This window comes from Bos taurus, chromosome 7, assembly GCF_002263795.3.
Source record: "Bos taurus isolate L1 Dominette 01449 registration number 42190680 breed Hereford chromosome 7, ARS-UCD2.0, whole genome shotgun sequence".
NCBI classification, from domain to species: domain Eukaryota; kingdom Metazoa; phylum Chordata; class Mammalia; order Artiodactyla; family Bovidae; genus Bos; species Bos taurus.
In genome coordinates, this window is record NC_037334.1 from 62,228,405 (window position 1) to 62,357,634 (window position 129,230).

At 46.6% G+C, this 129,230-nt stretch overlaps 3 protein-coding genes across 8 annotated transcripts; 1 reads left to right on the forward strand and 2 right to left on the reverse strand.

Annotated features, from left to right (window-relative positions):
- Positions 1-4,157: 4,157 nt before the first annotated feature.
- On the reverse strand, positions 4,158-47,521 carry ZNF300 (zinc finger protein 300). Of its 4 annotated transcripts, none has more exons than XM_015472324.3 (8): positions 30,843-47,521; positions 17,543-17,858; positions 13,367-13,631; positions 12,501-12,627; positions 11,796-11,839; positions 7,528-7,654; positions 7,162-7,284; positions 4,158-6,029 (listed from the first exon to the last, which is right to left on the reverse strand). In XM_015472324.3, the coding sequence occupies exons 5-8, from the start codon at positions 11,805-11,807 to the stop codon at positions 4,450-4,452; spliced, it is 1,842 nt and encodes a 613-aa protein (XP_015327810.1). In that variant the 5' UTR covers positions 11,808-11,839; positions 12,501-12,627; positions 13,367-13,631; positions 17,543-17,858; positions 30,843-47,521; the 3' UTR covers positions 4,158-4,449. The 4 variants fall into 4 exon arrangements, with proteins under 4 accessions (XP_015327810.1, XP_059744778.1, XP_024851029.1 ...); XM_059888795.1 differs by having other exon boundaries at positions 13,258-13,631; XM_024995261.2 differs by lacking the exon at positions 30,843-47,521 and having other exon boundaries at positions 13,258-13,631; positions 17,543-18,232.
- Positions 47,522-56,368: 8,847 nt separating this feature from the next.
- GPX3 (glutathione peroxidase 3) lies at positions 56,369-64,561 on the forward strand. Of its 2 annotated transcripts, NM_174077.5 has the most exons (5): positions 56,369-56,541; positions 61,068-61,221; positions 62,432-62,549; positions 62,996-63,095; positions 63,519-64,561. In NM_174077.5, exons 1-5 carry the CDS (start codon positions 56,455-56,457, stop codon positions 63,738-63,740), a joined length of 681 nt encoding a protein of 226 aa, NP_776502.1. In that variant the 5' UTR covers positions 56,369-56,454; the 3' UTR covers positions 63,741-64,561. The 2 variants fall into 2 exon arrangements, 1 of the variants encoding a protein (NP_776502.1); NR_138142.2 differs by lacking the exon at positions 61,068-61,221.
- Positions 64,562-65,095: 534 nt separating this feature from the next.
- On the reverse strand, positions 65,096-109,411 carry TNIP1 (TNFAIP3 interacting protein 1). 2 transcript variants are annotated; one of them, NM_001024554.4, is given in 19 exon segments: positions 65,096-65,604; positions 66,796-66,882; positions 67,669-67,860; positions 68,507-68,572; positions 69,108-69,233; positions 70,578-70,706; positions 73,126-73,254; positions 75,535-75,666; positions 75,828-75,893; positions 77,552-77,641; positions 81,446-81,566; positions 83,071-83,165; positions 85,884-86,075; positions 89,031-89,067; positions 89,070-89,110; positions 90,678-90,763; positions 92,174-92,308; positions 93,532-93,703; positions 109,260-109,411. In NM_001024554.4, coding segments are annotated over 17 exon segments (1,827 nt in total). In that variant the 5' UTR covers positions 93,668-93,703; positions 109,260-109,411; the 3' UTR covers positions 65,096-65,604; positions 66,796-66,828.
- Between the last annotated feature and the right edge of the window lie 19,819 nt (positions 109,412-129,230).

Here is a 129,230-nt window from a genome sequence, read left to right on the forward strand (position 1 = left end):
ACGTGTACCCCAATGTTCATCGCAGCACTGTTTATAATAGCCAGGACATGGAATCAACCTAGATGTCCATCAGCAGATGAATGGATAAGAAAGCTGTGGTACATATACACAATGGAGTATTACTCAGCCATTAAAAAGAATACATTTGAATCAGTTCTAATGAGGTGGATGAAACTGGAGCCTATTATACAGAGTGAAGTAAGCCAGAAAGAAAAATGCCAATACAGTATACTAACGCATATATAAGGAATTTAGAAAGATGGTAGAAATAACCCTGTATACAAGACAGCAAAAGAGACACTGATGTATAGAACAGTCTTTTGGACTCTGTGGGAGAGGGAGAGGGTGGGATGATTTGGGAGAATGGCATTGAAACATGTATAATATCATATATGAAATGAGTCGCCAGTCCAGGTTCGATGCACAATACTGGATGCTTGGGGCTGGTGCACTGGGACGACCCAGAGGGATGGTATGGGGAGGGAGGAGGGAGGAGGGTTCAGGATGGGGAACACATGTATACCTGTGGTGCATTCATTTTGATATATGGCAAAACCAATACAATATTGTAAAGTTAAAAAAAAAAAAAGAAACAGCCTACAATAGAAAGAGGGGCAGTCTAACACAGTGGTTAAGTGTGTAGACTCTGGCATCAGAATATCTGGGTTTGAATTATGATTTCTGATGAGTGGAAACCAAGTTACTCTTTGTTTTGCTTTTACTCTTAATATCTCGATTTTCTCTTATGTATAAAGGAATTAAAGACAGTTTTTCTGTTTTCTTTTAAAGATGGAAAATGTGTGCTGACCTTTAAAGCAGTTTTCTGGCTTTAAAATATTGATACCAGCCTTTGTATAAAGATGCCCTCTTTTTCAGTTTGGTGAAGACTCTGAGAGGAGGCTGTGGTGACAATGGCATGCACTGGTAAAGAGATAGGCCATGATGAGTGTGCTGCCTATTACCAACAAGGTGATGATGGTGAGAAAGTAGTTCAGTCCTTTAGGAGAATGAAGATGATCCCGGATTACCATCTCAAGGATTACCTGAGATCCCTCACAGCTCTAAATTCACAAAACTAGCTGCTGGACAGTAACAATGATTCCCTAGAGAATTCTATTAATTTTCAATCTCCTCACCAAGTCAGAAATTCAGTATTTCCCTATCACAGAAACGTATTAAAACCTCTGTAATTTAGTTAGAGCACAAGCCATTAGAATGCAGAACCCTCAATTTGCATCATATGTTGTATCACTGAAAGTCCTTATCAAAATGATTGAATGGGTTCCTCCGGGGCTACTGCAGATAAGGACTCAAACATTGAGAGACTTAACCAGCACAAGAGGAAGGTGAAATTCCTGACTAGAACTACATGAATAGAAATGATACTAACCTAGCTGTGCCTGGTGTGTAAGCATTATGATGTAGAGCTGGCAACAAAACAAAAATGATACCTAAAATATTAAGAATCAATGTGGGGAAATATGTCAAGAATTCATCTGCAAAGATAACATAAAGAGAATTTTATGGGTATTTTATGCTCATGATTTTTTTTCAAATTGATTTTTATATGAGTATGAGCTAGGAATCAAGGGGTTTTGTTTTGTTTTTTTGCACATGGATTTCCAAATGTTCCAGCATTGTCTATTGAAAAGACTATCTTTCGTCCATTGAGTTACCTTGACAACTTTGTTAAAAATCTGTTGTATGTGTGGTTTAATTTCTAGATTATACTATTTCATTGACCTATCTATTCTTATGACAATACTTATGACAGTACTTGATTACTCTAACTTTAAAATAAGCCTTGAAATCAGGTAATATGAGTTTGTTTCTTTTCAAAGATACCTTGTTTATTCTAGGTCTTTTGTATTTTCATATAAATTTTGGAATCTGGTTGTCAAATTCTACACAAATGCCTGCTGAGATCTTTTCTGTGGGTGATTGCAATAAATATATAGATCAATTTGAGGAAAGTTCATACCTTATCAATATTGAATCTTTTCATCTGTAAATATAGAATATCTCCTTGTTTACTTAGATATTTTGTGAAGCCCATTTATCAGGTCTAGTAGATTTTAAAAATTAACTTACTTTTCAGCCACATCATGAGGCATGCAGGATCTAAGTTCCCCAACCAGGTTTCAAACCTGTGCCCCCTGCATTGGGAGTGTGGAGCACTGGCCCACCAGGGAAGTCCCTAGAGTTTTTATAGCTTTTGAAATCTTCTGTGTAGACCATGTTGTCTGTAAATAAAGACACTTTTATTTTCCTTTCCTGACTATACTCCACTCCCCTATTCCACCCCACCCCTGTCTTTTCGCTTTCCCTACTGCACTGGCTAAGATCACCAGTACAATATTCACCAAGGAAAGTACAGCAGACATCTTTAACTTTTTCCCAATCTTGAGGCAGTCTTTCACTATTAAATATACTAACTTTAGATGTTCTATAGATGTCCTTCAACTATTTGAGGAAGCTGGCCTTTATTCTGTTACTGGGTTTTATTCTAAATTGATATATTTTTGTCAAATAATTTCCCCCTATATATAGAAATGACCATATAGTTATACTTTCTAGGCTCTTGGTATGTGGAAATATACCAAAATCTTTTCTTTGTATACTGGACCAACTTTGCATTCTTGAATGAAACTCTGCTTGTCCATGATGCACCTTTTTTAAAAAATATATTTCTAGATCTGATTTGCAAATAGTCTATTAAGAATGGCTATGGCTATGGCTATGTTCAGGAAAAATATTGGCCACTAAGTATTTTCTTGTAGTATCTCTGGCTTTAGCATCAAGATAATGGTAGTCTCATAAAGTATGTCAGGGATCCCTCCTCTTTTCTGGAATAGATAATATAGAATTGGCTTTTTTTCTTATTTAGTTGTATTCAAATCTTTTCAATAACTTTAAGTCTCTGTAGAACCTGAATATGCCTATGATTTCTTTTTCTTGCCTAACTGTACTGGCTAGCTCCTCTAGTAAAATGCTGGGGAGAAAAAGAACTGGTAAAGGTTAAACAAGAAGGCAAAATGCTAAATCTGAAATTAGATTTTATAGAAATCTATTATCAGATCAATGAGGCTGCCTGGGCGTTGTGATGGTGGAAGGATCAAACAGGAAGTCTATAAGGTAGGAACCGTGCAACTGTTCAAACCTACATAAGGTCCAAAGCTGTCACTATACGAAACACTCTCCTCACCAAATTTCTCTATATTCTCAATATGATCCTTAGTCGTTCTCATGTCTCCATAAGAGCAGTTAGGACATGTTTCAAGAGGAAGTTTCAGAGTAGCTCAATCTTAGACCTTCTATCTAAGATACGAATGGTCAGTTATATCCGATGCCAGTGCTCTCAACTCAGTGCTCATAATGAGATCAGAAATTTGCCCACACAGGCTCCCACATCCCTCTCTGTCAGGCATGCCTTCTCCCCCTGCAGAAATTCTCATCCAGTTTTATAATAGATAATTCAGCCATGCAGGAGACAGATAAGGTGGGCATGAAATGTGAAGGAATCAAGAGGAAACTGACGGACAAAAGATAAAAAGAACTAATGTTAACTGAAAATGTGCTCTACACTGTACTTCTATTTACCAGTAAGAAAAAATATTCAGATAGGTAAAGCAGGCTTGCCTGAAGTCATACAATCTTTTGAGTAGTTGAGCCAGGATTAAAACCCAGACAATGTGGTTCAGTACCAAAGTCTTTCCATGATACCAAATTTTCAGTAAGGAAAAATAAATGTTTCAAGAGGACTAGGAGACATGGTCAAGAAGCATCAGTTTCAAAAGGATTCTTCCAAAGATACAGATCAACTTATATGCTTGAAATGGGAAAATGTGCAACTATCATCTTTGCTGGATCTGATCAACCTATCCTTCCATCTTCGTATAAGAATTTTACATGTATCTTTAGGGGGTCATCCTAAGCCCCTCACCCCACTTTTTTTTGGTCGCACTGTGCAACTTGATCTTAGTTCCCTGACCAGGAACTGAACCTGGGCCACAGCAGTGAAATTGTTGAGTCCTATTATTAGGAAACTCCCAAGCCTTTCCTTGTTAATGCAGTTTCTTGGAAATGATTTTTTTTAAATCAAGCTTTCGTCATGTCCTTTATAGGGAATTAATGTATATGACCAAAATGATGCCAAGTTAATATCAGCAATTTCACAATGTTTATTGTTATGGGGCATAATAAGGAATATATACTTTGCCAACATTCTATATACATAATTTGTTCTACTAACCATTCAATTCATAACTTTAAAAGCTCTACATGCTATGGTGAAATGGCCTTAATTTATGTAATTATTTTCCATCATGTCTGCTGAGTTAGGTATCACCACATTACAGATATGAATTCTCTTGTAAAATTTTCTCTATAAAGACGCTGTCAAGAAATTTATCAAATTCATCAAGTTCCTGTTATATATTAAGCCTTGAGCTAATACTGAAGGCTTGTCTGTGTTTTTAGTTCACTATGATTTTTACCACTGCTATGAATTCTCTGATGTACAGTGAGTTGTGATTTCTGGATGAAAGCTTTCCCACATACAGCACACCGATAGGGTCTTTCCCCAGTGTGAATTCTCCGATGTAAAACAAGATCTGACTTCTGAGAAAACGCCTTTCCACATTCAGCACATACATATGGTTTCTCTCCTGTATGAATCCTCTGATGACCTGGGAGGTGAGACTTTTGAGAGAAAGCTTTCCCACATTCAGTACAAACAAAAGGTTTTTCTCCTGTGTGTATCCTCTGATGTCCAATGAGATGTGATTTCTGACAGAAGGCTTTTCCACATTCATTGCATTTATAGGGTTTCTCTCCAGTATGCGTTCTCTGATGTATAATGAGCTGTGACTTTCGGGAGAAGGTCTTCCCACAAGCAGTACATTCATAAGGTTTCTCCCCAGTATGAATTAACTGGTGTGTAATGAGTTCTGTCTTTCTGCTGAAGGCTTCCTCACACTGAGCACATTTGTAGGGTTTCTCCCCAGTATGAATTCTTTTATGTATAATGAGGTGGGACTTCTCACAGAAGGCTTTCCCACATTCAGTACACTCATAGGGCTTCTCTCCAGTATGAGCTCTATGATGTATAATCAGTTGTGACTTCTGGGAGAAGGCCTTACCACACTCTCTACATTCATAAGGTTTCTCTCCAGTGTGAATTCTCTGATGTATAATGAGGGGTGATTTCTGGGAGAAGGCTTTTCCACATTCACTACATTCGTATGGTTTTTCTCCAGTATGAACTCTCTGATGTATAATAAGGGATGATTTTTGAGAGAAGGCTTTTCCACATTCAGAACATTCATAAGGTTTCTCCCCAGTATGAGTTCTCTGATGTACAATGAGGTGAAACTTCTCACTGAAGGCTTTCCCACATGCACCACAATCATATGGTTTTTTCCCAGTATGAATTCGTTGATGTACAATGAGCTGTGACTTCTTAGCAAAGGCTTTTCCACATGTAATACACACACAGGTTTTCTCCTTGGTGTCAACATTCTGATAAAGAATAATGGATTGTTTCTTGCTGAAAATATTTCCATGCTCATTATCATTACAGGGAATTACTCCATTGTGAAGCTTCTCAAGGTTAGAATTGGCCACATTGTGGATGAATGATTTTCCACATTCAAAACTTTCATCAAGGTTTGTTCTTGAATTGTTCTTGTTACAACTAGGTAGGTCAATATTAGATTTCGAGTTCTTTTTAAAGGAATCATAGTTATAGGGTCTGTTTCTTGAAGCATCTGACTCTATGCACTCTTTAAATATTTTCCTCAGTGCATCATATCTGTAGTCTGACTCTACAGTCATTGTTTTGTTGTTGATGACTGTTACTTGTCTGGAAAGTCTGTTTTTCTGACATCTCTGTAACTGGCCATCACTTTGACAGACTTTTAAAATGGAGTATAATGAACCATCCTTTATGACTCCTTTCAATATCTTATTATGGAAGGAAACAGACCCCAAAATACATGATTGGGGGTTGTCAAGGTTACTCTTCCTGTCTAAAAAAAAAGGAAAATTAAAAAGTCATAAAGAATAATTAACAGAATACAGAGGAGTATAAAAAATGATTGATCTAATAAAGGTGATGAACCCAAACAGGGACGAGATGCCATTTCAGAAGACAGTAAAACATACACTATGATCAGGGTAATAAATAGACAAAGATGTTAAAGAGAAATATTCATGAAAAAACTAGACCTGAAGGAGACAGAAAACTATCTGAGTTATTATCACTCTAATCTTGGATTACTCTTTTAGAATCTTCCCATTTCTCCTGCTTTCAGAATGTAAATGCTTTTCACCATTCAAATTCATTTATTTTATAAACCATCTGTTATATACTTGGCTAGTATTATCCTGCCACCTCTAGCTGAAGAAACAAGGTCTCTTCTGTACTCAAAATATTTAATCTCCTCTTATTCTACTTTCCTAATTAACAACTAATATAAACAAGAGAAAAACCCAAGATCATGCTGTGGATTCAGTACCAGAGTCACGCCAAGAATCCAAGCTTGAATTCCACTGTTCCTTCTATATATTATCAAATAAAACTAGCAAAGTTCTCCCAGAAAAGCCGTATTTCCCTATCTTCTAGGTTTTGTTCATATATTCTTGCCCACCTTCACCAACAGTTTGCCTTCACCTCCCTTTCTCATCATCATCAATACTCAATTTATCTTTCAAAGCAGCTACAGCTGCATGCTCTGAAAAATGCCTTTTCAAATTCTGTTGTATTTCTTTAGACTCTAATTTTCTCTGAACTTTTAAAAACAGTAGCAGTATTTGACATTTAATTTTGTAATGCAACCTGTGTTTTTAGAAGAAATTTGCCTTCTATTGCCTATTAAGCCTTTTCATAAAACGCATTAAATATATAAAACAATATACATTTAATACAAAAGATAGAATATATAGAATAGAATCAATAAGAATAGAATATAGAATCAATAAGAAATAGCTATCCCCTATAAAGGTTCACAGTTATTTAATTGATTAATTATTTGTTGAGTGCCAACTAAATTTTCAGTACAGGAGCAAAGAGTAAGAGAATTCACTAAGGAGAGAAACATAAGCCTCAGGCATCAATCAACCAAAATAAAAACAAAACAAGCAAACTAATATTTCACTTACCTAGTCGCCCATCTGCCTGACCTTCATATGGACAGATCCAATTTGGTATGTCTCTTTTAATGATCCATGGATCTTCTCCTTGCTCCAACTTGGAAATGACATCTGGTTTGGAAACTGGATGCCCTATTAAATAGAAATCAGAGGAATTGGGATAGACTGCACAGAAGGCAAAAGAGAAGATGCAGTTTAAGGAGGTCTACAATGAAGTAGTTCATTTAACCTTCAGAAAGTAATGACCTCCATTGGGGAAGGTATTAAGATCATCAAAGTCATTATATACACAACAGGAACCACCTAACTATAGTGACTGGTAAGGAAAGGTACTTGACTGGTCAAGTCTGAGTTATATAGGGAAGTCACTCTTACCCATTGAGACTAGGTGGCTATAGTTCTCCAGCATCACATCCCTGTATAGGGTCTTCTGAGCAGAGTCTAGTTGCTGCCACTCCTCCTGGGTGAAATCCACAGCCACATCCTTGAAAGATACTAATCCCTGTAACAGTAATATCCCTGTTCAATCTAAAGTCATCATTCTTATCATTTCTACTATAGCATGCAAAATTATACCTACACTTAGTTTTGTATCAGAGTATTTGGGAGACTCAATGTCAAATCCCGCCTTTAACAAGAGCCAGACAGGACAGGAAAACAAAAGAGGTAAATCATAAAATGCCTACCTAATACAAATGGTAATTTAGTAAGTGATAAAGCAGCATTAAAATAGCTGAAAGAAAGATGTATTAGCCAATGAATAGTACCAAAACAACTGGAAAGTTAACAGGAAAAGAATAATGTTGAATTAGTATCCTAGAAACTGAGTTCGTATCCTAGAAACTGAGCTGTATACCCTAGAAATTCATAAGGTGAAGTTCCAACCCCTAGAACATCAGAATGCGACCTTATTTGGAAACAGGGCCTTTGCAAATATAATTAGTTATATGAAGTCATTAGGGTGGACCCTAACCCAATATAACTGGTATCCATATAAAAAGGAGACGTTTGAACAGAGTCACACACACATAGAATGAAGACACCAGAGGAAAAGATAAGTTATCTATAAGCCAAACAGAGAGACTTAGAACAGATCCTTCCCTCGAGCCCTCAGAAGGAACCAACCCTGCTGATAAGCTGAATTTGACTTACAGCCTCCAGAGCTGTGAGACAAAAAAATTTCTGTCATTTAATCCATGCAGTTTGTGGTACTCGGCAATGCCAGTTCTAGCTGTCATAACGAAGTATATCAATTATAATACAATGATATCTTATGTCTTAGAAAAAAGAAAAATATATATATTCTGAATAAGGAAAAATTTTAATTTTAAAAATACCCAAAACTATAAAATAATAACAAAACCTGACTGGGAGGATTTTTATTAATAATTATAGAGAAGGATTTTTAAAGTATAACACATAAAAATTTTTTGAGAAGAGCCACATTTAGAGAGTCAGAGAATGTCAGAGTTCTTGAAGACTCTAATCCAATCCCCTCATTTCAGAGGAAAGAAATCTTAGCTTCTTCTAAATCTAACAATTCTCCTACATATATGGAATAGCTAGGAATATAATGAAATACATCAATTATAATAGCAATATTGAAAAAGAATACACTTAAGAAATAAGCAGGAAACATTCATGAAAAAGCCAAAACAAATTATTGACATGACACTGAAATAAAGGACTTGGGTAACTGTAGAGCCATGGACATTTCTGGAGGGTAAACTAATGGTTTTAATCATGTCACCATTATGTATGTTCACAATAGTTGTCACCTAATAGTGGAATCTAAATGATTTGTATTATTTAAAACTATTTTTAAGGGTTTTCCCCTAATTATTCTATTATCAAATGCTTCTTTCAGAATGAAAAAAATTAAATATCAACATTCCCTTGCTTAAAAGACTCCTTTGGTTCCATCTATCTATCTATCTATTTATTCTCATCTCAATCATCTCAATCTTAAGGTTTCTCTCATCCCACACCATCAACCTACCACACATTTAGTTTGTTCCCATAACAATCCCTTTAGTTTTCCCACTTTACATATGAGATAACTCTCATGAGAGATAACTCTCATCATAAAGTGGTTAAGTCACTTTGTGCCAAAGGTTACACTAAATATATATGACTGGTCAACTGTCAGATTTAAAAGCAGGTATCCTGACTCAATACCTTGGTTTTTTGACCACTGTACTCCACAATGCCTTCCTTGATACTGTAATTAAGACTTTTTTTATTTTATTACATTAATATCACCTTTAGACAAACTTTCCACAAAACACCTCCACTTTAGTTTTCCTCAAATTCTCAGCCTTTTCTACTTTTGCAAATGCTGTTACCCATCCTCATCCTACTTCCTTCATGATCTAAAGTTCAATCATTTTTTAAGCCTCTCATTCTTGCTTTCTCTATAAAGCTGGCTGCTCTTCCTTCACCACTATAAAATTTCCTTGCTCTCATGTCTATTATAGAGCTTTTATGTATTTTTGTTAGTTTCCACATCTATTTGCCCCATTTTTCTCTGTATTCTTCCCAAGAAAGAACCATGCCTAAATTTTGAGTTATTTCACAGCTAGCCAGCATCTGTGACATATACTGAATATTCAAGACATGTCTGCTAAAAAGGAAAGAATGAAAATTATAGAGAATAAAGCTCATACTTAATTAAAAATGGTTTTGCACACTTTGAATAATATTCCTGTGATCTAAAGGACAGCAGCACGAGAAAGATAATAAATGTAGAAAATAGAGGAAATCCATTCTGATAAGAAAATTCATAAATGTAATGCTAACATTCTAATTTTGCTTTATCAATAACACTAGAATGCTTTAATATACTATATATGTATAAGCTTTGTTAATTTTGAATAAAATACAGCACATTATCAGTGGAAAATTATATTTTTTGTATCAGTTACAAGGAATATTTACAGCTTGAGTGACTGAGAGAATGGAAGAGATGGAGGAGAAGGAAGGGGAATAGGTGTTAGAGGGAGAAAAGATACATGTGTGTGAAAATGATGACTTCTACTTCAGGACTGTATGGAAAAAATACAAATCTTTAATCCTAAAGGAATAAGCAAGTTAATTAGCCATGGTAGTTGAATCTACTGGGCCAATAAAAAATCCATACTTATCTTCAGAACATCAGGAACCCCTGCTTTCCAAAGCTTTGCAAGACAATTATATATTTTTTAAAATTATTTATTTATTAATAGTAATTTTTTAGATTCCATCTATTCATATAAGAAGGTAACCTTCATGTAAGGTTATGATTATCTTTTTTATTGGAGTATAATTGCTTCACAATGTTGTGTCATTTTCTGCTGTACAATGAAGTAAATCAACTATATGTACACATATATTCCCTCCCTCATGAACCTGTTTCCCACTTTCCCCCAATCTGACTGCTCTAGGTCATCACAGAGCACGGAGCTAAGCTCTCTGTGCTATACAGCAACTTCCCACTAGCTGTCTATTTTACACAGTTGTGTATACGTCAATCCTACTCTACCAATTTGTTTCACCCTCCCCTTCCCACCCCATGTCCATTTTCTACATCTGCATCTTATTCCTGTCCTGCAAACAGGCTCATCTGTACCATCTTTCTATTAACAGATTCCATAAAGATGCATTAATATATGATATTTGTTTTTCTCTTTCTGACTTAGTCCTTCCTATGACGGACTCTAGGTCCATCCACATCACTACAAATGACTCAGCTGTGGATCTTAGTTCCTCAACTAGGGATTGAATCTGTGCCCTGTTCAGTGGAAGCTCAGAGCTCTAATCACTGCAAGGGAATTCCTGACAATTATATTTTAAGGACTACTTTTTGAAAGAAATAAATATTTTGGAAGACCATTCAAAACATATCTATTCTGTATTATCTAGACTTTGTTGATAGATAAAACTGGACAACAGGAAGCCTCTATACTCTGTCTAGTCCTTTAAAACAGAGGTCAACAAATTTTTTCAGCAAAGTAGATATTTTCAGCATTTCAGGCCATATGGTGCTTGTCCAACTCTACCACTGTAGTACAAAAAAAGCCATAGACAATATGTAAACAAATGCCTGGCTTTACATGGCTGTGCTGCCAGTAAAACTTTATTTACAAAAACAGAAAACTGAATTTGCCCCACAGGCAATAGTCTGATGACTCCAGCTCTAAAGGATAAAGTTACAGAGTCAGGCTATGATGCTACGATAACTTCCTTCTAAAAGAAATCACTCTATGATACAGTTACAAATTTATTATTGCATTTACCACAGGAGTGTTGGTGAGAACACTGTATATCCCATTACTGAAAGGAAGATCCAAAACTAAAAGTTGTTTCAGTTTTATACGGCAAGAAATAATTTCTTCCTATGGGAAATGTATCTTCTTTCTCTTTAGAGGACTGCAAATCATGTTAACTGATGATGTCAGCAAAAAGGTAAGAAAAACTGTACACCAACTTTTTAAAGTGGTTTCAAGCCAAATTATCTGCATAATTACCTAGCAATTTTTCTAGGTCTGGATCTTTATTTTGGCTATCTTTCCCTGATCTAAATTTTAGCTATCTTCACTTTTCCATTTGATTGTATTTAGAACCAAAAAAGGAAATTTAAAAAATTAAAAATTAAAGCAACTCACCTGGGACTTCATCTTTTTCTGCTCTCCTCTAAAATGGCAGATGCCTAAAAAGGCAAAATTGGTGATTAGAAGGGTATTTTCACAGATCGGATGCAAAATGCAGCTTCTATATTCACCAGTCTAGAAACAACGACCACAGAAGTTAGGGAGACGATAAGCAAACCTGTGAGAGAAGATAGTTTGGTCTTCATGGAAAAATTAGCAAGTATAATGTGAAGTAAGCTCTCTTGTAACTACATACTTTGATCATACAGAACTTGGACAAGGTTTTTTAATTGTATGGATGTGAAGATATGTTTCTTTTTGATTTATTAACAACTTATTTCCCCCCTGCCATTAACCAGCAATTCCATTCGCAGGAGTTCATAAGGCAACACACACACACACACACACACACACACACACACACACACACATATATATACACACACACACAAACATACCAAGATAAGTTCCCCAACAGCTAATGAGCAAATCAAAAACTGAGAAATGTATTCCCTTATTCCCTAGAAAGGAATAAGCAGATAAAATCTAATCTCCCAAGAGCTCTTATATTTTCTTTGCAACTCAGCAGACACTTCTGCCAATCAATATGTTTAAACTTTTCTTGTCGATTCCAACAGTATGGATGTCTGCATATAAAAATATTAGTAAGTTGGGACCATTGATACAAGGGAATATACCCTAATACAGGAAGGTACATACCTGGTAAATCCTTCTCAGTCCCACAAGGAGTCAGATAGACAAGATTTAACTGGTTCAGAGGAACTGAGTACTCCAGCCACAGGGATACTGTTTTATATCGGGTATTCTAAGCTTTGTCAAAATAGATCTGTAAGGAAACAATTGGGAGAAATAGTCATACTTACCTCCAGGCACCCAGCAGTTGTTTAATAAATGTTTCTTGAATAAAATACAAAATGATTTCAATAAATTTAGACAGAGGTAGGACAAAAATCATAATTTTCATAATAATCCTATCCTTTCTGATTTGTTTGTTACTGTTTCAAAATGATCATTTTTGTTAGGGGTACCAGGTTAAGGGCATGGTGATGGGTTGAGAAGGGATGTGACCTGAAAGGTTGCCTATGACCTGTGGAAATTTTAATTTATGTAAACGAAAACTAGGCTATCATCCAGGACACCCTGGTCATTACTTCTTCTTCCAAATCTCTGAATCCTGGGGCCTAGCAATCACATACTCCACAGAACTCCCCCATGCCCACCACATCACTGACTGCCACATGGACGCCCTCATCATTTAGTCCACAGCCTCCTTCATCAATCACTGATTCTTCAGAGTCCCCTAGATTCCTGACCCAGTCAACACCAGTCAGTCCCCCTATACACCATTTCTGATCCCACAGGTAATCCCATCACTGACACACCGTTATCCAATTACTAATCTTATAGCTAACCCCATCCCTGATTCCCAAATAAACCCAACGCTAATCCTACATACCTTCCCTACCAGTGACTTCATCAGTCTCCAATCACTGACACTCACGGACCCCTCTTATCCCATTACCAATTCAAAAGACACTCATGACCACACATGTCCGCCTTCCGACCTGCAGTTCCAGAAACGCCCATCACGGCTTAACCCAAGACGGCTGAGTTCTCCCGCTTCCTGTCTGGGTGAGCAAAGCGCGGGGCTCCCCGGCGTGCGCTGTTCCGTACAGTGGAGTTTTGCCCACTCTGCACCCTGGGCGGCTTTGTTCAGGAGGCAATATGGCCACTCCCGTGCTATATGTCTCAATGGGAGCCGCCATCTTGCGAGACTGGTCAGTTCCGTACAAGCAGAGGAATCCAGTTTACTCAGCGCCTGTGTCTGGGCTGTACCACAGAGGCAGCAAGGGGAGGGGGGAAAGATAACATAAAAGCGGATTATACAAACCTGTAACGTAGAAAATTTTGCAGAGAGATTTTACAGGATTGGGTAAGAAGTCTGAGTGATAATGTCCCCCACTAGAAGGCTGCGTTTGGTAAAAGACAAATAATTTGCAATAGTAAAATATTCTCACTGGCGACTTTACTTAAAAGTGTTTGTAATTGGCGCAACCCTATACCAGGAGATTCTACTTGCTGAGAGGGGTGAAAATGTGGAATGGAAATTCCACTGTGGGGGAAATCCGCCAAAGTGGTGGAAGAGTTCACCAAGGAGCAAGGAAATAGGATATACATTAATAATGAAATTTACGTTAAGAACGATTATAAAGAGTTCTCTAGGGTACACAATTACTGCACTAACTGCAAAGGCCGACTGAAGAAAATAAAAGTGAGAGAAGATGAAGGGAGAGGAGGCCTCTGTCATAATGAAAAAATAAAAAAGCCATCAGATCAGATCAGATCAGTCACTCAGTCGTGTCCAACTCTTTGCGACCCCATGAATCGCAGCACGCCAGGCCTCCCTGTCCATCACCAACTCCCGGAGTTCACTCAGACTCACGTCCATCGAGTCAGTGATGCCATCCAGCCATCTCATCCTCTGTCGTCCCCTTCTCCTCCTGCCCCCAATCCCTCCCAGCATCAGAGTCTTTTCCAATGAGTCAACTCTTCGCATGAGGTGGCCAAAGTACTGGAGTTTCAGCTTTAGCATCATTCACGCAAAGAAATCCCAGGGCTGATCTCCTTCAGAATGGACTGGTTGGATCTCCTTGCAGTCCAAGGGACTCTCAAGAGTCTTCTCCAACACCACAGTTCAAAAGCATCAATTCCTCGGCGCTCAGCCTTCTTCACGGTCCAACTCTCACATCCATACATGACCACAGGAAAAACCATAGCCTTGCCTAGCCGGACCTTTGTTGGCAAAGTAATGTCTCTGCTTTTCAATATGCTATCTAGGTTGGTCATAACTTTCCTTCCAAGGAGTAAGCGTCTTTTAATTTCATGGCTGCAGTTACCATCTGTAGTGATTTTGGAGCCCAGAAAAATAAAGTCTGACACTGTTTCCACTGTTTCCCCATCTATTTCCCATGAAGTGGTGGGACCGGATGCCATGATCTTCGTTTTCTGAATGTTAAGCTTTAAGCCAACTTTTTCACTCTCTACTTTCACTTTCATCAAGAGGCTTTTTAGTTCCTCTTCACTTTCTGCCATAAGGGTGGTGTCATCTGCATATCTGAGGTTATTGATATTTCTCCCGGCAATCTTGATTCCAGCTTGTGTTTCTTCCAGTCCAGCGTTTCTCATGATGTACTCTGCATATAAGTTAAATAAACAGGGTGACAATATACAGCCTTGACGAACTCCTTTTCCTATTTGGAACCAGTCTGTTGTTCTATGTCCATAGCGAGATATTATTTCTCTTCTATTACCTTGTTTTTTAAAAACAGTATTTTAAGTTTGGAAATACAGAGTGTTAGTAACAATGCCATGGGAACTTGGAATTCTCATATATTACTAATGGGACAGAAAAATGACATAGCCCTATATAGAGCTGGGCTTCCCTTGTGGCTCAGCTGGTAAAGAATCTGCTCGCAATGCGGGAGACCTAGGTTAGGAGGATCCCCTGGAGAAGGACAAGGCTAACCACTCCAGTCGGAGAAGGCAATGGCACCCCACTCCAGTACTCTTGCCTGGAAAATCCCATGGATGGAGGAGCCTAGTGGGCTACAGTTCATGGGGTCACTAAGAGTCGGACACGACTGAGCGACTTCACTTTCATGCATTGGAGAAGGAAATGGCAACCCACTCCAGTACTCTTGCCTGGCGAATCCCAGGGACAGGGGAGCCTGGTGGGCTGCCGTCTATGGGGTCGCACAGAGTCGGACACGACTGAAGCGACTTAGCAGCAGCAACCACTCCAGTATTCTGGTCTGGAAAATTCCACAGTCTGTATACTCTATGGGGTCACAAAGAGTCGGACACAACTGAGGAGTTTCACTTTCACTATATAGAAGACTTGGCAATAGGGTAGCAGCAGTGGTAACGAATCTGCCTGACAATGCAGGAGACCCCAGAGATGCAGGTTTGATTCCTAGGTCAGGAAGATTCCCTGGAGTAGTAAATGGCAACCCAGTCCAGTATTCTTGCCTGGAAAATTCCATAGACAGAGGAGCCTGGCGGGCTACAGTCCATGAGGTCGCAAAGAGTCAGACTGGACTCAACTCATAACTATATGTATTTGTTACCTATTGCTGTGTAACACGTTACTAGAAAGTAGCAGTTTGAAACTATAAGTGTAGTTAACTGTTTCATTGCTTCTGTGAGTTGAGAATGTAGGAACAGCTGACCTGGGTGGTTCAGATCTAGTCTGTCAAAAGGTTGCTGCACTCAAGCTGTCGTCAGCCAGGGCTGTAGTTATTTCAAGGCTAAATAACTGTAGATGTTTAAACTAAATTTCAAGGTTATGCTTCTAAACTAATGAAGAAGCTGGTGATAAGCCTCAGAATTTCCATTTCCAGGCTCAATTGCCCATCATAAGGGCATTTCCCTCAGCTACTCAATTATCCTCATGACATGGTGGGTCTTCCCTCTCTCAAGCCTGCCTCATAGTATATAAGCTGGCTTCTATGCAGACCAAATGAGTCAAGGGAAAGACAGTGAGAGAGCACACACAAGATAGATGCCATAGTCTTCTTATAACCTATACTAGAAATGACATCTCATTACTTCTGTATCCTATGTGCTGAAAGTGAATCATTAAGGGTGCCCACAAACAAAAGAATGGGAATTAAGCTCTACCTCTTAAAAGGAGGAGTAACAAAGTCTAAAACCACAACACTACATGTAAGTTTTTGCTTCTGAACTCAGAAACTCCATTCCAGGAATATATCCCAAATATACATTGCCCTCCCCCCCAAAATAGGTTACTCATTGAAGTACTATTTTTTTTTAATGGTGCAGTACTATTTTTAATACCAAATACAACAATCAACCCAAACATTTGCCAACAGGTCCAGCTATATAAATTACAGTATACATATAAAACATTAGTATTCAGCTGTAAGAGAGAGACAGAAATATCTGTATGTATTGCTATGGAGGTAAAGAGGATATAATGTTCTATGAGGGGAAAAGGTAGAAAAAATGAGAATAGTTTGTTATTATCATTTAGTTTCTAAAATGTGAATATGTATATAGTTAATTCTTCTTATTCATGGTAGCTATGTTCAATTAAGTTGCTACAAACACAGAACTAGTGAATACTGAACCATACCTCCAAAGGGAAATAAATCAATATAAAACAGATTTCAATCTTAAATTACAACTTTGTATAATTAAGATTATAACCTTAAAAAACAACTCATGTTGGTGGATTCTATTGTCTTTATTTTACCAGAAAAGCAAAGTTCAAAAGAGTTAAGTGATTTGCCTGAGGTCCAATAACAAAGGCCAGAATTATATTCAAACCCTGTCTGGCTGGCCCCAGAGCTGGAGTTTCTTGCACCACATTGCATTGCCCCTACTATCTTCATCATCTGTTCACCTCTGTGTAAGAGCTGGAACAAGAATGCAGAGCATTCCCTTGTTTAAACTCAGCTGGGAATGTGTGCATGGGGCAACTCAAATTTTTGGTACTCTGGGCATGTCTGCCTATGACTGAAAAAACACTGAATTTGATTTTTGAGGTTACAAATACATTTTAGCAAGTGGGTGAATTTGTAGATACAGAATCTGTGAATAATAAAGATCAACTGTATATGTGTTTACCTTAAAAAGCAAATGATGGAAAAATAAATCACCAAATAAAATATAATCTACAAAAGGTATTATTAGTTATCTTTTGAAATAGAGCAACTTACCCCAAAACTTAATGGTTTTAAACAACACACATCTATTGTTTCAAAGCTTCTGTGGGTCAGGAATCTGGACATGGATTATCTGAATCGTCTGCTTTGAGGTCTTCTACAAATCTATAATCAAGGTATTGATCCAGGCTGGGGTCTCTCATCTGAAGACTCAAATGACTCATTTCCAAGCTCAATTACATGATTGTTGGTAGAATTTAATGCCTCAAAGATTGCTGGACTAAGGGCATTCACGTCCTTGCTGATTGTTGTGAGGAAGCCACCCTCAGTATCTTGCCATACAGGACTCTCCAACTTGCAACTTGCTTATCTAGGGAGTCAAGAGAGGAGTCTGTAAGCAAGATGGAAGTCACAATCTTTTATAACCTTATTATATATGTGACATCCCCTCAATGTTGCCATATGCCGTTGGTTAGAAGCTACTTACTTATGCGGAGTATTTTATCAGGAGGTGGGACTCATTGGTGGCTATCTTAGATACTTCCTACCACGAGAGGAAGGAAATAAGATAGAAGGGACACAGATTGGATCTTATATTCTTTGAATATACCATAGTTCTGTTGATTTGACTATGTAACCATAAAAAAATTTACATATTTATATAAAACAAAATTAAATTTGATAAACCAATTCCAAATTCCTGCTTCTGACCAAAGTGAAGTAATATGGAATGGGTGGCAACATCCACCTGAACCAATGGAAAAACCAGACAAATGCATGAAATAATGATTTTAAAGGTATTAGACATCAGGCTGCGAAGGACAGTGATCCTTGAGAGATGGGAAACAAATTGAGGTGACCCTTCTGATTGCCCAGTTTACTGCCTTGAGAACATTTCCAGGTATGACATGAAAAGTGAGTCCAGGCAGGGGCCAATAGACTTCCAGAGTGGTAGAGAAAGAACTAACAGTACAGAGAGACCAAGGCAGCTATAGTCACAGAGCAGAGATCAAAGAGGAGAAAGCTGCACATAATGAGAGCTCCAGAGATTTGCAGAGGGTCCACTTCAAGTATTCAGGAGAGTACTGGTCAGTGCATGTATATAAGGAAAATTAGTGTCTGGGAAAAGAGACACTGGAGAGGAAGGAGGAAACAGTAACTGGAGTTCAAGATTAAGCCAAGATTAATGCCTGTTCCCATCAGCCAGACTGGAAAATTTCACAATTCACTGGGAAGAACACACAGAAAGGTCTTGCCTCAATAGTGGGAAATCATTAGTTCAACCTTTAAATCTTACTCTGATGCCAGTTAACAACTGTTTCCAAGTAACTTAGCTGAAATACAGAAAAAAGCATCAAAATAGGCACTGGAACACTAAAGTATCTATCATCCAACATGATAAAATTTACACTGTCTGCCACCAAATCAAAAATCATCAGGTATGTATAGAAACTGGAAAATGATACTCATAATGAAGAGAAAAATAAACCAAAGGAAAAAAATACAGTTCAGAATTAAAAAGATGTTGGAAATTGTAGAACTAGATATTAAGTTACTATAGATCTTGCACTCATTGAAACAATAATGTGAGAATATTATGAACTTCAGCCTCATAAATTTGGCAAGGTAGAAGAAGTGGATCATTTCTTCAAACACCAAAACTCAACTAAGATTAAAGAGATCATTTGCATGGCTCCATAACTAGAATTCTACAAAAATCTCAGTATTCCAAACCATTTTATCAGGAAATTGTTACCAAAACCATACCAAGGCAGTACAAAAAAAAAAAACAAAAAACCAACTACAGACCAATGTCTCCCATGAACTTAAAACATAAAAATACTCAATAAAATATTAGCAAACCAAATATAGTAATATAGCAAAAGAATTATACACTATAACCAAGTATAATGTATTTCAAGTATTCAAAGCTAGCTAAAAATTGAAAATTAACCAACAAGATACAAAGAAAAAGTAAATGGTTATGTCAATTGACAGAGAACTGGCATTTGCTAAAAATCTAGTACACATGCATGATTAAAAACACAAAACAAAAAACCTCTCAGCAAAATAGTAACAGACAAGAATTTTCATAACTTAATAAAGAGCATCTACCAAAAAAAACCCCACAGAAAATATAATACTTAATGATGAAAGACTGAATGATTCCGCTCTTAGACCAGGAACAAGAGAATGATGTTTGCTATCACCATTTTACTTCAACATAGTAGTGGAAATTCTACCCACTGAAATAACAAAAGAAAGCAAAATTAGAAGTGTACAGATAAGAAAGTAAAGAAATTAAACTGTCCCTACATAGAGATGACATAAATGATTGTTTATGTAGGCAATCCAAAGGAATTTACCAGTGTTATGCCTAAAACTAGTAAGTGAGTTCAGCAAAGGAACAGGATACAAGATACAAAAGTCAATCATATTTCTATATACTAATAATAAAAACATTAAAACAGAATAAAAACATTAATATCATTTTTAATCACTCCAAAGAAATAGAAACACTTAGACTTATACTTATCAAAACATGTAGAATCTTTGGGAATAAAATCACAAAATGTCATTAAAAGAAATAAAATAAATAGACATACCATGGTCACTGATTTGAAGACTATAGATAGTAAAGATATTAATTATCCCCAAATTGATCTACAGATTTAAAGCAATTTGTCTTAAAAATTACAGCAAATTATTTTTTGTAGACTTAGACAAAACTATTTATATGGAATTCCTTAAAGAACTAAAAACAGAGTTACCACATGATCCAGCAATCCTACTCCTGGGCATATATCCAAAAAAGATGAAAACTCTAATTTGAAAAGATATATGGACCCTAATGCTCAGAGCAGCACTATTTGCAATAGCCAGTTCATGGAAGCAACCTAAATGTCTGTCAACAGATGAATGGATAAAGAATACATGGCGTGTGTGCGTGTGCGTGTGTGTGTGTGTGTGTGTGTAAAATGAATTGGAATATTACTCATCCATTAAAAAGAATGAAATAATGCCACTTGTGGCAATAAGGATGGACCTGGAGATTATCAACTAAGTGAAGTAAGTCAGAGACAAATATCATAGGATATCACTTTTATGTGGAATCTACAAAAAGATACAAATAAACTTATTTATAGAACAGAAAAAGACTCACAGACATAGAAAACAAACTTAGAGTTACCAAGGGGAAAGAGAGGAAGGAATAAATTAAGAGTTTAGTATTAACAGATAGACACAACTATATATTAAACAGATAAATGAGGACCTACTGGGAACTAGATTGTCACAGGGAACTAGATTCAATATCATGTCATAACCTATCATGGAAAAGAATCTGAAAAAGAATATATTTAAATATACACATATATAAAAATTAATCACTTTGCTATACAACTGAAACTAACACAACACACAACACTCAACTATACTTCAATAAAAAGTTGGTTTTTGGGAAAAAAAAAAAAACTTACATGGACAGGAATAGGCCCTATTATAGCTAAAATAATCTTGAATAAAGTGGAAGGAATTACTCCCACAACTTCTATTAAACATTGTGCTGGAGGGTCTAGTTAGCACAATAAGGCAAAAAATATATTAAAACTATTTGGTTTGGAAAGGAAAGAGTAAAGCCACATTCATTTGTAGATAACATGATCTTCCATGTGGAAAATCTAATGCACTCTACAAAGAAAATGTTACTAGAACTAATCAGTAAACTTAGAAAGGTTGAATATACTAGATCAATATGCAATAATTAATTGTACTCCCATATATAATCAATAAATAATCAGAAATTGTGGGGGGAGGAGAGGGTGAGATGATGGGGAGAGTAACATGGAAACTTACATTACCATATGTAAAATAGATAGCCAGTGGGAATCTGCTGTATGACTCAGGGAACTCAAACAGGGGCTCTGTATCAACCTAGAAGGGTGGAATGGGGAGGGAAATGGGAAGGAGGTTCAAGAGGAAGGGGACTCATATATACCTACAGCTGATTCATGTTGGTGTTTGACAGAAAACAATAAAATTCTGTAAAGCAATTATCCTTCAATTAAAAAATTAATAAATTTTAAAAAATCAGATAATAACATTTTAAACATCTATGGCAAATTTTTAAATATGAATGATTTGGGGGCATATTTGACAAGAGATGTGAAACACCAATATACCAAAAACTATAAAACAATACTAATAGAAATTAAAGAAGACTTAAAGGAGCTATATGACATTCATGTGTCAGAGCCCTGGTGTTATAATGTCAAACTCTGCAAATTGAGTTATAGCTTCAGTGCAATCTATTCAAAATGGCAGCAAGCTTTTGAGAAGAAACTGACAAGGAAAGAAATAAAACTGTCCCTATATAAAAAGGACAGTTTTATATTCATATGGAAAGGAAAAGAACCAAGAATTGCCAAAACAGCTTTGAGGAAAAAATTAAGTTTGCAGCTTAACACTACCTGATCTCAAGAGTTATCATACACATGCTACAATAATCAAGAAAGTGTGGTATTGGTGTAAAGATTAAAAAAGTATAAATGAAACAGAGGCTAAAGGATGAAAACAGGGTCTTAATCAGTGATAAGCAAAATTTCCAAACTAAATAAAAAGCAGCAAGTGATGTAATTACACATATTTGGAACCCAGTGGACCATAACTAAAAGTCACTGGAAACTGGGAAGAATCCTTGGAGACTATCATTTTTTAGATATCCTGCCATGTTCTTCAGATATGTAATCAGTAAGCCTTGTTGTTGTTGTTCAGTCACTAAGTCATGTTGGACGCTTTGGGACCCCATGGACTGAAGCACGCCAGGCCTCCCTGTCCTTCACTATCTCCTGGAGCTTGCTCAAACTCATGTCCATTGAGTCAATGATGCCATCCAATCATTTTAACCTCTGTTGTCCCCTTCTTCTTCTGCCTTCAATCTTTCCCAGCATCAGTGTCTTTTCCAATAAGTAGGCTCTTCACATCAGATGTCCAAAGTATTGAAGTTTCAGCTTCAGCACCAGTCCTTCCAATGAGTATTTAGGGTTGATTTCCTTTAGGAGTGATTTGTTTGATCTCCTTGCTGTCCAAGGGACTCTCAAGAGTCTTCTCCAGCACAATTCGAAAGCATCAATTCTTTAGCCCTGTGCTTTCTTTATGGTCCAACTCTCACATCTATACACGACTACTGGAAAAACCATACCTTTGACTACACAGACCTTTGTCGGCAAAGTGATGCCTCTGCTTTTTAAGAGGCTTTTCAACTCTTTCTAGGTTTCTCATAGTTTTTCTTCCAAGGAGCAAGTGCCTTTTAATTTCGTGGTTGCAGTCACCATCCACATTGATTTTGGAGCCCAAGAAAATGAAATCTGACATTATTTCCACTTTTCCCCCATCTATTTGCCATGAAGTGATGGCACCAGATGCCATGATCTTTGTTTTTTGAATGTTGAATTTTAAGTCAGCTTTTTCACTCTCCTCATTCACTTTCATTAAGAGGCTGTTTAATTCCTCTTAACTTTCTGCCATTAGGGTGGTGTCATCTGCATATATGAGGTTATCGATAGTTCTCCCAGAAATCTTGATTTCAGCTTGGGATTCATTCAGCCCAGCATTTTGTATGATGTACTATCAGATCAGTCGCTCAGTCGTGTCCGACACTTCGAGACCCCATGAATCGCAGCACGCCAGGCCTCCCTGTCCGTCACCAACTCCCGGAGTTCACTCAGACTCACGTCCATCGAGTCAGTGATACCATCCAGCCATCTCATCCTCTGTCATCCCCTTCTCCTCCTGCCCCCAATCCCTCCCAGCATCAGAGTCTTTTCCAATGAGTCAACTCTTCGCATGAGGTGGCCAAAGTACTGGAGTTTCAGCTTTAGCATCATTCACGCAAAGAAATCCCAGGGCTGATCTCCTTCAGAATGGACTGGTTGGATCTCCTTGCAGTCCAAGGGACTCTCAAGAGTCTTCTCCAACACCACAGTTCAAAAGCATCAATTCTTCGGCGCTCAGCCTTCTTCACGGTCCAACTCTCACATCCATACATGACCACAGGAAAAACCATAGCCTTGCCTAGCCGGACCTTTGTTGGCAAAGTAATGTCTCTGCTTTTCAATATGCTATCTAGGTTGGTCATAACTTTCCTTCCAAGGAGTAAGCGTCTTTTAATTTCATGGCTGCAGTTACCATCTGCAGTGATTTTGGAGCCCAGAAAAATAAAGTCTGACACTGTTTCCACTGTTTCCCCATCTATTTCCCATGAAGTGGTGGGACCGGATGCCATGATCTTCGTTTTCTGAATGTTGAGCTTTAAGCCAACTTTTTCACTCTCCACTTTCACTTTCATCAAGAGGCTTTTTAGTTCCTCTTCACTTTCTGCCATAAGGGTGGTGTCATCTGCATATCTGAGGTTATTGATATTTCTCCCGGCAATCTTGATTCCAGTTTATGTTTCTTCCAGTCCGGCATTTCTCATGATGTACTCTGCATAAAATTTAGATAATCAGGGTGACAATATATAGCCTTTTCCAATTTTGAACCAGTCCATTGTTCTATGTCCAACTGCTGCTTCTTGTCCTGCCTACAGGACAAGATAATGTGGTCTGGTATTTCCATCTATTTAAGAATATTTCATGGTTTGTTATGATCCACAGAGCCAAAGGCTTTATCATAGTCAATGAAGCAGAAGTAGAGGTTTTTTGGAATTCCCTTGCTTTTTCTATGATCCAGCCTAAGCTGTCCATTTGATCTCTGGTTCTTCTGCCTTTTCTAAATCCAGCTTGTACATCTGAAAGTTCTTAGTTCACTTAATGCTGAAGCCTAGTCTGAAGGATTTTGAGCATAATCTTGCTAGCCTGTGAAATGAGTGCAACTGTATGGTAATTTGAACATCCTTTGGCATTGCCTTTCTTTGGGATTGGAATGAAAACTGACCTTTTCCAGTCTGAGTTTACAAATTTGCTGGCATAATGAGTGCAGCACTTTAACAGCATCATCTTTTAGAAGGCATAGACTTAGATTACTGTGATGTTGAACAGTTTGCCTTGGAAATGAACTGAGATCATTCTGTCATTTTTGAGACTGCAACCAAGTACTGCATTTCAGACTCTTTTGTTGACTATAGGGTTACTCCATTCCTACTAAGGAATTCTTGCCCACAGAAGTAGATATACAAAATGCATAAGGTGGCCCAAGATATAAGACTGTAAGCAACACTGCTGTCCTCCCAGGTTGATAAGGCAAAGATTTTATGCCTTTCCTGGTCTTTACTATTGCTGTTTCTCCCCCTTGGCTGTTGATTTACAATTAACAAAAATGGCTTACCCATTGTTGCATCACTCTGAAGCAATATAATTTAAGTGTGCAACTTAAGCACACTGTAATCATAAGCTTTAATAATCAGTCTATGGCTTTGTCGGTGGATTAACTTGTGCTTTGTACTGATATAGTAGTAGTTTAATTTTAAACACTGAATATTATGACCATGTTTTCTAAGAGTTCAGATAATGAAAATTTATAATACCGATTTCAGCATGACCCAGACATCACTAAAAAAGACTTTTTATTGGGAGCATGGTTGCTTTATAATGTTGTGTTAGTTTCTGCTGTACAGCAAAGTGAGTCAGTTATACTTACACATATTTTAGTTTTCCTTTCCGATTAGGTCACCACAGATCATTGAGTAAAGTTCCCCATGATATACGCAGGTTTTCATTAGCTGTCTATTTTATACATAGTAGTGTACGTATGTCCATCCCAACCTCCCAGTTTGTCCCAACTACCCGCTCTCCCCCACCCCCCACCCCCACCCTTCTCCCCTTGGTAACTATAAGTTTGTTCTCTGTAGCTATGATTCAAAGACTCTTATTTTAATATTTCAATATATAAAAACATATTCACATCTGGATTAGGGAAGTAAATAACTAAAACAGTGCAAACTGCAAAACACGTAAAAAAAAGAATTTGGGGTTGGATATGGTGGAAGAGAATGAAAGCACATAGGAAAAATTAAACTTAAAATTCAAGGATGAGACAGGGAAATACTTCTAAGTAAATAAAAGGATTTTTGTTTTTTGGGTTTTGTTTGTTTGTTTGTTCTGGTCTCCCAAAAAGACACCAATGCTGAGTTGAAAATAGTAGCTATTGAATTAGACAGATCACTCCTAAAAGTAACCTAGGTAGCAGTGAAGAAATCTGTCAATAGGCCCACAGTGCCCTCAACATGAGACACACCTCTCACCTGGTTGGGGTTGCCTACCAGGTGTTTAATAACCGAAATATAGAGGGTTAAAAGGCCCAGAGGCAAATCCACCTACTAGTTGTGAGGCAGAAAGTAGATGGGCCCCCTACCCACCAGGGTAAAGCGATTGGAGATTCATTCCCTATGGATGAAACTCCAAGAAGAGAATAGCAGGACAATCAAGGGAGAAGGCTTGGCCCTGCCCAGATCAATTACTTTCATTCTTGAAGTCAGGAGATCTCCCTGACCACAAATGCACAGAAAGGCCCCTTGGGGGCCAAAGGGGAGTTATGTCAAGGGATGTTCTACCAGATGCCTTTCGGTAAAATCCATCTTGGTTAAAAGATGCATGCACACATGGGAGGATCCTGAGATATACCAAATATGGACTGTGAACCAGGCAAATCAAAATGATTGGTCAAAGGAGAACGAAAGAAATGCCCATAAATATGATTCAAACTGTCACAAGGTCATGACTCAGCAACTCTCTCTCCCTGAGTCTGGCTTTGTGTCTGTCCACATGTACTGTACTCTTTCCTCTTAATAAATACTTCACTTGTTTTACTACTTTCCATCTTTGTAGGAATTCTTTTCTGCAAGGCTGAAGGCCAGGGCCCTTGTCACTGACCACTGATCTAGTGGTTAGGATCTGTTACTTTCACTGCTGCGACCCAGTTTCAATTTCCGGCTAGGAACCCAAGCCCCGCTCCAAGCCATTGCATGTCGAGGCCACCCGAGATCAGTTGTTGCCCTTCAGTGTTAACCAGGTGGGAAGGGAATCTGGACTAAGTGCCCATGGAGATTCTCAACATGGTGAGTAGCCCCCTCCGCCTCCATTAAGGGATAGCAAGTCAAGGAAACTAGTACATGATCAGTGCCACATGTAAACAAGAAGGACACTGGAAAGGAAAATCCCCTCAGCGCCCCCAAAGGGGGATAGAAATGGCAGATCCCAGCCACTACCCTCAAATGCAGGTGGTCCAAATATATGAAGAATGATGGGGCCAGGGGCTCCTAAGTCGGCACTCCAACTGACCCCTTAGAAGCTCCATCTGAGACTGGCCATAGAGGGAAAGTCTGTTGAATTCTTAGTCGATACTGGTGCCACCAGTGTTCTCATGTTTAAACACCAGATAAGGCAAACTCAGTTACAAGAGTTGTAAAATTATCAGAGTATCAGGGAAGGCCCAAGAACAGGCTCCCACAGAGTCATTAAAATGCAAACTGGACAAATACACTCTCACCCATTTCTTCCTATACATCCCCAAATGTCCTATATCCCTGATAGGAAGGGAGATTCACCTAATGGGAGACAAACTGGAGACTGGCATTCCCCTAGACAGTGGGCACAAGATGTAAATGTTAATGGCTGAGGACAAACTTCTCTGGACAGATCTAAACAATTAAATCAAACTGCTAAGGAATGGTCTCTTTGCCTATAGGCAGTAGCAGCTACTGGCTAAAGGAGGTTGAGAAGTTAAATGTTTTGACAGTCAATCATCATATGAAATCCACACTGGTTTCAAGCGTTAATAAGCCCCAAGGGAAAAGAATGGGCTTCCCAAATGGCTCAGTGGCAAAGAATCTGCCTGCCAATGCAGGAGACACCCCTGGATCAGGAAGATCCCCTGGAGGAGGAAGTGGTAACCCACTCCAGTATTCATGCTGGTAAAAATCCCATGCACAGAGAAGCCTGGTGGGCTACAGTCCATAGGGTTGCAAAAAGTTGAACATGACTGAAATTGTTATTACCCAGAAGGTCAATTCAAGTCCAGGCTACATTTTTGGACAACTCAGTGATTACTATAAAAACTTGGGAATTCCTTGGCAATCCAGTGGTTACGACTCAGCACTTTCACTGAGGCATGGCGTGGCAGAAAGTAACAAAAATCTGTCAAACTTGCTGTACACTAAATCCTGTCATCTAACCACCTACAGAAATAGGGCCCTTGAACATGAGGCCCTTGAACAGTCTATCCCAATTGCCTTAACCTAGGAAGTGAGTCTCTCCTGAATGCTGAAGAGGATGGGTGTGGAGGGGAAAAGGCTAGTGGGATATGCGGTAACCTCCCAGACCCAAATCATAGAACCAAGAGACCTATGCCCAGGGACTTTGGCCCAAAAGGTGGAGCTGACAGCCCTTACCTAAAACTTAGAGATCAAGACAGAGATCTTAAATATTTACACAGATTCCTGATATGCATATGCCATCCTACCCAGACATGGAGCTATTTGGAGGAGAAGAGTTACGCTTACTGCAGAGAATAAACAGGCAGTACATGTCTTAAGCATATTAAAGCAGTGAAAAGTGAAAGTGAAAGTATAGTCACTCAGTCGTGTCCGACTCTTTGTGACCCTATCAACTGTAGCCTACAAGGCTCCTCCATCCATGGGATTTTCCAGGTAAGAGTACTGGAGTGGGTTGCCATTTCCTTCTCCAGAGGATCTTCCTGACCCAGGTCTCCCACATTGTAGGCAGACGCTTTACTGTCTAAGCCACCAGGGAAGTCTCTATTGAAGCAGTACAGTTCTTATAAGTACAACTCTCATAAGTAGTACAGCTTCCAAAAAAGGTAGCAATGATTCATTGTTGGAGTCACCAAAAGGAGGATGCAGAGGTAATAATGGTGTATATAACAACATGGTAGACATAACTGCCAAAGTGAAAGTCGCTCAGTTGTCTGACTCTTTGTGACCCCATGGACTATACAGTCCATGGAATTCTCCAGACCAGAATACTGGAGTGGGTAGCCTTTCCCTTTTCCAGAACTGCCAAAAAGGGTGGACCTAGAACCAGCAACTTGGCAACTAACCCACATACTTTGAAGGTCAGATCCATTCAATTATTCCCTAATCTACACAGAAAAGAATTACACAAAGCCCCAAAACGGGGCTTCAGTAGGGATTTGGAGAGCCATGGGTGGCTAGTTAATGCCCTAAACTGTAGCTCGCCAAGCCATCAGGGAGGACCATTAAGGATCTCACTATGGGAAGGAAGTCCTGCAGCTGCTGCTGCTAAGTCGCTTCAGTCGTGTCCGACTCTGTGCGACCCCATAGACAGCAGTCCACCAGGCTCCCCCGTCCCTGGGATTCTCCAGGCAAGAACACTAGAGTGGGTTGCCATTTCCTTCAATGCATGAAAGTGAAAAGTGAAAGTGAACTCACTCAGTCGTGTCGGACTCAGCGACCCCATGGACTGCAGCCTACCAGGCTCCTCCGTCCATGGGATTCCCCAGGCAAGAGCACTGGAGTGGGGTCCCATCATCCTCTCCAGAAGGAAGTCCTATATATCAATTATTAGCTGGTTGACATCATGGAGACCCCAGCCATGAAAAACATAATCAGTTGGGTAGTTGACATTTGCCCCATTAGCACAATAAATAACTCCCACACCAGAGGCCCCAGAGGCCCCCAAAGAAGACCTGTTCAAACCAGAGGGACATGCCCTAGAGAACACTGGCAGATTGATTTCATTGTCATGCTAAGAGTACCAGGCAATTTCAGATATAAGCATTCCCCTCTAGAACTGAAAGGAAAGCTGAAATGACTAAGGCATTACTAAAATAAAGAATCCCCAGGATTGGGCTCCTAGGAGCCCTACAAAATGATAATAATTCAGCATTTGTGTCTCAAGTGATGAAGGGGATAATGTGATAGTGGACCTTATACTCATCAGGGAAAGCAGAGAGATCCAATCAAACCTTGAAATGGTCCTTAGCAAGCAAACTATGCCAGCAAACTCAAGAAAACTGGATTAAGGCGCTTCTGATTGCTTTGATCCACATATGGTTAGTTCCAGGTAGGGATAAGTTAAACAAGTGCATTTGAACTCATGTATGATAGACCCATTCCCCAAGTCCAAGAAGGGACACCTAACCCCCTTGGAATGAAACAACTCAAGTTCTCCAGGTAGAAGAAACCATGAAAGGTCTCACAGAATATGGTAACCAGGAGGACCACACACACTGACCTGGCCCTATACCCCTTTGGGCCAGGAAACTGGGTGTACGTGGAAAACCAGAAGCCCACAAGAACAGCTCACTCCTAAGTGGAAGGGACCCCAGAGTGATCCATTCTTCCTTGAAGTTGTAGGGGAATAACTTTGTGGGTACATCACACTTGAATGAAGACGGATCTCGAGCCCCAGCCTCCAGAGAAATAACCCAAGACAACAGAACCAACTGCCCCCATTCCCTCACCCCCAAAAATGACCCTTGTGAACCTCTCTCCAACCTGAAACTCCTTTTCTGAAAAATGGCAAAAGATAAGTTAATCCTATATGCCAAGCAACAGGGATTTTAGGACAACTGGATTGCCCTTGATTATCATTTAGCTGACCAAAGAGTCTGTGAGAGGGTCAAAATGTCATGTTGCTTTTACATCAATATAAGTGGCCTAATCGAAGAAAGTGTAGACAGGCTACTAGAAAACCAACTTGGCTAACAAAAGCCATAGGCTTCCTTGATGGTAAAGAATATGCCTGCTGATGCAGGAGATGAGGGCTCAGTCCCTGGGTTAGGAAGACTTCCTGAAAAACAAAATGGCAATGCACTCCAGTATTCATATCCTGGAAAATTCCATGGACAGGGAAGCTGGGCAGGGAGGGCGGGGAACGGGTGCATGGAGGGAGCTACAGTCCGTGGGGTGGCGAAAGAATCAGAGATGACTTAGTGACCAAACAACAGCAACAAAACAAGCCCTCACCTACATTTCCTGGGCCTCTTAATAAACTGTCCTCTTGCTGACATTTGGGCCATCTATTTTAAATTGTCTGCTGTCCTCGGTCTCTAAAAGATTAGAATCTATAAAACTTCAACTGGCGGTCGCTCAGGAATACGAACAGTCAGGGCTGAAGCTCGTTAACAATATGACATATCTCAAGGCAGCACAGATGCTCTGCTCTTCCACACGGAAGACAAAAGCCAAACTCAGCAACAGTTACAGAAATCAGACCATCCATCGCCCCTTAGCTCCCCTCAAGCATGAGGAGAAAGTAAAAAGACAGAGAAGGGATTTGCCACCAGTAAAGGCTGCTAGGGTCCCTGGGAAAAATAAAAGAGAATCTAAGCTGTAAGTTCTAACCTCTTCTTTTGTGCTTAATCTAGTTTCCCTTACCTGTATAGGACACTCTGCAGAGGCCTTGCACCGAACCCATCGCATTACAGCTCTTGGTGCGGAACCGCTACGCTGAACCCCAACTCCGCCTGTGGTGAGCAGAAGCCTGCACAGGCCCTGCAACTCAAGATGGCGGCAGCAGACTACAACAGGCCTGCACGTGTCCCCGGAGAACTGCTCCAGACTCGCGAGAACTCACCTAAGCTCCGAGAACACCGCTGGACTGCAGGCCGCCCCTCCCACCACTGACAAGAACCGCAGAAAGCAGCACCGTTAATGGTCTTTCCTGGAGAACTGTGCTCCACGTGTGCCCTACAATACCAGGTTGAACCTCTCCATTCTTCCGTGAAAGAATGGAGCGGTGCAACCAGGTGCTTCCTTTACTTCTGAAGTGGACCTTCTTGCTGCTGTCTCCAAAGGACTGGTAACACATCTTGATTAATATTGAACTGCCCTGAAGAGGAAAACTTTCTCCAAGCATTCTCAAATTTTTCTCTTTAAATATTACTCAGGCGAGTTAGCGCTTGGTCATCATATTTGTGTAATCAATATAAATTTGTGTGTGTATGTTCTTAGCGATTATCCCACTCGCTCAGTACTAACTTCAACCATTGTTAGCTTCTATTTGCAGGCATTTTAAGGAAGCCTCTAAAATGTATCTCTCATTTTGTAACTTCATACTCACAGGCCCACAACGAAAGGCCTTGGACTCAAACTCAAATTCCAGAGTTAAGTCCTCAAATTTCTAGTGAAATGTGATCATTCCGGGAGAATTCTTAAAATAGAGTAAGTCCGCGAGGTTGCCAGGGCACTGCGCGTGTGTCTTGTTCCGGGGAGACTCAGGCGCGGAAGCAGGCTGAAAAGAGACAGAACTAGCCGGGACCACCCCTCAGGCGCCCCCTGGCCTCTCGTTGCGCATGTGCAGCACGGCAGCGCGGGCGTTCTGGGAGATGTAGTTTGCAGTTGGAGGAAACTTGCTCTAGAGATCCCCGCGCGTGGCGGCTTCTTCTGTGCCTGTGTGCCCTCCAGGTCCTGATGATCGTGGCCCCCAGACAGGACTGAGTCAAGAGGGGTCAAGCTGCTCACTTAGCTGGCCTTCCTCGGGGCTGGAGGTTGAGCTGTGTGGAGAAAGATGTCATGGGTGTGAGGGAGCCGTGGTGAACAATGGGGCTCAGCCAGGCTTTGGGGTAGAGGCATGGACCTATTGCAGGAAGGGAGACCCCTTCCAGGACCCAAAACTGGGCTCTTGTCTAACACTCGGAAATGAATTGTTCAAAGAGACACATATGCTAACAAAGCAAGAGATTTTATTGAGAAAGGGCTCCCGGGTGGAGAGCAGTAGTTTAAGGGAACCCATGAGAACAGCTCTGCCATGTGACTCTGCAGTCTCGGGTTTTATGGTGATGGGATTAGTTTCCAGGTTGTCTTTAGCCAATCATTCTAACTCAGAGTCCTTCCTGGTGGTGCAAGCCTTGTTCAGCCAAGATGGGTGCCAGCAAGGATTCTGGGAGGTGGTCGGAACATATGTTGTCTCCTTTTGACCTTTCTTGAACTCTTCCGGTTGGTGGTGGCTTATTAGTTCAGTGTTCATTACCAGGACCTTTCCCAGCCCGAGTTCGTGAGTCCCAGGTGAGTGGGCTCCTGGGATTGGGAGATATGGGAGCTCTGCAGGTGTGGCACCCCAGAGAGCAACCTGTGGTAGCCAGGGCACACAAATGTTTGACTCCATGTTGAGAAGCGCACTCAGGGATGTGAAAAGAAAACCAAGCTTTACTGAATGTCTGAAATGTTGCTGGTGGAGTTGTTCAGTCAGTGAGTCCTACTGGCAAATTTGTCAGTAAGTTAAGACAAATTTGGCCTTGGAGTACAGAATGAAGCAGGGCAATGGCTAATAGAGTTTTGCCAAGAGAACACACTGGTCATAGCAAACACCCTCTTCCAACAACAAGAGAAGACTCTACACATGGACATCACCAGATGGTCAATATCAAAATCAGATTGATTATATTCTTTGCAGCCAAAGATGGAGAAGCTCTATACAGTTAGCAAAAATGAGACCGGGAGCTGACTGCGGCTCAGATCTTGAACTCCTTATTGCCAAATTCAGACTTAAATTGAAGAAAGTAGGGAAAACCACTAGACCATTCAGGTATGACCTAAATCAAATCCCTTATGATTATACAGTGGAAGTGACAAATAGATTCAGGGCTTAGATCTGATAGTGCCTAATGAACTATGGACGGAGGTTCATGACATTGTACAGGAGACAGGGATCAAGACCATTCTCAAGAAAAAGAAATGCAAAAAAGCAAAATGGCTGTCTGAGGAGGCCTTCCAAATAGCTGTGAAAAGAAGTGAAGTGAAAAGCAAAGGAGAAAAGGAAAGATATACCCATTTGAATGCAGAGTTCCAAAGAATAGCAAGGAGAGATAAGAAAACCTCCCTCAGTGATCAGTGCAAAGAAATAGAGGAAAACAATAGAATGAGAAATACTAGAGATCGCTTCAAGAAAATCAGAGATACCATGGGAACATTTCAGGCAAAGATGGGCTGAATAAAGGACAGAAATGGTATGGACCTAACAGAAGCAGAAGATATTAAGAAGAGATGGCAAAAATACACAGAAGAACTATACAAAAAAGATCTTCACAACCCAGATAATCACGATGGTATAATCACTCACCTAGAGCCAGACATCATGGAATGCAAAGTCACGTGGGCCTTAGGAAGCATCACTACGAACAAAGCTAAGGGAGGGGATGGAATTCCAGTGTGCTATTTCAAATCCTGAAATATGATGCTGTGAAAGTGCTGCACTCAATATGCCAGCAAATTTGGAAAACTCAGCAGTGGCCACAGGATGGAAAAGGTCAGTTTTCATTCCAATCCCAAAGAAAGGCAATACCAAAGAATGCTCAGACTACCACACAATTGCATTCATCTCACACCCTAGTAAAATAATGCTTAAAATTCTCCAAGCCAGGCTTCAGCAGTACCTGAACTGTGAACTTCCACATGTTCAAGCTAGTTTTAGAAAAGGCAGAGGAACCAGAGATCAAATTGCCAATATCCACTAGATCATCAAAAAAGCAAGAAAGTTCCAGAAAAACATCTATTTCTGCTTTACTGACTATACCAAAGCCTTTGACTGTGTGGATCACCACAAACTGTGGAAGAGATGGGAATACCAGACCACCTGACCTGCCTCTTGAGAAATCTGTATGCAGGCTGGGAAGCAATAGTTAGAACTGGACATGGAACAATGGAACAACAGACTGTTTCCGAATAGGGAAAGGAGTACGTTAAGGCCGCATATTGTTACCTTGCTTATTTAACTTGTATGCAGAGTACATCAAGAGAAATGGTGGGCTGGATGAAGCACGAGCTGGAATCAAGATTGCTGGGAGAAATATCAATAACCTCAGATATGCAAATAATACCACCCTTATGGCAGAAAGCAAAAAACTAAAGAGCCTGTTGATGAAAGTGAAAGAGGAGAGTGAAAAAGTTGGCTTAAAGATCAACATTCAGAAAACTAAGACCACAACATCTGGTCCCATCACTTCATGGCAAATAGATGAGGAAACAATGGAAGCAGTGACAGACTTTATTTGGAGGGCGGCTCCAAAATCACTGCAGATGATGACTGCAACCATGAAATTAAAAGACGCTTACTGCTTGGAAGAAAAGCTATGACTGACCTAGACAGCATATTAAAAAGCAGAGACATTACTTTGCCAACAAAGGTCCATCTAGTCAAGGCTATGGTTTTTCCAGTAGTCATGTATGGATGTGAGAGTTGGACTATAAAGAAAGCTGAGCACCAAGAATTGATGCTTTTGAACTGTGATGTTGGAGAAGACTCTTGAGAGTCCCTTGGACTGCAAGGAGATCCAACCAGTCCATCCTAAAGGAAATCAGTCCTGAATATTCATTGGAAGGATGATGCTGAAGCTGAAACTCCAATGCTTTGGCCACCTGGTGCAAAGAACTGACTCATTTGAAAAGATCCTGAATTTGGGAAAGATTGAAGGCAGGAGGAGAAGGGGACGATGGAGGATAAGATGGTTGGATGGCATCACCGACTCAGTGGACATGAGTTTAAGTAAACTCCAGGAGTTGGTGATGGACAAGGAGGCCTGGCGTGCTGCAGTCCATGGGTTTGCAAAGAGTCGGACATGACTGAGTAACTGAACTGAACTGAAGTCCTGTTGGATTCTTTGCGACCCCATGGATGCCAAGCTTCCCTGTCCTTCACTATCTCTCAGAGTTTACTCAAACTCTTGTCCACTGAGTCAGTGATGTCATCCAACCATCTCATCCTCTTGCCACCTTCTCCTCCTGCCCTCTATTTTCCCAGCATCAGAGTCTTTTCCAATGAGTCAGCCCTCCCCATCCAGTGGCCAAAGGATTGGAGCTTCAGCATCAGCCTTTCCAGTTAATATTCAGGATTGATTTCCTTTAGAATTGACTAGTTTGATCTCCTTGCTGTGGAAGGGACTCCCAAGAATCTTCTCCAGTACCACAATTCTATTCCATGCTCAGCCTTCTTTATGGTCCAACTTTCATCCATACATGACCACTGGAAAACCATAATTTTGACTAGAGGGACCTTTGTGGCAAAGTGATATCTCTGCTTTTTAATATGCTGTCTAGGCTTGTCATGGCTTTTCTTCCAAGGAGCAAGGGTATTTTAATTTTGTGGCTGCAGTCACAGTCTGCAGTGATTTTGGAGCCCAGGAAAATATTGTTTCCATTTTTTACCCCATCTATTTGCCATGAAGTGATGGGACCAGATACAAGTGGAGTGCTACCTGCCTTACCAATGCTGTCTAGCCTTAACTCCACAGCAACCCGTAAGTCAGTTTTTTAAACTATGGGTTGAAACCCAGTACAACAGTAAGAGGGATGAAATCTTTGTTAAGACTAATATTTTTTATTTGCCAGTTCTTTTTAAAAGTTGGGTTAAAATTTAAATGTAACTCACAGAGAATAAAACGTAAAATTTGTTGTATACTATGCCATCAAAATGCAAGACATTTTAATATCCCCAGAAAGTTCTGCCCCTTTCCAATCAATCCTTTCCCCCACATGCTGAGAAACAACCAGTTTTCCAATTTGTATCTTTATAGGTTAATTTTGCCTTTCTGGAACATCGTATAAATGGAATCTTGTATGTGACCATTTTAAAAAATAAAATACTGTAAAGTATCACATATGTATCCCATGTGATAAGCATTGTTTTATGAAACATATTGTGTGTGTGAGGTCACTCAGTCGTGTCTGACTCTGCGACCCCGTGGACTGTAGACCACCAGGCTCCTCTGTCCATGGGAGTCTCCAGGCAAGAATACTGGAGTGGGTTGCCATTTTGTTCTCTAGGGGATCTTCCCGACCCAGGTCTCCCGCTTGGCAGGCAGACACTTTAACCTGTGAGCCACCAGAAGATTCATGAAACATATTACAGCTACATATATATTTTTTTCAATGACTAACATCTATGAGCCAAACCCTCTTCCTGGTTCTGGGGATACAACATTAATCAGACAAAAACCCTTACCTTTATGAAATTTTACTTTTAGTAAGTAGTCAATAAACAGTAAGCACAATATGTCAGTAAGTTACATAGTATAGTAGAGGTGATGCATGGTACACAAAGAAAAAGTAGATGGGGTAAGGGAAGTGGGGAGAGGGTTAAGTTTAGATTAGGTAGGCAGGGAGGCCTCCTTGATCTTTGAGGAAAGTCTTAATGAAATAGTGGAAGTGTGCTGGGCAGAGGGAACAGTTAGCATGAATGTGTGCACCCACATACATTCCTACTTTAAATTAGGTTGTTTTGTAATGGCACCCCACTCCAGTACTCTTGCCTGGAAAATCCCATGGACGGAGGAGCCTGGTAGGCTGCAGTCCATGGGGTCGCTAGGAGTCGGACACGACTGAGCGACTTCACTTTCACTTTTCATGCATTGGAGAAGGAAATGGCAAGCCACTCCAGTGTTCTTGCCTGGAGAATCCCAGGGACGGGGGAGCCTGGTGGGCTGGCGTCTATGGGGTCACACAGAGTCGGACACGACTGAAGCGACTTAGCAGCAGTAGCAGCAGCATTTGTTACCTTAATTTTTTAAAAGGGGGAAGGGATAAAGTAACTAGTACAACACAGGTATTATTTCCAGTTTAACTGAGGCTCAGTAAGGTGAAGTGACTTGTCCAAGGTCAAATAGCCAGCAGGTAAATCCTAGCCCAGATATTTGTCTTCAACTCTCCTATTTCTTAAAACATCTCCCAATCTAAAACACAGCATTTGACTGAACTCTGCTCCTCCTCAGCTGAAACCACAGGGACCTGCACCTCAGTTTTCCTGGGGAACATTCCAGAGAGACTGCTGAATGAATCTCACCATGTGTACACCGTATTTCCAAGACTACTAATGTCCTTGCCAGTTCCTGGGTCCTGCTGAGAACCTGATACTGTGCATCCTACCTTCAAACTCTAGCCTGTCTCTGTTCCTATAGCCCTGGTTAGAGGCCACAGAAGGCATGACTAGAGGGTCAGAGAAGGTGTACTGATGTTGATGTATACTCAACCACCATTTACATTTTGATAAATATTTGGCAACATCATTTTTGATGATTACAAATTTATTTGGGGGTATATATCTATTTGTTTAATCAGTTCTTTAATTTGTTCCAACTTTCAGTTTGTTAAAAAGTGCTACAACAAATATTCTTGTAGCTAAATCTTAGTGCAAATCTATGGTTTTCTCTCAGTGAGGTCTGGAGGATCCAGGGGACATTCTCCCACAGTGGCTTCTTCAACCCTGTGTGTGGGTTGTCGTGGTCACCTGTGTCAGGGTTTATTTACTTATCTAGGACATGCTGCATGGCTTGCAGGATCTTAGTTCCCCAGCTAGAGACTGAACTCGGGCCAGAGCAGTGCAAGTGCCGAGTCCTGACCATTGGACTGCCAGGGAATTCCCTATTTTTTTTTTTCCTTTCTTTTAATGAAGTATGAATTGTAATGAAACATAGGGCATCCTAAAGAACTCTAAAGTATAAAATAAACTTTTTTCCTGTTATTTTCTTTTGCAAACATAAAGGACTTCTGCTACTTCTTGATCAATGATAGAGTATGTAAATGTATTGTTATTTACATAAAGTATATAAATATGAGATAGATATCATGGGAGAGTGAGCAAAAGAAAACAGCCATGGCCTCTTATAACACTTATTATAATTTAAATAGTTGTTTTGGGGGGCTAAATTACCCATTCTTACAACTGTTAATTGTCCCCCTAAATCCATACGTTGAAGCCCTAACCCCACAGTGCCTCACAATGTGACTGCATATAAAGAACTCCCATTGAAAAGAAAAATAACTCAGTTTAAAAATAGACATAGGATCTGAAGAGACATTATTTCAAACAAAATATACAAATGACAAATAAGCACATGAAAAGATGCTGAACATCATTAGCCATCAGGGAAATACAAATCAAAACCCCAGTGAAATACCATCTCATACCCACAAAGACAGCTGTAATTGGAAAGATGGACAACAGTAACTGTTGGAAAGGATGTATAGACACTGGAAACACTCATACTCTACAATGCTGATAGAAATGCAAAATGGTGCAGCTGCTTTGGAAAACTTTGAAATGTACTCTTTAAATAGGTGAATTATATGTATGTGAATTAAATCTCAATAAAGCTGTTATATAAAAACAAAGGCAAGATATGAGCACTGAGTATGCTTGCTGCTATTGGAGTGTCCGTTTGTGGCCCTCCCAGCTGAGAGAGCAAAGAAACATATATGTTTATATTAACCCATGCATATAAGCATACCTATACATCTCTCTATATGCACTCATCTGAGTCTGCATTAAGCTAAACATCATTTCATACTGACATCTCCAGATCTAATCCAATATCATGTAGGTCATTCTAGCCTTCCCCACTAGCTTAACAGTAATTTCTCACTCCTGGCTTTCACCATCTGCCCTTCATTTATTTAATTATTCGGTTCCAAAATACATGTGTAGCAGCTTCAGGACGACTAATCTGAATGCCTGTGGAAAGCAAGTTCAGCAACCAGAGTACAGTGCTTGTCTGTAGTTTACTTGACTCTAGTCTCACTTCACTCATTTCCCAAGATAACTGGGTCAATCCCTTTTCCTCTCACCTTGTATGGTGAGGTTATTTCATAAATGTATCATACACTTTATTTTATCAAAGTTTAAATTCCATTATGAGATTCCCTCTACTGCATAAATTATTTCTTTAAATTGAACATAATGTTCAAGGTTTTTGCTGTAAAGTTTCTATGGGTTTTGACAATTTCATAGTGCCATGTATATCCATCATTATAGTATCATGATATTAATATTAAGTATGGTATTAATATAATACATGAATAATTAATAGCATGATACAAAATAGTTTAACACCCTAAAAAACCACTGTGCTTCACCTATTCAACTCTCTCCCCCTCTCTTAACATCCCTGAAAACCACTGATGTTTTCACTCACTGTATAGTTTTTCCTTTTTCATAATGTCATACAAATGGAATCATGCAGCAGCAAGTTGCCTTTTCAGAATGACTTCTTTCATTTAATAATATGCATTTAAGAGTCATAAGCAATTATCCTTCAATTAAAAAACAAATTTTAAAAAGTCATAAGTTTTTGTGAAAACAAGCTCATTTCTTTTTGTCACTGGATAACACTCCATTGTATGGATGTGCCTGTCATTTTTAATAGACTTGATTCTTTAGAACAAATTCAGGTTCACAGCAAAACTGAAAAGAAAGTACAGAGTTTCCCTACATAGGCACAGCATCCAATAGTATTAACATCCTACCAGAGTGGTACATTTATTACAATTGATAAAGCTACATGAGCACATTATAATCACTCAAAAGTCCATAGTTTCTATAATGGTTGACTCTTGCTGCTGTATATTCTACAGGTTTCTACAAATGTATAATGACATGTATCTACCATTATGACATCATACAGAATATATTTACCCACCTATAAAATTGTTTATTCTCTGCCATTGCTTCTCTCCCTCCCCCTAACCCCTTGCAACCACTGATCTTTATTACTGCTTCCATAGTTTCACCTTTTCCAGAATGTTATATAGTTGGAATCATACAGTATATGGGAGAAGGCAATGGCAACCCACTCCAGTGTTCTTGCCTGGAAAATCCCATGGACAGAGGAGCCTGGTGGGGTCGCACAAGTCGGACACAACTGAAGTGACTTAGCAGCATACAGTATAGCCTTTTCAGATTGGCTTCTTTCACTAAGCAATATACACTGAAGTTCCTTCCATGTCTTTTCAAGACTTGACAGGTCATTTCTTTTTAGAGCTGAATAATATTCCATCATCTGGATGTGCCATTTCTCTTCAGTTCTTAGTTTATTTATCATATATTGGTGTTGAATTTTGTTGAATACATTTTTTGCCTCATATCTTGATCTCATAGTTTTTCTGATTTAGTCTGTTAATAGGATGAATTACATTGATTCATGAATGTTGGACCACCCTTGCATTCTGGGAATGAGCTGTACAAGATTTCCCAGGCTTGCAGATATTATCTTGGTTTCTCAGTGTTTTGGACATAAGCAAAAGGCAGGAGGACACTGTGTCATAAACTCTGGAGAGTAGCCTAATTCTGCTGCTTGTACACGTCTGTGACTTAGAACTCTGAGATCACACTTCCTGTTTAATGGGGAATGAGGTTCTGTTTGCAATGAAGACACCAAGCACCTACACTTCAGCTTGCCTCGTATTTTCATGGCTCCCTAAATGGCTGTTCTCCTCCAAGTCACTGAATGTAACTGTCAGTTTTGACATTCACTTACCCTCTGGTACTATTAGAATCAGCTTTTATCATTCAAGTTTAAAAGTTTCTGTCTTTGGACAGCCGCGAAGGTAGTATGGCTCAACGGTTAAGAGCACAAGTTTGGTCCTTGCTTCAGATTTTTTCAGGTGTATGTGTAACAGTGGAATTGTTGGATCATGTGGTAATTCTGCGTTTCATTTTTTGAGGAACCACCATACCGTTTTCCACAGTAACTGATGACCTACAGTTTTAAGTTCATATTTTTCTAATATAGCAGAAGGAAAAAGAAAAGAGAACAACCAGAAGTAAAATTGACCTTCCCCCATGGAGCCAGATATATACACTTTGGTTGAAGACTAAAAGTAGTTTTGTCCCTTTCACTGATATAAGAGTATTACTTCTTATATCGTTTACATTTTAAGTACTAACTAACAAAAAACTTAAAAAGTACAGTCTTCGTATGTTCTGGCTATCCATTAGGTGGTCCTTGGGTGCTGAATCATTGAAAATTCCTGGGTAAAATGCTGAACAAATGTGTATGCAACTTATTTGCAACCTCTTCCAGGAACCTTCCCCGCCCCTGAACCCCTGGGAGGCTCTTTCTGTCCCCGGAGCTCCAAAAGTGCTCCTGGTCTCCAACACTTACCACATTGGTCCCCTTTCACGCTCTGGTGCTCCCCCAGTCTAGACTAGAGCCTCAGAGGATACACTTACTCACCAGTCAGTGTCTCCAGCAAGGCCTGGATGGTTTTGGCATTTTGTCTTTGGCTGTATGTCTGGCTGGTGCTGGGAACAAAGGGTCAGTTTCAGGACTTCAGATCAGCCTGGCCAAGAACAGTGGATACACAGCCCCCATCGGCCCACTTCTGAGAGGCTCCCAGAACTCCAGCCTAAGATCCTTTATTCCCCTTGGATTTCCATTCCACCCTTTCCTGTCTGGGCTGTCTGCACGCAGCAGGCCCAGGGAGCACATATTGATCTGTTTTCATTTATCTTGGGATCCCCTTATCAATGGGATTCTCTGGTAGCTCAGCTGGTAAAGAGTCTGCCTGCAATGTGGGAGACTTAGTTTGATCCCTTGGTTGAGAAGATCCCCTGGAGAAGGGTTTGGCTACTCACTCCAGTATTCTGGCCAGGAGAATTCCATGGACTGTATAGTCCATGGGGTCGCAGGATTTGGACTTTCACTGCCTCTCAATGGGATTCACATACTTGTTAACTTGGGGTTAACTTGTTAACTTGTTAACTTGTTAACATGGGGTTAACTCCAGGTGAACCCCAAGTGAAAAACAACTGAATTTCACTATCCAACATAAGCACTATTAACATTTAATGTATGTGTGTAGACACAAAATTGTACAACGTTTATATGTTAATAATTTAAGTTTTACTTGGAAGTGTCCCCTAGACATCTATTTCATTATATTCAAATGGCTAGATTATTTCCCTTTGTATGGTGTGCGTGCGTGCTAAGTTGCTTTAGTCGTGTCCAACTCTGTGCAGTCCTATGGACTGTAGCCTTCCAGGCTCCTCTGTCTATGGGATTCTCCAGGCAAGAATACTGGAGTGGGTTGCCATGTCCTTCTCCATGGGATCTTCCCAACCCAGGGGTCAAACTTGGGTCTCTTACATCTCCTGCATTGGGAGGTGGGTTCTTTACCACTAGGGCCACCTCCTATTGGAAGGCCTGGTTGGTTTTCAGGTTTTCAACGATATAAACATTGCTGAGATAAACTCTGGCTCCCAGATTCTTTACAGACTCATAGAATGCAATCTGAATTTTTTCCACAAGGGGGAGGCCAGCTACTCTGAGAAGGCAAACTAAGATTCAAAAAACAACTAGAAAGTTCTTACTATTTTGCTTTTGGGATGGGTTGGGGGATGTGGTTATGTGGTACACAGAAGCTCACCCCAACCTTGTGAGGCTGGTAGTAGTATTTTCCTCATTTTATCCATAAGGAAACTGGGGGATGTGTATGGATTCTCACCAACCAGTGAGTGCCAAGGTAGAATCCAAAGCTGTCTTCTAATTCCATATAAGTGGCTCTCTTTCCTTCTCAGCACCTCCAAATGGAGAACAGTGTGTTATTCTCCTTACATTCAGTTCAGTTCTAGGCACTGTGCTGGGGACACTCTGAGGCATGCAGAAATAAATTAGAGGATCCCTGACCCTCAGGAGGTCATTATCAAGTGTGAAGACAGACTTAGAAATGGAATGGCTAAATGTCCACTCGAATAGGGAGAGCCCTGGAAGGTGGGAAAGTCCATTTGACGGTGAGACCAAGTACAGCTTTGTAAAAGAAGTGTGATGCCAGTAAGAGCTAAGGTTTATTTAGTATTTACTCGGTAGAACGCACTGTGCTTAGAGCTTCATATGTATCACCTAACTAAAAGTTCCCCACGGACCTGGACAGCATTAATGTTCTTTTTATAGGGAAGAAAATGGATGATTAGAGAGGTTAAGAAATTGGCTACTTGTGTCAGACCCCTGCAACCCAAATCCTTAATATTTATTTGGCAGGACCTAGAAGGATTGATAGACCCTTAATAGCCAGAGCTAGGAAAGAGACTTCTAGGAGAGGAAACAGAGAAACCAAGTCTTGGAGGCAAGAAATACGAGCACACTTGGGAATGCAAAAGGATCGGTGTGCCTAGAGTGTGAAAGAGGAGGGATCTGAAGAGATAAAAATTAGAGGGAGAAAACAGCCAGGTTGGAGAAGTCCATGAAGACTTCTTCAGTAGTCCAAGGAGATCCTACTGTGTTTTATACTGGGGGGAACCAACCAAAAGAGAATGACATCAACTGTGCTTTATTAAGATACATATGGTGTATTGCATAAGGGAACAAGGAGACTATTAGGGGATTTTTAAATAATCGTGGCCAAAGGTAACCAGAGGAGAAATGAGAACCAGAAGACATTACTGAGATTAACTCCACAAGATCTGACCTCTTATTAGACACTGGGGAGGAAAGAGAGAACCATGAACACAGTTTCCACCCTTGGACAACCGGGAGAATGTAGCATGTACACCAGCAGGGGCTGCTGTGGGGAGGGAAGGTCCCTTCCTGTATAGGTTTGAGGAACCTGAGGGACCTCTGGGTAGAGGGGAGTTAGGAGCAGGAAGCTGGTGATTTAAATGTGGTGCCCATGGACCAAAAGAAATGACTGGGAGTGGCCAGGGAAAATCCATACTTAAGATTCAGCAGGGGATGTTCATACCCTGATAACCTGCATTTCTACTGTCAGATTTCTGCCATAGAGAAATAAAATCACATGTGCACAAGAAAGTGTATGAAGGATGTTCACAGCATCATTGCTTGTAGCAGTGAAATGTGGAATGAGGGGAGGAATGAGTAAATAAGCCATAAAACAGCCACATTGTACAGTGGTTAAAAATTAAGTAGATAAAAAATGCTAACAAGGACAGATCTCTAGAACATACAGTGGGTGAGAAAAGCAAGTTGTAGCACAATAATAATGTGCAATTCTACTTATGAAAAAAAGAAGAAAAGAAGCCAAACCAAAAAATGTTGCCACATATATTTTAAAAGGTGTGTGGGGGTGTGTGTGCACACAGAGAAAATTCTGGAAGGATAAACATACCGTTAATTAAGCTGTAGGGGAAGAGTCATGATAAAAATGAAAAGCAAAAGGAGTGAAATGGGATTTTCAGCCTTAGTTGCCAAGTTTTAATTTTACAAGAATGCAGTTATAATGACATGAATAAAAATACCCAAACTAGGAAAACAAAATATATATAGATTCAGTGGGAATAAGAGAGAATGGAAGAAACAAGGACATAGTCCAAGGCTCTGGATAAAGCAATATTATTGAAAACACCAGGAGAAGTTTCTGAAAGTGCAAAGTGGAGAGGGGATCACGATTCTCACTGACTCTGCAGAGGCAACCGGCAGGATGAGACCTGTGAGCTCAGAGAGTTTTCAACACCTCGCAATTATAACCACAAGTTCCTGTGTCCCTGAAAGGTCACCATGTCCCACCACTAGCCTTGGAATGAGATGGTGTTTGTTCTGTTCTTTCCGGAGTTGTAAATATCCTATGACTTTTCATCCAATTCTTGTGTTTGCACATGCCCTCCCTTTCCCAGAAATTCCAGCATTCTTGGTGTTGTCATTCCAGTCCTCCAAGCTGCCCGTAAAATCCACTTCCTCCCCTTCTGATCCTGGCCAATTCTTGCCTCATCTCTGGTCTCCCATTCAAAATATTCCCACTCCTGGTTACTTATACGAACACTGTGGGAGGCCTTTTATGGAACTAAGAGTCACCTGGTGATAGATGAAGCTGAACATATAGAGGTGCTAAACTTAATTCCTCCAACAATCTAATAGGTATATATGATTACAACCCTAACTCCTTAGTGTGTGGTGGTAAGCATGTGGTGGGTGAGTGTTAAGACAAACTAGTTGAATGGGGGGCATAGAGTTTGGGGGGCTGGAGTGGAAGGGACTGGATGAGAGGATACCTTCTTAGGTGCTAGAGTGGGAGTTGGAGTTCAGTTGGAGGGAGTTCAATTTACCAAGTGCATTTATAGCCATGATTTCATTTGGTGTCATCACAGTGATCTAATGATGGGGATCATTAGGGGAAATAATGAGTCAAGCTTTAATTCCCTCAAAGTGGCAATCATTGGGTCGAAGCCTTTGGGGGCTTATTAACCCATCATGCTGCCTTGAGTGAGTCTGCAAGGGGGTGGATGCAGACCGAATGGGGGTTCTCCGTGGCTTCTTTTGGTACAGCTCTTCACTGATCATCAGGTTTCTAGCAGCTGCTCCTCCTAGTCTGGAAACATTTGGCCAGGCATCCTCTGCTCTCCAAGCCCGCCCATCCCAGGAGATAAGGCTAAGTGGCAGAAGAGCCAGTTTCCTGGGGTTAATAAATAGGCTGTTTATATCTAGAGGCAGTCACGGGGCAGGCACAGACAGGCTGGAAGGTCATGCTCCGGGTCAACGTGGAGGATTCTGATAAACATTCTCCCAGTGAGCCTTCTGAGATGCAAGAACAGCTCTGGGCTCATTGCCCTTGTAGAGTACCAAGGTCCCCACACCTCACTCCCTCCTCCTTTATCCTCCCTCTCTTCCTCTTTCCTGTCTTCTGTAATAGAGAGAACACACCCCATAACTTGGGGCAGGTAATCCATCCCTCTGAGTCCCAATTTCCTCCCATGTAATATGAGGGTAATGACAGGGCCTTCCATGTAAGAGGTACGGGAAGGTCCCCAGCCCTGTGTCTGGCACACACAGTGGGTATTTTTCCCCCTGCACCCCATCCTTTCCCCTAATCCTGGCCCCTGCCCTTTTCCCTTTCTAATATATTTTCCTGATTCGGTCCTGCCCTCACCTCCACCCCAGGCACTTCCACCCCCTCTGACTGTGCTTCTGGGTAGATGGGAGAGGCAGCCAAGCTTAGCCCTGAGGAGGGCTGACCACTGTGGGGCCAGTCTGGCCAGGCCAGCCTTGGCACTTACCACAAGGCCACACCCTAGCTTCTCTACTTTTAGTAAATAGCCCACAGGATTTGGGGGTGGAAGGAGGATGTAGAAAAGGAGAGGCCAAGATATTTTCCTCTTCAGTTTATTATTTATTGCCCTTGGTAGACTCTTCCAGTGGCTTAATGGTCAGAGATCATTGAGTAAGCTGCTGTGTGACTTTGAAGTTCCCATTCACTCTCTGGAGTCAGTGCAGTGTTGGGATAAAAGAGGAGAGTATCAGGCCCTGAAGCCAGATTGTCTGAGCTGGACCCTCATCTCCATCACTTACTGGCTTGGGTTACTAACCTCTCTATCCCTCACTTTCCTCGATTTTAAAATGGAATTTATATTATATGTGTTGTATAGGGTTGTTATGAGGATTAAATAAGTTAGTCTGTTTAAAACACTTAGAGCAGAGCCTAGCCCATAGCAGGCACTCAGTTAATCTTAGCTCAGCGATTCTGTGTAAATGGGGAAGTAAAACAGGGCTGTGTGCATGTGGGAAGAGCAGGACACCCTCTCAGGGTATTCCAAAGTCCTGAAACCCCACAGTCCGCCTCTGTGTTGACCTCTGAATAAGAACATTTCAGGAGCTTGTACACAAAGTACTTAACTGTCCCAGAGAGACCCTAGGAAACTGGACAAAGAATTTCAAAGCCAGATGGAGCCCTTAGAGATCATGTGGTCCAGCTTCTAATGGTTCTGAACAGGTAGGGAGGACCAGGGAGACTACAGGGACTGGTCTGAGATCACAGAGCCGTGCTGAGTTGTAGAATTGTGGATGGTGATTTGAGGGGGCAATGGGGTGGTCGGATGCTGAGGGTCAGAACCCCAGCCTCCATGCCCTCAAGGATGCTTGGTTCAGGCATGCACTGCATGGCTGGGATACTTGGGGTCATCACTGGCATCTTTAATAATGATGATAACCATGGGAATGGATCCCACACCCTGCACCAAATGTTTTCTCATGTATTCTCTCATCCACATAAAATCTCCATTTTACAAATGAGGAAAGATGTCTTTCTCAAATAGTTAGAAAAGGGCAGATCTGGGGTTTGAATATGCATTTCTCTGATGCCCAAATCAGCAAGATTCTTCTATGCTTCCCAGTGCCTAATTGGGAGCTTGAACCCACAGCTCCCAAAGACAAGGATCTTTGATTTGTCTGACAGAGCTGGCCAAGCAAATAACAGAAGTGGATGAGCCTGAACTACCAGCCATCTTTTCAGCCCCTGATCCACAAGCCACAAGAGAGCCCAAACCCTGTGTGAGAGAGGTGGATCCTTTCTTTCAGGGGCCCTGCCTTGATGCTGTCTGTTCCCACTAATTTTTTTTTTACAACTTTGAAAGATTATAATATATTCTCTGGAAAACATTCAGCAGTACAAAAGCCCTCCCTAAGCCCTCCTACCCTGTCAGAGGTCCATCACTGGTTGAATGATTCAGAAATTCTAGACCTCTGGAAAGGTCCCTGGTTGGTCCTGAGGGAACACAGGTAGATAGAGGAAAACCCTGCTCAATTAAAGTTCCTGATACCTGGAGAATTTTGAGGGCAGATCACTTCAAACTCAACCACGAGTCTCCCACATTTCTTGGACATTTGGGGGAGAAAGAGCTCTTCTCCAGGAAGTTTCTGCTGCATGCCAGGCTTGACATCCTTGAACATGATGGGGAGAAGCAGTAGCTGGTTTTGGAAGAGGTGAGAAAATAGGGCTTAGAACGTGGAGTGAAGCATCAGGACCTGACTCGCCCAGGCTTCATCCAGGGCAGGATTACAAACAGATGGAAAGTGGGAGGAGAAGCAGGCAGTGGGTAGCCTGAAAAAGAACTTCTACCTCTCAAAAACATAAAGTCTATACAGTAGCTGACATGAATTTGTCAATTTAACATTAAGAAGCACAAGAGCAGGGTAGGTGGCAGTGGGAATGTCTGTTAGTAGAGTCTAAGGACCTAAGACACTTGGAGTCCAAGGAACTAGGTGATCCCCAAGGATCCTTCTGGGCTGATAGTCTCATGAGGTTGAGAGATCAAAGCCTGGGAAGTAGGACAAGACCTGATTCTGACCCAGATGCCCTAAAATCTTTTGGAGTTCAATGTGAAGGCCAGGTTATTTCCCATGGATCACAGAGCCTTAAGGAAAAGGAACTTGGTGTCCAGACCTCAGTTAGGCTTTCAGTTTCTGGGTCAACTCACCCTGATCCTTCTCCCTAGCCCTTTTCTCACGCTCACCTGCACTTCACTTCCTGAAAAGACAAAACTTGTTGAGCTGCACCTCTCTCCTGTGGAGGGTGGGGAGGGGAAGCTTTCCCCTAAATAAAGGCAAAGTACAAAGGACACTCCCAAATCTATGTCTCCCCTTTCCTTTTTCTCATTAGTTCATTCATTCACTCATTTGTTCATTCACTCATAAACAATTATTAATTAAATACCCTCTGTGTGTGCCTGGTACTTTTCTAGGGCTGAAGTTATCGTAGAGAATAAGACATAGTCTCTGATATCATGCTGTTTACATGCTAGGTGGAAGAAGAATGGGATAGACCATAAGTAGGTAGACAAATAAACCAGTGAGAGCATTTAAAATTGTGAAAAGGAATAAAAGAATAGCAAAACATGATGCAGCAGGGAGCTTTCTTCTGTCTACTGTCCTCAAAATAAAGTCCAAGGCTGGAAAGCCCATCTCCATCTGCCCCTGTTTACCTCTCTAGCCTTTTACCTCTTGTCTGTTTTCATCTTGAGCTCTCTGTTTCAGCCATGAGGAACCAGCATATCAAAGTTGGAAGGGGCAAAGTAGCCCCTTGATCTGGTAGTTCTTTTAGCTTCAAACACTGTCTCTTTTCACTGCCTCTCTCATGTCTCTCACCCAGCTAACTCCTGCTCCTTCTTGGCTTATGAGCTACTTCCAGCTGGAAGCTGGTCCTACTCCCACGAATCCAGGTGCAGTGCCTCTCTCTGTGCTGCACTCTCTCCTTCAAGAGCATCCATCGACCTCTGCAGCCAGTTTGCTGCTTTCTCCACACCAGACTGTGAGCTCCTAGAGGGCAGGAATCATATTTTACTCTCCCTGAATCATAGAAGCCTCAACAGTTGGCACAGTGCACAGTACATAGCAGATGCTTAAGAAACATCTGTTGAATTAATCAACACTTCGTTTAGTACATTTTGTTATTGTTGTTTAGTTGCTAAGTCGTGTCTGACTCTTTTGCGACCCCATGGACTATAGCTAACAGGCTCCTCTGTCCATGGGATTTCCCAGGCAAGAATACTAGAGTGGATTGCCATTTCCTTTGCCAGGGGATCTTTCTGACCCAGAGATTGAACCCAGACCTTCTGTATTGGCAGCAGGATTCTTTACCGCTGAGCCACCAGGGAAACCCTTAGAATGTTTAAAAGCTCAGCAATATGATGAAAAGGCATCGATGAAGTGTGGCTTTGGAGACAAAGAATTAATTGGGGAAAAAATATAACAATTCCTCAGTCCTTTCTTGAGTTCATATTCCAGCCTCTTTCAGCTCAAATACTTTACTAGAGCCTCCTAAAAGGCTGACCAAGCAGGAGGACAGAAATTATTGACCCTACTTAACAGCCAGGGAAGGTCATGTCCAAGAAGGGTGAATGCACTTCCAGCCAGGTGGTGGTAGAGTATATCTGGATAAGGTCGGGGCCCCAGAGACATCATACCCGATCTCTGCATCATGGAGGGAATGTGGATGGAGGTGCTCATAGACAGACTCCGAACTAAGTATCCTGGCTCATCTAAAACTCAAAATAACTGCTTCAGGGTGGCAATGACGGTTGCCACAAGGAGGAGACAATGAGATTGACCCACAGTCTACCCTCATTCTGTAACGCAACTCCAACTAGGCAGGTTCTCCGGGCCACCATTCCATTTGTTCTTAGGGACTCCTCCCTGGGGTCAGTTCATGAGGCACTGTACACTCATCGACTGACTAGGATGGAAATTCTAGTCAAAATTTTAACTTCCTCATTTCAGAGTTGGGAGAGTCAGGGTTCAGAGAGATGTGATTAGTCTCTGGCATGGATAAATGTAGGATCAGGAGTCCAGATTATTGGTCCAAAACTTTCTCAAGTATCCCCTTGACATGACCCTCTGTGTTGGGAAAGGGGTGACGGTGCTGTGGACCTGACCTAGCCATTTGTTAGCTGTGGTCACGGTGGGGAAAGAGAGGCAGGAGGGGTGATGGGCTACCCACCCCATCCAGTTGTCCCACTCTAGAGTTTATTCATTCCCCCAGTAGTCCTCATTGGTTTTATGCATTGTCAGTTAACCAGAGGAAGTAGAATATGGGTTGTCCACTGTTTAGTGGCTGTTTATGAAGATCATTATTCCTCCAGGAAATAGTCTCCCAGACAAACAATAACAGAGAGGATGGAGGGCAGGAGGAATGAGGCCAGCAGATAGCATAGGTAGGGCTCCCTGCTACTAAGAATCAGGGAAAAGGCTATATGTATTAGGTTCCACCAACATATAAGAACTTCCCAGAGAAGGGAAACGACATTTTGAAAGTTTCAGACTGTATCCAGCCCAGGTGTGACTCTTTATTTACTATGGGATCCTGGACAAATCATTCGGCCTTTCAGAACCTCAGCCTCTCAAATGAGAGGGTTGAATGAGATGGTTTTTAGGGACTCTTTTCCATAACTCTCCCCACAAATGAAGTGAGTTTTAAAGGAAGTGAGAGTCAGTAACTCCATTTCAGATAAACTCAATAAACCTAGTATTTGTCAGGCCAGGTCCTGTTGAAGTTTAATTGGGAGATCTGAGGAATAGAGTTAACACAGCAGGCCTGAGACTGCTATCCTTAGAAAGATGTTTGCACAATTGGCCCTGGGTTGGCATTCCGGAACTTTGATGTCAAAGGATTTCCACAATTCCCAGAACTGATAACGGTGGCTCACTTAAGCCTAGACTATTTGGATAAACAATGTGGCTCCTGATGAACACCTGTTTTTCTTCTGGGAGTCTGGCATTTTGGTACATGCTAGGCGGAGGATGCCTACAAGCCCAGCCCCCAATAAAAACTGAGCCCTGGACTTCCCTGGTAGTCCAGTGGTTGGGTATCTGCCTGCTAATGCAGAGAACATGTGTTCAAGCCGTAGTCTAGGAGGACTGCCCACGATGAGGGGCAACTGAGCCCACACGCCCCAACTATTGAGCCAGCACTCTAGAGCCCACGAGCTGCAGCTATTGATGCTCAGCACCTAGAGCGCATGCTCTGCAACAAGAAAGCCACCACAGTGAGAAGCCCACGCACCGCAACTTGAGAGTAGCCCCTGCTCACCGCAACTAGAGAAAGCCTGTGCACAGCAACCAAGACCCAGCGCCACCAAAAATAAATAAAACCGATCACTGAGTCTAATGGGGTTCCTCAGAAGACGCTTTACAGGTATTGTCATAGTCTGCTGCTAGAGAATTAAGTGCATCCTGTGTGATTCAACTGGGAGAGGCCTCTCGGAAGTTTGTGCCTGGTTTCCCTCAGTCTTTTTCCCATGCACCTTTTCCTTTTGCTGATTTATTCTGTAACCTTTTGCTGTAATAAATCAGAGTGTGAGTATGATTATATGCTGAGTTCTGTGAGTCCTGATAGCAAATCATTGAACTGGTAGGTGGTCTTGGGAACCTCAGACAGGGGATAAGCCTAGATCTCACAGAAACAACCATAATCCTAGCAATCTTTTAGGAATATACAGCTTAAAACTAGCACTATCCAACAGAAATATAGTATCAGTTGCATGTGTAATTCAAATTTTTCTATCAGTCACATTTTACAAAGTAAAAAGAAACAAGTGAAATTAATTTCAATATAATTTCTTTAACCCAAATATAAAAATATTAAATGTTACCTTGTAATGATATAAAAATTTATTGAGAAATTTTAATTCTTTTTTTTTCTTTTTAAGTCTTCAAAAACCAGTGTGTACTTTATACTCACAGCACATCTCCGTTTGGACTAGCCACATTCCAAGTGCTCACTAGTCACACTCAGCTAATGGCTGACAAGTGGAAAAGCACAGAGTTAGAGATTAATGACAAGGACTCCAGAGATCAAGATCTTGTCAGAATCTTAGTTTTGCCACCTACCAACTGGATGGCCTTAAGCAAAGCCATTTAATTAATATATTAGTTTCTTCTTCTCTAAAATGGGGATAATGTTAGCTACCTCATGAAGTTATAGGAATTCCAAAAGTATGGGATCGCAAAGAGCTGGACACGACTGAGCGACTGAACTGAACTTAACTGAGTGCCTAGTATGTATAGGATGTTGGGTGAATGCTGACTGTTACTCTTATCATCCAAAAGGTTGGCCTTTGAGGTTAATTTGTTCAACTCCTCATTCCACAGATAAACTGAGGCCCAGAGTTTGGAAGGCACTGATTTCAAAAGCAGAGGCTCCAGCCACCTCTTTTCCTGTCCCCTGGCTAGCTCTAAAGATTGCATCTGCCAATATTTAGGAATCCAACAGCTTTGGGGCCCTACCTGGATTCTGCCATCCCTTCTTAATTATAAAAAAGGGCCACCATTGGAGTTGGCACAAAGTGGTGGGGCCTGGGCCTCCCTTCTGCTACCCGCCCCGATCTGGGTTGGGCTGGCTGACCTCATCACTGACTCCAGCTATTGCTCAGCACTGATAGGGTTGGCTTCCATTGTTTTCACTTTTCACTGCCCTTCTTGTTTATTAACTCATGTTCTATCTCCTTCTAAGACACAGAGCATCAGCACTTTTTAAAAACCTCTTTTTAATCATCTACAGTCCCTCTTCACCCACCAAGCAGGTCAGTAGTGAATGTGCCTAAAAAAGAGAAAGTGAAGAGGGACTTGGTGCTCACTTATCTGAGATGCAGTAGAGCAGCTCCTCAGGCTGGAAACAAAACTGGCTTATGATTCCTCTGCAACATCTGTCTCCACCCTTCCTTTCCTGAAACCCAAATGCAAATCATCTACTCTCCTCTGACAACTTCACGCAGCATAACTCACGTATCTCAAATCTTCCCAGCAGCTGGAATCAGACCAGTTTTGTGGGCTCAGAGCTAGACTAAAATTCTACTTATTCAATTTGCCAAATAGTGTTATTTGGCATTCATTTATTTAATGTTTACTGAGCATCTACTGTGTATTAAGCCCTCTGCAAAGTGGTGAGAATGAGACCTTCGTGGACCTTAAGATTTAGTGTGAAAAGGTGACAAATAAGAAATAATGGTAAAGTAAGTGGTAAACAAAAGGTTAATGTATAAAATGTCAAATGCTCTAGGAGTTATAATAAATCAAGGGGACCTGAACAAAACTCTTTCCTTAAGAAATGACATCTGCACTGAGACCTGAAAATGGTAGGCGAGAACCAGTGAAAGAGAGCACAGAGAGTTCCAGGTAGAGGCAACAACATAGCTGGAGGTAAGAGAGAATGGCCTGTTGGAACAACTGGAGAACAGCCCAGTACAGCTGGGTACTGAGAGCAAGAGGAGAGTGGCAGAGACAAGGAAGCAGCCAGATTTGGAGGATATTGTCCTAAGGGCTAAGGAATTTGGACTTTAACCTGAAGGCCAGGGGAAACAGCCTGGTGCAGAATAACATCTTTCAAAACAGAATTCCAGGGAACAAATCAACCAAATGTGCTAAAAAGGCTGATGGTGAAAAAGTTAGCAAGTATGATATTCATTCTTGTCTTCAAGGTCTTTGTACTGAGGCTCGAACTGTCTTTGAAAGTAGTACACAACAGGAAGGCCCAGTCCACTGGCAGGCTATGCTCCCTAACCTCCCACCCACTGTTCATGAGATCAGTACTTCTAAGTCTGGTTCAGCCCAGGTTTTCCTTAGACCCTTGGAGCTGCAGAGCCCACCATGGAGAGATTGTCAAGGACCCTTGTTTAACAGATGGGCCAGAGAAGGAAAGTCATTTGTCTGTGGCCCTACTGCAAGCCTAAGGTTCTGACTCCTTGTTTTCCCCAAAGAAATTGAACACGAGGGCTAGGATTAGGGTAAGGCAATTCAGGCACTCTGGGTGCACCGTATAAGCAGGCACTCACTCACGGGTGCCATCTCTGCACTCGCCTCACCCTAGTCCTGGCTCTGTTGGACTCACTTTGAAGGCAGGGATTGTAACTTCCAGAAAACTCTCTGGCATCTTTCATGGTTTTTGTTTGTTTAACATTTTTTGTTTTGATGTGGACCATTTTTAAAGACTTTATTGAACTTGTTACAGTACTGCTTCTGTTGTTTATCTTCTGGTTTGTGGCTGTGAGGCATGTGGGATCTTAGCTCCCTGACCAGGGATCGAACCCATGCCTTCTGCATTAGAAGGTGAAGTCTTAACCACTGGACCACCAGGAAAGTCCCCTCTTTCATGGTGTTGACAAGGTGCTAGGCACATATTATGAGGAATTCTAGATACCTACTGATGCAAATGAATAATGGATTTCTGACAAACTATGTATACAGATGTTTGTATCTTTGGGTAAATATGACCTTCAAGATACAACAGAACAAAGTCCAGAGGGCCCAAGAATGTACTCTAGGCTTGGATTCTGGTCCCCTCTTCGCCACCAATTTGCTGTGGGTGAATTGTTCCCCATCTCTAGGCTTCAGCAAAATGAGACAATTGAATAAATAATATTTGTTGACTACATACTCTGTGTCAGACACTGTTCAAATGCTTTTGTGCTTTAACTCATTTAAAGTTAAAGGCCTTCAAGACTCCCTTCACTTCAATAGGCTGTGGTTTGAGGTAAGGAAGGCTTCACAGAGAATGCGGGATCAAGACAGCCCTTCCAAATTCCCATGGGGATCATACCATCTTAAATCATGATAAAGGCATGGTATCTCAAGGCACTTGTCCATCAGAAGACACAGAATCACCTGCCTCAGAGTCAGCTCTGGAACATGGCTGAAGGTGGAATCTCAGCCTTTGCCCCTAGAGATTGTAATGCAGTGATTCTGAAAGGGGACATAGGTATCTGTATGAAAAGCTTCTCAGATGACTTTTTTAGTCTGATTTGTGAAGCACTGACTCTGACACATATCGCTGTCTGTGGATAGAATCATGCATGGACCTTGAACTGCCTGACCTGGTCATCAGCATCTCAAAGCAGAGAAACAAATTCATTGATTTTTTTTTCATGTGGGTCTTAGTTCCCTGACCAGGGATTGAACCTGCGCCCCCTGCACTGGACACACAGAGTTTAAACCACTGAAAAAGAAACTGTAGTCACTTACTCATGTCCGACTCTTTGCGACCCCATGCACTGTGGCCCACCAGGCTCCTCTGCCCATGGAATTTTCCAGGTCAGAATACTGGATTGTTGCCATTTCCTTCTCCAGGGGATCTTCCCAACCCAGGATCGAACCTGAGTCTCTCGAATTGCAGGCAGATTCTTTACCATCTGAGCCACCAGGGAAGCCTTAAACCACTGAACTATCAGGGAAACCCCCAAATCCGTTGACTAATGCCACAAATACTAAGCACCTGATGTGTCCTAGACCCTGTGCCAGCTGGTGATTATGGTCCCTACTCTCAAGGGACTCCTGGTCTAGGTCCGTCACTTATTTTTAGAAGCAAGTCATCTAGCCTAAGAAGGGCCTTAGACAGCATCAACCAATCCCATCATGCCGTTCTGGGAAACTGAGACCCAGAGAGGGAAAGCAATTTGTTCAAGACTACAGAGGGAATAAATGTATTTTCTGCTCTCAAACCAGCTGAGGAATCCCAATGTTCTTCTAGGGAACGGGGCTGCATTCAAAAATTCTAGAGCAGTCAACTCGTTGCTTTTTAAGCACTAAGCCTACATAGAGTAAATATTCCTGGAGGTCTCACTCCAGATCTTGCTGACATTTTAAGTCCTTGATATCCCTTCTACCAGATTGGAGGCAGGAGGAAACAGGGAACACCAAGGGAAGTTCCATCAGTTCTTCGGTGCCTTTTAAAGTCCTTTCTCTAGCTGGGCTGAGGACACGGTGCTTGCCACTTCCAGCACTTTGGAGTCGAAAGAAGAGGGGGCTGCCTCACGTTCACAAGCACCTGGCTCCCGTCTCTCGGCCCAGACTTGCTTATGTCACTGTCGCCCAGCGGGGGAAGCGGAGGGGAAGTCATGCCCGCCCCTGAAATGCCAGGCGCCTTGCAATTGGCTACAAAGACTCAGGCCCGGCCGCGGATTGGTCATCGCTGAGGGCTTGAAAGGTAGATGAGAGCAGATGACACCTCAGACGGACCGTGGCCCGGGATCAGACAGCGTCTGCGGCGAGCCGAGACGCGCCCCCAGCCCATCATGGCCCGGCTCTTCCGGGCATCCTGCCTTCTGTCCCTGCTCCTGGCCGGCTTCATTCCCCCGAGCCAGGGACAGGAGAAGTCGAAGGTGAGTGAGCCTCGGGGGTGGGGGGCCAGGGGAAAGAACACAGCCCGCAGGTGTCACCATCTCTCAGTGAGGGCTTCCCTCTAGAAGGGTGATAACCTAGGTGCGAGAGACGCCCTTAACTCCCGTTGCCTCCGTCTTTGGCGCACTCAGACTGTCGTCAGACTCTTCGCAGTTTCATCTGCTGGAGACCTGGGTGCTCCTGGTGGGCGGAATGAATTAGGGACGAAGGTTTGTCTCTCCAGAGTTCACACTTTCTTCCCCCACCGCTACATCCGGGCCGCCTTGCTACATCCAAACCACCGTCTGTTTCTGAGACCCTTCCCTTCCAGTGGACCCTGAAGGGGGAGGGGGGCCCAGAAAATGGCGTGGAGACTCGGGGTCTGGGTGGCTGCAGAGTTCCCAGGGAGACTGGCAGGCAATGTGTGGTGCCCAAATGGCCCAAGCATAAATGCAGGCAGGATGCTGGGATACTGGTAAAAGGGGCTGACAGAACGAGCTCTGGGTTGGCAGCAAAGAACGCCCAGGACGCTGACTAGACCTCTCATCCTTTGCGGACCTCAATTTCTCCATCCACTGGAGGTAAGAGCACAGGGCACAGAGAGGCTGAAGACTTCAGAGGGGATGCTTGGAGAAGCTACAAAATCCACACACCATTCTCTGGAGGGTTTCCTGTTTGGGGCAGCCTCAGTACCCATCAGCCACAGCCCTTATTGGCCTGCCAGCTCCGTAGGAGAGGCAGAATTCTCTTGAGCCTTAGTCTACCCTCAGTAGAGCGTGTGGTCCTTAGCTAGAGTGGGGATGCTGAGGTCAGGAGCAGGGGTGACCTGACATGCTTAGACCTCTCCTCTTCCCCGGGGTGGGGAGTCAGGAGCCAGGCATAGACCCAAAGAGAGAGATTTTGTTTCCAGCCTCCCAATACATACACACACCGACACACACACACTGGCACACACACACTGGCACACACACCAGCACACACCCCTCACCTGTATAAAATCAAGAAGCTTTGTGCGTCTGTGTTTCTCAAATCTTCCATTCTAAGGTCTTATGACTCCACAATTCCATTTCCGTAATCCTATCTATTGTTCAGGAAGCTCATTAAAAATGCAAGGTTACTTCTGCTTGTTTCTATCCCGTCCTGTCAGCCTAAATTCTAATCAGTCTGCCTCTCCTGGGAGTCAGCCTAGAGACTGGATGGTTATGGGGCCACTTCCTCCTAGCCTCTGGCTTTGTATCCAGTCTTGTTCATAACCTCCAATTCAGAAGGTATTTTCCAGGGCAGGGATGGGTCTGAGTTTTGATATTAGGGTGTGGAACTGAAGTGAGGGCAGGCCATGGGTAGGGCAGCATCATGGAGTCAGTCCTATAACCTCAGTTTGGGGAGAAGCAGAGACGGGAAGATGGGGCCCTGTTTCAAGAAGGTGGAGGTAAGAACATGGATCCCATGAATAGCTCATCATAGCCATGAGTTCTCTGTAGAACTCTGGGGAGGAATAGATGGATTCAGAGAAAACGGGATGGGTATGGTCTAGAAAAGCCTTAGAGTGGGGTGTGATCATATCAGATGCCACCAGCTAGGATTTGCTAGCCCATGACAGTCTGGTCCTGCCCCATCTTTCCTCCCAGGTCTTGAGAGGGTTGAAATGTCATAGCCTCCGTTTCTAGGACTCAATCACTGCTTATCTTACCCCCAGCTCCAGGGCCAAGGCAGGGGGCCAGGGGCAAGTAGAGGAAAGGATGTGACAGCCCCAGAGGGATATTTGCCTCCACTCAATTCAAAGGGAGGGGCTGGGGAACAAAGCCTTTTCTCGCTGTCACCTCTCCAGTCCATCTTAAGGCTGCCCAGGCTTCCTGTCCTTCCCCTACAAAAGGACTTTACAGAGGCTAGAAAGAATAACAGCTGTTGACGTGCATGGGCTCCTAGTAACCGCTGGTTTCTAGGTGACTAAATCAGGCAGATAGAATGAAGGAAGCACTGGCTGACAGTCAGAGCTGAAGAGCCCTCTAGACAGCCCTGAATCTGACCCCATCTCATAATCAAGGAGCCAGAGCCCCAGAGAAGAGACAGGAGTAGTCACATGTAGTTGCATGGGAGGCCTGGCCAGGCCTAGAACTCAGGTCTCCTGCCCCCAGTCCAGCTCTCCTCTCATACCTTCACACTGTTGGGAGTGGTAAGATGAGTGAGGAGAGAGACACAGGACCAGCAATGCAAGCCAGCCGGGGTCCTGGCAGGGTCTCCCCTCCCACTCTCAAGCCGTCTGAACTCTCCTGTCTTGTGCAATTGTGGGAGGATTGAGCTAACTTCCCCCCCGCCCCACCCCCATCTCCTCTGACCTCCTGGTTAAGGTGCAGGGGTCTGGGACTTCAGGGACCCACAAGAAAAGGGGCGGGGCCTATAAGGAGGTGGGGCGCATGCTTAGTATTGAGAGCCGGCTGTGGCTCTTTCCCCTACCATTGTCACTCTCTGACCCCTCTCCATCTGAACCCACAGCACCAGTGTTGCAGGCCCAGTAGAAAGCAGGAGGTTTTGTCACAGGTCCCTTTTCCTGCAAATACTCTGCCCAGTGCATCAGCTTCCTCATACCGACTGGGGAACATTCCAGTCTTCTTCACAGTAACACAGCAATGTCAGTGCCCTTTACCCTACCCCTTGATGAGGGGACAGGGGCTGGGTTTCTTTCCAAGGGGCTTTCAAGATGGTTTTAATCTACTAGCAAATTCCCACAGCCATTTTGGGAGACAGGTGGTTTTTCCTTCGCCCATCAACAGATGGAAACTCAGATTGAAAGTGACTTGCTCAGGGACACACAGCCAGCAAGACTCAAATCTAATGAGAGGAGATTCCCCTTGCCCCACCCCACCCTGAAAATGGGCTTAAAAGCTGATCCTCCTGCTGTTTTCAAGCTTCCCTTATTTAGACAACTTCTTGGCTTTTTTTTTTTCCTCCCCATTTCACAGTTTGTTTTTTGGCCAGGGTGGAGTAGAGAGGCAGGCAGGAGGCCTGGCTAGGGTGTGTTTGTTGTGTCCTGGCTGTTTGCACTTGGAGCTGGAGCTGAGCTGGAGCTGAGACCCAGGGGCTGGAGGAATGTCAAGCTTAGGTCTCAGGCCTGTCTCTGGCACCCACCAGAAGTCACGGGGCACGGAATATTAGACTCACGTGAAGCAGGGAATTCGTACCAGAGCCAAGAACACTTGCAGCAGTCAGGAAATGACCATGTGGAAGGAGTCCAGCTCCCCCAGCTCACAGGCCTACGGAGTCTCCAAGACAGAGTGGCTTTCTTACACCCACCCAGGGCTACGCCCTGCCAGCCCAGACGGCTCTCTTCACTCGGCTGGGCCCAGGTGCACCTCACCTTAACAGCAAGTCTTCCAGGACTGGCCAGAACAGAGTGCGTGAATCTGCTTCTCTTAACTCCAACCACCTGTCTCTGGTCTATAATGCTAGCTTGCATTCAGTTTGTTTATTGTCTTCCTGCCTCTCCTCAGATGTCCAGGCCAGGACTGCCAGCCCACCTGCTAATTGTGGTAGTGATGCCATGATGCTCTCTCAAGACTAAACCCAGATTTTTGTAGTCTGCATCAAAAAATGGTAGAGATGAGATGAGGATAGAGTTGGGGGTGGGGTGGGTGTAAATTCCACATCCCACTTGCTGGCAGTAATCCATTCCCTCTTCTCCCACCGAAAGCAATGCTGTCAAGCCATCATGGTTCAGAACAGCTGGTCCAGTTCAAGGTTCTCACTTTATAAATGAGGAAACTGAGGCCCAGAGAAGAGAAAGGACAAGTCCAAGACCACACAGGGAATTAGAGGCAGAGCTGGTTCCCCAACTCACAGCCCATTGTTCACTGACTCTACTAGTCTGGAGGCGGACTGTGGAGCAACAGTTGGGCAAAGAGGAAGGCCTCAAGGTTGTTGTCACACTGCTCAATGCAGGGAACATCGGATCTATGCCAGGCACTGGGCTTTATCCTGACCATCCCATTTAATCCTCCCAGCAGGCCTGGCCCCATTTCTGGCCCCTATCCTACTTCCCTATTTTTGAACAACAGCCTCAGCTTTCCAGTTCTCCAGATTGGAAACGTCTGAATCACCATTTTCCACACTGTCGTTTCCTTGTTTCTGTTCAGCTCTTCCTTCACGACGGTCTACTTCTGGCTCTCATCACCACTTGCCTGCGTTATTCTAACAGCTTCCAGTCTCCACCATCCCATCCAGTAACACCGGCATGGCGGTAGTCTCCCTCACAGCCTGCCTGGTGGCTGTCTAAACTGACAAGTGATGCAGAAGTAATGACCATAGTTATTTCTCCAAGTTTCCATAGCACTCACCAGCTTGTTCAATGCTTTTAATATTATTATCTTGTGCAATGCATTAGGAGACTTCAGTTCTAGTCCAGTTTGAATTCTTGGGCAAGTCAAGACCACGTGGGCAAATGTGTTCCGCCACTCCCTGGTATCTTGAAAATGGTGGAGTCCAAGTTCCCTTCAGGCTCTAACCGCTCCCTGGTGCTGGTCTTTTCTTGCAGACGGACTGCCACGCTGGTGTGGGTGGCACCATCTATGAGTACGGGGCCCTCACCATCGATGGGGAGGAGTACATCCCCTTTAAGCAGTACGCTGGCAAATACATCCTCTTCGTCAACGTGGCCAGCTACTGAGGCCTGACGGGCCAGTACGTTGGTAAGAGCCACCCGCTCTTCCCCTGATGTGTTTGGGGATGTTTTTGCCAGTTGGGCACATTCCAATCACAGGAGCTTTTCTGGTGCAAGGAGAATGGGGGTGATGGTCATCATGAGATTTCAAACCCTGTACCTGAATCCTACTGTGTTCTGTGGTTCTGTGAAAATAATTATATAACCTGAGGTCTGATCCCCTATAAACACGTTCTAGAAGATTCTCAGTTGTCCTTCATCCCTGGGTATCTCAATTGCCCTAAAAGAAGAAGGATGGAGGAGACTGGGTTTGTGCCTGGAACTTCCTTTCATTGGAGTAAGAAACAGTAGCTTCCTCTTGCTGAGAAATTCTCCCCTGTCCTCAGCCCATCTGCCTCAGTGCTTCTCTTGGCCCCTGGCCTGAGTCCCCAGAGTTTGTGTGTTAGTGACAGAACTGGTTTCATGATCCCTGGTACCCCCTACTTCTTTCTCCTTAGCTGGGTCAGAGTCAAAAGCCAGGGCACAGGCAAGCCAAAGGCATCTGACAACACCCACCAGAAAATGCTTTGGGGGTGTGGGAGGGAGGCAAGGACAATCTAACTTAGAATGTTCTGCCTGAGAGTCAGGGCAGATTCCTGGAAGTGCAATGACAGTGAACTGGATGGCCCAGTGGGTAGTGAGTGCTCTGTCTAGAATGCTTCCATGTAGCCCTTGGAATAGAGCACAGTGCATTTGGGCAAGAGGTGGGCTGACCATGGATGCTGCACAAGAGACCAGGAGGCACCGAGAGGAGTGAGAGCTGGGCCAGGCTTTCCCCTGGGCCCCTGAATACCCAAAGTATAGGAGGGGTGTGAGGGCTCGATCCCACCCCAGGGAAGTCATCTGCCTTCTGCCCAGGGATGGATGGTTCTCACTCCAGGAAACTCAGTCCTGAGAGTCCTGAAGGAGCCCACAGCCTACAGGCCCAGGTGGTGGGTTTAGGCAGTGGGTGTCTGTTTACTAATTTGAGAAAGCACATTGCTCTCTTCTCCCCCAGACCTCCAACCCATCCAGGTTGGACTCCATAGGACGGGGCTTGAATGCCAGCAATGCCACACTCAATGAATTATCTTGGGCAAGTCCCTTCCCATCAGGCCTCAGTGATTTCAGCTATACAATGGGGTGGGGAGGTGGATGGTACACAGGAGGTGGGACTCCTCACCAGGGCTATCTCCATCTCTGCTCTCTCCCTGTTCCAGAACTGAATGCACTGCAGGAAGAGCTTGAACCATTTGGTCTGGTCATTCTGGGCTTCCCCTGCAACCAATTTGGAAAACAAGAACCAGGAGAGAACTCGGAGATCCTAGCCACCCTCAAGTGAGTGCTGACTCAGTGTCCTGAGAAAGCTCCTCTAACACATCCCTCCCACCCTGTGCCCCAGCCCAGGCTCCAGGCATCTTTTATGCTGGCCCCTACTCACGATGGATATTTATCAGCCACCAAGAACTACTCTCTCCTTCCAGGAACTCTGTTTAGTGGAACAAGTGGAAGAGGTACCAGGAGAGAGACAGGGTCAGGGATGGTGGCTGTCAGCCATGTTGGGGTAAGGGAAGGACAGGCTGAGGGCAGCGGTTATTGAGCAGTTACCAAATTGAAGGAAGACTGCTGACCCACATTATACCTGTGCCCATTTAACAGTCACTGGCTCCCACTGCCCATTATAGCATAAAATCCAGATTCCCAACCCCCCTTCCCCAGTTCTGTCCCCTCGTCTTATTTCTGAGCCCATGTATCTGGGACCCACACAAAAATATTCCTCTTAGGTATGTTCGACCAGGTGGGGGCTTCACCCCCAATTTCCAACTGTTTGAGAAAGGCGATGTGAATGGGGAGAAAGAGCAGAAGTTCTACACGTTCCTGAAGGTGAGTACACAGCCAAGCCACATTCCTGAAGAGCCTCTCTCCCTGGCTGATGCTGGCTCCGGACGGGGCTGCAGCCGCTCCTGGCCCCAGGCCACGTAGACTAGGCCTGTGCCACCCTCCTTTATTCCTGGGCTCTTGCGGAGTTTCCTGGCATCTGATTATTATTCCAACTAGAGGGCTTTGTAGACCCTAGGGGCTCACCAACTCATTTTACAGATAGGCCCCAGAAGGGACAAGCTTAGGGTCTCACAATCTGCTAGAACCAAAGCTGGTGCTGGGATTCAGTTTTCTAACTCCCAACCTGGTGCTCTTTTCTCAATGCCCGGCTATTCTCCTTCCCCCGAGAAGTCCTGGGAAGGAGAAGGGATAAGAGGGTGGGAAGGGCCCCAGGCAGAGTTGACACTTCTCTCGTCTGTGCTCCAGAACTCCTGTCCTCCTACCTCGGAGCTCCTAGGCTCACCTGACCGCCTTTTCTGGGAACCCATGAAGGTCCATGACATCCGGTGGAACTTTGAGAAGTTCCTGGTGGGGCCAGACGGCATCCCCATCATGCGCTGGTACCACCGCACCACGGTCAACTCTGTCAAGATGGACATCCTGACCTACATGCGGCGGCGGGCGGTCTGGGAGGCCAAGGGGAAGTAACTGAGGCCCACCGCCCCTCCCCCCAAGTCCACCACACGGGCTAGGGAGGACTCTGTTCAGGAAGGAACCCATTTCTCCAACTACGCCACACTCCCATGCTAGACCCTTTACTGTTACACAAGGCCCCAGCCTGAGATGAACGTTTGTGCCCGTACTGCTCTGCACATGGGCGTTTGCACACATGCCTACAGGCGTGTGTACACACGAGTACAGGGCCACATGTGTCAACCTGCACAAGTGTATATGTGGCAACAGCTGTGTGCCGTGAAGAATGCCAGAGAGGAACTTCCCTTTCCTTCCAGTTCTCTGTTCCAGTGATAACCATCCACTTTCAGCTGAGTCCAAACTGAAAAACCAGCTCTAGATTCAATTGTTCTGCTTTAACCAGGACCTCACCCTACCGGCTGGCATCTCTTACTGCCTCCAAACACCACCCAGAAGTGCCTGGAAGTTTCTGGGTCCGCCACACTGCCTGACCCCCTCCTTCTCCACCACACAGCCTCGCTCCTTCCTGAGGGCCCTCCCCTGTCCCCCACCCCACCACCCCCACAGCGTTCCCTGCGAGTCGCCAAGGCAGACGTGAGAGCAGGGGCCACGTTCCCCGTGTCAGGGGGCGGCATCGCCATGAAGGAGGGGCCCGAAGCCCGCGTGGGCGGGCCTCCCTTGAGCCTGTCTGAGGGGCCAGCCTTTAGTGCATTCAGGCTGAGGCCCCCGGCCAGGGATGCCACCCCACTCCCTCGGGGGGTGTGTCCTCTCCCCTCACCCTGACCCACTGGCATGAGACTCACCCCTGTCTGCCTAGTAAAGGCCTTTCTGCAGCAGCTGAGCCTACTGTCATGCTTCTTCCATGGGGCTGCCCCAGCACGGGGGCAGGAAAGCTGGAGGTGGGAGGAAGGAATGAACTGAGGGCTTCAGGTCCTTGCTTTTTGGTTTCCACCTAGGCCCGCTCTGCTGCCTCACTCAGCATCTGGAGTCTATAAAACCAGCTCACATCTACGGTCACCCCACAGTTCTCTCTAAGGCAGCTAGCACTGAGATGAGCTGTTCCATTTGACAGATGAGGAAACTAAGGCTCACGGAAGGGCCAGGCCTTGCCCAGTGTCTCCTGACAAGTGAGGGGCAGGACTGGAGTGTAAACTCAGGTCACCTGACCCCCAGCTCCTGGATGCTCCACCCTCATAGAAGCTCTGAGCAGGATCCCAGGGGATACCTGGCAAGAGTAATGGTGGTGCTCTTGTGGGGGCGGATGGGGGGTTGCGTCTGGGAGGCAAAGGGCACAGAGGGAAGGGGGGCCAGGAAAGCAGCACTCTGGTTGACAAGGAGGAGCACATTAGCCAGGGCATAAAAGAAATCCAGTCACAAAATGCTCATCTCTAGCTTGGATTTATGTCCAAGATTCGTGCAAACAGCTGTCCAGGGATCAAGAGCCACCCCAGTCCAGGCCTCCACACCACAAGGCTCCAGCTGAGGGCCTGGCGGCTCCAGGCTGGGGCCCCTCGGCCGATGGGTGTCTCTCAACTGGAGATCGGCATCTGCCAGCAGTGTCCGCAGAGGATGGCAGGTCCAGGCCGATGGCACCTCTCTCCACTTGAGGGCACAGTAGTAGGCTTTTCCCAGTCACTCCAAAGGAGAGGCCCAGATGGACGCCTTCTGGATGGAGCCTCTCCAGTTTGCAGACCGTCCAGGTTTGGGCCAGGGCTCAAGCTGGCCATCCATCTCAGCCTCCCGAGTGGCTGCAGCTCTGGCCACACAGAGCCTGTGGCCTCTAGCTTTCCAGTCATCTGAAGTCAGCTGGCTCTGTGAGACGAGGTGGAGCCAAGGGACTGGTTTCACTGAGGTCCTTCACGGTCATTTTTGGTGGACTCTAAATAAACAAATTTAGGACTTAAAGATGAGGTGGTACAGTAGGTTTCAAAGTCCTATGGAAACAAATACAGTGAGAGTGGGGAAAAAACCAGGGTTGTTGGGTGTTAATGAGTGCCAGGCCATGGTCAAAGCACCTTAAGTACATTTGTCATTCAATCCTTGCCCAGACCTAGGAAGCAGGCAGATTATTACCCCTTTATGGGGGAGAGAAATGGGGCACAGGGGAGTTTTTAAAAACTTGCTCAAGGTCCCAGGTCTAGGAAGTGTTGGCACCCAGTCAGTCTGGTTCCAGATCCCAGAAATGGAGGAGTTCTGGGAGAAGGGACAGTCCTGTCCATTTGGCCACCCTCTGCCCTCATCAAAACAGACTCCTATGGCTCCACAGAACCCCTAGGGCTCCACGGGAAAACATGAGAAAGTGACTGACCAGCTCAACGCCTCCTCCTCCAAACCACACTCCCTCCGAGTTGCCCTGCAGCCTCTGCCCACACTATTGCAGGGGGGCCCTCGACCACCAGGCGTGGCAGGCTCCATTTCTGCACAGCTGCGACCTTTAGAAAACTCCCCTTTGTGCTGAGATGGACTTGGCCTCCCCATGGCTCCCACTAGTTGCGATTCTATTCCCAGAAGCCCCCACAGGCAAGATCCCAAGAAAGCCTCACAGAAAGCAAGGGAGAGACTAAGGGCCCAGAGTCCTTTGGCAACCAGCAAACAGACCATTTTAAAATGTCCAAGGCCTGCAGGCTATCCTTAGGATAAAGACCAGCCCTCCTGCTGGGGCTTACAAGGCCCTTGTGGTGGGACCTACCAACCTTGCTGACCTTGCCTTGCCTGCCTCCCTTTTCCATCTTGTTCCTGGTTCTAGCCAAGCCAGACTTCTGTCGATCCTCAAGTCAGCCACAGTTCTTCACTCCCTCCCACCAAGGCCTTTGCACTTGTCTTGGCCTCCCCAGCATCTTACACAGAGCATGGCACTTAGAGCATTAAACTATAATCAATGGAAGGAATGGTTTCAACTCCTTCATGATGCAGTCACCACCCCTTTCTTCACAACACTATTGGAGAAACTTGGGGCTCTCCTCCACTGAGATCAGCAGGTAGCAAGACTGCCCCCAAACTGGGACAATCCTGGCAGATTAAAAAATTATCTTTTTATAAATCAAGACCCATTACCAGGAGTCACACTTACCTGGTTCCGTAGGCCTGGCAGTAGGTAAGTCCATCACTTGGGAGCTCTGATTACGTACCCCTCCACAGGGCAGCCGCCAGGTGTATTCTGGCTGCAACAAAACTGGTGCTTAGTAATCAATAACCATAGTAGCAGCTACTGTGCCAGAATAGTACTAAGTTCATATTAATCAACTGTAACTGAATCCTTACAACAACCCAGGTTACCAACTCCATTTTACAGGTTGGCAAACTGAGGCTCAAAGGGGTGGAGTACCTTGTCAAAGGTCATCCATCTTGGCAAGTGGTCAAGCTTTGATTTGAATCCAAGGCTCTACAGTCCCACAGTACACTCCAGGGTTTAAAGATGCATGTAAGGAATGGTCATGGGGGAGAAGTGCGTGGGATAGGGGGCAGCTGGCACTGACCAGGTTGAGGGAGGGATGCCTGAGGGGCTGTGGCAGGGGCACTGCAGAGAATGAGAAAGCAGTCAGCAACTCTGGAGACAGAATGATAAGGAAAAAAAAGGAGGAAAACAGAAAAGGTAAACTGAGAAGGAAAAGAGAAGAAAAAGCGAAGGGAGAGAAAGCATGGTGAAGACTTTATACCTGCTGACATGTGGAGGTCATGAAAAAGGTCAAACTTCTGGCCTGGCTGGCAGGAGAGAGCCCTCCTGCTGGCCCTGCTTCCTTACCCAGCCTTTTCTGTCCCATACTGGGGCCCTTGAGCAACCCTGAGCTGGAAGGTCCTGCCCTGGGGATGGCAGGCTGCACATCAGTCTGTTCTCAAGGGGCCAAGGATGCAGGTTCTGACCCTCTCTGTTGACCTTGCCCTTGGCATGTGTCTGGCTGGCCTGTGTGTGTGTCCTGGAGTGAGGGAGGAGGCACAGACTCACCAGACGGAAGAGGCGTGAGTTGGGAAGTGGGGGCGGGTGCTCCATGGCCGTGGGGGGTGGTGGGTAGCGGATCTGGGACCAGTCCTCAAAGCCAGGGGGTGGCCCAATGGGGGGCATGGGTGGGTAGGCATAGGGGCAGGCCCCGCAGAGGTGCTCCGGGTGTGGCTCCAGGTGGTAGCGGTCTGCCGAGGTCTGCAAGAAAGGTGGCATCTGGCTCTGGTCTGTGGCAGGCTGCATGGGCCACCTCAGTGACATTCATCCCATCCCCCATTCTCCACTTAGAGTCTCAGCTCTCTGAAGACTGGCACGTGGCCATGGAAGGCTACACATGGGCCCAGAATATCACCTATCATGACAGCTGGTATGCCCTGAACACTTGTTCTCTGCCATATACTGTTCTAAATGCTCTAGTTGCGTTTTTTGTTTTGTTTGTAAAGCACTTAGCACCACGCCCTAAATAAAGGGACAGAGGACCTAACGTGTAGTCGAGCTCATAATTCATTCTGTTATTTGCTGGGTGTGTGTGTGCTCAGTCACTCAATCATGTCCGACTTTTTGTGACCCCATGGACTGTGGCCCAGCCTCCTCTGTCCACGGAATTTTCCAGGCAAGAATACTGGATCAGGTTGCCATTTCCTTCTCCAGGGGATCTTCCCGACCCAGGGATCGATCCCGAGTCTCTTGTGTCTCCTGCATTGGCAGACAGATTCTTCCCCACTGTGCCACCTGGGGCCTCGTTAGCTGGACACCTGAGCAACCAATGCCTCCCGTGTCAGACTGCGGCTCCCTGAAGGAGGTAAAATGCATAAGTACTGCCTCCTCCCTCAAGCCTGCTCACCTTTGCTTTCCTCTTCTGCTGTCTCAGGGCATCTTTCGCCTTTTCCTCATCTTTGAAGGCTTTTAGCTGAGAGAAAGAGGGAGGGAGAGAAGTCTGTCAGCAGAAGTGCTTCCTGGCCAGGCCTGGATCCAGGGCCTAAGCAGGGTGGACTGGCCAACACATGAGGCTGCCACTCTGGGTCGTCCTGCCTGGCCCAGCGGTGGGAAAGGGCCCTAGGGGGCAGAGCGTGGCCCAGGACAGGGACCGCGGGTGAGGCCTGCTCACCATGGGTGGTCTGAACACAGGTCAGGACGGCGGCAGAAGCCTCACCGCTGCTGTGCTTCGGCATTCACACCTTTTAGCTTCAGTGTGGCAAAGAGTGCATGGCTCAGAGCTAATTCCTACTTATGCTCTTTACAGGCATCAAAACTGATTGTGGAAAATCAGGGCTAGGAGAAGTAGAGAAGGGAGAGGACTTTCTGAGGGCCACAGAAATGTATCAGCAGAGCTGGAAGGAGAATCGGTGAGTGTCCTGCCAGCCAGAGTCGCCAGGGCCCTCCAACCCATGCACCCTCCCCATGGGCACAGCCAGCTGCCCTCTCCTGGGTCCCACTCTTCTCACCTGGGCATGGGACAGGGTGACCTGGGCTTGCAGTTTCTCCACCTGCTTCTTCAGCTCTTCCTTCTCTTCATTCATGCGCTCCCGGTCACTACGCTCCCTCTGGAAGTCCTCCTCAAAGATCTTCACCTAGAGGGGAGGTGGAAGGGAAGGGAGGAGGGGGTGAGGGAGGAGGGACAGCTCTGAGTGGGGGCTCAGACCTGCTCAGACCCAGAATCCTGGGCCTCTGATAGGAGTCAGACATCAGAGCTGGTTTTACCCTGTCTTGAAAATGCCTATGGGGAGAGGAAAAGGTGTACCTCTGGCCCCAACCCCAACTACAAACAGAGTATAGTTCTGGGTCCCTCGATCTTATATTTTGGGCTTCAACCTAGGGCTTTATTTGAAAAAAGGACCCATGGCTAAAAAACACAAAACTGGTCAACGGCCATCAAAATTAGTCCCATCCTTCCATTCTGCCGAGACCCATAGAGAGGTGGAGGCCACAGAAACAGTCTGAGTGGAGGAGTGGAGTTCAGGCCTCCTGGTGCCAAGAGCAGGGGGCCTACAAACCTCTCCCGAGGCTCTGGGGTGGGAGCTGGCACCCTGGCAGGGCAGGGGCGTGCGGGGCCCTGTCTCTGCAGTGTCACATCCTCACTGCACATCAGTGAGAAGCTGACCAGGCTCGGGACGCTTTAGAAGGATCCGAAGCATGACAGCAAATAGCACAGAAGCATGTGCGAGAACCAAAGCCTTCTCAACGTTCTTTAGTATTAATTAGTATTAATTTCCCTTAAATAAAGGGACAGAGGACTCAAGCACAAAGCCATGATCAGGCAGAAGTATCTAGCTAAAGTTTAACAACACAGTTTTGCCTTTACTGTATTGATTGCTTATAGTTACTTTCTAATTATGACAAATAAAAAATGGTTTTCCCATTTGCAGGAGAAATCTAAAGTTCCCTTTTAAATATATTTATTGAGTTTATTTAAACATATGCTTTCATGACATACACACTACTGTACATAAAGAGATAACTAATAAGGATCTACTGTACAGCACAGGGAACTCTACTCAATACTACACAATGACCTATATGGAAAAGAACCTGAAAAAGAGTGGATATATGTATAACTGATTCACTTTTCTGTACAACAGAAATTAACAGAATATAGTAAATCAAATATAGTCCAGTAACAGTTCATTTTTAAAACATAAATTTAAAAATTTTGTTTTCAAAATATTGGGGAAATAATAGCAGAGCTGGGGCATAGAAACGTTTCAATCATGACAGTGGTAGAGGAATGACCTAGATAGGGATACACTGCTGGCAAGGATAAACCTATAGCAGACAGGAGTCCTGGCCAACGGCCAGACAGGGGCCTGCAGATTACAGCTTGCGTGACTCAAGGTCCGTCCTAGGCCCTCAGGGATTCTCCAACTCCCCAGCTCCAACTGGGCACCACCTACCAAACCCGTTCCGCTCAACCTCACCTGCTGTTTCAGCAATTCGTTCTGCGTGAGCAGCTCCTGTTTCCTTAGCAGGCCTCCAGCTCCTTCTGGGCTCCCGAATGCTGTTGGAGAGGACGGGGAGGCCTGAATGCTCAGTGCTTCCTCCAGGGCCTGGAATCAGGAAGAAAGGAGATGGGTCCATCAGCAAAAGCCCTGGGAAGTCAGGTCCCATTGAAAGGGTCAGGCCCCACTGAAAGACCCCGATCATGATAAGGATAATAATAATAACCACCACTATTTAATAAATGCCATCTTATAGATGAACACTATACACACATCATTTTACTGAATCCTCTCCATAGTCCTATGAAGAAAAATTGTGACCTTCACCCTCATTTCATGGATGTGAAAACTGAGGTTCAGAGACTTGAAGGGATTTGTCCAAAATCAGACAGCTAGTAAGTGGCAAAGCAGGTATTCAAAGCCAGTATGTGCTCTTAACCAGCAGCCTAAACTGTGGTCTTTATGTAGAAGGGAGAAATCTCTCTTTCCCTGAGGTTAAGTGGCTCAATTCTTAGCACCCAGACCTAGAAAGAACACGAAGTCCTTTAGGGGAAGAAGCTCAATCTCCTGGACCTGCCCAGAGATTCTCCAGCTTCCATAACCCATTCCCACCAAGCCAATTCCTCCATCCCCAAGTCTTCTGTAGTTAGATTAGCCTGGATTTTAATTTTGATGTAACTAATATTTTACCTTTCCAACCCTGAAAATGGGCTGAAACATCACCAAATAATATTTTGAGATTTTTTTTGTAAAAGCCCTGTTTTACTACCTTCACAGAATACTTTTCCTTGCATAAACAGTGTGCTCACATTCTCTTGAAAGTTACGCATTAACTGGTTTTCTCCTTCCACCCTGTTAACATGTTGCTTGAGAACTTTGGAACACCTCTCAAGACTGGCCATCCTCATCACAAGCTAGACTTTAGCGCCCTGGACAGCAGGGCCTCTGTTGGCCATGTGACAGCACTGCTCACAGCGCCTCCCTGGACCCTGGGGAAACCTTGCCCAACTTGGACTCAGGCCCCTCTTTGTCTCCTTGACTCCCCCCAGAAACAAGAGGAAATTGCAAAGCTAGGAGTAAATTCAAGGGACTTTCCTGGTCCAGCAGCCAAGACTCCAAGCTCCCAATGCAGGGGGCCTGGGTTCGATCCCTAGTCAGGAAACTAGATCCCACATGCTGCAACTCAGAGTTCATATGCCACAACTAAAGATCCCACATGCTGCAACTAAGACATGCAGGCAAAGAAAATAAAATTGACGTACATGTATTTAAAGCGTAAATTCAGAATGCTCGAGGGAAGGCTATGACTGCACCTCCTCCTCCATCTGTCCCATTTTTCAGATGAGCAGACTGAGGTCCAGGGACAGGGAGAGCCTTGCGTTAGTCATCCTTACAAGTTTCTGTCCCCAGCTACCGCACAAAAACCTGGAGGGCAGTGATCCTGCCTGGGTCATCTCTACAACCAGTACCACATATAACATTCTGCCTGGATTTAGAGCCCCAAGTCCCCCAGCTTGGGCTAGATCATTCTTTTTAATGAGAACAAGTCCCAAAGCCCCACACTTGGCATCATCAATGCTTATCCAACACCAAAACCAAGTAGAGTCACCCCAGCAGGGCTGAGACCCAGTGAATACAAACTCACAACAGAGTCTACTGTGAGCAGAAAGAGCAGGCAGACAGAACAGGAGGAAAATCTGAGCCTTCGAGAAAGTTTCCTTTCAAAGCCTCTCCATCAGCTCACTCCTTTAACTCCTGCACTAGAAGGTGGACAGGGCTAGCATGATTCCAGCCAGGGTTCAGATGGCAAAACTGAGACTCGGATAGGTTACAGGGGCTATAACTGGGACTAGAACCATCCCCCAGCCCAGGCCACTGCCCCTCACCTTGGCTCAGAGCAGAGGGATCCCTTTACCTGGGCTCCCCTAGCCCTAGCCCAACCCCTGCCCCAGGCCGCATCTCCCTGGATCCCCCTTCTCGAGGGTAGGAACTCAGGCCAGAGCTCACTCCCTTCAGTGAGTTTTTCCTGAACACATGTTTGGTGCCAGGTGCTGGGGGTATGTGCCCTGGTGAAGACGCACACCTCCCAACACTGGATAGGAGGGTGGCTGTCAGTAAGTAATCACAAGAAAATGCCAGAAGGGTTTGAAAGAAGCTGCTGGTGCTTTAGCTATAGAACAGAGAAACTCCAAAGGCTTTAGCTATAGAACAGGGAAACTCGAAGGAGACTCGGGAAGGCCTTCCTGGGAAGCAGTGTTAGAGCTAAACCTGAACGATGAGTGAGTGCACTGTGTGAGCAGTCAGCACATCCCAGGGCCTGCCCAGCTCATCCAGCAGGGCACTCAGCATGCGGGGAGTGGGGCAGAGGCAGTAGAAACCCTGGGGCAGCACCTAGGCCCTCAGCACCCTTACCCTGACCCAGGAGTCACCCCTCCTGAGCTGAGGATTGAGGGTACCGGCCATGGGGTGGGCTCTGCAGCAGGGCTCCGGGAAGCCCTGCCCACCCCCGGACCTTGGCTGCACCCACCTTGTTGAGCCGCTGGATCTCCTTTTCCTGGTACTCCCGCTGCCGGGTGAGTGGGCTCAGCTGGTCCTGCAGGTACTTGACCTTCTGGCGCAGCTCCTTGGCCTCTGCTGTCAGATGCTCCCTGTCGGTCTGCAGGGGACACAGGGCTGGTGAGCAGGGAGCCTCTGCAGGAGGCCCGGACCCCCTGACTGCCTGCCTCGTCCCCGGGTGACCGCACCTCCCTCCCTCGCTCTCACTCCACAGCCCCACGATGCTCATGCACAAGCCCTGTGCAAGACACCCCCGTGAGAGTAGTAATGTCCACATGGTCCTGTCCTCAAGGATAGAGCAGCCCAGTTGAGTGGAAGGCCCCGGGTTCCATCACTACCTCCTCCAACAGCGAGGTGAACCCTTGGGCATTGTCACAGCCTTCTCTGGTCTAAGCTCATCTATCCACCATGGATAAGGGGTTCATAACAGGAGTCACAGATGGGCTTCAGGAGGTCCATGAGCCCCCACACTGAGTGCAAAATTTTGACTTCAATTTATAGAGAGAAAAGCCACAGTTTCTACCAGGCTCACACAGGGGTCTTCCACAACGCACAGAAAGTGATGTGATTCAGAGTCTCCAAAGGACCTCTCAGCTCTTACAGTCTCTAAGTCTAGTGGAGAAAAGACCCTCAAAGAGATAAATACAGCATGAGGCGGAAAGGCGTCCTCCACAGAGAAATAAAGTTCTGTGAGGTTAAAGAAAGAACACTCCTGCCGAAAAGAAACCAGGGAAGGCTTTAAGGTAGAAGCCCCGCTTCCATACATACTATGGAACAATCCAGGTTCTTTACCACAAACAGTCACAGCTGGAAAGGCCCTCAGAGAGCAAGTCCTAGCTCCTTTATAGGACTATCCAGAGGGGACTTACCCAAGACTACACTGAGCTAGAGCTAGACAAGAATCCAGGTCTCCTAATTCTGGTGTTCTTCATCCCCTTGCAAGCCAAGGGGAGGGTTTAAAATAGAAGAAGGCAGTATGGAGCAAAGGCCAGGCATACCCACATGAAACTATTTCTCTGTGTTTATGTGTACTAAGAGGCCTGGAAAAATACACCTAAGTGGAAACAGTGATGACCACTGGGGAGGGCCTGGAATTGGGGGTGGGGTGGTAAGGACAGATGGTCTGGGGAAACGCCCAACTATAACTGTTGTGTGAACATGCCAATATTCTACAAACTAGCTGGTGAGATGCTTTCAGCCGGCAATGACAGAGACCAGCCTTGGCTGGGTCTTGTGGGAACTGTTACAGGCTCCCATGTAAGAGGCTCTGGGTCCACATGGCCTGTATGGCCCCGTGTCCCTATCCACAGGGCCACAGAAGCTTTGTTCTGAAAATTCCACCTTTCCCCCAGCTGACCAGGAAGAGCATCAGATGCCAGGAACTTAGCCCACCCACTGACGGGAGCCAGGGCCAGGCCGACTGCCCCAGCTGTGACTGTGCTCTCATGAGAAAAGACTGGCAGTGTCCCCCATAACACACATCCCCAGGGACAGGGCGGTCACCAGGGCAGGCTGACTGCTTGGAGAAGGCCCCTGCTGATGGGAGAGAACTCTGAAATGCAAACCATGTTGGAAATGGCCATTTCTAAGTCAGGCAAAAGCAGCCTCTGCCTAGTTCTCATGAAGTTGAAAACATGGTGATACAAAATCTCCAAGGAGCCTGGGTGTCAAATGGCCTTTCCTCTTGAAGATGCCCTAGGATCAAGGCCTTGGCTGGTGTCAGTCACACACACACGGGTCAGATGCTCCTTCTTCAGGGGACTGTTCCTGCTCCCCAGCACACACCCCCCGAATGAACCTGATCTCCCTTCATGTTCTCTCCCTGTACCTTCTGTGTTGTACTTAACACACGTTTACTCATTCACTTCTGTAATTAGATGTTCTACGTCTCTTCCCCCAGGGGCGGGGTTGGCCGTTCACTGCTGACTCCGTTTACCCAGCTGCGCCTGGCGCGTCGCTGTTGAATAGTGACCGGATGAAGGACTAAAGGAAGCTCTAATGCTGGAGCCCCTCCCCGACAACAGCCATCACCACTGTGCAGGTTCCACGGCACCCACCCCCATCGAGTGTACTAGCAGGCCTGGGGAATCTTTTCACGTTTTGTGCTTCCCTGTACAGTTCCCTAGACCATGAGACTTTAACAAAAAGCTCTCCGTATGAAAAAAGAAAAAAATGAAAAACATACCTAATCCAATCTCAATTTTCAGATGGGAAACTGAGGCAGAGCTCAGGAAAGCGCTTTTGCCTCAGGCCACACAGTCCTTGAGTACCAGAGTCAGAGAGGGAACTGGGTCTCCCAACCCCCACCCCCAGCTCCTGGCTGATGGGGAGGAGAGCAGGCCTCTGGAGCTGAGTTTGCGAGACCCACAGTCATACTTGCCTCCTCCATTTCTATCTTGGACTTGGCCAGGAGCAGCTTGCGGTCAAAGTCACGCTGCTTCTGCTCCCGCTCAGCCTCCAGGTCAGTCACCTGCTTCTGCAGGTCCGCCAGCTTCTGTCGCAACTCCGTGATCTGGGAGCAGAGGCAGGAGAGAGGGAGGGTATGAGGGCCAGGGTGGACACATACAGACCAAGGCTGTGGCGAGGCAGCAGCATGCGTGGCGCTGAGGATGCCCTGAGAGACCAGTGGAGAAGCAGGGGTGCGGCCTGGAGTTCCCATCACCCTCACAATACCTTCTGCTCGTACTGCTGCTTCATGGACCGGAAATGCTGGTCCCATTGCTTGTTCACTTCCAGCAGCTGTGGGGGAGAGACTGGGGTTATCAGGAGATTAGCAGAGGACCAAAGAGAGCCAACGCCACCACCACCAGCTTTGCAGGCACATCGTGCAGCGTGTGTGGGTGGTGGGTCCACATGCTGCCTTGATCCTGTGCTTCTCACAACTTTTCCTCAAAGTGAGTCAGCTTTATCAACTGCCACATTTTACCCTCACCAGGAAAGCAAGACTAACACCAAGACACAGAAACAGTACATAATTCTGGTTTAGAATTATACCAGAATTATACCATGGGTGTGGGACCCACACCCATGCAGAGGGCAATTCGGGACTATGTATTAACTTCAAGTTCTCTTTAGCCACATAATTCCACTCTGAAAGAGGTAGCCAAGAGAAGCACTTGCTCAAGTGTGTAAAAAATATGTGTATTAGTGATCATCTCAACAGCATTTATATTGCAAAAAAAAAGATCGAGGCAAACCTGAGCATGGGAAGTAGGCTAAGGAAATGGTAGAATTAAACAGAAAATGGAGCACAGCACAGCTACTCAGAAAGCTGGGTGCCTGATACATTGCCTATGTTCTGAGATGACACTAATTACTTGCCATAATTTTGATATATCAACAATTCTTCAGTGAAGGAAAACAATCCATCATTAAATTAATAAAACAATGGAAAGGGCATCCTTCCAATTCCAAAAACATTAAAATATGATAAAAAGTACTCAGAATTAGAGAATCACAGAGTATACTTTTATATATAAATATAATAAATACCCTCAAAGATACAGCTAATTTTAAGAAAGGAAAAAAGCAATCTGCAATGTGGTATTTTGATATCATTTTTAAAAACATCATACATCAGTAAGTACACAGACAAAATTCAGGAATATGCAAAGAACTGTTATCAACTGTGGTCATTTCCAGGAGGTGAGACACTCCATCTTTTCATAATGAGTATTTTTTTATATTATCTTTGTAATAAAAAATATATATATCTTACAGCAATACAGAAAGAAAACTAAAATGAATATGCGCCTAAACAAAAGACCAGTGGAGCCTAACTTTCAAATGTGCTGGAGGACAAGGGAGGGCAGAGAGGCCCAGGGATTGAGACAAGGGCCTGAACTGCGTGGAAAGGAGAGGCTCAGTCAACGGAGAAGATCAGGCTCCCACCTCTGGTCCAGAGACATCAGGGCGGAACACGCATGAGACACAAGGAAGAGCCTCCATTTCTGGAGACTCTCGGCTGATTGGGAGCAGTGCTACAAGCAGGTAAGGGGTCTCTCCTTCTGTGACAGACCCTTCCTGAACCAGCTGCATGGTGACAGGTGACAGGCTCCCCATTCCTGATGCTGCACTTGCCTCCTATCACAACCTCTCGCCACCACTCAAGGTTCACCATGGGAGCCTTTCTAAACTAAGCCCCCTTCAACAATGATAGGCCATGCCCTGAATGCCATGTGCTCAGAGCGACTCCTATGGGCAGGGGGACTGATTACGAGACAAGAGCCCAGAGCAAGGCAGCATGTCTCATCCTTGGGCAGATGGTTCAGTGGTCACCATGACAGCTCATCACAGAGACCAGTCAGAGCCAGGGGCCAGGAAGGGCCTTTGTCCTGCTGGCCCCGGAAGGGGGAAAGGATCTTCCCTGACCCCCACCACCCCCTCCAGCCACTTACCTCTGTGCGCTGCTGCTCCAGCATCCTCACCTTCTTCTCAGCCGCACCCAGGGACCCCACCTCTGGGATTTTACTTGTCGTCACACCAGCCTGAGGAGGAACACAGAGGGGCCTACAGCAGAGCCTCACACAGCAATTCTCTCGCCCACTCAGTGCGCCTCCAAGGCTACTCACCCCTGAGACCCAGCCTCCTGTCTCCTGCCCCTCTACCCTCTCACCCACCAGTCCCAACCATAACTGAGCCTCTTACATCCACACAGACCATTATTCCCCTTCCCCAATCCTCAGTGGCTCCGAGGCCCTTTTTACCCCCACCCTCCTCCCCATAGACACTTCTTTCCCTGTTCAGGCTCTATCTCTATGGCACTGCCAGCTGCCCTCCCCTCCTCCACGCATCAGCCAAAAGTCCTCTGAAGGCAAGAGTTAACTATTTTTAAAAATACTTTATAAAGTGTTTATTTTTAAAATGTTTTATTAAAAAATATACAAGTAAAAACACGTGTGCATGTGTGATCAGTACATGTATTTCCTTGCTCTGGCCTCTGAGGGCCTAAAGCAGTGTCACTCAGGTAACAATGAGCACAGATCTTGGTTTCTAAATAGCATTCTCCAACAAAAAGAAACAGGGCTCCTTGGAGAAGTGGTTAACGTCATGGCTGGGGCAGAGAAAATATAAGGTGAGTATGGAGCAACTTGTGACACTATAGAAAGGAAGGAAGTTTTCAATCATCATCAGAAGAAGAAAGGCATGTCAAATGGGCATAGGAGACAACTTGGAAGAACTTCCTATGACCAAAGCAGGAAGAATTTGAACAAGAAAATAAATCACGGCGGTGTTGGGTTATAAGCCAAAGGATAAAATATCCTTGAGTCCACATTAATAGAAACAGATGAATAAAAAAATAAATGGGGGAGAAGGGACAAGAAGAATTCCAATTAGTAAACAGAGAAGGAATGAGGGAAATCCAAAATCACCATAAGAAGGCTGTAGTGATAATCACGGCAGTCAAGATCTGCCAGTGTTTACTAAAATAAGTATAAAGAGAAACAGCGCCATTTGCAGTCTCAAGTATACCCTGGAAAATAAATATTAATTACAAAAGAAAAATTAGTCTCTTTATTATGGAGAAACCTGACAGACAGACCCTCAGCCAAATGGTCAAGACTGGGTGTAAATGGACATACTGATATCACGTACCCTTGACGTGTTACAAGATGTCACTCCTGTGGTCTTCTTGTCCAAATCCACAACATCAGTCTAATTATAAGAAAACACCAGAGGAGCCCAAATTGAGGGACATTCTACAAAATAGCTGAAAGCCTCAAGCTCATGAAAGACAAGAACCACTGGAGCTGTCACAGGCAGAGGAGACTGAAGAGTTGGTACAACTAAATACAATGTGAGATCCTGAATTTGATCCTAGTACAGAAAAAGGGCACGAATGAGAAACAGGTGAAATCTGAACCAAGTCTGCAGTTTAGCTAATAGTATCATGGCAATGGTCATTTCCTGGTGTTGATCACTGAACCATGGGTACGTAAGATGTCAAGGCAATCGGGAGATGGGCACTCTCTGCACTATTCTGCTACTCTTCTGCACATCTACAGTTACACCAAAATAAAAAGTTTAAAAAAAAACTTTTTAAAAATATGAAGCGTTGAGGTGAAACAGCAGGAGGATGTCATCAATTCAGAAATTGAACACCAAAAAAAAAGAAAAGGAAAGAAACTGAACAGCAGTTCTACCTCTAAGGCCCTGCATGATGTAGGCCAAGGTCCACACTCTCAGTACAAGATCAAACAGGACAGGCCCCAACCTCTGACATCCTGTAGGCCTGACAGCATTTGTCCTGGAGTCACTGTCCACATTCTCTCCACTCCTTGCCCTCCCACTGCCCCCCATCACACACACACGCACACACACACACACACACACACACTCCCCTGTGACTTGGCAGGGTTGTCCCGAATGAACTGGTGAGGCTCAAGCGCTCCTGCAGGCTAAGGTCTATAAGTACACCACAGAACCCAGAAGGAAGGGGAGAGGGCTAGGGGAGTCCTCCAGGAATGCCACCTCCTTTAAGAAAAGTGAGAGATGGGCCTGCCCCTAGAAGCCTGATGCCTCCTGGAGGGGAGCTGTGCTTAACATTACCGGGGAAGGAAGAAGAGGGGGGTGCTCCTGGAGATGCACCCTTAAGCTACACAGAGAATGAGTGAGTGTGAATGAAAGTCGCTCTGTCGTGTCCGATTCTTTGTGACATCATGGACTGGACTCCAGGCCAGAATACTGTGTGGGTCCCCTTCTCCAGGGGATCTCCCCAACCCAGGGGTCAAACCCAGGTCTCTGGCATTGGAGGTGGATTCTTTACTAGCTGAGCCACCAGGGAAGCCCCTGTCCACAGAGAAGAGAGACCAAATCTGTCACTAAAAGTGACCGTCAGTGTTCAGTTTACCACTTGCCAAGTGCTAAATCTACTTCACAGGCATCACATCACTGAACTCTCCAATCATCCTCTGAGGTAGGTGTTATTATCTCCATCTCACAGAGGAGGAAACCGAGGTCAGAAAGTTCATGTAACCTGTCCAAGGTGGCAGCGCTGACAAGAGGTGGGTTGAACCTGCATTTAACCCACATGTAACTGCAAGGCACAGGCTTCACCAACACCTGCTATGCAAGCCTCTTATGGTACCTTCCTCCCTGGCAAGGCAGTAAGAGCATCTGGCCTTCCTAGACACCAGTGATGTCAAGGGCTTTGGAAAAGTGAAGAGGGCTGCCTATACACCACTGTGAATACAGAGGAGATCAGGAGAATCCACAAGGCACTCCCACAGGAGGACAGACAAGGCAGGCCCTGATGTGAGGCATAAGCAGAAGAAGAGAGGGGCTTCATGAGCTGTGAATCAGAAGGCCATTCATTCATCAGCATGTCATCCTGTCACCCCACGTCTGCCTGATAGCAGCAGGTGGATACAGGAATCTGGACAGTGTGATGTCACACGGCCTCTCCAAACCTCCTGCCATAAACAGCCATGGCAGTCTCATGGATTAAGAGTCCCTGCCTTGCCTCCCTGACATGTAGAGAGGAAGTCCAAACCAGATAATGAATTTGCAAATCCTGGGTTAATTCTACCTTGTCACATAGTAATAAGGAATTAAGTTATTAGGATAATTATTGCTATTATACAAGTGTGGGGATTGTTAAAGACACTGATGGCTGTGCAGCCATTAAACCTCATTAGAGAAGAAAAATATGTCAGTAAAAAGCTGCTACTCAGCTCTGCAGGAAGACACAGACCAGGCGAGGGGCCAGCCAGCTCCCATGCAGGAACTGGATGTGACCCAGCACTGGGAGCAGCAGTGGGGAGGAGGCAAGTGGGCCCAGGGTATTTGAAGGCCTTGTTGAGTCAGCCCACACCCTCTTCTCTGCATGTCAGAGGCTCCCGGAGCACGACCACAGGAGCTTAACACAGTCCCCTCAGGGGCTCTCTCAACCTAACCTCCTAATTCCACTAGGAGTATCTGAGACATTAAACTGATTCTGGGAGCCACCCTATAAGAGAGACTGACAAACTGGAATGAGTTTAGGGGAGATGCCCAGACAGCACAAATGACTGAAGGAGTTGCAGCTATTCAGCCTGGAGAAGGTATGGGGACCCCACAGAACCACAGTCACAGCCCACAGGCCAAGCGTATGTTCCAGGGAATGGGACGCTCCCTGTGGCTGGCAGCAGAATATGGGCTGAGAAGTGGAAGCTCCAGGGAGGTGGACTGTCAGAACAAGCCAAGGAAATGCTGTCTAACAACTAGAACCTTCCAGCAGTGGGACTGGCTCGCTGCCCCGGAGGCTGGGCACTGGCCATCGGGCTCTGGGGAAGGAGTTTCTGACCACATACCTGCTGCGGTGCCGCCGCCCCCTTCTTGCCTGCGCCTTCCATCTTTGGTGAGCCTGGCCGCCCGGAGGCACCGTCTTTACTGCTGCTCATCAACAACTTCCTAAGTTCCAGGTTTTCCTCCCTGGGTTGGAGGCAAACAGAGAGGTCATACTGCCGGCCCCAGGTAGAGGAGACAGGGCGTCTCAGACATCTCACTTGTCTGAATTGAAGCTGAGTCCTGGGGAGTAAGGAGAGTCCTTGAGACCTGCCCTCAGGTGGAACTACAAATGGCATCCTCATGCCACTCTGCAGGACCTCTCTGGAATTCTCTGATCGTCACCAACAATCCATCCCCAACTATGGGATGTCTGTATACGTGAGATCTTCAGGATACACCCACACTGCATTAAATAACCCTGGACTGGGACATCCTGGTGGTCCAGTGGTTAAGACTCCAGGCTTCCACTGCGGGGTGTGGGCTTGATCCCTGGTCAAGGAACTTAAGATCCTGCATGCTGCATGGTGTGGCCAAATAAGGAAATAATTCTGGATCACACTCCCTGAGAAACTTCCACCCTTTCCAATTATCCTCAGACATCCTGCACAGGGTAAGTCTCAGTTTGGTGCTCAGGTCCTGAGCGCCTCTCCAGCGCTTGCAAATGTCCCGTGTTGACTGAGAAAGAGCAGCCTTCAAGGTTCAGAGCCTTTAGTGGGCAATTCACCAGAATTAATCATCTTTCCATTTTTGTTGTATTTATTGTTGGAGGCATCTTCTATTTATTCCAAGTAATGTTGTTTTCCAGTTACTCTAGTGTAAGTTTTCTTTATAATAATCTTCAGTAAAAACATGATGCAAATTAAATTATTAAGTAAATAATAAAGTAGGTGATAAAAGATACAAGACAAACGGTGATGTGGATTCACGCATGACTGAAATATGGATTTCTTCGTATTCTGTTTGCCAGCTGGGTTTCATGTGAAAATAGCCTCAGTTTCCCTCTGCAGGGTGAGGGGTTTGGCCCACATGATCTCAAAGGGCTGAGCTCTGATGGTCAAGACCAGTGTTTCTCTGGGGTGATCCTTGACCCACTTATATACTCCAACTACAGAAAATGTGCTTATGGGCCCACTGGAAAATGCAGACACCTAGGTCTCGCCCCAGACCCACTGAATCAGAATCTCAGCACAGGAGAGAGGGTGGAGAGTGCAAACTTTCAATGCCTTTCCTGACCCTTGGTGATTCTGACGCACAACTAAGTCTGAGACCAGGAGCCAGCCCAGAAGAGCATTCCCTGACAGTTCTCAGGAAACAGAGCAGGACAGGATGGTGACCAGCAGAGGGCAGCAAAGTCCAGAGCTCCGTCTCCAACAGCCAGCAAGCTGTTGCTAACAGGCAGGTTCCCAAGGTAGGAGTGCACTTTCGTCCAGACCTTCTGAAGCTCTGAAGGCACTTTATACACAAACACTACTCACGGTATTAAATGGACCAGAGAGGAAATACTTGACGAGGAGGACCAAGACACCTGACATCCAAAGCAGAGCTGGGCACAGGGCTCAGCGCTCTCAACCCAGAAATCAGTTCCACACACCACTGCCCGCCTCTCCCACCCAGCTCCTCACACCTTCTCTGTGGGGCCTGGACTTACCGCAGCCTCTCAGCAGCCTGATCCCGCTGTTCCAGGCCCTTATCCAGCTTGGACTTCAGGGCCTCGTTCTCTTTCCGAAGCTGCTCACAGAGCGTCTGCAAGGCAGAGAGAGGGAGATGGGGGCAAAGTAAGGGAAGGAGTGCACCCCAAATGCAGAATGATGCTGGAGGTCGGGGGAGGCACTATAACCACACCACGTCCCAACACGATATCCCCATTGCATGGCCTCACCCAATTCCTCTTGGGACAGCAGGAGTCAAGCCAAAGTCCCACCCAGGCTCCTCTTGGCATCAGCTCCCTCAGGAGCCAGCCATGAGGAGGCCTGACCAAGAGTCAGCCACAAGGCCTTCTGGTCCTCCAAGGTCATCCCTCCCCCTCTGTTCCCACAGCCTAAAATGCTCTTCCACACCAGCTGTCCCCTGGCTGACTTCTACTCCTGCTTCCGGCCTTGGCCTAGATGTCAAACCTCCTCCGAGAAGTCCTCCTTGACTCCCACATCTCAGGTAAGCCAGGTCACCTCCGTTATCCTTGCCCACAGTCTCCTGCCCTCACCCTCCTGGTACCTGTGACAATTACAGCCACAGAATCATCAGTGTCACTACTTTCTTTGTGTCCACCCACCCCACCCCTACTAGTCCACAAGCTTCCAGAAGGCTGGGGTCCCCTCACCACTCTCTTGTCCCCTGCAGGACACCCACCTAGCCCAGGGTCCAGCTCAGCTCAACACTCAATCCCGCTGAAGGAACATACAACCGAATGACTGAACTGCCAAATTAATGAAGGACCGTGAAGATCTGAGTCCTAAGAGACCTAGAGCTTAGGCGATTTGGAGAATGAATGAGGCATCAGAGGGGGGCCGGTTGTGAGGTTGTCAGCTGGCAAGTGGGAAGACAGGGTATCGGGTCAAGACCTCACCAATTTCCAGTGTGGCTCAGGATTCCCTCACTTTTGAGGCACATTTCCTTCCCTTACAAAGTGGAGAAACTGCACCTCTCCTGCCTCCCTTACAGGGCTGCTATGAGGACCTACAAGACTGGGAGAACACAACAGCCTCGTCAGCTGCCAGGCCCTCGATAACCTTTGAGGATGCGTGTTTGAAGTGCTGTGAGGTGGGGGACGTGGAAGACAGGCAGCCAGATTCAGGGCCTCACAGACGGAAGGAAGGGAGTGGCTAACGAGTAACGGTGACACACCAGGTCAGGATGAAACGACTCAATCTTTCAACAGATATCTAGTGAGCACCTAACCTGTGACCCATACACAGTGGGGTGCTCTGCCACTCACCACCTCAGTGGAGCCTCACAGCTTTCCCAAAGCTACACAATTCAGCTTACAAAGCAGAAACAAGCCCCTGCCACACAGAACAGGAGGGAAAATGTTTATAGTGTGCAGGGAGATTTCAGAGCTGCTTGTTTCCACAGCCAAATCCAGCCCCTGTGACAGCCTGGAACTCGACGGTGATCAGACGTGAAGGAGCAGAAAACCATTATGCCTGACTGCAATGCCCAGCAGAGGCCTCATGCCATGCCTGGCCTTGGAAATGCTGAGGGAACCAAGAAACGAATCAATGAAAGAATGAGGAGGGACCTGATTAATCTACCTCCACCCACAGGCTGGGAAAATACACAGGATGCCACGGCCCTGGGTGGGGCCTCCAGGGAACAGAACATCCTGCTTTGGGCACTAAGAGGTCAGGACGAGGCCTCACGTGCTATCCTTCTGGGCAAGAGGCAAATACCCTGGGCACAAAGAAGATCGAGAGAGGTCATCATGAAGGTCACTATCTTCCCTCAAAGTGGCTAAGAGAGCTCATGTGCGAGTCCATCTGTTCGTTCATTCATTCATTTACCAAATGCACATCCTGCACCAGGAAGTGCCAGACAGGAGCAGTGGTGGACATATCCAAGGCGCTGCCCCTTTTGTGAGGCCTACATTCTAGCAGGGAGCATAGGGAAAACAAATACAAAGAAACCACTTAATAAAACTATTACAAACTATGCTAAGAGCTAAGAAGGAAACAAACAGGAACCTGACAGGAAAATAAGGGATGGGGCTTCCTGGAGGCCCAGTGAGTAAGACTCTGTGCTTCCAGCGCAGGGGCATGGGTTTGATAACTGGTCGGGGAACTAAGATCCTGCATGCCGCACAGCATGGCCAAAAAAAAATCTGAAAAAGAATATGTGTGTGGGTCTGTGTGTGTGACAATCACTCTGCTGTACACCTGGCCTAGGAAGGAAATATAACTTCATTCTCACAGCACAGGGAAGGTTATGAAGGGGAAGCCTCCTCCACTGGGGAGGCAGGCTGGGATGGTAGTTAAGAGCATGGACTTTGGAATAAGACATAGAGGTTCAAATTCTAGCTGTACCATCTACTAACTGGGGGATCTTAGGCAAAAAAAAAAAAAAAAAATCACCTCTCAAGGGCTACAGCCCGCCCTGTGAGGTGGGGATAATGATGCTCCTGCTTCAGGGGGCAGGGCAGTAACATACAAGGGGCCCGTCCCCTCCCTGTCCACACCTGTACGTGAAGAACAAAAGCAAGGATGCTGCCAACCTGCCGCATCCACCGCCTCCACAGTCACCCCCACCATGAAATGTGCATCACCCACCCCACCATTTCCCAATTTCCTTCCTCGTCCCCTCACACAAGTTCCTTACCCCGCTCACCACCTTGAACAAGAAGCCCGAGACGGGTCCCCAGCCATGCCCTCGGAAGTCCCTGTGGTCCCCTGGATGCCCCAGGAGAGCTGGAGGAAGCAGAGGGGGACCACACGGCCAATCCCGGGCCGCCCGCCCCGGGCCCGGCCTCACCTGCAGGATGGAGGTGCGCTGCTCGTTCTTGTGCACCTTGGAGGCCAGCCGGTTGAACTCGAGGGCCATGCGGCCCAGGTGCGTGAAGAGCTGGCTGTGGTCGGGCTCCTCGGCACACACGCTGAGGGTGGTCTCCAGGCGCTGCAGGTGCAGCATCAGGGTGCTGTCCTCCTGGGGCAGGGGGCCCAGCTCCTGGGGGTGGAGGGTGGGGGCGGACCGCTCTTCACCACGGTCTGAGCAGGCCTCTCCAGCCTTTCTCCCTCTGCTTCCCCATTCCTCATGACTCAGTTTCCCCCTCTGATCCCAGCTCAGCCTAGGGAAATTCTCCAGTTACCCAGGTTCCCTGTCTGGGGCTGACTCACAGGGCAGGCCCCAGGACTCCCGGGCCACTGGCTGTCTCACCAGTAATGGAGCCACCTTCCTCCCACACTCTGGCCTCGCCAAGGGCCTCTGGGTCAGTCACGTGTTTATGGGGCCTCAGAATCCTCATCTCCTGCACGCACACACACCCTTTCTCCCCTTCTGCCCCACAGGGTCCCCTGGAGGTGAACTGACTGACACATGAAAGCAGCAAGCCCAGGGAACAATATCCCTCTGTCTACAGCACTGCTGCTTCCACTCAGTAAGGCTTGGCCAGCAGACATCGAGACTGTCCGTCATGTCTGTACCAGTGTCTTCTGGGCAATGGTCCAAGCATTCACCAACTTCTCAAAGGACCCGAGACTCAAAACACACTAAGAAGCATAGCTCTAGAACCTCCCTGGTGGTCCAGTGGTTAAGAGCCCATCTGCCAATACACAGGACTCAGGTTTGGTCCCTGGTCTGGGAAGACCCCACACGTTGCAGGGCAACTAAATCCATCTGAGCCCATACTCTAGACCCCATTAGCCGCATCTATTGAAGACTGCATGCTGACAGCCCATGCTGTGCAACGAGAAGCTACAGCAATAAGAAGTCTGTGCACCACAACAAGCGCTTAGCACCACAACAAGCGCTTAGTTCCTGCTAACCACAACTAGAAAAGCCCATGCGCAGCGACAAAGACCCAGCACAGCCAAAAATTATTAATTAATTTAAAAAAGAGAGAATCATAGCTCTATATAGTTCAAAGATACCCAGTCTAGGAGAGAATTAAGATAGGAAGGAAACTATGGGCAAGATAGTCCATTCTCAGAACCGGTCACTCTCTCTCTCTCCTCTGTCTAGAACACAGACTGCCTTAGCTATGCCAACACCATGTCCAAGGATCCACAGGGGTACCTGACAGCTGAGTGTCTTAAGCTCCCAGCTCCCCAGCCAGGCACCTGAGTGCCCACCTTCCCCTGCCTGAGCCCCCAGGCCCCACGTCTCCTCAGCCTTCATTCCCCTGGTGTCCCCTCTGTTCATCCTTCCTGGCCCTGCCTGCTGTAAGCGGCTCTAGCAGGCCCTCCATCACACTGATGCGAGTCACAGGACGTCAGAGCTACATGAAGCCTCAAGGTTCGGGTCTAGAAACCAAAGTGTGGGGAGAAGAAGGCTGCCCAAAGAAGGCTGCTCATGAGTCAGTGGCAGAGCCAGGGCCAGACCGTGGGCTTCCTGATACTCCATCTGCAGTGACTTCCCTCGTCTGAACTCTGCAGCAGTGGAAATGCCCTGAGGGCCACAGCACGGTGTCCAGTGAATGGCTCCCTACCGTCAGCACCTCACTCTAACAGGTGCTGCTGCTGCTTCAATTCTGCCTTCATTCCCGCACTGCCTCTTTCCACACAGGGTCTGAGGCGGCCAATGGTACTCTTTTTAAAGCTGGTGACCTGTGTTATCTCTCAGACCTCTCCGACTAGCCTGCAAGCTCCCAGAGGACAGGGAGGCTGTCTTGTCTTTGCTCAGCACAGACTAAGCTCACGGTGGGGCGAAGGACGAACCTACTGAGGAGATGAAGTTCAGGGTCATAGAGTGAAATGCTTCCAGAGCAGGCGGTAGGGGGCGGGGTAGGGGCAGGGGAATCGTGCCTCCTTGGCCAGCTTTTCAGAACCCTCAGGGACACAACAGGACCAGGGGCTGACATTCCCAGAGGATGAAACACAGAACCTTCCCGAGACCCAGAGCTGCCCTGTGTCCCCAAAGCCTCGCTAGTGTAAGCTGTGTGGGCCTGATGGAGACCTCACCCCGGGGACTGACACATACAAGAGACAATCAGTGAACCAAAGAGCAACCTTTTTGTATCTTGCCTTGCTAATTCAATATTTTTAATTTTTATATGTTAATGTATTTTCCGGCATTTAACTTGAAATTTTAACATTTTAATCAACTGTTCACAGCTTAAAGAGTCACATTGTTCTCCAAGGTTTGTAATGGGAACCGTAGTTTCTGCCTCACTTCCCTCCGCTCTCCAGTTCCCACTTCCCAAAGCCTTTCACTTTAAAGAGCAACATTCGTGCCCAAAATAAGGCAGCGGAAACCAAGGCATCAGTGAAGGGTTAGACGACCTGCTGCCTGTGTAACAATCAAAATATCTCCAAGGGAGGAGGGAGGGAGAAGGAGGAGAGGGTGAGAAGTGGAAGATTTCTAAAGAATGTTCCATGCCTTTCTCAATGGTTCTCCAGTAAGTCTGCCATTTTGAGAGAGAGCAGGGCGACATAGTTGGAATAAAGGCAGCAAAGTAGGGTAAAGTGGGGACCAGGTAGACACCTCAGAGCTGGTGGACTGTGTATGCTTGTGTGTGTGTGAGCGCAAGGTTTAACCTCCTACCTACATGCCCCAAAGGGGAGCCTGGGGGGACCCAAGAGCCTGCACAAAATGCCAATCACCTGCCTCAAGCTGCTCTGGGTTCCTCTGACCCTTTCTACTCTACCCGGGCTACAAGCCTACAGGCCCAAAGGCTGAGTCATAGTGTGCAGAGGTGCTGGGCGCTTGGCGGAGGCAGCAGGGCTGGCAACGTGCCTGGACTTTCACAATGGTTGGTACTCGTGTGGCCCACGGGGAAGTCACCAGTCACGTATTTGCATATGTGAGCGAGAAACACCCCCCAGCGCTGGCCGCTCGAGCCTATCCCAAGTGACTCCGAGTTGCCCAGGGGATGTGAGCGTGTCCTGTGCCTCTCACCCGGGGCCAGGTGACTGAAACAGAGAGGAGATGCGGGATGTTCCCAGGGACCTGCCATCCACTCACCATCGTATTTCTGGTGTGGCCGCTGCTCTCCGGTGAAAAGGCCCCTCGGTGGGGACCACTTCAAATTCAGAGGAGGTGTTCTGTATAGAAAAAGGGAGTCAGGGGACGCCTGGGAGAAAACCCCTCGCCCCTCCTCTATGGACCTTATAGCTGAGACTATGGAAGGGGGCAGAGAATGGAGGGACAAAAATCCCTTCTCACATCCAAGTCCTCTGGGCAGCCCCTCCTTGTGGGAGGAGCCAGCCCAGGCTGAGCTTACAAACCACGAAGCAGGAATAAATCCCAGCAAGTCTGCTGGGCAGCCCACTGTGTGACTTGAGGTCACATCCTCCATGGCCAGTTTCCTCATGTGTAAAACAGGGATACTGGGCTAGCTGACCTTCAAAGTACTTAGCATTTTAGGATCTTATCTTTTTTAAATGGCCATGCACTTATAAAGTGTTTTCATGACTTCCCTGGTGGTCCAGTGGTCAGGACTCTGTGCAGGGGGCACAGGTTCTTGGGAACTAACATCCCACATGCTGTGCAGCACAGCCAAAAAAAGAATAAAAATAAAATTCTTTCATGAACTCCATTTTTTCTCCAAGCAACCTGCGAGAGTGGTCAGAAGTTTATATCCCCATTGGACAGAGGAGAAAATTGAGAGCCTCCCACCAATAAATGCAAAAGTAGGACTGCATTTCAAGGACCACAAATCCAACATCCCTGTGATGGCACCTGAGCCATGTCCCAGACCCGGGAGTCTCCGACTGGTCATCTGGGAAACACAGGCAGCAGTCAGCGTGGCCACGGCCACAGCAGTCCTGTGCCCGCCTTGCCAACCCAGTTCCAGAGATCCCAGGGGAGGTAAGTCTTATGAGAAACTGGCAAACTTAGAGAGACTTTTGCAGGACACATGCAAATCTAGGGTGAACCAGGACTCCAGACTTTGCCATGTCTCTCAGCCACTCCAAGTAGCAGATACTGGTTGTGCAACCAACCGATGGGCTGCTGGACCAATAGCTGGCTCTGGGACTGCTGCTAAACCTGGTTGAACAAAGGTTAATTCAGCCTTCCCTTGTCCCAGGAAAGGGCAGGGATCGAGGGATCTCTGTGCTCAGCTTCTGCTGAGCCCCCAGCCTCCAACTTTCTGGGCCTCGGCACTGCCCCAGAAAGTTTCCCTTTCCCTTCTACTCTTCCTCAGCTGTCCTATATGACCTAGGAAAACATTCTTCTCTCTTTGAATCTCCTCTGTGGGATGGAGACTCTAAATGATATGACCACCTGAGTGCCTTCCAGTCCTAGGATACCAAGTCGACCTTCTCAAGGCAAATCTGCAGAAGACAGTTTTGGAGCCCCTGTTGAGAAGGTGAGCTACCTGTCACATCTGCCTACTTTCCGAGCACTGTGCAGTCGATACGTGCTTAACATTACACAACCAGGCAGATGGGAGGAACTCCTTGTGCATATCAGGGTTTTCCTGGTCAGACTGAACTCTGACCTTCATTTGCAAATGAGGAAACCAAGGCCCCAGAGAGACTGAAATCAACTCGTCAATATCACCCAGCAAGTTGGAGGTATCCTGACCCCAAACATCTCTCTTCCTATTCTGCCAACGGGAACTTGAGATCTATGCAACTTTCTGTCATGACTCCAAATGCAACTTACACTGGATGGAGGTTTGGGGACTGGCTCTGGCTTGTCGCTTGGGTGTGCCGGGTCAGCAGGAGTTGCTGGGACAGCTGTGTCTTTTCCTGGAGAAATGAGAAAACATGTGTGAGAAGCAGAGAAAGAGGAAAAGCCCAGATGCCACCCCCTTAAGAATGGCCTTGGCACGGAGAGTTCTCAGAGTTCCTTCCATGAGTCTGGGGAGATGGGAGGTGGTCCTGGGATGATGGCCCTGGAACAACAGGGCAGAACCTGGGCAGAGACCATCTTGCCTGCTCTCACTGGGAAAATCCCAAGGTGATCATTGCTCCTTGCTACTTTGGACCTACCTCAATAATGACACAGATGACAATTTACAATTAACAAAGTGTTTTTATATTTACTATCCTGGCCAATTCTCAAGACAGCTTTGTATCCCCATTTTAAAGGTAAGAAAACAGGCACAGAAAGGTCACCCATTGACCCCGCTGGCAACTGCAGAACTGAGATCTCCCTCCCTGAATTCCTAGGGCTCTTGCCCCTAGGAGCCCCTTGAGGGTAGCTGCATGGTTCCTTCCTGAGGTGAGCCTGGCATCCATCCAGGACTCAGAAAATACTACTGAATATAGTAGAATTATATGTAACCTTGTTTTGTATTTTCCTAGTCTCCTGTAAATGTGTTATCATACTTTCATAATTTTTTAAAAAAAGAAAATACTATTGAATGGACAAGTGGAAGCTGGCAATGCCCACTGCCTGCAGCACAGCCGACTCTGAAATCACCATCTCCTCCACGTGTCCATTCAGTAAATGTCACCAGCAGCAGAACGGAAGGTTGGCATACTGGCCTGGGCTGAGGCCGCAGGTTGGGCTGCAGCAGGAACCATCTGAGTCCTTTTCTTCCCTAATTTCAGACCGTGCCCTGGATACAGAGACATCCCGGAGGAATGCACGTGATCACACACAGGACTTTAACCCTAAGTCACAGTCGGCGCTTTCCCTTATAGGTGGTCTGTGGACCTGACATCTGAAAGGTGCTGCTGCAGGCCGAGAGGCAAAGCCGGTTCTGCCTCAGCCTCCCCACCTGTAAAATGGAAGCGGGGCAAGGCAGACCAGAAAGCTTCTGACTCAGATGCCAAGTCTAGAGACCCGAAGGTGTTGCCTGGAGCGCGATCCTGGCATATAGTAACTGCTCATCAAATATGCGCTAAGTAAGTTATATTGATAAAGATCCTGAGCCCACATCCTGGAAGGAGCAGATTGTTGCTATCCATTTCTAATATCTGCCAGGGTCTCAGGACTGCTGAGTCACCAGCCATTTTTGGACAAGATTATTTTGAGGTCCTTTCCAAATCTGACCTTCTGGGGGATGCTGTAGCCAGAACATGATTGGGAGGACAGCCTGCAGCCTAAGGATAAACGAAGGAGCGGCGGATTTCTGACACAGAAGGGAGTGCTCGGTTAAGGGCCTAGAGAGTGAGGTTATGGGCAGAGGACTGCCTGGGCTCCCCTCGTACCTGCGAGCTCAGCCAGGTCATTGAAGGAGGCCAAAGAGGGAGATGATGGTGGCAGTGGCTCACTGTCCTTGACCAGCTCCTCTGCCTTCTGCCGCAGCCTGGACGCTTCCATCTGGGACTCTTCCAAAAGTTCCCCTGGGGAGACAACGGGGGAAGGAGGAGCAATATTACTCAGTTAAGCATGCCGGCTCTCCCACCCTGATCCCCTATGCCTGCTTCTGCCTGGGTTTGGTGCTCCAGGTCCTGGGCTTCACTCCCTACATCACCTCGTGGGCTCAGTGGGACACATATCATTCCAGCTCATGGCCAGAAATAGCCTGATAAGGAAGAGGCCCTGCAACCAGGGGGAAAGGAGCAGAGGGGAATCTGGAACAAACTTCTGGCCTCCAGCACCCTCTTCCTGCCCCATTCCTGCCACACCTGACTGAGGACTCCACAAAGCCAGGGGCTCTTTCAGGCCCACCATCATGGTCCCAAGGGGGGCTACCCACAGCCTACAGACTGCAGTCAGGGGCTCCCTGAAGAGAGGAGACCTTCCATAACATCAACCACCCACCACCCCTCTGGGCCTTGTTTGCCTTCTTGTATAAGTGGAGACAGGGAAACACCATCCCTCCTTCACCAATCTGCCATTCCTAGGAGAGATCTGCCATTCCTAGGAGAGATCTGCCAAGCAGGGAGAAAGCATTTGGGAAATTGGGAGCTATACTAAACTCCCAAAGCCCAAGGCCAGAGAAGGGGACAGTGAGGTGAAGGAAGAGCTTTAGGAATCTGGAGGAAAGGGTCCCCTCTGCATGGGGAAATCAGTGAACATCTCGCATGGAGGAAGAGTCAGCATCTGAGCTGGGTGCTGACAGACGGGGACCGGTCAGCCATGTGGAGGGAAGCGGGCTGGTCCTGGGCAGTGGTGACAGCTTGGGTGAGAGCCAGGAAGCAAGGGGTCTCCTCCTGCCCTGCTTCAAGCCAAGCTGGACTCCCTGCTCTAACACTTGGGGACTGGCCCGTGGTTGCCCTGGTGATGCCAGTTCTCCCCACTTTTGGTACTTCTGGTAGATGGCCTATTCATGGCTATTCCCCTTGTCTGCCAACTGAGCCTGCCGGCTCCCTCTCCGCCACCCCACGCCTCCTTCTCAGTCCCTCACAGTGTTCTGAGTCTGGTCATCAGGGTCCTGGGGTGCTGGGGACGCAGGGCTGGGAAGACTGCCACCTTGCTAGAGGAGTGCACAGAGACACAGCTGTAAGGCAGGAGCCGATGCTGGGCCGGGAAGGGAGAGAGGGGGCCTGGGCAGAAGCATGCGCCAGTCAGCACTGCAGGCTGAGGGAGGAGCTCTGCAGGGAGAGGGCAGGGTCTGCTTTACCTAACATCTTTATCCCTTGCATTTTTTCCTTCAGTCGGGAATTCTCCTCCACTAGGCGCTCAAAAGCTGAGGACGCCTCTCCCAGAGGCACGCCGCCCCCAGGGTCGTAGATCCGGTATGGTCCTCGCCCTTCCATGAGTGTGGCTCAGCCCCTGCCGTGGTACCCGCCTGGCTGGAAGGACAACAGCAGTAGGTCAGGGGGCTGGCCGAGCCACTGAAGCATCCTAGACAATCAAAGCCCTGGAAGGCAGTCCCCAGAACCCAGAAGAGGACACAGCATCACAGGCTGGTCTGCCCATGGTACAGCAGGGCAGGACAGTCACTTCCTTTGGTCTGGACACTCTGCCTCTATGCATGTGACCTAAGAACACCGTCAGTTTCTTTTAGCAGCCTCATTGCGCCACCAGTTCATTTGGAACAGCAGTCAACTATGAGGTGCAATGTAGAGTATAAGAAAAAGCACTGGCCTGGGAGTCAAAACACATGAGCTTCATGTCCTACTGATGGGGTCCAGAAGAAGCGGGACCCTGAATCATTGCATCCCCAGCGCCCAGCAGGGTATTAGCTCTGATGGGAATGTCCAGTAAACACTTATCAAATGAATAAATAGTCTAACTATTAACTCACTGTGGGATCGTGGGCAGTCCCTTCCCCTCTCTGCGGAGGGGAAATGAAAGTCTTACACTAAATCAGTGATCTTTAAAGTGAAATGTTGTGCCCAAAGGGATAAGCAAGTCATCCAATCCGAAGTTCCATTTATATGTACGCTAGCTTTCTAAAAGAAAGAAGAAAAAGAAAACCCCCTGACTAATATTTAATATACAAACTGACACTGTCACCTTCCTCCTTCCAGTTCTAATGAACAGATGTACTTTCCATCAAAGCACCATCTGCTTGCGCAGCAAGTGCTCTGCATTACTCTGTTCAATTTCACTGGCTTTATTTCATCTGAAACCTCTGTGCAAAATGATTTCAGGAATCTGACTTTTGTGACTTAGTTGAGCATCTGTTCTGTGCTGGATGCTAGTCTAGGTGCTAGGTAATTATCAGCAAACAAAACAGACCAAAAAAAAAAAAAAAATCCTTTTGGAGCTTACATGGTAGTGGTGGAAGAAGCCAGACAATGAGAGAGATGAGCACAATATTAGGGGCAATGGAAATATCTACGGACAAAAATTAAGCAGGAAGTATGAGGTAGGGCCTTAATTTTAAATGAAGGTGTCAGGAAAGGGCTCACAGGGAAGGAGGGCTCGCCTTCAGGGCTCACCTGAAGGAGGTAAGGGAACTAGCCATGCAGATATCTGGGGGAATATCATTTCAGGCAGAGAGAACAGTAAGTGCAAAGGCCCTGAGGCTGAAAACCTGATTCAGCCTCCAGCCCTACAAAGAGCTTACCAACCACAGGAGAGCTCCAAAGGTTTCCACCACCAGGGGCTCCAGAAGGACTTGGAGCCCCGATACCTCCCTCCCAAGATCACCACCCCCAGGGCCAAAATGATTCCAGTCACAAGTCCTCAAAGATCCTTTGAGCACCCACAAGTGCTTTGCTAAAAGAGTATAAAAAAAAAAAAAAGACTAATAATAACAGCTCATTCATTAACCTACTTGCCAGGCACTGCATTAAATCCTTCGGCTGCATTATCTCAGTTAAGCTGTACAACAGCCCGAAAATACATAGTATTATCCTCACTTTATAATGGCGGCTCAGTGAGGTTAGGAAACTCAGCCAGGATTACACAGCCAGCAAGTGAGGCGAGATGCAGATCCAGTTCCACCTAAGAAAGCTGAGTCGAACGCCTGCTATTCTCACACAGCTCCCTCCAACAAGACTCAGGCCAGAGGGGCAACAGGCAAGTTCAAGCCTGTTTGCAAGATAACATGGAGCTATCTACAGTCACTCTGGGCTGTTTCCCTTGCCCTACAGCACAAGACATAACAAGGATTTTGGCCACAGGGTCCCCATTACCCTGGGATGCCACGAGCCAGAAAGAAAAACAAAGTTCTGGTGAGTGAGACCCCCGTCCCCCAAAGACTGACAAGAGAAACACACATTTGCGAGCCACCCACACCCACTGAGCCTAGAGGCACAGGACAGCTGCTCACACACCCAACATAGAAGTCACCAGCTTATGGGAGACTTATTTTTAACTCAAAAGATCAACATTACACAGCAGAGCAAAGAAAGCTCTGAAGTGTTCACTGAATTAGAAGACAGTGTGGGTGAGGCACCTGGCAGTGACTGGCATGGAGCAAGGAGCTCCAAACGTTGGCAGATGTTGGGGGGTTCCTACTTCTGCACTCCCTGTTCTCCTGTGTGCCTCTCCAGCAGGCCCTTACGCCCAGAATGGGATACGTATGACTGGGGTAAGTCTTTATGTATCTGACTGAAAATCTCCTGGAGGCGGGAGCATGCTCTCCTCATCTGTGGTGCCAGTGCAGGCCTGGCACTTGGAAAGCGAGAGGTGACTGACACTGCATGGAGTCCACAGATGGGAAGACTGAGACCTGAAAGGAACCCTAAGCACCTCTGGTGATAAGTGACAGCAGGTGTCTGGATTCCTGCTCACCACTCCACACTCACCCTACATGGAACTCACAGTTGACAATAGGTGATAATTTGGGAATATTTTTACTCCACATCTGGCTTGCCCAATAGATTAGAAGCTCCAGGAGAGCAGGCGCTGAGTCCAACTGGTCTACCAAGGTATTGTCAGAGTGGTCCAAAACAGAGCCCCAGGAAATCTCTAATCAGAGCAGAGAGACGGAAAGGACCAGAGGCACCCTTAATCCTACACCTGCCTCCTGAGAAGCCATGTGCAAACATCCTGAGAGCCTAACTGTGATCCACTGACCAGAGACACCGGGACAGCCATACACATCTAGAAGTGAGCCTGGCACAACTAAGCTCCCTTGGAGATGCCCAGATCTAACACCAAGCAACAGAGCAGGATGCAGGACCCAGGAACTGAAATCCCACCTTCACATTCTCCAAACCATGCATGCTCTCCCTCAGCACTGGGGAGCCTCCAGGGAAGGGGGCTCAGGGGAAGCAGCTGAGGGGCAAGCAGGCTTATTCTCTCGACTCCAGCCTGGGTCGGCAGAGCTGGGCGCAGGGGGAGAGTACAGGCTGCGGGAGCCCAGACCAAATAGCCTACTGTGAGAAAGTCCTCTCTGGAGACCAGAAGAGCTACCCAAAGGATGGCTTGGACTTCTGGAGGCAAGAAACACAAAGAGGGGAACAGGGAATTTCCATATCCCGCTGACCTCATGCCCAGATGGTCAGCGGCAGTTTCAGGATGACTTTCGGGCAGATGGGAACTCTCCTCCTGGTCTGTGTGGTTCTGAGATCTTTCTTAGAGAGGGGACTCATTCCCCGGATGACAGAGCTGGACAGGAATTTCCAAGGACAACGAGGCCAAGTCCATTACCAGGCGCCCCAAGGCTCCTGGAATGAGGGCCTGCGTCACCATCCTGTCTCCCACGCTGATGGTACATTTCCCTGCATCACAGACCAAGGGATGGGTGTGGACAGGGGAAAAGAGGCACTGACCCCACCCCCACGCCTCATTTGGGGCAGTACTGGAGCTCAGCACCTAGGCATCCTGGGACACGAGCTCATTTGACCCTCACTCAGGGTGTGAGGGCAGCAGGCAGGCCCTGGAGCATGAAGACCAAGGTCACACACGATGTCAGGATGGAGCTGGAAGGGCCCCTGCTCTCTCTCCAGTCTGCCACTGCCCCATCTCCATTTCTGCTCCTGCACTTACTCACTGCACTGCAGACCCCCCTCTCCGGGTTCTTGCCAAGTCCAGCATGGACTCTGTGTCCACATGGGCCTGGGTGTAGCAGCTACAGATCAGGTGACCCACCAGCAGGAGTTACCAACCCACTGTGCAAAAACAGAAACAGCTGGGGGTGAAGACACAGGCAGCTCAGATCTTCTTCCAAAACAAGATCCTGGTTTAAGTCCCCACAGCCCACCCCGAAAAAACCTGGGGGCACCCACTGGAACCAGAAAGGCCTGGTTTGGGGGCAGAAAAGGGCCCAGACAGATGACAGGTCAGGCAGTGACCACAGAGTGTAAAGATGGAGATGATGCTATTGAAACTGAAGGAGCCAGAAGAGAAGGAGGAGACAGCATCGAGGGGATGGAGGTGGGGTGAGGAGGGAGGGGTGGGTAGGGGTCAGAGGGTGGGGATGGGAGGATGGGAAGGAGTCGGGGTGGGGAGGGTGGGTGAGGAGACGTGAGGGAGCATGGGCCCAGATGGTAAGCTCCACCCAAGACAAAGGTTGAAAAAGACTAAATTGAAAATGAAGCCTCTGCACTGAGACACTTCAGCCCATTAGAGGCTGTCTTTCAATTAGCTGTGTGCTGCTGCTAGGAGTAGGGGCTCCCAGAGTCCCCAAATGATATGAATTTGCTTAGTAACATTTGCAAAATCGCTATGATTTCTCAAGCATGTTTTTCCACTGGATTGTCACGAGAACCTGGGAAGGAGGCAGGGCTGACATCTGTTCCACAGGTGAGGAAACTAAGGCCCACTTGGGAGCTTCGCCTGATCTAATGCCACTGGGCACTGGCTGCATCCTGAGGCCAGCCAGACCCTGCGGCTCTGGGGGAAGTGAAGTTCTCGCTAGCCCAGAGAAGACAGCCTGAGTAGATCTCTGGCACTGGGAACTGGGAGGACACAGCGGCCACAAGCGACCTCCCCAGGGAACGGCAGGGGCTGCCAGGGATGCTGGTGGGTGCAGGGGACAGTGTGGCAAAGGGAAGGGTCTCCAGAAAGAAGGCAAGGACAGAAAGTCAGAAGTCCTGGCACCTACTCTACTGCACACTCTGATGGCCATGGGCAAGCTGTCCATTCTGTGGACCTCAACTCCCTCATGGGCACAGAAGAGGAGCCTGGACTAGAGAGAAACTGGGTGACGTCTTCATGCTGGCCTAAGGATCCACGGAGACCCAAACTCTGGCAGCCAGCCACAAGGCAAGAAAGAGGAGGGGACCCAGCACACACACAGAAGATAGTACAGCCCTGGATCAGGAAGAAAGGGTCCCAACAGGGCAGGATCAGAGACGGAAGCAGATGGGGCAGGCAGGGTGCAACAAAGAAGGGGGAGCCCAAGAGCAGGATGAGACCCTGAGCCGGAAGCCTTCTCACACGTTGCCCCAGGGCCTTGCCCTGGTCCCAGCTTTGCCCACCCCTGCAGGCTGGGTGACACTGACCATCCCCTCACCTTTTCTGAACCTCATCTGCAAAACAGAAAAAAAAACCAGAAGCCATGGACGTCAGATTAAAGAAACTAAATGAAACAATATGCGTACAATTGGAAGGGCGTTCTCACTTATTTCCTAATTATTTGATTTATTTAATAAAGAAATGTATTCATTTTGTAATAAGATTTCCTAAATGATAATAATTATAATACCTCACAAAGTACCTGGCACTTAGTAGGTTCTAACTAAAAGGCTGAGGCAGCCCCTAACAGCCCAGCTGATGGGTTGTAGCATCCACTTGGTTCTTGTGAATTGCAAGTAACTGTAAGCAGGAACACTGGGACAACACCATAGCTGGTGAAACTGAAGCTATGAGAAGCCCTTGGACCAAGGCCACGTTCACGAAAGATCAGGAATCATCTGAGCCTCAATTTCCTCAACAGTAAATGGGAATATCCTGCAAGTCCCCCAAGGGCTGACAGGAAGTGAGGCATTATGAAACATCTTGCAAACTAAAACAAAAATCTTCCCACTTCCACACTTCACGATGACCTCCAGACCACTCCACCCATTTCACAATCAGGGAAACTGTGGCTCCAGGTCCATCCATCAAAGAGCGGGCCGAGTCCTCCTGATGACTGTCAGCAGAGACACTGCACCTACTTTAGACAGGGTGTACCCAAGGAGCCCACCCCAGCATCTCACCAGTGAGAAGCCAAGGATTTAATCAGTCTTTCCAAACAATTCAGTAAGAAAGAGGCTACAGGCACACAGTGTAATATGAGGAATGGGTGGGGCTCAGGAATCATGGGATCTAGTGGAGGCTGTTGTTGTAGTCGCTAAGTCATGTCTGACTCTTTGTGAACCCATGGACTATAGCCCTCCAGGCTCCTCTGTCCATGGGATTTCCCAGGCAAGAATCCTGGAGTGGGTTGTCATTTCCTCCAAGGGATCTTCCCAACCCAGGGATCGAACCCACGTCTCCTGCATTGGCAGGCAGATTCTTTACCACTGACCCACCAGGGAAGCCTTCTAGTCTAGATACACCATGGCAAACATTTTCCATCACCTGGCCTCAGTTTTCTAAAAGGAGGGGTTGTTGATAATAGCAATAATACAATATAAGGGGGCAGACTAGACAATTTTTAAGGCCTCTTCTAGTTCTAACATTCCAGAACTTACAATATATTGCCATCTGTTTCTAAAGTCTTCTGATCTTAAAAAGGCTACTCTCCCCAGCTCAGAAGCTTCCCAGGTGGTTCTGTGGTAAAGAATCCACCTGTCAATGCAGGAGATGCAGGAGACAGGGATTCGATCGCTGGAGTAGGAAATGGCAACCCATTTCAGTATTCTTGCCTGGAAAATCCCATGCACAGAGGAGCCTGATGGGTTACAGTCCATGGGGTTGCAAAGAGTAGGGCATGACTGAGCACGCACACACATGCACCCTAGCTCCCATCCCTCCCAATGCCCAAGTGGATGTCCTGCCTCACGAACCCTCCTGCAGTGCTCTCAGGGGTGTGTCGCCTTCCCAAGAGCAGTTGGAAACCCCCAGACGATGTCTGCAGCCCTTCCCCGGGTCCTGCCCTCCTCCGTGGTCTGCATCCAGGCTCCAGGTCAGCCTGAGTGTCATGTCTCTCAAGCACAGCTGGCATCTCCCATGTCCCTCCCCACTCCCATCCACTGACTCACCCCCAGAAAGAGCCCCACTGTCCCTACTTAGCCTCCAAGATCCAAGCTCTACACTACCAGCCTAGGTACAGTGGGGAGGACCAGGCCCTTAGTTGGCTGAAAACTGCATAAGAGGACCAAGGAGCATCTAACTAAAGCTGGGATAGGCCCTGACAGCTCTGTGCTCCCACATGCCAGGCACTGTGCTGCGTCATTATGCACAGGATTCCCTTATTTTCTTCTTACCACACAGAGATGAACATTCTTATCCCTATTTTCCAGCAAGGAAACCAATCCTCTTGGCTGGATGGCATCATCTCTATTTTTCAGATGAGGAGGCAGACTCAGATAAGTCACTTGCTTGAGGAAACACAGCTGGTTAGTGGCAGAACAAAGAACCCAACCTCATTCTATCAGACTCCACACCAGTGCCTTTCCACTGGCCTGCGCTGACGGAGAGGCACAGGCTGAAGCTCAGGGGGAGGACACCAGTCCTGTCGTTCCACTACCTGAAACACGCCCAGGTTCCCAGCCGCTGCCTCTGTGTGTCACTAACTTTGCATGAGATCAGGTGTCAGTCTGCCCTTGACTGCCAGCAGTCACCAGGGCTTAGCGCCTCAGGTTGAATGGAAGCTCAGGGGAGATTCAGACCCATGCTTATCCAGTCCGCAGGAGAGCCAGGGGGACTCTGGTTGACCATCTTTAGTGACCCAGACCAACTTCCTCCCCAAGGAGCACCCCCGGGCAGCCAGCACTAACTGCAGTGAAGCTACTCCCAGTTCTGCTTCCACTGCCCCTGCTCTGCCCTCTGGGGTCCCTGAGAATAAGGAACAAGATGCCCCTCTCCTCCATCTCAGCCCTGAGCAGATTCGGAACCTGCAGCACTCAAGAAGCAGACTAGCCCTTGTTCCCTGCACTGTTCTCCGCAGGGACAGGTTTCTGGACCCCTCCCCACCCCGTCCCCTCCACTCCCACCCTATCTGTATCTGACCTTGAAAATGGACAACACTCCAGATGTGGCTTGCCTGACCAAACAGAGGAACTTTCATCTCCACCCTTTTAGGTATTATGTTTCTACTGATGTAGTGAACATTTGCTTTTCTTATACCTGAGTCACCCACGGTAAAGAATGTCCTTTCTCAATTATGTCAACAATCAGGCTCGGTAAAGCAAGTATACTTCAATAAAAATTAATTTAAAAAAATCAGGTTTGTATGGCTGAGATGAAAGTTATCTTGTAAAAAAGTATGCTTGACGAAGTTTCAATTATTTAAAGGGCCAGAGGTAACTCATTCAGTGACCACCTATTTAAGAAGCTAGAAATCTCTGTATCACTGTACAGAGACTGGACAAAGATGCGCACTGACACACGGTTTCTAATAGCAAAAATGTCCTGAACGTTCATCAAGACGGGGCTAGTTTAATAAACTGTGGTGCATTCATTCAATGGAATAGTACACAGACATCAAAAAGAATGGGCAGCCTGCTTTGCAATGACAGAAAGGTGCCCATAAAATACTGTTAAGTAAAAAAGCAAAGTATTGATGTATAATAAGGTATTATTTATCCTGTTACACACATTCGTACACACACAACTATGTGTGTGAGTGTATGCGTGTATGTGTGTGTGTGTGTGTGTGTGTGTTAGTTGCTCAGTCGAGTCTGACTCTTTGCAAACCCATGGACTGTAGCCCGCCAGGCTCCTCTGTCTATGGTATTTCCCAGGCAAGAATAATGGAGTGGGTAGCTATTCCCTTCTCCGGGGGATCTTCCCGACCCAGGGATCAAAACCAGGTCTCCTTCATTGCAGCCAGAGAGCTTCACCATTTCACCCACCAAGGGAAGCCCTGTATGTGTGCATAAACATATACATATACAATAAAATCTTACATATGCATAAGAAAAGGTGGAAAGATACACACCAAACCGCGCTAGTAGTCAGCTCTAGAGAAGGACTTGGGCTAGGGGATTGGAATCAAAGGAAACCTTTATTTTAAAACAGATTTTTTAACTCTTTACAAGAGAAATCTAGCCTGTTCTATTTTTAAAATTGATTTTAAAAAACAGGTGGAAGAGAAGAAGGAGAAAAAAAGACAACTTCCATTTTCTACTTTATACCTTTGGCATCCCTTGAGTTTTTGGAGTTTTTTTCCTCCAATGAGCACATGTTATTTTGTAACTCTTTTAAAGGGGGAGTTGACTTTGTTTTTAAGTTGCTTGACAAAGTCAGAACAATAAGGAAGGGCTATTGTTCTAGCACCAAATGAGGCTGGTTGGCAGAGGGCAGGGATGAGAGCCTCCTTATTATGAATCTGCTTCCTATGCACAGACAGGCTGTAGGGACTAGTTCACAAATCAGGAGGGACTTCATCACCTGAACCAAAGAACTTATTCATTAGTAAAATCAATATTTCTATGGTCTTTCTCAATTCTAACAGTCTGTGATGTATATTGTTTCATGATAAATAATTTACATATATGCAGGAAATTCCTGTCCTCTAATTTCATTCTGGGAAATATTTGACCCAAGTGAAATTAATAGAGAAAAAAATGTAGATGACTAGTTATCATATAAAGACTTAAAAAGCAGTGAACAGAATGTTTAAAAAAAAAAATCAAGAGGTAAACTCCAGGGTTGAGTTTTCTAGTCAAGGAATTTTGCAGATGAAGAGTTGGCAACTGTAGATTGTTTCAACCTGGAACCTTCCAGAAAGGATCTAGCTTAAGGAAGGTCAAGGCTGGGTCTGAGGCGACAAAGGTGGGAGGAAAAGCACCAGACTTTGGTGTGGGAACAAAGGTGAAGCTTCCCATCCACTGCCCGTGGGCCCTCCCATGGGGCCTTATACCTGCTTTGCTGGAGAGGAAGCCGAGTCCAGACAGGTGCAGAGCTGGGCTCGAGGTGGCCCAGTTCCCAAGGACCAAGCAGAATGCCCCCTCTTGATCATCAGTCCCCAGCCTGTATTCACCACTGCCAATGCCCCCTAAGAAGGGCTGAGAAGGCAGCCCAGGCACCTCCAGCCTGCTAGCCTTCGCCTCCTCACAGCTCCTGGGATCCACTGGTGCACCTGTGCCGTGCCTAGAAGCCTGGCCTCCCCACCCACCCACCCCCCAACCCAGCAGCTGGCACCATTGACCCAGGAGGAGCCCCTCGCCTATCAGCTATAGGGTCAAAGGGCACTAGGCCAACCCTGGGCCTAAAGGGAAGGGAGACTCAACTGTCCTCCTATGTACTGGTGCCCCAAATGCCCAAAGCTGGTTCCAACAAAGGCTTTCTCCAACCCTGTAACTTTTCTCCATGGGGGAAAATGACAACTTTTGAGAATTCCCCTCATACCAAATATGGTGAAAAGAGGGTTTCTGTGAAACCAGGGTTCAGATCCTGGTTCCGCTCCCTCACCAAGTGACCCTGAGCAGACCTCACTTTCCTGGTTTCTTCTCCCCAAGGAAATGCTGTGAGGACCAACGAGGATCCCCAGATCTCCCTGAAGACCTTGAAGGGCTAACCCAACAGGAGCCACAATGGCTAGGAAGGGAATAGCTTCCAGGGACCACCAACCAGATAAAAGCCATAGATGTCCCGTTTCAACAGTGAAGACTGGAAATAAGCTAACGAAGAAGAAAATGAATAAAGGCATCGGGGCCACTTCATACCAGTGAATGTTAGTACCATGCTGTTTAGGCACTAAGTCGTGTCTGACTCTTTGTGACCCCATGGACTCTAGTCTTCCAGGCTCCTCTGTCCATGAGACTTTTCAGGCAAGAATGTTGGAGTGGGGTGCCATTTCCTTCTCCTAGGTATCTTCCCAACCCAGGGATCAAATCCACATCTCCTGTTTGACAGGCAGATTCTTTCCCACTGAGCCACTAGGGAAGCCCCTATTAATACTATACAGTTGTGAGAAACAAATAGGCCAGAGCTAGAGATCCAAACAGGAATGAATCTCTCAGGCATAATAAGAAACAAAACAAGCAAGCTGCAGAAGAACACAGTTGGAAACATTTAAGTAACATCTTAAAACATACAAAACAATATTACATATTGTTTAGGGATGTATATATTTATAATATCAATAAAACTGTAGAGAAATACAAGAGAATAAACTCTAAATTTATAACCCTTGCTACTTCTGGAAGAGTGGGGAAGGAGATGATCAGGGAGAAATTTCAAATGAACAGAATATGTTATTCCTTAATGTGAATGGTGGCTCTCCCAAGTGTCTGCATGTTACTCTCTGCGTCTGAAAGATTCCTTTGCATTTTCTAAAAGTTAATGCTGCCATCTTCAGACCCCTGTTCCTCTTCCCAGAGATTGGGATCAGGGTGGGGGGCTGCACCCCAGAGGCAGAAGTGGGGCTGTGGCAAGACCAGCGTTCCTCAGACCACAGAGATGAAGCTGACCAGGATCATGGTCTGCTAGCCAGCCAAGAGTGGTGTAAGCCTCCTCCACTGTGGGTGGAGACCAAACCAAGGGCCCCTGACTCATGGGACACCCCCACGCCCGCCCTAAAAATACCAGCTCTGACCGCTGAGTAGGACGCCTTGGGTGACATGACTCCTATAGCATCCCCAGCCCTCCCTCACTACCCCCTCCCCCCCACACACACACCCCTGCCTGGGCCACCGGCCTGTCCACCAGCAGGTGCTCAGGGACACAAGGAACAGCCTCAGGGTGAGGTCCCTGGGAAGACAAGAGTTCAGCCCTGCCTGGGGACAGCCCTTGGACAAAAAGCCACCGTTCCTCAGCCCAGTCATCCGTTCCTATCAGAAGAGTGACTGACTGTCCTGGGCTGATCATGGGGGGAGCGCAGATAAAAACTTCCTGCCAGCGGCCAGGCCGTGGTGGCTGTACCTTCCTTCTGGCAACACTTCACAGAGCTGCTGACACTCTCCAAAGAGGAGTAGGATAAAGGAGGGAAGGGCAGGGGGGCAGCAGCAAGAAGCCAGGAGGTGGGGCACAGAAAGGCCTGGCCCAGCAGCAGAACTCAGAAATCGCCGGGGAAGAGAAGGCAGCCCGGTCACTGGGCCACAGCCCTGAGACACCTGTCAGTGCAAGTCCCTCGCTCTCCAGCTGGGACACCAAAGCCGGCCAAGGGAGGGAGACTCGCCCACGGCTGCAGGGGACAGTGGAGACAGAGAGGCGAGGAAACCCGGATCCTCTGTTGGCCAGCTGTCCACTCTTTTTGCCATACATCCTACTCCTCCCTCTCCCCCGCTCCCTCCTCTCCCTCCAAGGGGTCAAGTGAGCCATGAGCAGAGAGGAAAACAAGGGGGCAAGAGAGGAGGTGGGCCTGCCGCAGCGAGCCACCTGTAACAGCACTGGAAGGGGCCGCCCACAGAGCGCTCCCTGATGCTGTGCTGCGGTCCAGGGGAGGCTGGCTCATCCCTGTGGCCCGCCCACGTATACAGTTCCACTGTTCCAAACAGGGATGGAAGGACGTCTGAGATACCACAAAGGACGATCCATCCAGAGAGGACACAGAATGGTCCAGAGGTGGCAGAGGATGAAGGGCAAGTTATGCCCAAGCCTGGAACATCTGACCTTCCTCATCATCTCCTCCTGAAATCCCTTCAACATCCTCAAGATCAGCATTGTTAATAAGACTGAATGAGGCTCAGCAGCCGGCAGCGACGGGTCACTTACACCACACCAGCCCCACGCCAGCCCTGCGCTGAGTGCTTGACAGGCACTGTCTCATTCATGTGCACCCCTCTGGAGGCAGCACTTACGTCACAGAATCTTACAGATGAGGAAGCAGGCGCAGCCCCCGTCCTGGTGTGCTAACTCTAAATCAGGCACGCCACACCATGGGTTCTCAAAGAGCAGCTGGTCTCGCGGCCCCAGCACCGCTGCCACCAGCTGGCTGAGCCGCTATGGGGACGCAGCCCTGCAGTCTGTCTAACAAGCCACCCAGGGGATTCTGATGCATGCTCAGGTTTACCAACCAGCTGCTCTGATCACTTCCCAGTGTTGCCGACGGAGCAGGGAAAAACTGACACTTCTCTGCCTGGCAGTCAAGACTTTAGGGTTTTTCCTAGCCCAGCTGGTCAGCTCCCCCAACCCAGGAGAGCCTTACCCCAAATCCTCTGCCCAGTTTCCTAAGTTCCAGAAGAAGCTCAGGCCTAGCTCTGTACCTCCTCATCTTGGCTGGGCCTGGCCTTGAAGTCACTTCCCTACAGAAGCCCCCTGACCACCTGGCACCCCCAAAATTGCATCACACCCCACCCAGACTCAGTGCCAGGCAACTGCTGGCACACTATGCCTTCCAGCTAGCACTCAGGGCACATTTCTGCCCAGTCTACAACATGTTCCTGGAGGACAGAGAACCATGAGCACCATGCCGCTCCACACAGCACCACACCAGAGGACTGGCAGGATCCGTTTCCTGACTATCAGGAGGGAAAAATAATGTTGTGGGAAGCAACTTCTGGCTCTCACCCCAACTCTGCCACTAATTCTCTGGGACATGGGCCTTCCTTCCCATCTCTAGGTCTCAATTTTCTTATCTGTGAAATGCACCATTATTCTAGTTTCTTCTACTCTACTCATCCTTTGAACAAACCCAGCAGTCTTACCCCAGACACTCTTATCTAGTAACAGAAATGCACATGTGAACACTAAAGAGGTCGTTGCTCTCACCCTTTCACTCCAGGAAAAGAGAAAGACAACAAACAAGCAAACACTAAAAATTACTGTTTCCCAGACATATACAGTGTCTCTACACACACTTTCTCATTTGCAGATAAGCACGGTCATTTCAAGGCATGATGAATGTATCAAAAATATATATAATAGTAATATGACAGAAAGTGAAAAAATGAGTTACTTTGCATAGAAAGGTCAGGGAAGGCCCCTCTGAGGAGGTGACATTTGAGCCGAGACTTGACAGATAAGGAAGAACCAGCGTGGAAAGAGCTGGGGAAAGGTGTTCCAGGCAGAAGCAACAATATCCACAAAGGCCTCAAGCAAGAATAAACTTGCCATGTTGAACGCGGAGAAAAAAGCAGGCTGCTGTGGTTAAATCACAGTGAGTGTGAGAGTAAAACAGTACCCAGGAGCACCCAGAGAGGGAGGCCAATAGCCAACCTCTTACAATTCTGAGGTGTTCAAATCAGGTCGGCCAACCCAACCCAGGACATCCGGGCCCAAGTCACAGGCAGGACTGGGGGGTAAGGGTATGAGTCAGACCCCATGGCTTCCTGGGGCCCCAAAGGCCCTGGTGTGGGAATAAGGGCAGGCAGCAACCCTCAGCAGGAGTCCCATGCCATACCCACGGATGCCCATGGGTGGGGGAAACAGATTCACCTAAGTATGTAGAACACAGGACACTCAGGGCTGCTGTCTCCAGAGGGACATGATCAGGTGCTTCCATGAAGTGCCAGACCCTGATCATATTATTTTTCCAGGACACAGCCAGGATAGTGGAAAGGAAATAGTGCTCAGGGTTCAAGGCTTACTAGTATCGGGCAAGTCTTAACCTTTTGGGGACTCCGTTTCCTCATCTGAAAATTAAGGCTACTAAGAGTGACTCTCTCCGAGGGTTGTTGAAAGCTTAAAAGAGATACTAAACGTAAAGCACTGTGCCTGGCACATGGTAAGTGCTGATAAATGTAAGCTGTTACTATCACCATTATTGGTTTTTCACTACTTTAGTTCTCTCTGCTGTAAAACAAGGATATTAATACATCATAGGATTGCTATGAGCCTGTGCTAATAAATATTCCAGCCTCCTAATGCAGTATACATTGTCAGGAATGGGGGAAAAAAAAAAGAGACAGTTCTCTTTCCGGATCTCTCATCAGGTGCTGAATTCCCCTCTACCATACCACATTGTTTGGAAAATGAGTAAGAGCTGATTAAATTACATTTTGACAATACTGTGAAATAAAAATGATGCATTAGGAATCCACAGATTTCTCTGTACTGTCATTCTGCAAGGGGGTGGGGATAAACATTGCTGATTTTTCTGCATCACCCATAAAAGTCCCCCCTCAACCAAAACAGTCTCACGCAGTCGCACAAAATTCCCAACCACAAAATTCCCATACAATTAATGAATGTATAATACAATCACTTTCATGTACACACAACCTCGCACTCTCCTGCAGATAAATATTCTACAGCGCAAAACTCACACATGTAGAAACACCACACCCAAAAATCCCTCCCCCAAACTCACTACAGCTGCCCTGCAAATGCACCCAAATGTTGCCTCCAACAGAGGGCAAAATATTTTCAACAGAAACAGTAAGTACAGAACGAAATCTGGAATCAAACGCTAGAGTTCAAATCCTAATTGTGCAACTCTCTAACTGTATGACCCCAATCTCCAAATGCCTCAGTTTCCTAAACTGTAAAATACGGATAATAATAATCAAATTCACTTTGAGGGTGACAGTGACAAATGAGTTTAATACATGTAACGAGTTAAAATCAGCACTTGGAAAGCGCCCAATGAGCTATTTTCCTCTTCATTACGTGTGCACACTGCTTCCAAAACTGGTCTCCCATACTGTAAACAGATCCACGCCCCCACACACACGCACACACACCCCGACGGTCTGCACGCCTTGCACACGGACTGCACGCTGGTCCCAGACACGGTCGCCCACTCAGTGCGCACGCGCGCCCACCACCCTCCGCGCGGGTCAGGGATTCCCCACTCGGCCGGACCTCGCCACCCTCGGAGGCGCCGCGTGCCTCGAGGCTAGCCCTTGAGCCAAGAAGCCAGGCCACCAGGCCGGGCCTGACCTCCCCGCGCCACGCCCGGTCACTGCCGAGACTCGGAACGGCCGGGTCTCGGGTTCCCTTCCGTTCCATTCCCGCTCCGCCCAACCGGCTTACCTGAGGGTGGGGACCCTGAGAGACAGCGCCCCGTTCTCGGCGTCCAGTCCCGAGTCCAGGGACAGGGTAGAGGCCCGCGCCAGGCTCTGGCCTCACAGCACTCAGCAGGATCCCAGCTCCTGGCTGGGGGACCTGGCCAGGGACTAGGAAGTGCTGGGGGCCGGGCCGCCCCACCCCTGGGAAAGTCCCCAGCGATTGACAGGCCGCTTGCCCAATCACGCGGCGCCGTCTGGGCTGGCCCGCAGCCGCCGGGGTGGGACGCAGCGAAGTAAACAGCAGCCACCGGAGGTCAGGGGGCCGGAGACAGTCTGCAGATTGGCCGCAAAGAGTCCCGTCCCGCAGGCCGGCCCCTAGGTAGCCTCCGGGCCACCCCTCGCGGCACTCCCAGCTGCGGAAACTCCGGGCGCCAGAAAGGGGCCACCCCGAAAGCCGGAATTTCAGAGCAGAGAGGAGCCGCAGAGACCACCCACCCCTTCCTTGGGCCGAGGGGCACGCGGACCAGAGCGCGGGGAGGGGATTTGCCAAAAGGCAGTAAGCATTTGTAGCTGAGCCAAAGCTAGAGCTCCGGGTCCTAGAGTGCGGTCCAGGGCGATCCCGAGACTTCTTACAGAGCTCACGGAAATTCTGAGCTGAAAGTACCCTTAAAGAATCTTATTGTCACAGTTGACGTTTTTTGCGCCCTTACTGCTCCAGACTTGGTAAGCTTTATTTAATTTGCTCAGCCACCCTAGTGAGATGGTTTTCTATCCCCAGCCCCCACTTTTATTTTTAACCATAAATTAAGATACAAGGGACAGGGAGATTAGAAGACCTCAGTAAGTGGCTGAACGAAAATTCAAACCCAAGTGGGCAAATCCGGAGCCCACCTCCTACCGTCTACCTATACCTGGGTCAGATCATGCAGACAGGTTGTGAGAGTCCCCAGACCTGGCAGGAGCAGTAACATGGTGAAGGTTGGGAACACTTGTTTTTTTAAGCCCATCATTTTATTTAAAAGAGGGTAGGAGGGAGGAGGGTTCAGGATGGGGAACACATGTATACCTGTGGCGGATTCATTTTGATATTTGGCAAAACTAATACAATTATGTAAAGTTTAAAAATAAAATAAAATTAGAAAAAAGAAAAGAGGGTAAATTTTAATTTCAAAAAGTGGAAGGGCCTGGACTTCCCTGGCAGTCCAATGGTTAAGACTCAGAGCTTCCATTGCAGGGGGCACAGGTTCCATCCCTGGTAGGGGAATTGAGATCTCACACACTGGCCAAAAAAAAAAATTTTTTAAGTAAAATTAAAAAAAAAAAAAAAAAGTGGAAAGGCCTTGTAATAAAGAACAGCTTGGATAAAGAACAGCTTTATAACAGGAATAAAGAACAGCTCTTTAAATTGAGGTAATACAGCTTTATGAAAAACTTATTCTAAAAGATTCATTTCACTGGAACTATAGAAAATTTAGTGATTGACAGGCCCTCATCCTCGGAAAGGATCTGGGGACCTATTCCATATAGGCCCTCATTTTACAGGAAAACTCTGTAAATTAACTGTGACTGTACATGAACACACACACACACACACCCCTACCCAAGTACTCTCAGGCTTTGTGACATCCTGTGATGCTTTTAGTTACTTCAAAGGGGTTATCAAATTCTCAAAACAATATTAATTCTAGTTCATCTTAATTGTAAAAATAAATTGAAGACAGGGAGGGAGAGAGGGATGTGAACACCAAACAAAGCACCATTGAGTGAGACCAATTCGGAAGGGTACTGGGAGATTACGGTCTTGGGCTGATTCATACTGCAGCTCTCAGGCATCCCCTCGCCCATTAGGATCCCCCAGTCTAGTTTTTGTTCTGCTCTTGTCTGTAATTCCCAATTTGCCTTTTCCTAAAAGGCAACTTGGGTTGGGCAACCCAAGTCTTCTCATGAACACTGAAATTTACTTTAAAAAATGAAGAGTCTCCAATTATTTGCGTCTTGTTTCCAAACTACTTCAGCTGTTTTTCTAAATGTCTGACCTTAGAGAATTAGGTGAATTGTTTCATTCCACAAAGTGCAGGATGACTCCTAGAGGTGGGCTTGTTAGACAGTGCTCTAGAATGGCATAAAAAGGTCACACAGTCATCTTTTTGCCTGATTCCCTACTTTTGGATAATTTTTCTTAACATTTACAATGTGTGAGAAGAGTCATCTCTTCAAAGTGATGACTACATGCCGGGAGCCAGCATGGGAGTCCTCACCCCATGACAAGGCTTGTGGGAGAGATCTGGTGGGCACAGCAAGCCAGAACTCAAGGGGTGCCCCTCTGAGCCTGCCTGAGCGTCTACCCCAAAAACCTGAGCCTGTCTGTTTTACTGCTTCATGACTTCCACCAACTCCTCTGACAGTCATGAGGGGCTATCCCCAACCACTCTTATCTATAAGAAAGCAATTTAGAGCTCTAGTTTATAAGTCTCCAGGGTATAATAAGGTGTGTTCCAATTGTGATCCCCTCAGAAAGCCTTCTAACCAACCTAACAGGTTTCCGGACTCCTACAGCTATGGATGTGATTGTTTACGGCCTCCCAGCCATATGAGGCACAAGGAGACTTAGTTATTCTAACAATGCAGAGCCTCTCGGGGAGTTAGAAATTGTTAAAATAGAACTAATAGAAGAAATCTTTATCGAGTAAATGCCTGCTGCCAAGTTTCCATATTTCTCACCCACTGTGTTCCTGGGAGTGTATTGATTAATATAGTTGATATATAAGAAATATAAGTAGAAGCTCTAATGTTAATAATAACCTTAGACCCCTAAGCTAATAAATTTTTCCCTTAATTACCCCCACAGCACCCTTGCCCTATAGGAATGCAACTCTGTTTAGTGCTTTCGGGGAGTAGTACTAAACTCTAAGAAAAGTCACCTTTGGAGAAAATAAGTTTTTCTGGTTGACTAATTCTTATCAGAAGAAAAATGTTAGCAGGTCTCCTGACCAGAAGATGATGTAAATCACCCAAAGCCTTTGTATTTGCGATAATGATTAAGGTCTGCTGACCTTACATGACTTTGCATCCCCCATTATCTTCTATGTACAACTTGAGGTATAAAAGTCCCTGCTAAAAATAAAGCTACAGGCTTTGCTCACCGAAGCTTGGTCTCCCCATGTCGTTCTTTCTCTTTCCTTTTCCTTTTCAGGCTGATTTCCCTGGAGCGCAGAGGCCCTCTGTGTTCACTTTCCTGCCTGGGCTTCTAAGACCCACTCGAGAAGGTGCCTAAGGTGGGGCACCTTTCGCGATTCGAGAGGGTGCCTGCGGCCTACGTGAACAGAGCAAGTCCCGTGCTGGGGCTTTATTGGCTTTCTGCGTAAAGCAAGGAATATCAGCCTCTTTTCTCTCCTCTGTTTCCTTAACTGAGAAATTCTTTCCTTATCTCTTTCTCTATTTCTTTAAATCGCCAATGCCGTCCTCCTGAGGGAATCCCTGAATCCAACTGGGGCTGGACCCCGGTAACTACACTCACCCCTTTCGTCCTTTCCAGTCTGACTTTCAAACATTCCACCATGTTAAAGGCCATAGGAATATTGATCATAATCCCCTCTTTGGCAGATCAGTAAACTGAGTCTTCCATGTAATAAAAGCAGGGGTCCCACATCTTCAGAATCTAATGCCTAATGATCTGAAGTGGAGCTGATGTAATAATAATAGAAATAAATGTAACACTCTTGAATCATCCCAAAACCATGCCTTCTACCCCAGTCCATGGAAAAACTGTTTTCCACGAATCCCGTTCTTGGTGCCAAAGAGGTTGGGGACTGATGTAGTAAGGATTGACTTAAGGCCACACACATTGAGTGATATAACCAGGGTTGAAACCCAGGACCTTGGCTCCAAGTCATATATACTCTTTCCACTGCATTATGTGCCCTAATTTTTCTTACTTTCTTACAGAAACTCAACACTCATGATGATCACAGACTATGGACCTAACTAATGGGCTTGTAACCACTCAAACACTGATTTCCTGGGTGGCCTCTCTAAGCCTCTGTTCCTCTCTAAAAAGTGGAGATGTGATTACCTACCCCTTAGGTGATCATGATAAATGAGATCATATAAGTCAAGCCCAGAGCTTGGCACACAGTAGGCATTCAAGAAAAGATAGTGGTTTATAGATGTGAATCACATGCATTGAGTAGAACTTCAGTGTTAAACCCAGGAATGCAGCCTCCCTAGGTTCCATCCCACTATCCACAAACTCTATGGGAGCCTCAACTCTGAGGGCTCGGTGGGATGAGAGACAGGCCCCCTAGATTGGCACCCTCTGCTCCCTCCAGACCTGAAAGGAACTTGCCAAACTGGGAAGCTGAGTCTGACACTGAGAACCGAGTGACTCAGGCCACTGGGAACCTCTTGCTCTTCCAGAGTGAGGACAGGCACCTACGCAAAACCCCACCTGGGAGGAGAATCAAAAGACCTGTGTGTGGTTTCATTTTGTTTTGTTTCAAGGCATGCAGTGACCCAGTCTCCTTTCTACCACCAGCCCCTTTCTATCACCTCCACCAAGGCTGCTCCAAAGTCACACCTAAATCCACGTTTGAGAGAAATAAAATACATGCCCAAAACTATCAACCTGTGAGTGGTTAAGCTCTAAATCAAGTGCCTAAAGAGGAGTGAAGGCTGAGTACTAAAGACACGAGGAGGTTAACATCAATGAAATATTTGCTGAGTGCTAGGTCTGCACTTTCACATAATGTATCTCCCAACCAGACTCTGAGGTCAGAACCATTATAACCCCCACTTCACAGATGAAACCGGGGCTCTGAGGTGTTAGGTGGCTTCTACTGCCACAAGTCACTGGAACATGAAGATTCTGGCTCTTAAAGTCTTAACACTCTTGAGCATTAGGCTGTAGAGTCTTGCCAGCTTGCAGGGCACAGCACTCAACATGCCAGTCCTTAAAGGGTCCTGAGAAAGGGCCCTTTTCTATAGGGATGAAACCAGTGCCTGAGGGCCAGCATGGGCCAGGGACTTGTCAGAAGTCTTACAGCAAGTTTGGAATAGTACTTAAGTCTCCTGCTGCCAGAGCGATGCTATTTCCACACCTCAGTGATGGGAACAGAGCTGCTAAAGCAAGCAGCACCTGCCTCACTCCTGGAGGCTAATTAATGAGTCAGAGCCTTGGATAGGAGTGATGAGCAACCAATGAACTAAAAAAACATCAGTCCTGGGTCCGGGTACCTCTTTAGATCCAGTCCCACGTCTCCATAGCTTGGGGACAATCTCAGGAATGGAAAACCCTGTGATAGATTCTAGGTGCTTTTTGGTGTTGGGTGTGTGCGTATGAGAGGGAGATTTCAGTGATAAGTGAGAAATGCATGTCAAGCGCATGGTGTCAGCTGTAGTCATACGAGGTGATCATATTTGGGAGTAAAGACTAAATCAGTGAGCAGAATCTATGGCCCCTGCTTCCCACCCTCAGCCTGAAAAGGTGTTTTTAATTCTGTTTATTTCCCAAATAACCACATGAGAGGATGGATACGATGGTGCTAAGAAAGCCATAACTTTGCACATATACTCAGCACTTTAAGATGAGTTAAACCATTTCATAGTCACAGTTTGCTGCACTTTCAAGAGGCATGTCACGCAAGGGTGAGAAGGTGGGTGCTGGGGTTACACAGACCTGGCACTTCCACCTCGTGAGGACTCTCCCCCAGGGTCCTCATCAATAACAGGAAGGTTAGAACAGTGCACGGAGTAGAAAGACTGGAACACCACAGAGCGTGACATCAGAGAGAGGCGACAATGATAATCATGACCCAGTCCACAGGGCGGGCAGGGATCGTTCCTCTCCTTCCAGTGAGGACCTCAGAGCCCAGAGCTGTGGAGGAACTTGCCGTAGACCGCACAAAATTTCTCGGAAACAAGGCATTTCTCCAGACTGTTCCTCCAGTGTCTTTCCTATTTTTCTTTTTTGTTCCAACTGTTTCCACTGCATCCCTGGGCCTGCCTTTTACTCTGTGTTTTCTGGGCACTGCTGGAGGAGAAGCAAGGGCAAAGTGACACTGCGGGGAATTCCCAGCCGTGGCCTGTAGCAGATGTGGCCAAGCCAGGCCCCTCCCACAGTTCCTAGGAGCCCCAGGCCTCCCTTCCTCCAGGCTCTCTCGCTCTGGCCTCCCGTATCTGCAGCTCAGAATGTCAAGTGGATCTGGGTTTGGAGCCAATCTTGCCCCTTGTCAGTCTCCTGGAAGTTGGCAAAGGTCAGCCAGGCTCCTCCCAGCCCCTGAAGGAAGCAGACCCGAGGGAACCAGAGCATTTCCTAATCCTGGGAAGCCCTGACAGGGCCCTGAGAACAATCCTCCTTCAGCCTCACCCCAAGGCCTCTGCTATGCACCCTCTTCTGGGCCACTCCCACTTCTCCCTTCATTCTTCTCCAGCCCAGAAGCCACTGTGACAGTGACTTGGCCTCCACTCCTTGCCCCTCCTAGCCAGGGACTTCCCTGGGCTGGGCCTCTGACCGGCTCTGGAAAATCTGGACTGTTTGTGATCAAAGAGGAGGCTGCATCACCACTGTCTGCCAGCCGTCACCCACACCTACTGCCTTGGGGTCTCTCTGTTACGAGCTCAGCCATAGAAAGGGCCAGCTGGCCCCAGAGGAGAGCAGGTGGGGGAGCCCCCTGCAGGCCCTTTTGCCCCCTGTTAAGGAGGGCACCAGCCTTCCACCGTGTTCCCAAGGGAGGCAGGGCAGACTCCCACCAGACTCTCTTCCTGTCTAGCTTTAGATCACTGAAGTGCCTCACACACGCCCACATACCCTCAAAAACTCACCGACACACAATCATATAATGACCCAGACATTCAGAGACACATTCACACAAATACATAAACATGCTCACACGCACTGCCTCACACGGTCATCCACATAAGCATCTTGGGAGATCTGACACACGCTCCCGAACATAGACACACATTCTTACCCCTGCTCGTGCACACACACACACACACACACAGACACCTGCCTTCATACTTATGAACCTGCTCCCTTCTCTTGGGAAAAGGATAAGACAAAAGCAGATCTTTCTTTTCCTTCCCTTTGGAAAAACTGCTGGCGACTAGAGAGAAAATGACTGGCTGAGAAGGCAAGGAGAGGAAGGCAGGAAGAGGAAATAAGAAATGGAGGGAGAGAGGCAAGAAGAGAATGAGGGCAGGCCAGGAGGTAGAGGTGCAGAGCCCAGAGCCCGGGGTCAGGGCAGCCACAGACACTAGCTGGCAGAAAAACCGGGCGCCAGGTGGCTTGTGGCCCAGAGCCAGAGGGTCTGGTGGCCCCACAGCCTTGTGTGGTGAACCTTGGCCCGTCCTGGCTTACCACCCTGGGCAGGTCACTCACCTGGGGAAGGGCAGGAGAAGATGATGGGGTCTATGCAGCGGGGGCTGCCACCTGAGAAGGCGCCTCGGCTCACTGTGCTTCTGCAGGAAGGAGAGCTGGGCCGGGCTGACTTTTAGGCAGGAGGGGAATTCCCCGAGATGGAGGCGAAGGCAGCCCCACGAACTCAGCTGAGGCCCCATCCCGCCCCCTGGCAGAGCACAGGGCCCTCCTTTGTCAGTTCCCCACCTGTCACTTCCCAGACTGGCTGTCACTTGCTGTGAATTCCAGGGTGGGGAGGGGGCTCCGGGGGAGTGCCGGAAGCCTGATGATTCTGTGGCTGGGCCAGGAACAAGCATGGGGGCAGAGGCCACCGGGCTGGCCCACCCCGCCCCACCCCTGGGTTCTCCCAAGGATCTCAGTCTCTTCCTTTGCCTAAAATGGGGGATTCCAGTGCCCAGGGTCCTGAGGAAATCACCAGACACTCGACCCACATCCTCCTACCCACCCCCTAGCTCCCATCATCCCATCTGTTTCCACTCAGTTTCTGTGGCTTCTCCACAGGGAAGGGAAAAGCCCACTCCTTCCCTCTGGGCTGGATCTCACTGGGATGCTAAGTGGGGCCTTAGAGATCTACCCACTGATGAGCAGCCCAGCTCTGCACTCAGTCATGAGACTCACTTCCCCATCTTGAGCCTCAGTGATCCTCTGCTATAAAACAGGATAATGAGTTTTGCTTTGCCAGCCTCCTGCAATGGTAATTAAAATGAGAGTTTACAGACATTCTTTGTAAACTGTTGACTACTTTACAAACACCACCCTTATGACAGAAAGTGAAGAAGAACTAAAGAGTCTCTTGATGAAAGTGAAAGAGAAGAGTGAAAAAGTTGGCTTAAAACTCAACATGCAGAAAACTAAGATCATGGCATCCGGTCCCATCACTTCATGGCAAATAGATGGGGAAACAATGGAAACAGTGACAGAGTTTATTTTGGGGGGCTCCAAAATCCCTGCAGATGGTGACTGCAGCCATGAAATTAAAAGATGCTTGCTCCTTGGAAGAAAAGATATGACCGACCTAGATAGCATATTAAAAAGCAGAGACATTACTTTGCCAACAAAGGTCTGTCTAGTCAAAGCTCTGGTTTTTCCAGTAGTCATGTATGGATATGAGAGTTGAACTATAAAGAAAACTGAGCACTGAAGAATTGATGCTTTTGAACTGTGGTTTTGGAGAAGACTCTTGAGAGTCTCTTGGATTACAAGGAGATCCAACCAGTCAATCCTAAAGGAAATCAGTCCTGAATATTCATTGGAAGGACCGATGCTGAAGCTGAAACTCCAATACTTTGGCCACCTGATGCAAAGAACCGACTCATTGGAAAAGACCCTGATGCTGGGAAAGATTGAAGGCGGGAGGAGAAGGGGATGACAGAGGATGAGATGGCTGGATGGCATCACTGACTCTATGGACATGATTTTGAGTAAGTTCCAGGAGTTGGTGATGGACAGGGAAGCCTGGTGTGCTGAAGTCCATGGGGTCTCAAGGAACTGGACATGACTGAGTGACTGAACTGAACTGAACTTTACAAACAGAACGTCTCAGCTAATTATCTACTGAAAAGATGCCTGATTGGGGGTATATTTGGGGACTGTCTGGATGAACTGACTTTTCTCCAAGTTCTGGAGTTTCTTCATTCTTACACAATATTCTAGACCACTGAAGACATAGGAATGGACAAGTCAGACCCACTTCCTGCCCACTCAGAGCTCACAGACTCTGGGCTGGCTGCCCTGTCCAGTACAATTGCCATTAACCATGCATGGCTGTTTAAATATAAATTAGTTGAAATTAATAAAATTAATAATTCAGTTCCTGCAATGTAGCACCAGCCACACTGCAGGTGTTCAGCAGCCATATGTGGCCCCCACCTTAGACTGCACACGTATAGAACATTTCCATCATCCAGTACAAAGTTCTACTGGATAGCATTGCTCTAGGGGCTGTAGGCAAATTAATAGGTAATTACAGTCAAGTGTGGTAGAGATGTATGTTGACAGGAGAAATACAGGGAGCTATAGGAGCCTGGACAGTGGAGCATCTGGTCAGGATTTGGCATCTGGGAGGTCTTCTCAAAGGAAGGGACACCTTGGCTGAGACCTAGAAGTAGCCAAGCAAGAGTATAAGGAAGGGTATTCTCAGCAAAGAGAACAGAATATGCAAAGAGAAGAAAGAGAGTACCTTCAGGGAACTGAAAATTGTTCACTCTCCGTGGAGTGAACCATTGTTGAAACCATGGAGTCTGAAGCATGCAAGGGGTATGTCACAGAGGTGGGTCTGGAGAAACACACAGGGCTGGATATCAGGGGGCCATGTCAGCCCTGGGAAGGGCACTGGGAGATGGGGGACAGGGTGTGATGGAGTGGAGAGTCCACTGACTCTGATCCTCTACTGCTTCTGTGCCACTCAGATTGGGACTGCCCAGGGAATGCCAGAGAGAACTCCTGGCCCAACAGCCTCACTTTACAGACGTGGAAGTAAAGAACAGACAAGGGGAAGTGATTTTCCATGTGAGTAAATCAAGGGACTTCCTGACTCCTAGCCCAGGACTCTTTCCCATACCACACTCAGGCTCCCACTTGCACAGGCCACGTTTTAAATATTTCAATAGCCACAGGTGGCAAGCCGCTACACTGACGAACCTCACAGAAAGTTCTACAGAATGAATGACACCAGTCCCTGAGCTAGGCTAGGCGCAAAAGATAATACGCTTCTTTGAACATGAACTCTTTTCTCTTTGGGGAATAAAAATACACATTCTCACGCCCTTGCTGTCAGATGCTCCATCTTTTCCCTCTGATACCAGATGGCAAGGCCTCCCTTACGTCCCCAACAGCTCAGGAACAAGCATTTGGGATGATGGCAGGACTCAGCATCAGGGAGAGAGATCTCCCTCGTGGCCCCCTTTATGAAGCCTGCTAGCGGCCCCGCATAAACCCCCTGAGTCAGCCAGAGCCTTCTGGGAACTTAGAGAATGTCCCTTCATCAAGGAAATGGAGTTTCAGATTCCTCATCAGGAGATTGTGTAATCCGCCCTGATTCCTAGATTCTGATACTTCCCCGCTACATGGGATGTCCTCTCCGAGGCCACAAAAATCATAGATCCTCTATGAATTCGCCCACCCAGGACTGGTTGGAGGGAACTTAAAGAGCTAACAAGGCTCAAGGACCTAGACCCACCTGAGCTGGAATCTCCAATTTGAACACTTGGTTTTCACACCCTGTGGGAAGATTAGCTCTTGGCTTTCCCTGCCGAAATGCTGAAAGCAATCAGCTCCTCTCACCTTCTCTTCCCCATCTTCCTTCTTCCAGCTGTAGATATCCTGAAATTGCCTTCTCTGTTTGGGTTAAGGGATAGACATTAAGGAAGAAGAGGCCCTGGGACTGGGCATCAGAAGACTTGAGTTTGAGTCGTGGCTCTGCTATGTGGCTTTGGGCAAATTCCATCACCTCTCTGGTCCTCAGCTTCCCCTTTCATAACAGGAAGGAATCAGATAGATGATCACTAAGGGATCTTCCATTCTGATACTGTAAAGAAAGCTAAAAGTTCAGAGGAAGAAGAAATCAGAGCAGGCCAAGATAGTCAGGAAATAATAACACTAATTGCTAATACTTCAGATTAATGTGTACAGGCATGGTACTGCTGCTGCTGCTAAATCGGTTCAGTCGTGTCCAACTCTGTGTGACCCCATAGACAGCAGCCCACCAGGCTCCCCCGCCCCTGGGATTCTCCAGGCAAGAGCACTGGAGTGGGTTGCCATTTCCTTCTCCAATGCATGAAAGTGAAAAGTGAAAGTGAAGTCGCTCAGTCGTGTCCGACTCCTAGCGACCCCATGGACTGCAGCCCACCAGGCTCTCAGTCCATGGGATTTGCCAGGCAAGAGTACTGGAGTGGGTTGCCATTGCCTTCTCCGAGGCATGGTACTAAGTGTTCTTAAATGCATTCCTCATCAGAACCCTGTGAGATTGGTACTGCTGTTTTACAAATGAGGAAACCGAGGCTTACAGTGGTCTAAGCCAACAGCTACTACATGGCATAGCTGGAGTTCAAACTCAGGTAATGAACGTCTCCAGAGTTCACCTGAGGGAAATGAGACCTTTGCTGAACTTCAAAAGATGAGTGAAATGTGGGTATACAGGGGGAGGCTGTCACAGAATAGGACGAATGACTTTGCTACTTAATTATCCCATGCCTCCCTCCTTAACTTCCTCTCCCACCCTGACGTCTCTGGTCTTGTTGCTAATGTTGTGGGAATAGCACTGAGTCAGCCTCATACTTGTCAATCAGTATTTATTTAGAGAATGAATGGATTTGACTCTGTGGGTTTCCTGATTCACCAATTCTGTTGAAAGTTACCCCAATGCCATTGGAACCTAGCCCAGGACTTGGGGCAGATTTCTGGATCCCGCCACGAACCTAAGATATCAGCCTCTCTGGGGGCTAGGGCCCTAGAGATGGCACTTTAAATAAGCTTTCAGGGGTGATCTTGGAACTTAGTGGAGTTTGAGAAGCCCAAGTTCCCTAAACTGGATCTTCCAACTCTGAAATGAGAATTGCCTGCTCAAATACAGGCAGCCAAGGAGAACTCACTGTCACAAACTAGTGGGAGGTACCGAGTGTGGGAGCACTTCTCTGGGTCACCCAGATGTCAAATCCATGACTTCTGCAAAAATACTTTGAGTCCAGGGGTGCTCGGCATGGGCCTAGGATGCCAGGGGCGCTAGGCACCCACTAGGTACTGAGCCCATTGCTGCTGCTGACTCGCTGTGTGACTGCAGCAGACATTTCCTCTCTCTGTCTCTCACCTTCCTCATCTGGGAAAAGGAATCAATTCTCTTTGTCCACCTGTAACCCTGGGAAGAGCTGTGTGTATAGAAGGGGTGTCCATTAGGAGGATTTCATAAAGAATATCATAGGTCAGGGGTTCGTCAACTTGAGTGTCCGTCAGAATTATTTGGCCCATTTGGTCTTGGATGGGGGCTTCAGATCAGTGACTCTCAATCCAGGCAGTACATCAGAATCACCTTAGGAGCTTTGTGGAATACAGATGTCCAGGCCCCACTCTACAGTAATAATAGAATCTCAGGGGGCAGGGTATGGCCTGGGATTGGTATTTTAATAGCTCCCCAGGTTAATCAAAGTCACAAGCTTGCCCACTGCTTTCAAGGGTCTTTTTTTTTTTTTTTTTTTAATATTCATTTATTTGGCTGTGGCTGTGTTTTTTTAAACATTCATTTATTTGGCTGCACCAGGTCTTAGCTGCAGCAGGCAGGATCTTCCATCTTTGTTGCAGCATGTGAGATCTAGTTCCCTTCACCAGGGATCAAACCCAGGCCCCCTGCATTGGGAGCATGGAGTCTTAGCCACAGGACCCCCAGGGAAGTCCCTCAAAGTTCTTTTCTAATGGTTGGTTCTGATGCAGGTGGTCGCAGGACCTCACTATTCCCCTTTCATGTATCAGGGAAGGTGTCTTTTCAGTGCCAGGGGGAGAGACCACAAGGAGGACGGATCTGGAAGCTCTATTCCACTTTTGTGGGTCTCAGGACATCATACATGGTGAATGTGAAAGGAAACATTAAAACTCAAGCCAAGTCGGGGGAAGGAGGTGCATAGAATTCTGTAAATGTCTGAAAAATGGAATGTAGGGGTGTGTTTTGCAAAATTGTGTTTCCCAAGGAAACAGATACAGGGCAGAGTGTTGCAAGATTCAAGTCAAAGGAGGAAGATCCAAGGACAAATGTTGCAAGACTGTGCTGCTAAAGGAAGTGGCTTCTTAGCCTATCAGCTCTGGAACGAAGCTTTGAGATTATTCAGACCAACCCCCTGGCCGGAGAGAAGGAGAAACTAAGCCCCAGATAGGGGAAGGCTTATGCCCAAAGTCACGTTAGCATTACAGTCCAGGTTTCCAGAATACCTCCTGCCTTTTGCCTTTTCCTGTATCCCTTGTAACTTGTTTTCATTCCAGATACCCAGCCCACCCTCTGCCCTCACACCCTCTTGGACACCACCCAGAATGAAAGGATGGGACTAAATCTGTGAGCCTGGATCTACAGCAGCCAGATAGAAGGGACCAAAGCCATCAGGAGGCTGGGGAGAGCCAGAGAGGAAAGAGCGGGGTCTGATGATGTGGCCTGACCTCAGAAAGGAAGCCTGGTCACCAGGGGAATTTCCCCGGTGTGAGGTCTCATGTCTATGCAAATATTGCACTCCCATTAACCTGGACCCCAGGATGGGAGAAGGCCAGGGCAAGAGAAGGGACCCTGGGAGAGGCAGGGAATTGGGAAGGCAGGTAATAGGCCCTGACCGTCCTGGGTACCTAAGCATTGTGCTAGGATCTGCGTGTGCTTAATCTCATTTAGTTCCTGAAACATCCTCCTGAGGTCAGGAACCTGAGACCCAACAGGGGAAGTCACAAGCGCACTTTCCAACCCCAGGAGGAGAGCAGGCTTCAGGCAGAGGGCACGATCATGGTGGATCTGGTACTGCAGCTGTTGACAAGGGTGACAGTAATGGGGCCCCAGGCCGGGAAGTCTGGCAAAGTTTCATTTTAGGTTTCCATCTCACTCACCTGGGGAGTTTTATCCTGGGAACAGCGAAAGGCATCAGGGCAAATCCCAGTGCTCAGGTTTTCCCAGGCCCAAGAGAAGGAGGTTGGGGAAGGGGGCGAGGGGCAGGTGGTCCTGTTAACCCTTTCACCACCAGCTTCTTCTAGAGCAGGCTAAGAAAAGTGAAGAACAGGATGAAGACTTTTAAAGGAAACTCTCTCTTCCTTCTGCAGCTTTATATTTCACTCATCTTGAGCCTCACTTCCTCTGGGAAACCTTCCCTGGGGATTCTCCTTCATTGCAAGGCTGATCCCCTTCCTCCAGGGAGCTCATCTTGCCTCCCCAGAGCTCAAGGCAGGGTGCGGTTAGGCCCAAAGTCTGTCCCCCAGACAGCCTGGCTGTTTCTCCTCCTATGGAGGAGTCTGTCCCCCAGACAGCCTGGCTGTTTCTCCTCCTATGGAGGAGTCTGTCCCCCAGACAGCCTGGCTGTTTCTCCTCCTATGGAGGAACAGAACAAAGAACATACACAGGAACAAGCAGGTCACAGGTTCCTAGAGTTGTGTGCTTTACACACAGGCTGGGTGCCAAGAAAAGTGTGAACTCATCTGTGCCCTAGCGAGTGTGTGTGAAAAGCAAGTGTGCCCACGTGCGTGAGGCCCTTCCCGTGTGGCCACCAGTGCATCTATGGGCAGCCATGTCTGTCTTTCTGTTTGTGATCCTCTGTGTATTTGAGACCTAATCATTTTTCTCTCTGTGGTCAAGAATATGCATTTCTGAGTCTGGGTATACAGAGTGTGCACATCATGCGGCTATGCGTGGCTATGGTTTGGAACTGTGGGGGTGGTGGTGGTTAGTAGTACTTATGAGCTTTGAGTAGATGCCAGATGTAAGGGCAAGTGGAAGTGGAGATGGCTGGCCCAGCACAGGCTTGAGATTTCTGTGTCAGCCCCCACCCTCCTTGCTCTCCTGTCAAGGCCCTCCCCTCCCTGCCCATGGCTGTCTCTAGGTCAAGGTCCATGGCATCTCAGTGGAGTAGCCCTTCAGGGGTTCTGGTTACAGCTGGCAGCGTTGAGGGCAGGTGGTAGCCGGAGGAAGGAGTGGGACTATCCCACAGATGGAAGGAAGGGCCCGTTGCCAAATGGCTCTGGTCGAGGGCCTCTTCGGGCCTCACCTAGCTGAGAAGAGGGTGAAGGGATGGCTACACCAGGGTCCTTGGCTTCTTCTTGCCTTTAAAACACTTCCTGCTGCCTCTGGCTCCCAGGTGATGATGCCTGGCTTCACCTTGGCCTCCCTTTCTTGCTCCCCATAGCAGTTAGGGCAGTTTCCTTGGTTTCTTGCTCCCCCTGCATCCTTATTTTCTCCATCTCTGCTTCCCCAACCCTGACTCGCATCCTCGTCCCTCCACATCTGGGGAATTGCAAGCCTGTCCAGTGGTCTCCCAGCTGCCGGGCTGGTCTCCTCCACGCTGATCCCCAGAAACAGTTTTCTAAGGATGTCTCTGATCTTACTACTCCCATCCCCAGCACCTTCAAGGGCTGACCAGGGCCCAGAGGGTACAGGCCAGACTCCAACCTGGAATCTCCATGACCCTCTTGAATGGTGTCCTCGTGCTGGGCGTGGGGCCAGGGCCCTTAGGAGCACACCCCACTGCCTCCACTTCTCACCTCTGTATCTTACCTCAAAGGACTCTCTCCTTCCTTCAATATCTTTTCTACCCATCTCTCCCGACCCCACCCCACCCCCTGCCCCCCTAACTCCCAGCCATGCTACTTGGCTTTCGGGATGTTAGTTCCCCCGACCAGCAAGCAAAGCTGCACCCCTTGCAGTGAAAGCTCAGCATCTGAATCACTGAACTGCCAGGGAATTCCCTCTCTATCCATCTTTTGAGGTGCTTCTCACATATCCACTTTCCAGGGAGTCTTTTTCTGGCCTGTCAGTGGTTCATCTGTGGCCTCTTGGTATCCCTTGCTACTGTGTGCCTGGTTGAATTCTTCATATAACATTTCCCACTTAGCTTTCTCTGAGAGTAAGGAGCACAGTTGCAGGGACTCAGTGAATCATCAGAGGCTCTTGAAAGAGACTCCTTCTCTGTCTTTCTCTGCTCTGAAATGGAATCCAGCCTATTGATTAATAACAAAGAGCTGATATTTATTGAGTCCTTGCTGTGTCCCAGATAGTGTGCTCAGACATGCATTGCCTTATTTCATCTTCACAACAACCCTGTGAGATAGAAATCTTGGTCGTTCCCATTTTACAGATGAGGATGTCAAGGCATAGAGAGGCCAAGTGACCTATCTACTTCCCAGTGGTTGGATGGCATTCGAATCCAGGCCGAACTGCCTGCCTCCATCCATAGACCTGACTACTGAGTGGTGGACTCAGCAGAACCAGCATTTCCCACTCGTCTAAGTGCTGCTGTGAAGTGGGGGAAGTCTGACCTGGGAAACCTGAGGTCTGAAGGGTGTGGAGAGGCCCGTTGGAGTGGTGATTTACCGCTCTGGGTTCTGAACTGTGGGCCAGTCAACTCAACACTTCCCCATCTTGTTCTCAGCTCTGCTGTCAGCAGGAAGGGGAGTGTGTCAGCAGAGAGAAGAGCCGGAATCAGGACAACTGTGCGCTGGTCACAGGGGTCACCCCAGGGCCGCAGTCCAGCTCTGGGGCCTCCATTTCCCAACTTGGGAAACAGGAGGGTTGGTTCGGATGACCTCGCAGACCATTTCCAGTTCAGTCCATCCATGATGCGTTGCCTGTCTTCAGATAATTTGCATCAGCACTTGGACTCCCAGTTAGTAGCATAGTTAGCTGTCTCCTTTGCCTAACAGCAGAAGATGACTGAGGGGGGGCTTCTCCAGTGGGATCACTCTGGTGGTGACTTGGCTCTCAGCAAAGCCGGCCACAGCAAATATCGGGGTCTTGTAAATAGCCCGCACTTCCCACGGAGCTCTTCAACAGCAGGAAATAGGACAGTGGCAATCCCCAAGTCGTCACTCTCGGCTCAGGTCGAAAGGGCAATCTCCTGCCAACCAGCCACTTCCTTCACACACTTCCTCGTGGCCGTAAAGACCCGAGCGCACCCCAGACCAGAACTGCTGGGAAGTGTTTCTCTTGAGGGAAAAGGCAGGGGTCAGGCCTGGAGGGGACCATTTGGGAGCTGGAGGGAGGCTGACTTTGGGCTGAAGCCCTCTAGGGAAGACTGAAGGAAGTGGAAGGACCTGCGGGGGTGTTGATAAGTGCTGGACTGGGGTCAGGATGTGCAGTTCCGGTTGTCTGCCACTGAAAGGCTCTGTGACCAAGGGCCTGTGAAGTGTCAGCTGTCTGTCTGGCTGAGAGGGAGGTGAGAATTTCTGAGGGCCCCTCCCACACTTAGGATGTCACGACCATCCTCTCATGCTCCCACTTTGAGACAGCAGCGGTCTGGGTTCCGCTTTCTCTTTCCTTTCGTTTTTAATTTAGACCCCACCGCTTCTCTCTGTTGAACTTTGGCCACAGAAACAAGCTCCAGTGTCGTGTGATACTGTGTTTTGGAGAGAGGTGGGTGGGAGGGACACTGGAACAGAATCTCTTAAGGATGAGGACCACAAAGGTCTAACTTTATATCTTTAGTATCTTGCAAGTGGCATGGCACATAGGATGCATTCGTAAGCACAAGCTGCATGAGTGGATGGTTGGAGGAATGAGGTGTCTTGGATTCAGAACAGCGGTGACTCCTTCCTTCGTCACAGATCCGAGGAAAAAGCATGGTTTCTTCTGCAGGCACCCGGGACTTAGTGGGACTATTTTAATAGCCTTCCAACTGGTCTCTCTTCCTTCATAGCCTCTCCTTTTTAAAAAACAAAATTTTTTTTTGGCATGCTGTATGGCATGTGGGATCTTAGTTTCCCGAGCAGGGATCGAACCCCTGCCCCCAACAGTGGAAGCACGGAGTAGTAACCACTGGACCACCAGAGAAGTCTCCCATAGGTTTTCCAAAGAACCGCCAAAGGCCAACCCTGGATTATGATATAATCCTGATTTACAATCTCCTCTAATTGGATGCCAATTCCCATTTCTAATCATGTCTGCTGCTGCTGCTAAGTCACTTCAGTTGTGTCCGACTCTGTGCGACCCCATAGACGGCAGCCCACCAGGCTCCCTCGTCCCTGGGATTCTCCAGGCAAGAACACTGGAGCGGGTTGCCATTTCCTTCTCCAATGTATGAAAGTGAAAAGTGAAAGTGAAGTGGCTTAGGCGTGTCCGACTCTGGGCGACCCCATGGACTGCAGCCTTCCCGGCTCCTCCATCCATGGGATTTTCCAGGCAAGAGTACTGGAGTGGGGTGCCATTGCCTTCTCCCCTCAAAACACTGAGAGGGGACTTTACTGATGGTCCAGTGGCTAAGACTCTGAAATCCCAATGCAGGGGGCCTGGGTTCTATTCCTTGTCAGGGAACTAGCTTCCACAAGCTGTCAACTAAGACCCTTTGCAGCCAAATAAATAAAACAAAAACAGCTGAGGGTCTTCCTCCTGCTGCCAACCAATCTCAGAAGGCAACATCCCTTAACTGAGAAAACTGCCTGTCGAGGGTTTGGAGTGGTTAGTACACAGGTAGGACTTCCTGGTTTCTAGGAATTCTAGAAATTCCTGGTTTCTCTGCTTCTGTGTTCCTCTGGGCCTATGAGGCCTTCCGACATCTATTCCCTCAGAGTCCATCACTCTTTCCCTTCCGCCCCCAACCTATTCGTCCCTCGGTGTGTATTTTTAGGACACTGTCGTATTTGTCTTGGGATGCCTCTGTGATCCACTGCTGACAAATTCTTGAAAGCAAAGCTCAAGGAAACATCTTGGGAGCCACCTCTCAGCTCTGACAGTGGCGCCTGGCTAAGGGTGGGTGGTCCCAGCCCCTTACTCTGGTCCAGGCAGCCCTGAACTTCCATAAACTATCTCATTTACTCCACAAAGGCTGTGCCGGAGGTAGGACTGGGCCCTGTCTTAGAGATGAGGAAACAGGCTCAGAGAGATAACATGCTCAGTCAGTGGCAAAGGTCTGACTCCACAGCTCTGAATCGCCGTGTTAATTTATCTATGGTAACAATTAAGTTGGGCAAATACCCAAACAAGTCTCAGCTGACCCTCACAGGGTTGGGCTCACAGCCTGGTGGAGGGAAGGAAGTGGGAAAGACACAAGGTAACTGCCTTTCAGACTCATTACATTCAGATGGAGAGAGGGCTCTTCAAAACTGTCAGGTCCAACCCCTCACTGCACACATGAAGAGACCCAGAGAGGGCAGCGGCTGGTCCAAGGTCACACACGACCAGACCTGGGCCTTCCCTGGTGGTCCAGGGGTTAAGTCTCTGAGCTTTTGCTGCTGGGGGTACAGGTTCAATCCCTGATCACTGAACTAACATTCCCCCATGCCACACAGTGCAGCTAGGAAAAAAAAAAAAAGACTAGACCAGCATGTTTCCCAACACCCCTCACCCCGTTCCCTGATCAGTGAATAAACATATACTGAACTGCAGGAGAGGGCAGGTCAGCTGGGACAGGGAGCAGAGCCCTCCAGCCCCTAGGCACCCACATGCCACGGTACTAGACAGTTTGAGATCTGAATCCCAGAGCAGAGCCAGAGCTGAGGTAAGGGAGATAGAGAAAGTGCAGCTGACCTGTTCATCACTGATCTTCACAAAGAGGAAGCTTTCCACAGGCCTCCCCAGATCACGATCACATCTGGTGCCCCCGAAGAGTTCAAAAGAGGAAGTCTGGGCTCAGAGGTTAACAGATGAAGATCTCACAGAGAAACATCCAGGCAGCAGAGGGGAGAGAAGGGACCTGAAACCTAGAGCCAGCTGGGCCAGCCTTCCCAGTCTGGACCCAAGCTCTGACCCTCATTTGGGGTGGGAAGACAGAAGCCACTCCTGGGTAGCTTAACACCTTGGCTCTAATGGCGACAACTCAGGCTGCAGGTTCTACATCAAAATCACAGACCCCCCTTGGAAATGCGATTATGCGCCTGTATGTGTCTGTTTATTTAAAGACAGAAATGGAAAGGGAACGATTT

Coding starts and splice junctions, on each gene's coding strand:
- ZNF300 (XM_015472324.3), bottom strand. Junction 7,285..7,527: donor TAGCCACCTAGTCTCAATGG/GTAAGAGTGACT, acceptor TCTATTTAATAG/GGCATCCAGTTTCCAAACCA. Junction 6,030..7,161: donor TCAGGCAGATGGGCGACTAG/GTAAGTGAAATA, acceptor CTTTTTTTTTAG/ACAGGAAGAGTAACCTTGAC.